Source organism: Hibiscus syriacus, unplaced genomic scaffold (assembly GCF_006381635.1).
Source record: "Hibiscus syriacus cultivar Baekdansim isolate YM2019G1 unplaced genomic scaffold, ASM638163v2 tig00110744_pilon, whole genome shotgun sequence".
Lineage (NCBI taxonomy): Eukaryota > Viridiplantae > Streptophyta > Magnoliopsida > Malvales > Malvaceae > Hibiscus > Hibiscus syriacus.
In genome coordinates, this window is record NW_024062846.1 from 679,229 (window position 1) to 823,407 (window position 144,179).

A 144,179-nucleotide genomic window follows, 5' to 3' on the forward strand; every position below is an offset into this window, starting at 1 on the left:
AGAGGAGCGCCATAATGGTTTTTAACCCAATTTCCATTTTCAAATTTGAACCCCATTTTCTTAATCGAGGTATAATCAAGTTAGCTCGAAAAGGGCATGAGAGGATCAAAAGAAGTATTAATTTAGAGGGCACGAAAAATGTGGCTCAAGAGACAATCATAAGGCAAAGAAAAAAGTGAAATTCGATCCCTTAGTGATGGTGTGCACCAATTCAAGAAAAATAAATTTGTGCAATATTGGACGTTCCTTAGTGCGAAAATGATAAAGTCACCAAATATCTAAGGAACACATAAGAGTGATCACCCGAAGGATAGAGGAACCAAGTGATGAAAAGTTGTAAAAGACATTCCTCAAAAGCAAGATGAGTGGGATTAGCATTTTCAATATCTTCAAATGAAATTTTCTGATTCTCATTAATAAGGCCATCAAAAGGAATTTCTAAATTTTTTGCAATGGATTTTGGAGTAAGTTCAATTTTGACACCCATGATAAATGATTTAATAGAATGTTCAAACAAGTTAACGGTGATAAGATTACTCAATTGAGAGAAATGGAATCCATTTCCAATCAAGAAGAGTACGATAAAAAGTAAATTGATATTTGCTCGAACTCATAAAATCAAAATTAAAACTACGTTTGGAGCAAGAAGAACGAGTAATAAAATGTTTGTGATAATGGGAAAGAGCTTTGGGATTGGGAAAACATAGGCTTTCAAAAGTTGGAGGATTCGAAGATTGACCCAAAGAATGGCTAGACCTAGGACGTTTAGATGCCATTGAAAGGAGGGAAAAAAGAGTTTTGAGAGTGAATTTCGTTTGGGACTTTTCACAAACACTTGGTGGGCAAGTTGAGATTTGGGTTTTTAGAGAAAATGAATGAGTGGTAAAGTCCTGCATAAAACACACACACACATATATGATTCTAAATATCAACACAATTTAAACAAATTTAATCAATTTTCGCATAAAATAAAAAAATTTGAAACCCTAACTAAAATATTTTTTTACCATTAAGAATTTTTTACTAATAAGCCTTGAAATTTGATGAAAATGATATGTTTTAAAAAGGTTTTTGAAGACAAAGTGATAACAAATTTATGTGAAGAATAAAATTTTAAGAATTGAACATTTTTAAAAAAGAAAGCTTTGGGTTTCTAAAGAAATTACCAAGAAATGAACGAATAGGAAGACCAAGAGGGTGAGAAGAGACGGTCAGAGAGAAAAATCAACAATCGGAGAATGGTTGAGACATCCTTTGAATGGTGGACGAGTGATATGGTGAGAGGAGGTGTTTGGGTATTTTAGTCTGAATGGTGGGAGTGAAAATAAATAAGGGTTTTTGAAATAAAAAGTACAAAGCCTGTGATTTTTAAAGGGAGGTTTCAAAACCTATATCAGGGGTTTTTAAACCCTTAGCACAAAATTGGCTTACTGCCCAGCCGGTTTCAAAACCATTAAGGTGGGATTTCGAAACCATTAGCCCAAATTGCATTCTTCCCGAATTGTTTCAAAACCACTAATAGGGGGTTTCGAAACTTTTGCTCTAAATGGTAGGGATTGACTAATTTTGAGCAAAACGTTCATCTGGAATAAGAGTCTACAATGCATGAATATTATAAGGACTTTAGAATCATACTAAAATGTGATAAAAGATATATGGCATGAATTCAAAAAATTTCTAAAATATTTTTATGAAAAATTTGGTTTTAGGCATACTTAATGAATTTCGAAAAGTTCTGATCTCCCCCTTAATTTATGCATTAGATAACCATATAAAATCACTCAACATGTATAATAATCAATTTAAGACAAAAATTCAATTAAAAACATACAAATTTAAAAAAAATTGACTTAGGACTAGGGAATGCTAGAAAGTCCTAACTCTCTATCAAGTGTCCAAAATCTTTCTTTATCTAAAGGCTTGGTAAAAATATCAGATATTCGATGCAAAGTATCAGCATATTCTAGAACTACATCGTAATTAAGGACTTGATCTCTAATGAAATGATGCATAATTTCAATGTGTTTAGTTATAGAGTGTTGGATGAGATTCTTAGTGAGACAAATTGCACTAATATTGTCACACTTAATTGGAATGGTACGAACATCAATTCCATAGTATTTAAGTTTTTTATCCATAAAACTTGTCTATAATAACTACTGGCGGAAATTTATTCTGCCTCGATGGTTGATGATGCAATACTATTTTGTTTCTTAGAAAACCATGAAATTAGTATATTTCCTATGAATTGACATGTACCAAAGGTACTTTTTCTATCCAATTTGAAACCTCCAAAATTCGCATCCTAGAAGGCATGCAAGCTAAAGTTTGACTCTCTAGGATACCAAAGTCCTAAACTTGATCTCTAAGGTATCTAAATATCCTCTTAATGGCATATAAATGTGATTCCTTAGGACAAGATTGATATCTAACACACAAGCAAACACTAAACATGATATCCTATCTACTGCGGTATGATAAAGCAAGGAACTAATCATTGACCTATATAATTTAACATCTACACATTTACCTTCCTCATATTTGTCAAGCTTTGTTGAAGTGCTCATGAGAGTGGCTTGAGGTTTTACATTCTCCAAGTCAAATTTCTTGAGCATCTCCCTTATATACTTAACTTGATTGATGAAGATGCCATCCTTCATTTTCTTGATTTGGAGTCCCAAAAAGAATGAGAGTTTCCCATCATGCTCATCTCAAATTCACCTTGCATCAACTTAGAGAATTATTGGAAAAGAAGATCATTAGTAGAACCAAACATAATGTCATCAACATAAATTTGTACTACTAACATGCCATTCTATTTTATTTTAATGAAAATGTAGTATCAACCTTCCCTTTAGAAAAATATTTTTCAACTAAAAAATTTGATAATATTTCATATAAAGCTATAGGAGCTTTTTTCAAACCATATAAAGCTTTTGAAATTTTGAAAACATGGTTTGGAAAATTTGAATCTTTAAAAATGGGAGGTTGTTCAACATACACTTGTTCATTAATAAAACCATTTATAAAATCACTTTGGATATCCATTTGATAAAGCTTAAAATCCTTAAATCATGAAAATGCAAGTAATAATCTAATGGCTTCCATTCTAGCTACGATAACATATGTCTTATCAAAATCAATTCCTTTTTCTTGAGTAAATAATCTAGCTTTATTTCTCACTTTGTTACCACTTTCATCTATTTTGTTTCATAAACCCATTTATTACCTATAATAGACTTATTACTAGGCTTTAAACCAATGTCCATACTTCACTTCTCTTAAATTGACTTAACTGTTATTGTATAGCCATAATCTAATGTTCATCATTTAATTTTTCTTTAACATTCTTAGGCTCTATGCATAAGATAAATGAAACATGATTACAAATATACTTAAGAGAAGATCTAGTGGTTACCCATTTGGATGGATCCCCCAAAATTTCACCACCTTTGACATAGTTGTACTCCATTGGGTATGAGACCTCCCATTCCTCTAGAGTTAGATTCTTGAGGGCACCTTTAGTTTCCTCGTTCTTTATTTCTTTTAATGATGTTTCACCAACTTCCTTTGAATTTAAGATACATACATCATCATCAACACAAGAATCTTTTATTGAAAGGGGATTATTATAAAAAACATGTATCGACTCTTCTACCACCAGAGTTCTTTTATTAAAGATTTGATAAGCTTAAGAATTTTAAGAATAATCGAGAAAAAATTCTTCATCACTTTTTGCATCAAATTTTGCAATATTATCTTTTCCATTATTTAAAATAAAACACTTGCATCCAAAAGGATGAAAATAACTAATGTTAGGCTTTTTATTTTTGAAAAAGTTCATATGGAGTTTTCTTTAAATTATAATTAATCATTACTCTATTTATCACATAACAAGCAATATTTGTGGCTTTCGCGCAAAAATACTTTGGCCAATTGTTTTCACAAAGCATGGTCCTAGCCATTTCCTCTAAAGTTCCATTTTTCCTCTCAACAAATCTATTTTGTTGAGGAGTTCTAGGGGCTGAAAAATTATGGCTAATTCCAATAGAATTACAAAAATCACCAAAACCAAGATTTTCAAATTTGGTTTCATGGTCACTCCTAACACTTGAAATTGAGTAACCTTTTTCATTTTGGTTTAATTTAGAGAATGATGAAATTTTTTGTACTTAAGAAAAGAACCCATGTGTATCTAGAATAATCATCTTCCAAGACAAATGCATATTTTTATCCACCCAAGCTAGTAGTTCTAATAGGCCCAACAAGATCTATATGGATCAATTGTAATATTGTACTAGATGATACATCATTAATATGTTTCAAAGATGTTCTTTTGTGTTTGCCCTTAACACATGCATTACAAATTTTATCAATATCAAATTTGATCTTAGGAAAACCTCTTACTAGATTACATTGAACAAGTTTTTGTAAAACATTCACGCTAGAATGTGCAAATTTCTTATGCCATAACCAACAATCATGTTCATCCTTAGCAACCAAACAAACATATGAAATATCAATATTATCTAAATGTACCATGTAGATATTTCCTATCCTATGGCCAACAAGCATAATCTTATTACATGCAATGTCAATAATTTTGCAACCATTAGACTCAAACAAGACATTGTATCCCTTAACACATAATTAACTAATACTAAGTAGATTATGCTTTATCCCATTAACATACAAATTTTTTTCAATAAGTATGGAAGAGTTATTACCAGTAGAACCAATTCCTTCAATGTGACCCTTTTAGTGTCACCAAAGGTTACTACTCCTCCACTTTTAGCTTTAAGCTCTAATAACTGACTCTTATCATCGTTCATGTTTCAGCATCCACTATCAAGGTACCATGAGTTTGAACTTTTTTTGTGCCTTGTAGCGATGCTCCAACTATAAACATAGATTAAGTTTTGATTTTTGGTACCCAAATTCTTTTGGGTCAATTGATATTAATTCCCAATTATCTTGTCCCACTTTAGCATCCGTTTTCAAGGATATCCTTATCACTAGTAGCAATGAGTCCTTTGGGGACCCATATGCTTTTAATAACTTTTCTATAAGAGGTTCTTCAGAGACCTCTATGCTTGTAATAATTAAATATATTTTTAAAATAGTTGGGCTTTGAATTTTCACCTTTTTCAAATCATTTTGTCCCAACATGGTTAAAAGAAGCTTTAAGATCATCAAGCTTCTTTTGATGATCATCATGAACTTTTAAAAGTATGTTATGCAAGTCTTGATTTTTCTTTTCACACTCTTCAAGTTTGACTTGCATATTCTTGACTTGACTTTCAAGTTAGAGATTAGTCTTAGAAAGAAGAACATTTTCATCTTTTAATTTTGAAATATTTTTCTTATACTTTGAAATCATGTTCTCAAATTCTAAGGCTAATTCATCATAAGTCTCTTGTAATTCATCAAAGGAATAATCATTTGAAACAGATGAATTATAACTTACCTTAGAAATATCCTTTATGGCCATGAGACACAAGTTGGCTACTTCTTCCTCTTCATCATTGGAGGACTCATCATCATTATGTGTAGCTAAATGTGCCTTGGGTTTCTTCTTGGATGATACTTTCTTCTTCAATTGTGGGCATTCAAACTCTACATGCCCGACTTTTTGAACTCATAGAAAATAATAAGATCCTTCTACTTATATTCATTTTTAAAGCTCTCTTTCATTTGGAATCTCCTTCCTTTGTTGGACCTTATTAACTTATTGAATCTTTTGGCAAACATTGTCATTTCTTCATCTTCATCTTCATCATCTTTATTTGAGGCATTCTCTTCTTTTGTAAACTTGAGAGCAACACTAACATTTTCTTCTTTTCTAGTTCCCTTTTTTTCCCATCTTTTTTTTTTATTCTTCTTCCTTAACCATCATCTCATGAGTAAGAAAAGACCGAATGAGCTCATCTATATTGAGAGCCTTTAGATTCTTTGCTTCAACAATGGTAGTCTTCTTGGATTGCCATGACTTGGAAGACTATAGATCATATTCCTAACAAGCTTCTAATTAATAACGATTTCTCCAAAGCCTTTTAGACCATTGATAATAATCGAAAATTGATCAGTCATGCTCTTAATATCCTCATCTGATCTCATTTTGAAGTTTTCATAATTATGATTGAGAAAACTAATTTTAGTTTCTCTTACCTCGTTAGTTCCTTCATATGTAACTTCAAGTTTTTCCCGAATCTCTTTGGCATTAGAACAAGATAAAACTCTCTCGTATTCATAGGGGCCAAGTGCACAAAATAGAATGTGCATTGCCTTTTCATTGAGTTGGAACAATCTCCTCTTTTCTTCACTTCATTCTATCATCGACCTTGTTGGAGTAGAATGTCCACTCAAAATGATGCTCCAAACTCCCAAATCACTAGCTAAGATGAAAAGTATCGCCCAATTCTTCTAATATGCATAGTTGGCTCCACTGAAGAAAGGATCCTTGTTGATTGGTTGGGAGTCATTGATGTCGTCGAAGCATGGTGAAGAGGCCATGGATGACATGGATCTTTTAGGATCTCCTAAAGAAGTGGTAAAACCTTCCAATGAGTCTAGCCCTGATACCAATTTTTGAGTCAATCAAATCAATGGAATGGCCAAGAGGGGGCGAATTGGCAATTAGAAAAATGATGCAAGCTTTTTGCAAGAAAATTAAAAGTTGACACAAGTAATTTTAGAGTAGTTCAATTTCTTCAACAAAGTCTACATCCACTACCTTAGCTTTCACACTAAGGATTTCAACAAATTTTCTAATTTGTTTTAACCTTTTAGGACAATGTATAATCTTACAACACACTTAGACTTATACCCTAAAGTCTCAAGTGTACAACCTTTCCTAAGAAGAAATTACAAAGACGTTAGAGCAAGAACTAGGAAACTGAAAGGAATCTGTTGGTGAATTTTAGGAAAGAACAACATTTTTTTAGTAATGATGATAATTGAACAACAACAACGACATACAGTGAACGACGATAGACAACTCGTCGACTTTAGTGAGAAAAAGGAGCAAATAACTTTGATGAGAGAGATAAGCTTAAGAAAAGAAAGAAAATATAAAAAGGCTTAAAAAATCTTTATAAAGCCTTCCAAAATGATGTTGTTCTGGAAGTCCTGTTTGGACCCCAAAATGATGTTTTGAGCAATACACTCGAATACCCAACTTGTATATCGCTATGATATATGCATTTTTAAGCTTGTGGGTAAATTTCATTTTCAGTCCTTATTTTGCTTGTAATTTATTTGGGCCCTAACTTCTATGGTATTTTGCAATTTTGCCCATTTATTTTTCTCTTTTTCTTAATTTGTTCCCTAGATCAGAATGTGATAATAAACTAGACCTTAACTTCATGATTAGCTTCATTTATATCCTAATTAAAGTTTAATTGATTAAAATTTGGGCTTTGATTATTAATAAGGCTCAATTTGGTTCTTAATTGATATTTGACACAAATTTCTTGATTAATTCAATTTGATCCATAATTTCTGATTAATAAATAAATTTTGCTTTAATTTCTTAGTTTATTTTAATTTTGTCTAAAATTTGAAAATTGTTAATGAATATAGGTTAAGTTTTTAGTTAATTATGTTTAACATATAAATTGAAGATAATTATTAAATGTGATTTAAAATTCATAATTAATTTTAGGTTATATCATAATATGGAATTGATTAATAAGCTTCACTTTGATTTTTTTGTCAGTTCTCCAAACCTTGTCATTTATTGCTTTATTTTTAATAGCAATTATTAATGATGTGTTCCTTCTGTACTTTGTTTTTTATTGCATTATATAAAAATCTGTTTTCATTTTTTAAAGAAATTTGAGGTAATTTTTTAGGTAATTTTGCTATATTATTTAAGGGAGGTAGTGTCTTAAGTAGTTGAATTGCGACCTTCTGAGTTATGCCCTCTTCAAAAAAATGTGGCCTCCTTTTTGAATGGATGCAAACATATATTGTTGCTTCCAAATGAGGTCCATTATATTTCTTTAAAAATTACATTTATACATGAGATTAAAGCTAGGCTAAATTCATATTTGTAATTTTCTAGAAAACAAATATAATATATTTTAAAGGTACCTGTCGTAACCGGTTTTCGTCCGGGCATGAAATATTTATTTGCCGGGAAAATTGATGTGAATAAATGGTTTTGAAAATAATTTGGGAGTCGCCATCGGCCTTTTGGGTCAGGTAGGTCGAATACCTAAAAATTATTTTTTAAAAGAGTTTTAAGAAAACATCAATTAAAAAATGAACTGATCTGCGTTTATAACCAAAAATTTGTTCTTTTTAATAATAAAAAGGGATTCGTGGTCGGTTACGTTTAGGGAAGGATTAGCACCCCTACAACGCCCAAAATTGGTACTTTTTAATTATAAATTGTCTCTATTATTAAAATTTAAAAATTCAAAATATTTAATTTATAATCCTATTATTTCAAAATTATATAAAAAATATTTATTTATTTAAAAATATCGAAAAGGACTTCTAGGTGCCTTAAGACAGCTCTTTTCTTTGATATTAATAAATATTAATTTGAATAAAATTAAATAATATTTTTTATAATATTTAATTTTAAAATACCAGAATAGGACATCCAGTTGTATTAAGACTGCCCTTTTCTTCGATATTGAAAAATAAATATTAAAATAATTTATTGAAATATCTTATTATTTATTATATATATATTATGACTACATAATAATAAAAATATTTAAATATATAACAAGTAAAATTAAAACAATAAAAATATAATTAGAACTATATGAAAATATTTAAAATTTGTGACTAAATTATAGTAAAATTAAAATTAAATATCTAATTCATAATTAATCAAAATTATAGGGATTAAACATGCTATTTTCTTATTTATTAATTTAGTGACTAAAATAAAACTTATCTAAAATTCGAATATCAGATTAAAATAACTTAAAAATATAAACTCGGGATTAAAATATTAATTATTAAAATTAAGGGATTAAATTTGTTATTTACCCTATATATATTATTTTAATATAAAGGACTAAAATAAATAAAATTGAAATTAAAGAAAAAAATTAAAAGGATTATAAATTGATTTAGTGACTAAAATGTAAAGTTTACATATTTGAGGGATGACGGACGGGATTTAACAATTAAAAAATTACACAAATAGCCCTCCCCGAAACGACGTCGTTCCGGAAGGGCTATTTAAAGCCAAAATCGGCTGGCCTGAAGGGCCAGCTTCATTTCTCGTTTTTTCCTTCTCTCTCTCTTCTCTGAGAGAGAATTTTCTCTCGCTTCTCTCTAAAACAGAGAGAAGCTAGTCGGCCGGCAGCCGTCCTAATGACGGTTCCGATGGTTTTTTCTTCTAAACGGCTCCCGATCGGAGCAAATATAAGAAAAATACCTTCGGTTTTTCGAAGGTTTTGGTGACGTTTGAAGAGGTCCGGTGGTCGTAGCTTCCTCGGTAAGCTTTTCTCCTCCCTTTCTTTTGTTTTTGGTTGCTGGTTATTGTGATTTGGTCTCTTTTTTGGTATCTTTGCTTTCGGTTTTTGTCTCTCTGGCTCTGTGTTCTTTTTTTTTTCGCAGATGGGGTGATGACTTTATAGCCATCACCGGTGTGGCCATCAGACCGGTCTAAAGGGTGAAAAGTTCGGTGAGTCACCAAAGCTATGCTGGTGACTCACCATAGAGGCGACGTGGACGGTCGGGGTTGTGGCAGCAGAGCTTCTGGAGGCTTCTTCGGGGTGGCTTCGTGGCATTGGTGGAGCGTAGGCAGCAGACGTGTGGCCTTCTGGAACCAACGGCGGTGGCTAGGACTTTGGAGGCGGCAGCTGGAATGGCTTCAGAGGCGGCGGCGTACGGGGCTAGGGTTAGAAAACCCTAACTAAACCCTAAATGTTTTAGGGTTTCTATCTGGTTTGGGCTTGTAATATGGGCCTGATTATTGGGCTCTGGGTTTTGTAATTATTTTTAATAATAATAATATATAATAATTATAATAATAATAATAATAATAATAATAATAAAATGAGTAAAAAAATTTTAGTATCTTCAGCTGCCCCTCTTTGCTCATTCTTGTATTAACAAGAATAGGGCAAAGACGAAAAGATAAATTTTTTTTATCCATTTGACTTCACTTGATTATAATAGCAATGTCGAATAATTTCTTCTTTGGGGATTAGTTCTTCTAATTATGAACTTTTCCACTAGGGATGATAATTTATCTCCTTCTGTGATGTAATCTAGCAAAGGTTGAACAAGCTCTTCTCATTGTGAACTTCTTCTTCAAATGAGTTTTTCTCATTGTGAACTCTTTCTGGAAATGCTGATGATGATATATCTCATTTTATGATAGATTCATGCAAAAGGTCGAACAAGCTCTTCTCATTATGAACTTCTTCTTCTTTTTTCAGATGAACTCTTTCTGAAAAGTTGATCTATCGAGTGATGAATTTGAGCAAAAAGTTGAACAAGTTCTTCTTATTATGAACTTCTTCTTTCTTTTTCAGATGAGTTCTTCTCATTATGAACTCTTTCACTGGGGATGCTGATCCATCAAATGATGAATTTAAACAAAAGGTTGAACAAATTCTTTTCATTATGAACTTCTTCTTCCTTCTTCAGATGAGTTCTTCTCATTATGAACTTTTTCTGGAGAAGATGATCCATCAAATGATGGATTTGAGTAAAAGGTTGAACAAATTCTTCTCATTATGAATTTCTTCTTCCTTCTTCAGATGAGTTCTTCTCATTATGAACTTTCTCTGGCAAAGCTAATCCATCAAGTGATGGATTTGAGCAAAAGGTTGAACAAATTCTTCTCATTATGAATTTCTTCTTCCTTCTTCAGATGAGTTCTTCTCATTATGAACTTTCTCTGGCAAAGCTGATCCATCAAATAATGAATTCAAGCAAAAGTTGAACAAATTCTTCTCATTATGAATTTCTTCTTCCTTGTTCAGATGAGTTCTTCTTATTATGAACTTTCTCTGGCAAAGTTGATCCATCAAATAATGAATTCAAGAAAAAGTTGAACAAGTTCTTCTTATTATGAACTTCTTCTTCTCTCTTCAGATGAGTTCTTCTTATTATGAACTTTCTCTGGCAAAGCTGATCCATCAAATGATGAATTCAAGCAAAAGTTGAACAAGTTCTTCTTATTATGAACTTCTTCTTCTTTTTTCAGACGAGTTCTTCTCATTATGAACTCTAACTGACACTGTTGATCCATTGAATGATGGATTTAAATCTTTGCTAAAATCTTTGAAATTCCTGTTAAAAATTTAACATGGATGAAAATGAATGAAAATGAACCTATTTTTGCAAACACCTAAATATGATGCATGAATGTTAAGTTATTTGATTTCATATTGGTGAATTGAGTATTTCTTCAGTTGTAAAACCCAATAGATCTTTCTTCTTCAAATCAAAGAATCTATCATCTTTGACAAATGTAGATGTAGATATAATGTCACAAAACCTCTTGAGAATAAAACTCAATAGTATAGGCTTTTGAAAAGCTTGCATTCATGCAACATGTTGATTCTGATAACAACTCATCTGATTATGAAGTAACCTTTCAAGATGATTTCACAGATATCGATAGTTCTTTTAATACCGAGAAATCTTGAATTCTGATTCTGATGAGGAGAATAAACTGTTATACTTGACAAAAATGGGATTCTCAGAGGCTGAAGCTTCAATAGCCATGGAGAGATGTGGTCCAGATTCATCAATTGCAGAATTGACAGATTTTATATGTGCTCAAATGGCTAAGGCTGCTGACACATTTCTTCCGGTAAAAGATGGGAAGCCATTATGCGATGATCCCACTTACAAGAAAAGGCAAAACTTGGGCTATGATTTTTGGGAAAGGAATAAGCAAAAGAAGCTTGAAAAGAAACTTCTTAATGAAGACGATCATGCAATTCATCTTTTAATTCCAATGATTGGTTCTGGGTTTTATATCAAACCAATCAGATAACTCAAAGAACACTTCCAGAAGATGCTATAGCACATGGCATTCCAGTTCACATGTTTGTTCCAGTTAATGTTTGGACTGGGATATCACAGTACTTATTCGATGTAGAGCCAGAATTTGTAGATTCAAAGCATTTTCATGCTACTACACTGAAAAGGGCTATATTCATAATTCTGCCAATTAAGAACAGATTTTCTCTTATTCTGCTTCCTCCATGTGCTGATGCTTTTCCATTGACAAAGAAATGATGGCCTTCCTAGGATCCAAGAACAAAGTTGAACTGTTTATAAACATGTACAGGAATTGCCAAATTGACAGAAAGGATTTGTAAGGCTCTTGGCGCTTATGACAATGAGTCACATTTGAGTGTCCAGAAGTATGTTCTTGATGAGTGCTGAAAATGGAATCTGGTATGGGTTGAAAAGAATAAAATTGTTCAACTTGAATCTGATGAGGTGAAAATGCTTCTAGGTTTCCCTAAAAACCATACACAATGATCTGTATAGAGACATGTTTCATGGTGGTATCAATGTCCTGTCTTTTTTCTCTGGGATCCATGATGCAGAAGTTGCCTTTTATTATCTTGGCATACTTTTGAAAACAGATGTGCAAGAACTGAATGATGATCGGTTGGAGCAATTGATGAGTAGTTTTAACGGTCTCGACCTGGTTGTCGGTTGTATCCAGCATAACAACATTATTGTTCATGGATTTAAGATGGTGATGATTTGATTACTTTGTATTCCATGCTTTTAGAAGTATTAACATAAAGTGATATTCAGAAATCTTTAACTTATTTCAAAATTATAAATTGAATCTTCGAAAATAAATTAAATCTCAAATAAATTGAACTTGGAATTTATTAATAAATAGATAAAATTGTACTCAAAGTTATGGCAAGCATAAGAATGATAAAAATTCAACAAATTATTAGCATAAGTATTTCTAAATTAATCAAATTGACATAATTTAGAGTAATGATGTAAGCTTTTGTCTGGAAGATCTCACACGTTGTCAAAATGCTTGTAGATGTGAAGTTTCTCCCAAACTGTCAAAATCTTAAGAGGATTTAATTGCCAGATGCCTAATATCAATCTGCATTTGAACCGCCTTTTCAGGTTTTCAACTCAAATCCTTCCTTTGGTTACAAGATGCCCTTTGCGGGTTTTCATCTTGACCACATTTTTCTTTTCTTTTTTCTTTTTTTTTTTTTCTTTCTTTTTTTCTCTTTTTTCTTTTTTTTTTTCTTTTTCTTTTCTCTTTTTTCTTTTCTTTCTTTTTTCTTTTTTTGTTTTTTTTTCTTCAAGCATAATATTTCTTGACAGAATCCGAGTTTATTGGATTTCTCAAAAATTTTCCATCCATTTCTGCCAAGATCAACGCTCCTCTGGAAAAGGCCTTTTTTACAATGTATGGCCCTTCCCAATTAGGCATCCATTTCCCACGGAAATCTTTATGTATAGGCAAGATTTTTTTTAGTATTAGATCACCCTCTTGGAATTCTCTTGGATGTACTTTTTTTCATGAGACTTCATCATCCGTTTCTGATACATCTGTCCATGGCAAATAGCTTTCAATCTTTTCTCCTCAATAAGGTTCAATTGATCAAATCTAGCTTGGGTCCATTCAGATTCATCCAATTTTGTTTATCTCAAAATTTGAAGCGATGGAATCTCAACTTCAATTGGTAAGACTGCTTCCATTCCGTAGACTAAAGAAAACGGTGTTGCCCCAGTAGATGTTCAAACAGTAGTTCGGTATGCATATAAAGCAAAAGGTAACTTCTCGTGCCAATCTTTGTAAGTTTCAGTGGTCTTTGTAATGATTCTTTTGATGTTCTTATTTGCTGCTTCAACCGCCCCATTCATCTTTGGACGATATGCCACTGAGTTTGCATGTTTGATCTTGAATTGTGCACAAAGTTCGGTCATCATTTTTTTGTTCAGGTTCAGAGCATTATCTGTAATAATCCTTTCTGGTAGGCCATACCGGCAAACTATCTCTTTCTTTATGAATTTGCATACTGTAGACCTCTTAATATTGGCATATGAAGCAGCTTCAACCCATTTGGTAAAATAATCAATTGCCACAAGGATGAAACAATGTCCATTTGATGCTTTTGGTGTGATTGCTCCAATGACATCTATTCCCCACATAGAAAATGGCTAGGGTACTGTCATTACATGTAAAGGAGATGGGGGTACATTTCCTTGCATAATCAATGCAATCTGTGTGCATGGTAGCCCAATAGTATCCATATCTCATTATTTTTCTGGCCATGGAAAGACCATTTGCATGTGTTCCACATATTCCATTGTGTACTTCTTCAATGATGCTTCTAGCTTCGCTGGTATTTAAACATCTCAATAGCATTTGATCATTGCTTCTTCTATACATAATCTCTCCATCAAGAAAATATCCAGCAGCCATTCTTCTCAAGGTTCTTTTATCAATTTCAGATGCATTTTGTGGATAACTTTGATTTTTGATATATTGCAGAATATCATGATACCATGGTTTACCATCTACCTCTTCTTCCACACTATAACAATGTGCAGGAATTTTGTATACTTGCATTTTGATTGGCATCATATCAACTTTCTTAGTTGCCTGAAACATAGCAGCTAATGTAGCCAAAGCATCTGCCATTTGATTTTCTTCTCGAGGGAGATAATTGAAGGTAACTCTCTCAAATTCTTTCACTAATTCGAGGGTAAAATTTCGGTATTCCAACAATTTAGGATCTTTTGTTTCCCATTCTCCTTGCAATTGATACACCACTAACGATGAATCTCCATATATTTTGAGACATTTGATTTTTCTTTCTATAGCTACTTTCAATCCCATAACACAAGCTTCGTATTCCGCCATGTTATTGGTGCAAAAGAACTCCAGTCTACTTGTAAAGGGATAATAAATATTTCCTGGAGAAATTAACACTGCCCCGATTCCTCGTCCCAAAGCATTGGATGCTCCGTCAAAGTAAAGCTTCCAAGATGAAGATGCATCATTTGTTCTGACTTCTTCATTCATGGATATGCACAACAAATCTTCATCAGGAAAATTGAAACTCAAAGGCTGATAATCATTTGATACACGACTGGCCAGAAAATCAGCTATGACACTTCCTTTTATCGCTTTTTGGTTGACATATACAATATCAAACTCAGATAATAACATTTGCCATCTAGCCATTCTGCCTGTCAAAGCTGGTGATTCCATTAAGAATTTCAAAGGATCAAGTTTGGATATCAACCAAGTAGTATAGTATAACATATATTGTCTGAGTCTTCGAGTAGTCCACACCAAGGCACAACATAATTTTTGTATTGGTGGATATCGAATTTCACAATCAGTAAATTTCTTGCTCAGATAATAAATAGCTTTTTCTTTTCTTCCAGATTCATCATGCTGTCCCAGTACACATCCCGTTGAATTTTCAAAGAGCGTTAAATAGAGAATTAATGGTCTATCAGGCATTGGTGATACTAAAATTGGGGCATTGGATAAATATTTCTTAATAATATCCAAAGTTTCTTGACATTCTTCATTCCAGACTTCAGGATTGTTCTTTCGAAGTAATTTGAACACTGGATCACATTTGTCAGTTAATTGAGAAATGAACCGATATATATAATTTAATCTTCCCAAAAAGCCTCGAACTTCTTTTTTTGTATTAGGTGGTGGAAGCTCTTGAATTGCTTTTACTTTATCTGGATCAATCTCGATTCCTTTTTTGCTGACCACAAATCCCAAAAGTTTCCCAGAAGTTACCCCAAAAGTGCATTTTGCGGGGTTGAGCTTTAATTGATATTTCCTCAATCTCTGGAAAAGCTTTCTCAGATTTTGAATATGTTCTTCTTCAGTTCGGGATTTGGCAATCATGTCATCCACGTATACTTCAATCTCTTTGTGCATCATGTCATGAAACAAAGTTACCATGGCTCTTTGATACGTTGCCCCTGCATTTTTCAATCCAAATAGCATCACTTTATAACAGAATGTGCCCCACATGGTTACAAATGTTGTTTTTTCCATGTCTTCAGGATTCATTTTTATCTGATTATATCCTGAAAAGCCATCCATGAATGAAAACCATGCGTGTCCTGCAGTATTGTCTACCAATGTGTCTATGTGGGGTAATGGAAAGCTATCTTTCGGACTAGCTTTGTTGAGATCTCTGTAATCCACACACATTCGAACTTTCCCATTTTTCTTTGGTACGGGAACAATGTTGGCTACCCATTCTGGGTATTTAGATGCCTGTTGGAAACCTGCATTGATCTGTTTCATCAATTCTTCTTTGATTTGCAACAACATTTCTGGCCTCATTCGTCTGAGCTTTTGTTGGACCGGTTTATATTCTGGATTGATTGGAAGCTTGTGTGTCACTATATCTGTGCTTAAACCAGGCATATCTTGATAAGACCAGGCGAAGATATCCTTGAACTCTTGAAGGAGATTTATCAATTCTTGTTTTATCTGGATTGTCAGAGTAGTACCAATTTTCACCTCTTTTATTTCTTCATCTGTTCCCAGATTCACAGTCTCAATCTTTTCTTTGTGGGGTAGAATTTGTTTGTCTTCTTTTCTACCAATTTTAATAATTCAGTAGGAACATCACATTCTAGTTCATCCTCACACCCATTGATTTCTTCCAGACATGTGGGCTGCTCTAAATTTATCTCTTGATTAAATTTAGGAATAAACACGCTATTAACATGGTGATACCTGCAAATTTAAGTCGGACATATTTCCATCTGAAAATTTTAAAGACAACTTCTTATATTTAACCTAATTTCCTTTACAAGATAACAAAAAGTTTTCATACTTTTGAGCTAAACATAAAGATTAGTTCTGAATATTACTCTGCGTTAATATTAAAAACTATAGAAGGTCTTCAGTGGTCCAATTGTTGAGTGTTTCTCCAGGAAAACATGGGAATCCTATCCAAGTATTTGCCAGTCTTGTTGTCATTCATGATCATGTTGATAAATAATCCATTCATAGCTTCTTCAACTATGTTTTGATCTTTCGTCAACTTTTCTTCTTTAAAGGCTTCAACAAGCTGTTGTTCTACATTAATTGTTCCCCCTGATCTGAATGTGGTCTTCAACTATGGGAAAAACATGTGTTCCCAAAGGATTTCTTTCCCTTTCAACCTTGCCTTTCTGTCTTCACATCTTCTTTTCATCTCTTTGTTCTTTTGCTGAAAATTGGGCTTAAATCTAAGCCCAAAACGATCTTTCTTCATCTTTATACATACAGGAACTGAAACCCCTTGAAGATTCTTTCCTAAACCTTTCCCAGCTTTAGCTCTGATGCCTAAAGTTTGTCATACCGTCATCTTGGTACAATCAGATAATCTGGGATATGGAATTTTGCTTCCTTCTGTAATAAAGGTTGCATTTACAAATTCAAGAGCTCGGAAAGAGCATTCAAGAGCATCATCATTGGTTTCAATATATGGAACATCACTTGTTACAGACGCAATGATTTCTTCTTCAGCTCCGACACATATTAGTTGTCCATCAACAACAAATTTCAATTTCTGATGCAATGAAGAAGTAACGGCTCCTGCTGAATGAATCCATGGCCTCCCTAATAAACAATTATATGTAGGGTGGATGTCCATCACCACAAAATCAATATTGTACACGACTGGTCCAATTAACAACGGTATTTCCATTTTCCCGAGCACCTCTTTTTGAGTACCATCAAAGGCTCGCACTACATTCTGATAACTCTTCATGTGTGATTTATCCACAGGCATTCTTTGAAGTGTGACTAGAGGCATCAAGTTGAGAGCGGATCCATTGTCAATCAATACTCCTGGCAACACATGACCATGACAATGTGTCGTGATATTCAAAGCTTTTACTGACCCCATTCCGCTTTCAGGTATTTCATCATCCGTGAACGTTATGTAATTGTCAGCGGCTATATGTCCCACAATTCTGTCAAGTTTATTGAGGGATATATCTTCAGGGATAAATGTTTGATTGAGCATTTTCATCAAAGCATTTCTATGTGCTTCTAAATTCATCAATAGATCAAGAATAGAAATTCTCGCTTGTTGTTTGTGTAGTTGTTCAACCACACTATACTCACTATGTTTCAGGAATTTCAAAAATTCTTGAGCTTGTTTTTCTATCACATGCTCATTGAATGCTGGAGGGGATTCATCATCAAATACCTTCTGGGGTATTACCATGGCTTTTCCTTTTGCTTTCACTTGTTCTGAGGCATTAGATGTTTCGGGAGAGTAACATCTCCCACTTCTTGTAAAGAATCCGACTTCACTCACTGCTTCAGATGTCGAATCCAGACTCTGTGTTTTCTCTTCAGATCCTCCTTCCATTGAAACATTGGTAGTATAATTCCAAGGTACCCTGCGGGTATCCTTGTATGAAAATGGTAGAGGAGTGGTGATAACTACTTTCGACTTTGTTGGTGCCGGGATTACTGTAGATGATTTCACATTAATGATCACATGATCATTTGTTCTTTGACTAGGTTTAGAATCCTCTGATGAGAAAACATCATCTTCTTTTTTCCCTGGTTCTTCTTCAAAGAATTCTATTTCTCTGTTGTTCATCAATTTTTGCACCAAATCCCTAAACTCAGGACATAGTTGAATTTCATGCCCCTTCTCTTGATGATATTCACAATAATTCTTGCCTTCATTATGCTTTGGCCTGAATTGTTGTGGAATTATACCAGTTAAAGAGAGTTGTTGAAATACCCAAACAAAAGGAGATTTAATTTCAGAAATGTCAGTTTTTGCTTTCTTTCTGTTCTCTTCCTGAATTGCATTCACGTTTTTATCTCCATGATTTGGCAATGGATGATTTGATGTAGATGGTGAATTGAATTCCAACTTTCCAGTGTTGATCAAATTTTGAACCACCCTTTTGAATGCCAAACAGTTTTCAATAGAATGACCCGTAATTCCTTCATGGTAAACATAGTTTGCCTTTACATCATACCATGGAGGGAATGGTGGTTGCATAGGAACCAAAGGATAGGGCCGTATGATATCTGCTTTTAACAGTGAATCATAGATCTCAGCATATGGTACTGGTAAAGGTGTAAAAGACAACCTTTCATTTTCCTTTCGAGATCCTCTGGACTCTGCTCGATTAGTGTTTGTTTCCTCTTTCTTAACCCTTGGTTGGGTTATTGTAACACTTTTCGATGAATCCTTGTTGTAAGAGTTTGCATTGTTGACTTCATTCTCTTTTTTCTGGTACATAGGTCTTTTGGAACTAGACCCCTCATTTGATTCAATTTTGCCACTTTTCAAGACATTTTCAATGAGTTCCCCAGAAATGACCAAATCTGCAAAATTTCTGGTTGCATTCCCCATTAGATGATTTAAATAAGGAGCTTTCAATGTATGGACAAATATTATTGTGGCCTCTTTCTCTGACAAAGGTGGTTGAACTTGGGCTGCTGTGTCACGCCATCTCTGAGCATACTGTCTGAATGTTTCGTTATTCTTTTTCTCTAAATTTTGGAGAGTCCATCTATCAGGGACCATGTCTGTTACATGGCGGTACGGCTCTAGGAATGCTTTAGCCAGATCTTTCTAGGATCTAATGTTGGCTTTGGTCAATTGAGTATACCATTTTAAAGCTGGTTCTGTCAAACTATCTTGAAAGCAGTGAATTAACAATTTCTCGTCTTTCACATATCCTGCCATTCTGCGACAAAACATAGTAATGTGGGATGAAGGGCATGTAGTACCATCATATCTATCAAATTCGGGAACTTTGAACTTGATGGGGAGGATTAGGTCTGGAACCAAACTCAACTCACTAGCGTCAAACCCATAGAATGATTCAGTTATTTCCACGGATTTCATTCGTTCTTCTAAGCTCTTGATCTATCTGGTCAATTCTTCATTTACTTTTTCTTTTTCATTCAGCTCATTCAAATCTGGGATTAAATGCTCAGTATTAAAATCCCCTATTTTCACATCTGATATAAGTGGATTTTTGCTTGAAGATGCAGGATCCACTTGTCGATTTTCATGTGGTTTGGCTTCTTGAAAGTGGATGTGCGAGCATTGATTTGTATAGGTGTAGTACCAGAGTGATAAATTGGTTCTGGTGGAAAACCTAGAGGATACATAGGTTCTTGGTCGAAAGATACAGGATTTTCATGCATTTTTCCAATGATAGCCTGCCTTTTAAACATGTCTTCTATTTTCTGAATCATGCTGTCTTGTGAATTTGCAATACTGGCTTCAATTTTCTTTAGCTTCATTCTCATTTCTGCTTGTTCTTTATTATGTTGTTCCTCAATACGTTGTATTTTATCCTCCATAATTCTCTTAGTAGCTTGTCTAGTACCGTAGTGATGTTGTATTTCTCTTTTGGCCAGAATAACTGCGATTGAAAAATCTTTTGATATTATTTTTTCCAAATTTTAATTAATGAATTTTATCTTAATAAAAAAATATTCATAAAGAAAATCATGAAATGAATAATGAATGTATGCAAAATGCATGTATGCAAAAAGATATTGATCCCAAAAAGTTAACTGTCATAGAACAACTTTCATCGGCATACAAAAGTTTCTTTATAATAGTTCATAACTACATAAGGCGTAGCTTCCTATTAAGCTCTATAATTTCTTTCATTAACCATGACACCTTTTTCCGAACTTAGAAACTGGATCAACGTGATGCTCAATTATTTTAGCTTCAACAGCTAGTTCCCCAACATATCTAGCAACTTCGCTCATTTGTACCATAACCTCGAACACCATATTACATCTTTCTTCACTTCTTTCAACATAGAAATCAGTTGACTTTTGCCATTGTTCATTAGTTCCTTCAAGAGTTTGCTCTAACTCAGTGATTCTGACTTGGCAATTGTACAGAGTTTTTTCAAGATCTCTAATGCGTCTTCGCAGTGAATCACTTTCCTCATTACTTTCTTTGAGATCATTAGGTCCTAGACAAACTTTTTCTTGAAACAATGATTCTTCAAGTTGCAAAATGTAAGCGTTAAACTCTGAGTTTTTGTTTCTAGACTGATCCAGATCTTCTTCAAGTTTTGTTCGTGCTTCTTGCGTTCTTTGATTAAGCTTCTGGATTTGAACATTCTTGTTTCTGCATCTTTGCATCCAATTGCTAGCCACTTCTTGCTCTACCTCAAGTTTGGTGTTGAAATTCTTTCTTTCCAACTCCCATTTTTCTTTTTCAATATTAAACTCTTCAATCTTTTGGCCTCTGACTTCAAGTTCAGCAATCAACTGGTTTATTTCAGATTCAAAACCCTTGAACATGATATTTTTCTCACCTTCAAATTTATCAAAGATGTCATTCTTCATCTCTTCTAAATCTTTGGCTCGATCACTTTCTCTTTGCATTTCATTCATGATCTCGCGGTGTTCAGCTTTGTGTTTTATAATTCGCTCTCTTCTGTCAACCTCAAAATCTTCCATTTTTTGCTTTCCTTTCTCAAGGCTTTTGAGTAGACGGCTATTCTTTCCTTTCAGATCTTCAACTCGACTTTTCTCGATGTTCAATTCTCTGGTCATTTGTACTGTTGATTGGCTTGGTCCTGATGCTTTCCGGGATTTATATAACTCTTGGTAATTTTTCTTTAATGCTCTAAATTCACCATCAACTTTTTCTTTGTTTTCTCTCAATATTGCACATTGTGATGAATGAAAGTCAATATCAACACCTAACATAGCTTTATCTCGTCTCATTTGCTCTAATTCTCTTGACCAACCTTCTATTTCTGCTTCAAACTCAGCTCTCAGGATTTCAATCTCTGATGGAACCACCTTAATGCGATCTTCCATAGAGATATCCTCATTTTGATCTGGTAGAGGAATATTTTCATTTTTCCTGACAGATCTCCATTCCTCATAATCAGGAGTTAGCATTTCTTTTGCTGCTTTAGCTCGGATACAAAAAGTTGTTTTCCAAGCTGTAACGACTTCCATGATATTTCTTTTATAATTTTTGCTGTGAAATGCGAACTCAGATGAATGTAATCCAGCGGTGACAGGTACAAATTGACGACCTTCATACTGTCTTATGACCAGAAGTGGTGCATATCCAATTCCTCCCCATAATCCGAGCAGCATTATCCAATTGTAATCACCACATTTGTAAAAGAATTCCCTTTGGATTTGCCATGGGGCTCGCCAAACAATGTCATTGCTTTGCAGATTTCGAAAGGCATTAATCCACATATCTTTCTTAATTTCTTTGGCATTCTTGCTCCAGAAATTCTTTTAATGGTGAGTAATCCGTATTAAAGCGTCGGTATAAAACCTTTTCTGTCCTCCAAAAATGGCTACGGATCCAAACATATAACAACTGGGTACACCCTGAGAATCGTCCACCTCCTAGCTTTCTACAAGCATTTAACGATCTGAAAGTCTCTGCTAGAATTGCAGAAACAGGATTAATCTTTTTCGGTAGCTGTTCAAACAAATCTACCACTGCAGCTTCAACATATCCCAATACTTTTGGGAAGATGACCATACCATACATACCCAGAGCAAATAGATCGAATCGTACTTTAGTGTCTGGATGACTCTGAATAAGTTCTTTAATGTTGGTCCAAGCAATGCCTTCGCTTTCGCCTTTTTGTTTTGTACGGGATGCCACCCATTCTTCTCGTACCCCGACAATCTTTGCTAATTTAACTCGAAAGGGTTGAGTTTTAATTGACTTTGAATAAATTCGATTCTCCAAAACCCCTTCTATATGTAGCAAAGTTGTATACTCTTCAATAGTAGGGACCAAGTCCTCCTTATTGAGAGTGAAGCAATTATACCCTGGATTCCAGAATTGAATTAGGGCTCTGAGTAATTCATCATCAACTTCGACATAGAGCAAATATGGGATGTCTCCGTAAGTCTGATAAAACTGCAACTTTTTGTTTGAGTCCCAACTTTCCCAAATGCTTCGCAAATCTTGCATGTCATTTCTTTTTAACGAAACTGGAGCATAACTGGCCAAGTCCGATACATAATCATCTTGCAGGTTGTCTCCTCCTTGTCTTTGTAAGTCCTCAGCCCACTGTCTTACTTCTGAGTTTAGAATTATTTGATTTGAACACTTTTTATCCATGGATGAAGGCTTTCCAATGAGACAATTAACACGAGGATCAATGCCTTTTATCCTGTATGATGCTATACAAACAGAAAAAATAAAGAACACACAAAAAGAAATTAGTTTACATAATAAAGAAATTTAATAATAACATCTACCTAAATATCTTTATTAAAACATGCTTTTTCATAATTTAAATGATTTAAATATACATGTAATTTAATCAGTAAGAAAATAAATAAATTAAAAGGAAAGTTAAAATTCATTTCTCCTGTGTGTACACCTATTTTGGACAAAATTTCGGCATGGCTTCAGATCGGAAGGGTTTCTAGGGTTTATTATATGCAAGGTTTTAGATCTAAGAATAAAGGTACCCGAATTGTCCTTGTTAGTGCCCCCTTGGGCTGTTAACCCTCAATCCTAATCCATCACAGACTAAAGTGGATCGAGTTCAATTCGAGGGGATACATTTCTCTATGCCTGACACGGAGAATAAATTCTCACGAAGACATAAAGTATATGAACCCCGAAAGTTACTTGCTAGGTCTGACACGGAGAATAAATTCTCACGAAGACGTCGCTTTCACTCCCACTTAAAAGGGACAAACTCAATTATAGAGCTTTATGTTATGCAATGCAAGTGTTGTGTGTGAGGAGAAATGTTCAAACCTCTAAAATTTAATATTTGAAAATAAAGCATTAAATAACATATAAATATTATGAAAATAAATAAGTATATATATAAAAATTTGGAAAGAAAGAATTAAAAATTAAATATATGAATTTTTAATTTTCTAATTGATAGAGACAATTAATAATTGGTTTTAAAGTTTGACCAGTCCCCAGTGGAGTCGCCAAGCTGTCGTAACCGGTTTTCGTCCGGGCACGGAATATTTATTTGGCGGGAAAATTGATTTGAATAAATGGTTTTGAAAATAATTTGGGAGTCGCCATCGGCCTTTTGGGTCAGGTAGGTCGAATACCTAAAAATTATTTTTTAAAAGAGTTTTAAGAAAACATCAATTAAAAAATGAACTGATCTGCGTTTATAACCAAAAATTCGTTCTTTTTAATAATAAAAAGGGATTCGTGGTCGGTTACGTTTAGGGAAGGATTAGCACCCCTACAACGCCCAAAATTGGTACTTTTTAATTATAAATTGTCTCTATTATTAAAATTTAAAAATTCAAAATATATTTAATTTATAATCCTATTATTTCAAAATTATATAAAAATATTTATTTATAAAAATATCGGAAAAGGACTTCTAGGTGCCTTAAGACAGCTCTTTTCTTTGATATTAATAAATATTAATTTGAATAAAATTAAATAAATTTTTATAATATTTAATTTTAAAATACCAGAATAGGACATCCAGTTGTATTAAGACTGCCCTTTTCTTCGATATTGAAAATAAATATTAAAATAATTTATTAAAATATCTTATTATTTATTATATATATATTATGACTACATAATAATAAAAAATTTAAATATATAAACAAGTAAAATTAAAACAATAAAAATATAATTAGAACTATATGAAAATATTTAAAATTTGTGACTAAATTATAGTAAAATTAAAATTAAATATCTAATTCATAATTAATCAAAATTATAGGGATTAAACATGCTATTTTCTTATTTATTAATTTAGTGACTAAAATAAAACTTATCTAAAATTCGAATATCAGATTAAAATAACTTAAAAATATAAACTCGGGATTAAAATATTAATTATTAAAATTAAGGGATTAAATCTGTTATTTACCCTATATATATTATTTTAATATAAAGGACTAAAATAAATAAAATTGAAATTAAAGAAACAAATTAAAAGGATTATAAATTGATTTAGTGACTAAAATGTAAAGTTTACATATTTGAGGGATGGCGGACGAGATTTAACAATTAAAAAATTACACAAAGCCCTCCCCGAAACGACGTCGTTCGGGAAGGGCTATTTAAAGCCAAAATCGGCTGGCCCGAAGGGCCACTTCATTTCTCGTTTTTCCTTCTCTCTCTCTTCTCTGAGAGAGAGAATTTTCTCTCGCTTCTCTTAAAACAGAGAGAAGCTAGTTGGCCGGCAGCCGTCCGCGGCGTACTTCCACCGCCGGCCACCGCCTTCGGTGGCCGGAAATTTTTTTTTATACTAAAATATAGATCGGACCGTCCTAATGACGGTTTCGATGGTTTTTTCTTCTAAATGGCTCCCGATCGGAGAAAATCTAAGAAAAATACCTTCGGTTTTTCGAAGGTTTTGGTGACGTTTGAAGAGGTCCGGTGGTCGTAGCTTCCTCGGTAAGCTTTTCTCCTCCCTTTTCTTTTGTTTTTGGTTGCTGGTTATTGTGATTTGGTCTCTTTTTTGGTATCTTTGCTTTCGGTTTTTGTCTCTCTGGCTCTGTGTTCTTTTTTTTTCGCAGATGGGGTGATGACCATCACCGGTGTGGCCATCGGACCGGTCTGAAGGGTGAAAAGTTCGGTGAGTCACCAAAGCTATGCTGGTGACTCACCATAGAGGCGACGTGGACGGTCGGGGTTGTGGCAGCAGAGCTTCTGGAGGCTTCTTCGGGGTGGCTTCGTGGCATTGGTGGAGCGTAGGCAGCGGACGTGTGGCCTTCTGGAACCAACGGCGGTGGCTGAGGACTTCTGGAGGCGGCGGCAGCTGGAATGGCTTCAGAGGCGGCTGGAAACCCTTGAGGCGGCGGCGCACGGGGCTAGGGTTAGAAAACCCTAATGAAACCCTAAATGTTTTAGGGTTTCTATCTGGTTTGGGCTTGTAATATGGGCCTGATTATTGGGCTCCAGGTTTTGTAATTATTTTTTAATAATAATAATATATATAATAATTATAATAATAATAATAATTATAATAATAATAATAATAATAAAATGAGTAAAAAAATTTTAGCATCTTCAGTACCAAATTTTAAACGTTATGAGGGCTATTCTAACATTCTCTACACGGAATCGACTCACGAATCATGTTTTATCTGATTTAAAATGTAGATCTAGTTTGAATGTATTCAGTCATACCTAGCCCAAAATGGCTTATAACGAATCTCATTTTCAAAATACATATAGCCATCCATCATGTCTATTTTTAAACCACCTAACAATAGTTTTGATAACTTGACGAATCCACTGTAACTTTTTATTTTTGAGACTTAAACCACAAATAAATCTACATGATGATTTATTTTTTAAAAATTTGTGAATATGAAGTGAGATTCAATTTTAATTTCGCATTTTCTGTTTTGAAAAAAATTAAATCGTAGTTTTTATTTTAAAGAGGTGTTGACAAATAGATGACTTCTAGAAATAGAAAGTTTTCATAATATAGAAATTATGAAGGTTGTTCTATTGAAATTATTTCTTGTGTGTCTCGTTATTATTGCATCTTTATAACATGAGCTTTCTTCCTAGACTTCATATTTTTAAGTGAAAGTAAACATTATGCCTTCGTGAGGTTATCCTCCATACATGCGTAGTAATTATTTTTGAAGCACATATGTCTTAAGTCTTCGTGAGTTGACCCTCCGTATAAGAAAAATGTATCTTCTCTTATTGAACTTGATCAATATAAACTTATAAAGGGTGAAGGTCGAGGATCTTAGTCACCTTAGTAGGCTATAATGAGGACAACTTGAGTATCCATTCTAAAACCTAACTGCATATTGTGAATCGTACGAGCCTACCATTGTTAGAGCCATGCTGAATTTTAAACCTTAGTAAATACCATTGTAAGTATGAGAAGAACATATTTTTAGGACAAATTACACGTTTAGTAGCTAAACTATCAATTTTGATCCATTTTAGTACTTAAACTTTCAATTTTTTCAAAACCATATCTAAAGTTTAGTTTTTGTTTCATTTTAGTACCCTGCTTTTAAAAACTTTAATTTTTGTTTCATTTTAATACCCCATTTAAAATTTAATGTTAAGTTTTGACAAGGTTGAAAGTTTAGGTATTAAAAAGGACCAAAATTGATAGTTTAGGTACTAAACGCGTTAAGTTTTTAACGACAGGGTACTAAAATGAAATGGAAACTAAGTGATAGGTATGGCTTTGAAAAAAATTGAAAGTGTATGTACTAAAAAGGACCAAAACTGATGGTTTAACTACTAAATGTGTAGTTTATCCTATTTTTTTAATTATTTTTGTTAGAAAGGCTTAATTCAAAAAGAAGTGCCCAAACTATACCACTTTTCCCAAATAGGTTCCCAAACTTTTTTCGATTCATCTATGTGTCTAACATTACAAACTTTACCACTTTAGGTGCCCCGACCATAACGTCTGTTAAAAAATTTCGTTAAGTGACACGTGTCACATATTGGTAATTTTGAAAAAAATTATTTTTTTAAAAGAATTAAAATATTATTATATTTAAAAATAACTATAATTTCTCTTAAATTGCAAAAGGCCCTAAATCCCTAAAAATCCTAGATCCCTAACCCTAACCCACCACTATTATCCTTACTGACCACAACTATCACTGTCAATGTCATCCTTGTCATCTTCCTAGTCAGACGTCGTCATCCTTTTGTGTTGAAAACATTTTGATGTTTCGATATAACAAATAAAGTCCTATTGAATTTTAAGATTTTATATTCGATTTCAAAATAAATATTCGAGTAAATTATTCGAATATCAAAAATATTACTCCAAGTTTTTCAAAGGTCAATTTTGATCCTTACTTAATTCTAAAATTGTGTTTTAGACTTAAAATATTTTTGAAACAATTTTACAAAGTATTTGAACCATAATCGGGCCAAAAATAATTTTACAAAGGGATGTACCAATACACTCTTGAATGTATCGATACACACCAACATCAACCATTTGTGCTCAGTTGTATTCATCTTTGAGTGTTCTTTCTTTGTTCTAGAATTGTGCAAACATCTTACCTTGTGAGGCTTTTCTGTAAGTTTGCGAAATTTGTATTATCTCTTTGGGAGAGAGTGTTCTCAAGAATTTGGGATATAATTCTTGAGAGAGTTGTAAGGTTACTCTTTTTCTTCAAAAGAAAGAACAAATTAGTGAATTTGTTGGAAAATCCTTAGTGTGGATAGCTAAGGTAGTGGACGTAGACTTTGGTTGAGAAATTTGAACCATTTTAAATCGTTGTGCAAATATTTTCAATTTTCTGCAAAAGCTTCCATCGAAATTTTTATTGCCAATCCACCCCTCCTCTTGGCCGATTCGTCAATCGATTAACTCAACAATTGGTATCAGTGCTACACTCATTTGAAGGTTTAACCACCTCTTGAGTTGATTCAGGAAGAGTTATATCGATATTCAAGTCATCAATGGCCTCCACTTCAAACTTCGACTTCGTTCTTGATTCAATACCCGTCAACAAGCCTCCTTTCTTCAATAGAGCTAATTATGCTTATTGGAAGAATATAATGAGGTACTTCATTCAAGCAAGTGACATGGGTGCATGGAATATCGTGGAATATGGATACATCATACCTTCACTCATTCAAGATTGTGGAGTGAAGAAGACACAAGAATGTTCCAGCTCAACTCAAAGGCTATCCATATTATATTTTGTGCTCTTGGACCAGATGAATATGGAAAAGTTTCATCTTGTACAACCGCCAAGGAGATATGGGATAAACAACAAGTCACTCATGAAGGCACAAACGAGGTAAATAAATCTAAAATTAGTCTTCTAACTCATAGCTATGAAAATTTTAGGATGAAACCTGATGAAGACATCAAAGCTATAATGGATAGATTTTCCGTGATTGTTAATGGTCTCAAATCATTTGGAGAGATCATTCCAAACGAGAAGCTTGTGAGGAAGTTAATTTATTCTCTTCCTAAAGATTGACAATCTAAAAAGACGATAATCATCGAAGCTAAAAATCTAAAGTCTTTAACTCTTGATGAACTCATCAGTTCTCTCCTCACACACGAAATGATGATTCAAGATGAGGTAGACCTCGAGAAGAAAGACGAGACAAATAAAGAGACGGAGAAGAAGAAAATGTTGGAGTTGCTCTCAAATCCACAAAAGTTGAGAGTGATTATGATGATGACGACGATGATGAAGAAATGACATTATTTGTCAAACGGTTCAGAAAATTAATGAAGCCCAATAGAGGAATAAAATTCAAAAGAAATGAAGGCTTCAAAAATGAACTAAAGGAGAAGGACTCAATCATTTGCTACGAATGTAAAAAGCCGGGCATGTCAAATACGATTGCCCGTAATTAAAGAAAAAGGGTCAATCCAAAAGAAGCACAATGAACACGTGGCTACTTTGAGTGATGATGATGAATCATCAAATGAAGAGGAACAAGAAGTAGTGAACATGTGCTTGATGGCCACCGGGAAAAATTCTCAGGTAACCTCTAGCTCATTTGATTTAGAAGATTATTCTTATGATGAGTTAGTAGAGGAATATATTGGTTGGCTTCGGATTATGAGAAATTATTTTCAAAATACAAGAAAGATATTTCAAATTGAAAAACGAAAATAATCTCATATCCAAGACCAAAAATGATCTTGAAGGTAAAATTAAAGAATTGAAAATCAAAATAGAAGATTTTGAAAAGAAAAATTCTGATTTGTATAATTTACTTAAAGAGTTCATGACGATCATCAAAAAGAAATTGATGATCTTAAAGTTTCTTTTAATAAAGTTGGAACGAAACGTTTTGAAAATGGAGAAAGTTTAAAATCAACTTTGTTAAAAAAAAAGTTTTAAAAACTACAATCATAGAGGTCCCTAAAGAACATCTAATAGAAAAATCGTTAGAAGTATATGGGTTCCTAAAGAACTCATTACTACTAAAGATAAAGATATCCTACACAAATGGATACCCAAGGGGACTAATATTTTAGAAACTAATGAATATGGACCCAAAAGAATTTGGGTACCAAAAATTAGAAATTAATATATGTTTGTAGGAAAATGAGCATGGCTACAAGGTACAAAATACAAGTTTAAATTCATGGTTCCTTGATAGTGGATGCTCAAGACACATGACCGAAGACAAGAGCCGGCTTATAGAGCTTAACGAAAAAAATGGAGGAGTGGTAACCTTTGGTGACAACTCAAAAGGTTACATTGAAGGTATATGTACTATAGGTAATACGATTGTTATGTTGGAAATCGAGTAATGATTAGGCCAATCTTAAAGAAAACTCCATATGAAATTTTCAAAAATAAAAGCCTAACATTAGTTATTTTCATCCTTTTGGATGTAAATGTTTTGTTTTAAACAACGGTAAAGACAATATTGGCAAATTTGATGCTAAAAGTGATGAAGGAATTTTTCTGGGTTATTCCTTAAATTCTAAAGCTTAACGAGTATTTAATAAAAGAATTTTAGTTGTAGAAGAGTCTATACATGTTTTCGATGATAATCCCCTTCCGAGGAATAATTCTTGTTTGAATGATGATGTAGGTATTATAAACATAAATGACGTTGAACATGACGTTGGAGAACCATCATCAAAGGAAGAAACGAAAGATGAGGAAACTCAAGATCCTCTCGAGAATCCAACCATTGAAGAAAGGGAAGTATCTTACCCAAGAGAGTACAACTATGTCAAGGATGGTGAGATTATAGGTGATCCATCAAAAGGGGTAACAACTCGATCTTCTCTTAGAAATATATGTAATGTTGCATTTATCTCATAGATAGAGCCTAAGAATATCCAAGAAGCATTAAAAGATGAAAATTGGATAATGGCTATGCAAGAAGAGTTAAATCAATTTGAGAGAAGTAAAGTATGGACATTAGTTGAAAGGCCTAGTAATAAATCTACTGTAGGTACTAAATGGGTATTTAGGAATAAGCTTGATGAAAGTGGTAATAAATGAGGAACAATGCTAGACTTGTTACTCAAGGCTATACTCAAGAAGGCATAGATTATGATGAAACATAATCTCTCGTAGCTAGGATGGAAGCAATTAGAATGTTATTAACATTTGCATGTTTCAATGAATTTAAATTATATCAAATGGATGTTAAAAGTGCATTTTTAAATGGTTTTATAAAAGAAAAAGTGTATGTGTAACTACCTCCTGGTTTTGAAGATTCAAAATTTTCAGATCATGTTTTTAAATTAACAAAAGCTTTATATGGTTTAAAACAAGCTCCTAGAGCTTGGTATGAAAGATTGTCAAATTTTTTAATCGAAAAAGGTTTTTCAAAAGGGAAGGTTGACACTACATTATTTTTAAAGCGAAAAGGTAAAGATTTATTAGTAGTTCAAATTTATGTTGATGATATAATATTTGGTTCTACTAATGATGCTCTTTGCCAAGAATTTTCTAAGCTAATGCAGAGTGAATTCGAGATGAGCATGATGGGTGAACTTTCATTTTTCATAGGACTCCAAATCAAGCAAAGAAAAGATGGAATCTTCATCAATCAAGCAAAATATATCAAGGATGTGCTCAAAAAGTTTGGATTCAAAAATAGAAAACCCCAAGTCACTCCAATGAGCTCATCTACAAAGCTTTACAAAGATGAAGGAGGTAAATGTGTAGATGTTAAATTATATAGGTCTATGATTGGCTCTTTGCTTTATCTAACCGCAAGTAGACCGAACATTATGTTTAGTTGTCGGAACCGTCTTTCGGTTGGTGTTCCGGAATTGGGCTTCAACTTGAAAAATAGATTGGAGTCGCCACCGATCATTTATTTTATTAAAAATGGGTTGACCGGATACCTTATTTCTTACATGATCTGCGTCTTACCAAAGATGTTTTGGATTCGGGAGTCGGTTACAGTCAAGGAAGGATTAGCACCCTTGAACTGCCCTTTCGGTACTACGCAATTTCCAGTTATCTTTAATTAAGAAAGTTGTAATTTTAAATTGAAAGGTAAAATTTGATCCTAAATTACTTACCTCTGATTAATTGAAGATGTACCATTTAAAAGTAAAAAGTTGTGTTAGATAAAAAGGTAGTAAAACGAGTCAATTAAAGAAGGTGAAATAAAAATAAATGCGATAAAGTGGAGAAAATAAAACAGGTAAAGAAAATGTAAGTAAGATAAATAAGAATTAAAGAGACACAAAAACAAATATAAAGAAATATATATATAAATAAAAGGCATAAAATAAAGAAGATAATAACAATAACAATACAAAAAAATAGAAGATAAAAAAATAAAAAGAAATTTACATAAAGAAAAATATATAACATATAATAATAGTAATAAAAAAATATATAAATAACAATAATACTGAAGGCAAAAGAGTAAATAAAAAATATAGTAAAGAAAAATGAAAATAAAAATAGTATGATATAATAATAATAATAAATGAAAATAGAAAAATAATAGAAAAACATATATATATATATATATATATATGATATAGTACCTAAATAAAGAAATAACCAAACAAAAATAATTAAAAACTATATAAATTAATAATAAATATATATATAGGGTATAAAAAACTATGCGTACATAAATATAAAAAATAAATAACGTAGAATAATAATGATAATTAATAAGGAAAAATAAAATATGTGCATTAATAATAATAGAGGAAAAAATAATACTAATAATATATATATAGATATGTAATTAAATATACTATAATATTTGAAAAGAAATAGAGAATTACAGGGGAAAGGGACTAAAATGAAAGGAATGAAAATGTGAGGTCAAATTTCAAATGAAAATACAAAGGGGAATTCGTTTTAGGGTTTAATATGGGCATTTAAAAATGTCGAGGGACAAAGAAAGATTTGCCCTTATTTACTCAAAAACATGCGGGTCACATGGTTACGGGTTGGGTTATTGGATCGGCCATGGGTCGAATATAAAGTCAAAAAAATCTTTTAGCTTTTATTTCTTCTCTAAAAAATTAGAAAACCCCTCCCCCATTCTTCATTTTCTCTCAACTGTTTTTTCTCACAAAGAACAGCCACCGCTATTTCCAGAAACCGATGGGGGCGCCGCGCGGCAATTTTTTTTTTCAAAAGCTTTTCATATCCTTAGTTTAAAAATCGAAGCATTTTTTGGAAAACATGCCTCGGGAGGGCTAGATCTGTAAATTTCTCGAAGGAAGAAGCCCTCCTCGGTCTTCGACAAAGAACCCTTTTTGGTTTTTATTCAAAACAAAAGCAGTTAAGTAAATATGCACGCAAGAATGAAACACGAAAGGTATGATTTTTTACCCTTTTTTACTTCTTTCGAAATGTTGCAAGTGCTTGGATTGCTCTCAAGTTTGCTCGAATGTTGTTGTTGTTATTTCGTATGAAATTCGTAGTTGCAAATGGGTTCAATTACATATATTTATAGTAGACCTTACTCCTATTTTTAGGAGTTTTATTTCGATTAAAACATTAATACTAGATGTTGTGCTTGTTGGTGATGCGTGCGCCGGAGAACTCGGGTTGTTGGAGTTCCATATGCTTACGTCGGTTGGAGGCCAAGAGAATCGGCATGAAACACGGCTGTGTGGCAAGGAGTCCACGGCTGGGACGGAGTTCCTTTATTGCGGTGTTGGATGAGATAATGGAAAGCTAGGGTTTTTGGAAACCTTTGCATGTTGTGGACCGTTGGATCACACCTTGATCCAACGGTCAAGATGCTTGGCGGCTGGATGAGAGGTTGAGAGATTAGGGTTTACACAAACCCTAATCCATACTAGTTTGGGCTGTTGGGTCACCTGGGGTCACGTGGGATTTGGGTCATTGCTGTTGGGCCTGTAAATGTAAAATACAACCCAAATTAATAAATATAAATATATATTTATTATATAATATAGTTTATAAATAAAAATATATTATATAATATTGATTGTCGAAATTCAGTGTCTTCATTAGTGCTTGCTTATGTGCTAGATTTCAATAATGTCATAAAGAATCACATCTAAAAGCCATTAAGAGAATCTTTAGATACCTTAAGGACACTCCTAGTTTAGGACTTTGGTATCCTAGAGACTCTAGCTTTAGCTTTCATGCCTTATCTGATGCGGATTATGGAGGATACAAAATAGATAGGAAAAGCATCCCTGGTACTTGTTAATTCCTAGGAAATATGTTGATTTAATGATTTTCAAAGAAACAAAATTGTTGCATTATCTACCACTGAAGCATAATATATTTCAGCCGGTAGTTGTTGTGCACAAGTTTTATGGATGAAACAACAACTTTTAGATTATGGAATTGAAGTAGGTACCATACCTATCAATTGTGACAATACTAGTGCTATTTGTCTCACTAAAAGTCCCATCCAATACTAGAACTAAACACATTGAAATTAAACATCATTTCATTAGAGATCAAGTCACTAAAAGAGATGTAGTTCTAGAATTTGTTGATACTTTGTACCAATTAGCGGACATTTTTACAAAACCTTTAGATAAAGAAAGATTTTAGACACTTAGGAGAGAATTAGGTTTAACAAACCTACCTTGACTTAGTGTTTAAAATAATTTTAGCACTTTTAATTAGAATTGAAAAATGGTTATAAAAATAACACTTTTGATTGCATTCTTTGCTATTAGTTAGGGGGAGTTTATGATCTTTAGTGAAAATTAATAATATGTTCAAATAAAATTTAAGGATAGATTTGATTGATTGAACATTGTTAATTTTTGATATATGAGTTGCCAATACCACTAGAGCTAATTAATTTACCATTTTGAGTGTTTAAATACAAATTTTAACATTTTTGTGCACAGTGTATCGATACCTATGTGTCGATACACCCTCACTATGTATCGATACACTATGATAGTGTACCGATGCATTCCTTGAATGTGTATCGATACACTCAATAGTGTACCGATACACTCGTCGGGTTTTTGGCTTTAAATCCCTAAAATATCATATTTTGCCAAACCCTCATAAACCCAAACACTCCTGTCGTATTGCTCCTCTTAACCACTACTCTCCATTCTTGCTCGAATCAATGAAATCTAGTCAGAATTAATTCGTCCTTGAACTCCTAATCCTGCTTCGATCATTAAAATCGTGCAAACACCATCTAATCTCTCAAATCCGAATATTCAAGGTAAATTTTCTAAAATCACTATTTTATTAATTTTTGAACTTAGGACTAGATTTGATTAGTTCTAGGTTGAACTATATATCGGGCATTTGTTAGATTGTAGTCTAGAACTATAATATTCAACTAATTTCTTCAAAAACAACACTATTTTTCAATTTTTTTAAGTTTCGAAATAAAAAACTGTTTTGATTTTAAAATTGTTGTTTTTCATTTAATTATGTTGTTTTCATGAAAACTATACGTATTATGATTCTTCAAACATTGTTTTTCAAACGTAGTTTTCAAATTTATCCATTAGGAATATTTTAGAGAACCTTGAATATTGAGGACTCGTATTGAGTTTTGGGATTGATTGTATTGCATACATGTGTTTTTAAATTACAGGTAACCCTATCCATTCCGATTTTAATCATGTCTAAACGCCCTAGGTTATCCTCTAGTCGGTCTTCAAATCAACCTCAAAACCGACCTCCTATTCCTCCTCCTAATCCAAATCCAAACAAACCGAAAATGACTATCTTAAATTCATGTTTTAACCAACCTGGTCGTAGAGAAAATCTCTACCACCAGTAAGTTAATTTATTCCAGTCATATAAAATCCGGGAAGAGCGTATTCCCTCTATCCAAGCAATGGTTGATATGAAATTTGAATATCTTCCTACCCTTCGCTCTTGGAAATTTGATAAATTGTTTCGGCTCAAACATATCGTTTATCATCAACTAGTCCACATTTTCTATTCCAATGTGTGTCTAAAATGAGTCTCGTACTAAAACCATAGGTATTCAGTATTATCTCTTAGGCCAATTTGTCTATATTGACTCAGACACAATCGCTAATATTTTTGGATTAGATAATTAAAGAGAAATTGTGTTGTGTTAATCGATCGACAGAATCAACCAAGAGGGAGTGAATTGGCAATTAAAATTTTGGTGGAAGCTTTTGCAGAAAATTGAAAGTAATTGCACAACGATTTAGAGTGGTTCGACTTTCTCAATCAAAGTCTACGTCCACTACCTTAGCTATCCACACTAAGGATTTTCCAACAAATTCACTAATTTGTTCTTTATTTTGAGGCCAAAGAGATAATCTTACAACTCTCTCAAAAATACCCCAATTCTTGAGAACACTATTTCTCAAAGAGAAGATTACAAATTTGCAAACTTACAAGGAAATCCTCACAAGGTATAATGTTTGCACAATTCTAGAACAAAGAAAAGAACACTCAAAAATGAATACAATTGAGTACAAGTAGTGTTCTTGAAAGCAAAATGAATATTGAATGAAAAATAGGCTTGAAATGCTCAAACTTGAGGTTTGATGCTTTCTCTTTGATTCTCTCTTGATTCTAGTTGATTGTTATTTCTTGTTATTGATCAATGACTTCTAAACTTGTTTAAATACATCTTCAAATGATTCTGAACGTTGGGGATGCTTAGTGGAGTCAATAGAGCCATTTAAGTGTGAAAACAATTAATAAATTCAGTTGGGAGCGTCAGTGCATCGATGCATACCCATGGTGCATCAGTGTAAAATTCAAATATTTTTACCGTTGGACTCTTAGTGCATCGGTGCACTAAGAGTGCATCGATGCATCAAGTGCATTTGATGTTTCAAAATAGTCAGAGTGCATCGATGCATGGCTGGTGCAACGATTCATCAAATGCATTCAATGTTTTCATAAAATCCTCAGTGCATCGATGCATGGTATGTGCATCGATGCATGAAATACATTCGATGTTCAATTTAATTCATGATGCATCGATGCATGGATTGGTGCATCGGTGCATCACTATGAAAAATTGATTTTAGACTTGATTTTGGTTCAAAATACTTTGTGAAAATTGTTTCAAAAATATATTAAGTATAAATCACAATTTTGCACATTTAGTAAGGTTTGAATTTGAACTTGAAAGACTTTGAGTAATAATTTGATATTCGATTAATTAAATCTAATATACTTAGAAAATCATTTGTAAAATCTTAAAATTCATTTAAACTTAATTTGTTATATCGAAACACAAAAATGTTTTCAACAAACTCTCCCTTTTTGATATAACAAAACATTTGTGTTGTTTTAAGATTTTCTAAAAATTTGAAATCAATTTTGAAAAATTACTCCCCCTTACTATAACACTTCTCCCTTTTAAAACATTTTAACACTTAACATTTCTCCCCCTTTTTGTTAAATCAAAAAGATTTTTAAAACGTTTGTAAACAAGGTTTTGAAAAACATAGCCAATTGATTAAATATATATATATATATATATATATATAGCTTAAGCTGCTAAGATCACAATCAAAAGAGAGATTAGCCATTAGTTCCATAATCAATATTCATAAACAAATGTGAAATGGCATAATTGGTCATATATATCTAATGATGCAAAAATAAGAAAATTCAACCAAACCAAATATATATATATATATATTAAGTTCAAAATACAATCATCCAAACCATAACAAATTCAAACATTAAACAATCCAAAACAAACAATCCAGAAACATCAAAATCAATCCAAGTTTTTTTAAAAACAAGAAAGCATGGAAAAGGTCTAATCCATAGGAGGGTCGGGAGGAGGAGGATAATGAGCTCGAACTTCAAGAGTGAGCGCGTCCATATGTTCATGCATCTCCCGTTGAAGCTCAGTAATCTGAGACTCGATGGAGGAAAAACTCAGATCAAACGACTCCAAGAAGGATCAAAAAATATGGTGGCATTTGATCTTATTGCCGTGCCGGTTCTGGTGCAGGCTCATCCTCTGGAACGTGATCGTCGATATCTTGCATAAGTTGTTGAAACTCAGGATCATTGTCAGCAGCCGGTGTCGGAGGATGAGGAGGAGCACGAGAAGAGCTAGGAGCAGCTCGTGAAGAGCTAGCTCCTAGGGTTTCCTTACTGGGTCGAAATACCCAAAGACCGGTTTTCTCGTCTTGTTTCCAATCCGCTTTCTTCAAGGAAGTAAGATTGATTTGGTTTTGGAGTGGGATAGGATTGTCGAGAGAGACGTCTAGACAAAGTTTAATAAAGAGGTTACTAAGAAGACATCCATAAACTAATGTTTCGACATGTTTTGAAGGAACAATGTTTATGACATCAACTAGTTGACTGAAGATAATGTGGGGTAGATTGATTTTGATCTTATTCTTGAGACAGTGCATCCACCACAAATCCCTAATACGAAGAGTGGAGTACCTACCTCCGGATGGTCTAAACCACCAAGAGATCATCAGATGAAGAAAACCATTGTGATGAGATTGTAGAGTACTAACACTAGCGTTTGGAACATAGGGATAATCTACAGTTTCATTCTCATTATATAACCCATCATCATCTAATCCAAAACGTGAAGCTATAATCACGGGGTCAATATTAATATATTGGCCTAAAAGATATGATCTAATGGCTATAGTCCCACATTGAGTTTCGTTTTGAATACATACCGCATTGGAATAGAAAATGCGGACTAACTGTTGACATACGATAGGTTTAAGCTGAAACATTTTATCAAACTTCCAAGCTTTAAGAATCGGAAGGTATTCAAAGTCAATATCTATCATAGCTTGAAGAGAAAGAATACGCTCTTCCCGGATTCTATAAGTTTGAAAAGAATTTCTGTACCTAGAGTACAATTCGTCTCTACAACGCTCAGGCATGTTAAAACAAGATCCTAATAGAGATGAAGGTGGAGGAGGAATGGGAATAGGAGGTTGGTTTAAACAAGAACGACTCGATGAAGTTCTAGGGCGTTTGGGATTAGACATAGTTTAGGAATCGGAAAATGAAATATAACCTGCATATTGAAACACATGTATGCAATTTAATCAATCCCAAAATTCAAATGAGTCCACAATAATTCAAGGTTCTCTAAACCAAATTCTAATGGGCATTGTTTTTGAAAAACTATTTAGAAAACGTTTGAAAATTATAATATGTATAGTTTTTCATGAAGACAACATAATTAAATCAAAAAATAAAATTTAAAAAACTAAAATCAGATATTTTTTATTTTGAAAATTCAAAAATTTATTGAAAATTTGTGAGTTTTTGATGAAATTGGTTGTAAAATCTAGTTTATAATCATCAAACAATCAATGCCCGATATAATGTTCATCCTAGAACTAATCTAAACTAGTCCTAAGATCAAAAATCAATGAAATAGAGTTTTTGAAATATTACCTTGAAAATTTTGGATTTGAGGGAATGTGATGTTTTGCACGATTTGATGATTAAAGCAGGATTAGGAGTTGAAGAGCTTGAAGATTCCGACAAAATTTCGTTGATTTTGAGCAAGAAGAGAATTTAGAGAGTGAGAGGGATGAGTGGCTAGAGAGGTTTATTTTTTTAGGGTTTGAATAAAATGAGAAAAATAAGCCTTTTAAACCCAAAATCTGACGGATGCATCAATGCATGGCCTGTGCATTGATGCACATTCAAGGCGTGCATCGGTGCATTAACATGATGAATCGATGCACATTCAAAGGGATGCATCGATGCACTGTTAGGTGTGTCGATGCATGAAGCACAAAAATGTCAAAAACTCTGTTTTAAACACTCAAAATGCTAAATTAATTGGCTCTAGTGTATTGGTAACTCATATATTGAAAATTAATCATGTTCAATCAATCAAATTAATCCTTTAAACTACTTTTGAACATAAAATTAATTTTCATCAAGCAACATAAACTCCCCCTAACTAATAGCAAAGAATGCAATCAAAAATTATTATTATAAGCATTTTTCATTTATACTTAAAAGTGCTAGAATTATTTTAAACACTAAGTGAAGATAGGTCAGTTAAACCTAATTCTCTCCTAAGTGTCCAAAATTTTTCTTTATCTAAAGGTTTTGTAAAGATATCCGCTAATTGGTGCAAAGTATCAACAAATTCTAGAACTACATCTTCCTTAGCAACATGGTCTCTAATGAAGTGATGTCTAATTTCAATATGCTTAGTTCTAGAGTGTTGGATGGGATTTTTAGTGAGACAAATAGCACTAGTCTTGTCACACTTGATAGGAATAGTACCTACTTCAATTTCATAATCAAAAAGTTGTTGTTTCATCCATAAAACTTATATTCCGGCTTCAGTGATAGATAATGCAACACAATTTTGTTTCTTTGAAAACCAAGAAATCAACATATTTCCAAGGAATTGGCAAGTACCGGAGGTGATTTTCCTATCTAATTTGCATATTCCATAATCCGCATCAGAGAAGACATGCAAGCTAAAGCTAGAGTCTCTAGGATACCAAAGTCCCAAACTAGGAGTGTCCTTAAGGTATCTAAAGATCCTCTTAACAGCTAGTAAATGTGATTCCTTAGGACATGATTGAAATCTAGCACATAAGCAAACACTAAACATAAAGTCCGGTCTACTTGCAGTTAGATAAAGCAAAGAACCAATCATTGACCTATACAATTTAACATCCACACGTTTACCTCCTTCATCTATGTCAAGCTTTGTCGATGAGCTCATTGGAGTGTTATGTGGCTTCCTATTTTCCAGTCCAAACTTCTTGAGATATCTTTGATGTACTTAGCTTGATTGATGAAGATGCCATCTTTTCTTTGCTTGTTTTGGAGTCCCAAGAAGAATGAGTGCTCCCCCATCATGCTCATCTCAAATTCACTTTGCATTAGCTTAGAAAATTCTTGGCAAAGAACATCATTAGTAGAACCAAATATTATATCATCAACATAAATTTGAACTACTAATAAATCTTTACCTTTATGCTTTAAAAACAATGTAGTGTCAACCTTCCCTTTTGAAAAACCTTTTTCAATTAAAAAGTTTGACAATCTTTCATACCAAGCTAGGAGCTTGTTTTAAACCATAAAGTGCTTTTGTCAATTTAAGAACATGATTTGGAAATTTTAAATCTTCAAAACCTGGAGGTCGTTTCACATACACTTCTTCCTTTATAAAACCATTTAAAATGCACTTTTAACATCCATTTGATATAATTTAAATTCATGAAAACATGCAAATGCTAATAACATTCTAATTGCTTCCATCCTAGCTACGGGAGCGTATGTTTCATCATAATTATGCCCTCTTCTTGAGAATAGCCTTGAGCAACAAGTCTATTATTGTTTCTCACTATATTACCACTTTCATCAAGCTTATTCCTAAACACACATCTAGTACCTACAGTAGATTTATTATTAGGCCTTTCAACTAATGTCCATACTTTACTTCTCTCAAATTAATTTAACTCGTCTTGCATAGCCATAATCCAATGTTCATCTTTTAATGTTTCTTTAATATTCTTAGGCTCTATGCATGAGATAAATGCAACATAATTACAAATATTTCTAAGAAAAGATCGAGTTGTTACCCCTTTTGATGGATCACCTATAATCTCACCATCTTTGACATAGTTGTACTCTCTTAGGTAAGATACTTCTCTTTCTTCAATGGTTAGATTCTCGAGAGGATCTTGAGTTTCCTCATCTTTCGTTTCTTCCTTTGATGATGGTTCTCCAACGTCATGTTCAACGTCATTTATATTTATAATACCTACATCATCATTCAAACAAGAATCATTCCTCGGAAGGGGATTATCATCGAAAACAACATGTAAAGACTCTTCTACAACTAAAGTTCTTTTATTAAATACTCGATAAGCTTTAGAATTAAAGGAATAACCCAAAAATATTCCTTCATCACTTTTAGCATCAAATTTGCCAAGATTGTCTTTACTGTTGTTTAAAATAAAACATTTACATCCAAATGGATGAAAATAGCTAATGTTAGGCTTTTTATTTTTGAAAATTTCATATCGAGTTTTCTTTAAGATCGGCCTAATCATTACTCGATTTACAAAATAACAAGCGGTATGTGTGGCTTCCGCCCAAAAATATTTTGGCAAATTATTTTCACAGAGCATGGTTCTAGCCATTTCTTCTAAAGTTCAATTTTTCCTCTCAACAACTCCATTTTGTTGAGGGTTCTAGGTGCTAAAAAATTATGACTAATACCATTAGAATTAAAAAATCAGTAAATCCAAAATTTTCAAATTCAGTTCCATGATCACTCCTAACACTATTTATAGAGTAACCTTTTTCGTTTTGGATTACTTTTGAAAACGTGATGAATTTTTCTAATGCTTCATCTTTAGTAATTAAGAATAGAACCCAAGTATATCTAGAATAGTCATCTATCAAGACAAATGCATATTGTTTTCCACCCAAGCTAGTAGTTCTCGTTGGCCCAAAAAGATCTATATGGATCAATTGTAATACTCTACTAGTTGATACATCATTAATGGATTTAAAAGAAATTCGCTTTTGTTTTCCTTTAGCACAAGCATCACAGATTTTATCATTATCAAATTTAAGCTTAGGCAACCCTCGAACTAAATTTCCTTAAATTAGCCGTTGCAAAACACTCATACTAGCATGTCCTAGTCTCCTATGCCATAACCAACTATCATGGTCATCCTTAGCAACTAGGCATAAATTAGTCATATTAATAGAGTCTAAATGTACCATGTATATGTTTCCTATTCTATAACCAACAAGCATAATTCGATTAGATGCAATGTCAATAACTTTACAACCATTAGTTTCAAACATGACATTGAATCCTTTATCACATAATTGACTAATACTTAAGAGATTATGCTTTAATCCATTCACATATAAAACATTTTTAATTTGTATGGAAGAGGTATTACCTATAGTACCTATACCTTCGATGTGACCTTTTGACTTATCACCAAAAGTCACTTCTCATCCATTTTTGCGTTAAGCTCTATGAACCAGTTTTTGTCTCCGATCATGTGTCTTGAGCATCCACTATCAAGGTACCATGAGTTTGAATTTGTTTCCCGTGCCTTGTAGCAATGCTCCTTTTCCTACAAACATAGATTAATTTCTAATTTTTGGTACCAAAATTCTTTTGGGTCCATATTCATTAGGTTCCAAAATCCTAGTCCCCTTAGGTATCAATTTGTGTAGGATATCTTTATCTTTAGTAGTAATGAGTCCTTTAGGAACCCATATACTTCTAACGATTTTTCCATTAGAGATTCTTCGGGGACCTCTATGATTGTAGTTTTTAAAACTTTTTCTAACAAAGTTGGATTTTGAATTTTCTCCATTTTCAAAATGTTTTGTTCCATCTTTATCAAAATAAGTTTTAAGATCATCAATTTTCTTTTGATAATCATCATTGACCTTTGAAAATAAATTTTGTAAATCCAAATTTTTCTTTTCAAATTCTACTAGTTTGATTTGCAAATCTTTGATTTTACTTTCAAGATCGTTATTGGTTTTGGATATGAGTTTTTCATTTTTCAATTTTGAAACATCATTTTTATATTTTAAAAACAATTTCTCATAATCTGATGCCAACCCATTATATTCCTCTAATAGCTCATCATAAGATAAATCATCAAATTCAGATGAGTTAGAGGTTACCTCAGAATCTTTCTCGAATGCCATCAAGCACAAGTTTGCTATTTCTTGTTCCTCTTCATCGGAACCCTCTTCATCACTCCATGTAGCCACATGAGCCTTGAGCTTAATTTTTTATTGACCCTTTCTTTTCAATTGTGGGCAATCATATTTGATATGCCCCGGCTTTTTGCATTCATAGAAAATGATATGATCCTTCTCTTTTGGTTCATTTTTAGGCCTTCATTTCGTTTGAATTTTCTTTCTCGGTAAGGTCTCATCATTTTTCTGAACGTTTGGCAAACAATGTCATTTCCTCGTCATCGTCATCTTCATTGAATCACTCTCATCTTTTGTGATTTGAGAGCAACTCCAATGTTTTTCTTCTTCTCCTTCTCCTTTGGTGTCTCGTCAATCTTATCGAGGTTACCTCATTTCAAGCATCATTTCATGAGTAAGGAGGGAACCGATTAGCTCTTCAAGAGTTAATGACTTTAGGTTCTTAGCCTCGATGATTGCAGTCTTCTTGGATTGCCATGATTTTGAAGTGAGTAAACTAACTTCCTCACAAGCTTTTCGTTTGGAATGATCTCTCCATATGATTTGAGACCATTGACAATCGTTGAGAATCTATCCGTCATAGCTTTGATATCTTCATTTGGTTTCATCTTGAAATTTTCATAGCTATGTGTTAGAAGACTAATTTTAGATTCTTTTACCTCGTCGGTGCCTTCATGAGTGACTTGTAGTTTATCCTATATTTCTTTGGCGGTTGTACAAGATTAAACTCTTCCAAATTCATCTGGTCCAAGAGCACAAAATATGATATGGATTGCTTTGGAGTTGAGCTGGAACATTCTTGTCTCTCCTTCACTCCACAATCTTGGATGAGTGAGAGGCTTGATATATCCGTCTTCTACAACATTCCATGCTTATATGTCACTTGCTTGAATGAAATACATCATCCTATTCTTTCAATAGGCATAGTTATCTCCATTGAAGAAAAGAGGTTTGTTGACGGGCATCAAATCGAGACCGGAGTCGACATTTGAAGTAGAGGTCATTGATGACTTGACAATCGATGTAATGCTTTCCGAATCGACTCAAGAGGTGATTAAACCTTCAAATGAGTGAGGCTCTGATACCAATTATTGAGTTAAGCGATCCACGGAATCGGCCAAGAGGGGTGAGTTGGCAATTAAAATTTTGGTGGAAGCTTTTGTAGAAAATTGAAAGTAATTGCACAGTGATTTAGAGTGGTTGACTTTTTCAATCAAAGTCTACGTCCACTACCTTAGCTATCCACACTAAGGATTTTTCAACAAATTCACTAATATGTTCTTTCTTTTGAGGCCAAAGAGATAACCTTATAACTCCCTCAAGAATATACCCCAATTTTTTAGAACACTCTTTCTCAAAGAGAAGATTACAAATTTGCAAACTTATAAGGAAATCCTCACAAGGTAGAATGTTTGCACAATTCTAGAACAAAGAAAAGAACACTAAAAAATGAATACAATTGAGTACAAGTAGTGTTCTTGAAAGCAAAATGAATATTGAATGAAAAATAGGCTTGAAATGCTCAAACTTGAGGTTTGATGCTTTCTCTTTGATTCTCTCTTGATTCTAGTTGATTGTTGTTTCTTGTTATTGATCAATGACTTCTAAGCTTGTTTAAATACATCTTCAAATGATTCTGAACGTTGGGGATGCTTAGTGGAGTCAATAGAGCAGTTTAAGTGTGAAAACAATTAATAAATTCAGTTGGGAGCGTCAGTGCATCGATGCATACCCATGGTACATCGGTGCATCAGTGTAAAATTCAAATATTTTGACCGTTGGACCCTTAGTGCATCGGTGCACTAAGAGTGCATCGATGCATCAAGTGCATTCGATGTTTCAAAATAGTCAGAGTGCATCGATGCATGAAATGCATTCGATGTTTTCATAAAATCCTCAGTGCATCGATGCATGGTATGTGCATCGATGCATGAAATGCATTCGATGTTCAATTTAATTCATGATGCATCGATGCATGGATTGGTGCATCAATCTGAAAAATTGATTTTAGGCTTGATTTTGGTTCAAAATACTTTGTGAAAATTGTTTCAAAAATATATTAAGTATAAAACACAATTTACACATTTAGTAAGGTTTGAATTTGAACTTGAAAGACTTGAAGTAATAATTTGATATTCGATTAATTAAATCTAATATACTTAGAAAATCATTTGTAAAATCTTAAAATTCATTTAAACTTAATTTGTTATATCGAAACACAAAAATGTTTTCAATATTGTGGCTACTCCTTATAGAGCCAAAGGTAGTACAAGTACATTGTTAACCTTTGGTGGATACATTGTATCCAAAATAAAAAGAAAATAAATCTGCGACAAATCATCTTTGGTGAGATAGTAGAAACCGTGAACAATGTTCCCTCCAAATATGTAGAAACGTTAGTTTACGGTTGTCTTCTTAGTAATTTGTTTATCAAATCCAATCTAAGGGTCCAGCTTGATGTAGCCATCCCTCTAAAGAACCAAATAAATTTCACAACCTTGAAGAAATAGGATGGTCTGAGTACAAGGATCAATGGGTTCGATCCACCGAGAAAACACCGGGTGCTAGCTCTTCACAAGCTCCACCAGCAACAGACGATGATCCAGAGCTTGAACAACTTATGTGAGATATTGATGATCACGTACCCGATATCGAGCCGGCACAGCAAGAAAGTCCAATACCTCCATATTTTTAATCGTTTATGGAGACATTCGACTTGAGGTTTACATCCATAGAGTCCCAAATAACAGCTATGGAGGCTCGACAATTGGAAATTTTGTGGGAGATGCGCGCGAACAACGAAACAACAAACGAACGAATCAATGCACTCACACTCGAGATGACTGCTCTACGAGCACAATTTCCTCCCGATCCATCGATGGATGATTAGACCTACCCTTGCTTTAGTTTTCTTGGATTGAACTTAGGACTTATTGTTAAAACATTTTGGATGTTTTTGGATTTGTTATGGATGTTTGGATGATTGAAATTGGTTGTTTATATATTTGGTTTTGATTGTTTGAATATGGTTTGATTTGAATAATAAATTTAAGCTTAATGTTTATATTTCTTTCATTATTTTGTGCATCATTTTAGAAATATTATGACCAATTTACCATTACACATTGATTATGAATATTTTTTATGAACAAATGGCTAACATTTCTCTTGATTGTAATCTTAGCATCTTAAGCTATATCTATAACTATTTAAATCAATTGGCTATCTTCTTAAAAATCTCGTTTAAAAACGTTTTATAGTCTTTTTGAGTTAACAAAAAAGGAGGAGAATAAAGTAAGGGGAGTAATTTTCCAAATTGATTTCAAAAATAATTTTCAAAGAAAGTCTTAAAATTACTTAAATGTTTTGTTATATCAAAAAGGGGGAGATTGTTGAAAACATTTTGATGTTTCGATATAACAAATAAATTCCTATTGAATTTTAAGATTTTATATTGATTTCAAAATAAATATTCGAGTAAATTATTCGAATATCAAATATTACACCAAGTTTTTCCAAGGTCAATTTTGATCCTTACTTAAGTGTAAAATTGTGTTTTAGTCTTAAAATATTTTTGAAACAATTTTTACAAAGTATTTCGAACTATAATCGGGCCAAAAATAATTTTTACAAAGGGATGTACCAATACACTCTTGAATATATCGATACACACCAACATCGAATGCGTTTTTATGTACCGATACACAGTTGATGCATCGATACACTCCTGGCTTCGAGAAACATCGAATGTAATTAGTGTACCGATACACTTGAGATGTGCCGATACACTAGGTTAACTAACAGTCGAAATATAGGAATTTTACACTGAGTGTACCGATACACTTGATAGTGTATCGATACACCTACGCTCCTAACAGATTTTTTAAGTGGAAAACATACAACAACGGCTCTATTGACTTCACCAATGACCCCCAACGTTCAGAAGTGATCCAAGGTGTATTTAAACAAGCTCAAAAGCCATTGATAAAAAACAAGAAACAAGAATTGAGAGAGAATCAAATAGAAAGCCTTGAACTTATCGTTTGAGCATTTTCAAGCCTATTTCCTTTCAATATTCATTTTGCTTTCAAGAACACCATTTGTGCTCAATTGTATTCATCTTTGAGTGTTCTTTCTTTGTTCTAGAATTGAGCAAACATCTTGCCTTGTGAGGTTTTTTTGTAAGTTTGTAAAATTTGTATTCTTCTCTTTAGGAGAGAGCGTTCTCAAGAATTTGGGGTATAATTCTTGAGGGAGTTGTAAGGTTACTCTTTGTCCTCAAAAGAAAGAACAAATTAGTGAATTTGTTGGAAAATCCTTAGTGTGGATAGCTAAGGTAGTGGACGTAGACTTTGGTTGAGAAAGTCGAACCACTCTAAATCGTTGTGCAAATATTTTCAATTTTCTGCAAAGGCTTCCACCGAAATTTGTATTGCCAATTCACCTCCTCTTGGCCGATTCGTCGATCGATTATCTCAACATTTTGTCGATTGGTTATCGGAATCACTTGGGGTCGCGATTTGTAGCGTCGGGGTTCGTTGGAGTACACGTGTTGATTAACTGTCGACTGGCTTCTATTCCGATGGCTTTTCATGGGGTTATCAATCGTTGGGTGGAGGTTCATCGATGATAAAGGGCGACGGTCGGTGTGGGTTTAGGGGTTAAAATTCGGGTTTTCAAAGTTTATGGTTTTCTTTTAAAGTTCTTCAAAAAATTTTGGTTTTTTTAAACATAATAATATTTTAAATAAAAATTTTAAAATTACTAGAATACGACACGTGTCCTTTAATAGAAGAATTTAATGGCCGTTATGGTTGAGGCACCTAAAGTGGTAACGTTTGTAACATTTGACACCTGGATGAATAAAAAAATTGGACACCTATTTAAAAAAATATATAATTCGATCGCTTATTTTCTAATTAAGCTTATTAAAAATTGTGGCACACGAAAATTTGCGATATAAGAGTATAAAATAAGTCTCAGTATTACTTATTGTATAATATCATGTAAATTAATTAATGTAAAATTACGTATTATATATATATAATTAAAAATTATAATAAAATTTATCGATCCAATTTTAATTCGATGGATATGATTATTAATTCAATATTTAAAATGACGCTAATTTAAAATCACATAAACACCTTTTGTCTTTTTAATTTAGGAGTTCGGGTAATTTAAACACATTTATGTAATTTTTTTGCTTCATGTCTCATATTTATTAAATGATTAGGGATGGATGGATGTAGAAATTTAAGTTAGGGGTACGAATTTAAAAAGTTATATTAAAAGTTTTAGGGGATACGATAAATCTTCGGTCTATCCTGGATAAAGAAGATAGATGTTTAAAATGGTAATACAGCTTGGATCATAAGGTTATCAATAATTACAAACTAATATATTTACTATATAACATTTCATAAGAATAATTAATATCTGGATTTACACATAAACATCACACGAATGAATTCTTTTCGTAAGTAATCTAAATTCTGTAACAGCAGTAAGTTCCAGAAGCTTTCAGCCAACAGAGGTTGATTTTATTTGAAGCCGCTTTGCAATCTCTGTTTTTCGGAGTCTCCTTTCCTCGGATAACAGTTTCGCGAATCTGCACACAAAAGAACTCTGTATGATAAACTATAGTTTTTCTGACTTAAGTTTTAAGCAAATACTCTCTTTTTTTTTCTTGGGTGAACTATATATTTAGTTACTCATTTATTTATGCAGTTTCATATTTTCTGACATAACTTTTTATATTTTAGTAATGCTGACATGTCACCGTAAGTTAATGTTATATCAGCACGTTACCATGCCAGCAGTTCTATTTATTTTTTAACGATATGTGACCAAAACAAAACAAAACCGGAACGTTAGGCATGATTTTGAAGAAAAAAATAATTGGGTGATCAGAACAGAATTGCGAGAATAGATGTATGACTAAACATGTAGTTAGCCTTGTTTTTAAAAGATAAAGGACCTTGAGAGAGCTTCTTCATTGGTTCCTTCATCGTGAACAGATTCGAAAATCCCAGTGTCAAGATTCATTTTTTGTGCAATAGCTTTTCACCAATCTCCACAAGGTTCCTCATGTTCTTTTTAGTAGCTTTATCAGTTGATGATGCATCCCCACTTAAGTTATCATCCTACGAAAGGAACACATTCCAAGTTCAAAACATGTTGTTCCAAACTGTGTTTTGTGATTAAAAAAAAGGTACCTGAATCCGAAGGTAGTTTTTCTCAGATTTAATTGAGCTGAAAATCATTGACATATGAAGATCAACTGTAACCATCCGGAAATTTGAAAATATTATTTAAATGAAATTTGAGGTTTTCATTTTGTAAATTGGTAAATTTTGAGGACTAAATTGAAAATTTTTAAAATTTGTAACTTGTTTTAGAGTTAAAGAAAATTCAAAGATCAAGCCCTGAATTTACTCCTGAAGTGTCGACAGGCTCTGGTTATTTAGACGTGCAATTGGTTTATGCAGAAACCAATTGCTCAAATTTCTTCTTTTTTTTCACATAACTTCCAAACCCGATTCCGAGGCCATCCGACCTCCGATCGTCGTTTTGAAACCACCATCGTGTTCGTCATCGAGCGAGGAACAAACACCTTAAATTAATTGAAGTGAAACACTGCCAAACGCCGTGAATTTCAAGTCAAAATCTCGACTTTTTTAGCTCAATTGCCGAGAAAATCTTAAATTCATCGCTGATCGTTGCTCCGTTTACGACACCTCCCGCACCATCGTGTTCCTTATGCCGTTCCGAGTTCGCCGGTGTCATCCTTGGTCTCCGTCGATGGCGGTGCGTGGGGAGGTGAAGCGGTCAAAGTTTCCGATTTGTTGAAATCGAGCTCTCCGCCATTCAAAAATTTGAACCGAGCTTTGTAAGTATCTCGAAATCGCTCAAAATAATTTTTAGAAATTTTTCTGTAAATTTTCCGACACTTATAGATGCCGCACGCGCCCCCACTGCTCGTGGGGAAGGCAAAAATAATCGGTTTGACCAGTTTTTAAAGGTTTTGACCAGTTCGACCCGACCCGACCGTTGACTCGACCCGTTGACCCTTGACGTTGACCGGTGCTATTTTAGTAATTAATTCGAAATAGGTACTATTTTAGTAATTAATTTAAAAAGGGTGTTATTTTTGTAAAATGGTTGACAGTTTGTTGACCTCCTTTGACCAAAACTTTGACCGACTTTGACCGGGTATTAAACGACCGTTAATCTTTTCCGAGAATACCTATCCTGACATTTTTTTACGTTTCGAATCTGTTTTTGGGGTCCGTTTCACCAAATTCGAATCTGAAAGTCTCCAAATCGTCAGTCAAACCCGTTGACTTTGATTTTGACCATGAATTCAGAATTTTAGAAGGTCATACTTTATGTTTTTCGACATTCTGAATCTGATTCCGAAGTCTGTTATGGCAAATTTTGACCCGAAATCCCTGAATCGATCATGTTAACCCAAAAGGCTTAGTATTTTAATATTTAATTATTTATTTGAGATTTGGTTAAGGAATTGATTCAATAAAATATTTTATAAAGGTACTCGTGTTTCACCTGAGTGAGGATCAGTTAGGTATGGAGTTGTTCGTTCGTCAGATCAGTCCGAACCGCGCACTACAAGAAATACCCGTAGGTTCCGTATATTATTTAAATAAAGATTAAGATTATTTATACTAGGATTCCAATATGGATTTTTTTTCTAATTCGTAGGATCTAGTGCTGCAACAGAGCGTGATCGAAAAACCCAGTACTATGCTTCCTTATCTTATTTCTCATGTTACAGGTGTGTTTTCCGACAGTGTTACATTAGTAATGTTTTAAAATATATATCTGAATATTGCATATCTGATATCTGATTTACTATATATTTCTGATATGATTTCTGGTTACGGTATTTTATACCGATTCTCTGAATATTGATTATCCGATATCTGAATTTCTGTATACTACTGATTTGTCTTTTGATTTTCGTATTTCTGTATATGATTTCCAAATATGAACACTTTTATGTTTTAAAGAATTAAGCATGGTTTTCATTCAAATACATTCATGAACATCTCTATCATTGGGGTGGTATTGTTGAAGGAAGTATATCCGCAGGTTCCTCGGCTTTGTGCTCAGGGCCTTATTTGTTGTGTGGGCTGGGTATATGGTTCTGGGGAACCTACACATTCTGTTGTGATGGGCTGGGGGTAGTGTTCATATTTTTAACGACATAATTGCATAAACTGATTTTACTGTAATATTTTTATCTGTATGTTTTTATATACACTGTATGGAGCACACTGGGCTTTTTAACTCATTCTGTAGTTTTTACCCTTTTTCAGATAACAGCAGATCGTAAACTATCAGATTTGGCATCAAGAGAGATCAACTACTTATTTTGTACGAACTTATATCTCTATATGTTTTTCAGTTATGTTTGGTGACATGTAATTGCTATCGTTTAGGATATATCTGTATTATTAACATTTTGTTCTGTATTATATCTAATGTATTATAAGATGTTTTAAAAAAATCTCTGAATGAGATATGTGACCACTTAGGTTTGGGTCTAAATTACAGACCGGGTCTGGGGGCTACATTTGGTGGTATCAGAGCTTTCGGTTTAAATACTCGGACTGTATATGAGTCCTAAATTTTGGATTTCTAAGAAATAAAAAAAATGTCACCTTATTTTATGATTTAAAAATTTTCTCGAGATCCCTGATGCTAATCTGACATATGTTTCAAATTCTTTCTATAGAGCCTTATAGATCCAACGATGAGTGCTGCTAGAGGTCGTAGGACAGGACGTAGACGTGGTCGAGGGCGAGTTGCTCGACTTTCTGTTACGATTGACGATCAGATGTCTCCACGTGATCCTCCTATTCCGCAAGTAGATCCGACCCTTTCTCATGATGACCAGTTTACTCCTGTGAGAGATCCTTCCGTCACTGGAGATGAGGATACTGACATGAACGAAGATGCCATTAATAGAGCTATATTCTGCATGTTTCAGAGAGCTGCCAGAGCCCCTAGTAATATGACTGCGATTGAGATTTCAAATTCTCTGGTTGCTGCTGGTGTAGTTCCATTCGAGGGTATTATTGGTGGACCTACGACAGACGCTGAGTATTGGCTAAAGGACACAGAGAGGATTATGGATGAGATGGACCTCAGACCTGAACAGAAGTTGAAGGGGGCCCTAACTATGTTGAAGAAAGAGAGCTTCATATGGTGGCAATCAATTTCTGGTAGTATTCTGAGAAACCAGTTAACATGGGATCTTTTCAAGACGCGCTTCCAGAGTCGCTACATCGGAGAGAGATACCTGCAGGAATGACGTTAGGAGTTTCAGAATCTGGAGCAGGGTAGCATGTCTGTTATGGACTACGAGGATGAGTTCATCCGATTGAGCCGTTATGCTCCTGGACTTGTTGACACTGAGACAGATCGATGCTTGAGGTTCGAGAATGAACTCAGGTATGAGATCAGGAGTCGAGTCGCTACCCACCAAGAGAGGAATTTTGATGCCTTGGTTAAGATAGCCAAGACTGCTGAGGAAATAGAGCGACTGGGTATGGAGCACAAGAGAGATAGTGATCGAGCTCAAACCTGATTCAGGAGGCCTTCTGGTTCTGTTGATTCTTCTGCATATCCTAGCAAGAGAGGCAGGGGTAAATCTTTTCAGAGAGGCGGTGCGAGTGCCATGCCTATAGCATCCGGTTCTTCAACTGTTTAGTCTTCTAGATCTGTTGATTCTTCCGGGTTACAGCCATATAATTATTGTGGAAAACCTCATCCTGGGGAATGCAGAAAAAACTTTGGTACATGTTTTAAATGTGGTTCTGGTGACCATTTTATAAGGGATTGTCCAGTATCAGTTACTACAGTTCAGACACTAGCTCGTATTCCTGCTCGTTCTCATAGTACAGTCCAGACTCCAGCATAGGGTCGTACTTAGGAGAGAGCACCTGGATCGGCCAGCATAGGCCGAGCATCTCAGAGTAGGGGTCCAGCCAGATCTGAGGCCATACAGCCTGCATTGGTTTACACTGCCAGACTTCGACAAGATCGTGATGGGCCTAATGTGACTGCAGGTACTTATACTATTCATTCAGTTCTCTACTTTGCATTGTTTGATAGTGGCTCTACCAATTCCTATGTATCGCATTCTATTTCTGAGTGTCTAAATATTCCTGTTAAGAATATTGAGCATTCGGTGATAGTTCAAAGTCCCTTAGGCAAGTCCATTATGTTGGATCATATTTTTAGACAGTGCCCTATAGAGATCAATGGGGAAATTTTTTCGGCTGACCTGATGGAGTTACCTTTGGAAGAGTTTGATTTGATTCTCGATGTAGATTGGTTGGACAAACATCGAGTAAATATTGATTTTGAGACCAAGAGAGTTGTTCTGAATACCCCAGATAATCGAAAAATTGTAATGATCGGGGAACGCCATGGATTTCTGACGAATGTTGTGTCTGCTTTGGTAGCTGAGAAGATGATCAGGAAAGGTTCCGAGGCGTTTCTTGCTTATATATTGGATACTAGGAGTTCTCAATCTGATATTGAAGGCATCCGGATTGTTAAGGAATTTCCCGATGTTTTTCCCGATGAGTTGCCTGGATTACCTCTTGATAGAAAAGTTGAGTTTGAAATTGAAGTCTATTCTGGTTCCACTCCGGTTTCAATGGCTCCTTATCGTATGGCCCCAAAGGAGCTTAAAGAACTAAAAGTCCAACTTCAGGAGTTGTTGGTTAGGGGATTTATCCGACCCAGTGTATCACCGTGGGGAGCCATAGTTCTCTTTGTCAAGAAGAAAGATGGGATATTGAGACTTTGTATTGATTATAGGAAACTGAACAAGCTCACGGTTAAAAACAAATATCCTCTGCCCAGGATCGATGATCTATTTGACCAATTTCGAGGGGCTTCTATCTTTTCAAAAATAGACTTGAGGTCTGGTTATTATCAACTCAAAGTGAAAGACTCAGATATTTCGAAGACTCCTTTCCGTACTCGGTATGGGCATTATGAGTTTTTAGTGATGTCATTCGGGTTAAGAAATACCCCTACTGCTTTTATGGATCTGATGCATAGGGTGTTTCGACCTTATTTGGACCAGTTTGTAGTTGTGTTCATTGATGACATACTGGTGTATTCTAGAAGTGAAGCAGAACATGAGGAGTATTTAAGGATTGTTCTACAGACTCTAAGGGAGAATAAGCTATACGCTAAGTTGAGCAAGTGCGAGTTTTGGCTCAGCGAAGTGACTTTTCTTGGACATATCGTTTCTGCTAATGGTATTCAGGTGGATCCAAGCAAAGTGGAGGCTATTCTGAACTGGAAGCAACCCAGGAACATTTCTGAGATCCGTAGTTTCTTGGGCTTAGCTGGTTACTACCGTCATTTCGTTGAGAGGTTCTCCCTTATTGCAGCTCCTCTGACGAAACTATTGAGGAAAGATGTTCCATTTGTCTGGTCTGGGAACCAACAAGCTAGCTTTGAGAAATTGAAGACTGTTCTAACTCAAGCCCTAGTGCTAATTCAGTCTGAATCTGGGAAAGATTTTTCTGTCTACAATGATGCTTCTCACTCTGGATTAGGATGTGTTTTGATGCAAGATGGGAAAGTTGTCGCTTATGCTTCGCGTCAGTTAAAGCGGCATGAGCGTAACTATCCTATTCACGATCTGGAGTTAGCTGCCGTGGTTTTTTCTTTAAAGATATGGAGACACTATCTATACAGAGAAAAGTGTTATATGTATATTAATCATAAGAGTCTGAAGTATTTGCTTACTTAGAAAGAATTAAATTTGAGACAGCATCGCTGGTTGGAGCTTTTAAAGGGCTATGATTTAGAGATAGAATATCATCCAGGAAAAGATAATGTAGTGACAGACGCCTTGAGCCGTAAGACGATATCAGATCTCAGAGCCTTATTCACTAACTTGAGTTTATTTGATGATAACAATCTATTAGCAGAGTTGCAGGATAAACCCACTTTGGCCAAGGAGATTAAGGCCAAACAACTTTTGGATAGCTCATTGCTTCCCATTATTGAACAAGTTAAGCAGGGAACGGGTTCAGAGTATACTGTGAATCACGATGGTATTTTGTGTTTTCACGGTCGTTACTGTGTACCTAAAGATGATGAGTTGAGACGGGTTATTCTTCAGGAGGCTCATAGTAGTCCTTATGCTATGCATCCTGGCGGGGACAAAATGTACAATAATCTCAAAGAGCGCTACTTCTGGACTGGTATGAAAAAGAATATTTCAGATTTTGTGGTGAGGTGTTTGACTTGTCAGCAGGTTAAGACGGAACACCAACATCCATCTAGATTGTTACAGTCAATTAAGATTCCTGAGTGGAAATGGGAGCGCATTACAATGGACTTCGTTATTGGTCTTCCTCTGACTCCTTCCAAAAAAGATTCTATTTGGGTGATTGTTGATAGACTCACCAAGTCAGTGCACTTTATTCCTATCCGAGTTAATTATTCTCTGGACAAACTGGTTAAGTTGTACATTTCTGAGATTGTTAGACTTCATGGTGTACCGTTGTCTATCATATCTGATAGAGATCCGAGGTTCACTTCCAGGTTCTGTAAAGCTTTGCACGAGGCTATGGGTACTCGTTTGAATTTCAATACAGTTTTTCATCCTCAGACTGTGAACATTCTGAACGAGTTATTCAAGTGTTGGAGGATATGTTACAGGGTTGTGTGATTGATTTTCGTGGTAGCTGGGAAGATTTCTTGTCGTTAGTTGAGTTTGCTTACAATAAAAGTTATCAGGCGAGTATTCGCATGGCACCGTACGAGGCTCTGTATGGACGTAGATGTCGTACTCCTATATGTTGGACAGAGTTGCATGATAGAAAAACTTTGGGTCCAGAATTGGTTCGAGAGACTGAAGATATTGTCAGATTGATCCGTGATCGCTTAAAAGAGGCATTTAATAGGCAGAAATCATACGCAGATAAGCGATGTAAGGATATCGAGTTCGAGGTTGGGGATCAGGTTTTTCTCAAGGTATCCCCATGGAAGAAGGTATTGAGATTTGGGCGTAAGGGTAAACTGAGTCCGCAATTTATTGGGTCGTATCATATTTTGAAGAAAGTTGGACCTGTTGCTTATCAGCTTGAGTTGCCTCCCCAGCTCAGTCGTATTCATGATGTTTTTCATGTGTCTATGTTGAGGCGATATCGTCCAGATCCAATCACATCATTCAGGTTGACGAGGTAGAACTGAGACCTGATTTATCATATGAGGAGGAGCCTGTTCAGGTTTTAGAGAGGGATGAGTGAGTTCTTCGGAATAGGCGTATTCCAATGGTCAAAGTTCAGTGGAGTAATCGTAGCCCATCAGAAGCTACTTGGGAGACATTGGAGTCAATGGAGGTTCAATTTCCGCATCTATTTTCATAAGGTAAATTTTGAGGACAAAATTTCTTGTAGAGGGGGAGAATTGTAACAACCCGAAAGTTTGAAAATATTATTTAAATGAAATTTGAGGTTTTAATTTTGTAAATTGGTAAATTTTGGGGATTAAAACTTGTAGCCTATTTTAGAGTTAAAGAAAATTCAAGGATCAAGCCCTGAATTTACCCCTGAAGTGTCGGCAGGCTCTGGTCATTTAGACGTGCAATTGGTTTCTACAGAAACCAATTGCTCAAATTTCTTCTTTTTTTTCACACAACTTCCAAACCCGATTCCGACGCCATCCGACCTCGGATCGTCGTTTTGAAACCACCATCGTGTTTATCATCGAGCGTGGAACAAACACCTTAAATTAATTGAAGTGAAATGCTGCCAAACGCCGTGAATTTCAAGTCAAAGTCTCGACTTTTTTTAGTTCAATAGCCGAGAAAATCTTAAATTCATCGTCGATCGTTGCTCCGTTTACGACACCTCCCGCACCATCGTGTTCCTTGTGCCGTTCCGAGTCCGCCGGTGTCATCCTTGGTCTTCGTTGACGGCGGCGCGTGGGGAGGTGAAGCGGTCAAAGTTTCCGATTTGTTGAAATCGAGCTCTCCGTCGTTCAAAAATTTGAACCGAGCTTTGTAAGTATCTCGAAATCGCTCAAAATAATTTTTAAAAAATTTTCTGTAAATTTTTCGACACTTATAGACGTCGCACGTGCCCCCACATGCCGTCATTGCGCGTGGGGAAGGCAAAAATAACCGGTTTGACCGGTTTTTAAAGGTTTTGATCGGTTTGACCAGTTCTGACCCGACCCGACCGTTGACCCGACCCGTTGACCGACCCGACCGTTGACCCGACCCGTTGACCGTTGACCGTTGACCGGTGCTATTTTAGTAATTAATTCGAAATAGGTGCTATTTTAGTAATTAATTTAAAAAGGATGATATTTCTGTAAAATGATTGACAGTTTGTTGACCTGCTTTGACCAGAACTTTGACCGGCTATTAAACGGCCGTTAATCTTTTTCGAGAATAGCTATCCTGACATTTTTTGACGTCCTGAATCTGTTTTTGGGGTCCGTTTCACCAAATTCGAATTTGAAAGTCTCCAAATCGTCATTCAAACCCGTTGACTTTGATTTTGACCAAGAATTCAGAATTTCAGAAGGTCATACTTTATGTTTTTCGACGTTCTGAATCTGATTCCGAAGTCCGTTTTGGCAAATTTTGACCCGAAATCCCTGAATCGAGCATGTAAACCCAAAAGGCTTAGTATTTTAATATTTTAATTATTTATTTGAGATTTGGTTAAGGAATTGATTCAATAAAATATTTTATAAAGGTACTCGTATTTCACCTGAGCGAGGATCAGTTAGGTCTGGAGTTGTTCGTTCGTCAGATCAGTCCGAACCGCGTACTACAAGAAATACACGTAGGTTCCGTATATTATTTAAATAAAGATTAAGATTATTTATACTAGGATTCCAATATGGATTTTTTTCTAATTCGTAGGATCTAGCACTGTAACAGAGCGTGATCGACAAACCCAATAATATGCTTCCCTATCTGATTTCTCAGACTGTTACAGGTGTGTTTTCCGACAGTGTTACATTAGTAATGTTTTAAAATATATATCTGAATATTGTGTATCTGATATTGATTTACTGTATATTTCTGATATGATTTCTGGTTATGGTATTTTATATCGATTCTCTTAATACTGATTATCCAATATCTGAATTTCTGTATACTACTGATTTGTCTTCTGATTTTCGTATTTCTGTATATGATTTCCAAATATGAACACTTTTATGTTTTAAAGAATTAATCATGGTTTTCATTCAAATACATTCATGAACATCTCTATCATTGGGGGGTATTGTTGAAGGAAGTATATCCGCAGGTTCCTCGGCTTTGTGCTCAGGGCCTTATTTGTTGTGTGGGCTGGGTGTATGGTTCTGGGGAACCTACACATTCTGTTGTGATGGGCTGGGGGTAGTGTTCATATTTTTAACGACATAATTGCATAAACTGATTTTACTGGAATATTTTTATCAGTATGTTTTTATATACATTGTATGGAGCACACTGGGCTTTTTAGCTCATTCTGTAGTTTTTACCCTTTTTCAGATAGAAGCAAATTGTAAACTATCAGATTTGGCATCAGGAGAGATCAACTACTTATTTTGTACGAACTTATATCTCTATATGTTTTTTCAGTTATGTTTGGTGATATGTAATTGCTATCGTTTTGGATATATCTGTATTATTAACATTTTGTTCTGTATTATATCTAATGTATTATAAGATGTTTTAAAAAAAATCTCTGAATGAGATATGTGACCACTTAGGTTTGGGTCTAAATTACAGACCGGGTCTGGGGGCTACATCAACCATGTCTGCTCCAGCAAAAGTGAAGGCGTCAACTAATGGAGAGCTTCCTTCACTGTAAAGCCAACCCAGAATTCCCCATTTTTCTGCAGTTTTGGCATTGTATTTCTTCTCCATCTTGCTGGTTCCTGTGCCTAGAGAAATTATGATGTAATTCTCATAGTTAAGTGCTCTTTTCACTGTAACTCCATGTTCTTGGTCATCTGGGAACGCTAACCCTGTTGGCTTCAATGCTAAAAGTGCATACAAAATGCAAGGCGCCTCTAATTTAGATACCAGAAGAATTTATAATCTATAATATAAATCAGAAATGCATAATGTCAAAAAAAATGGCTTTGTTGAAGGCAAATTGGCCTAATAAGCCAAGTGGGTAAAAGAATTATCCCATTAAGTTAATCCGGGTTTTAATTTGGGGTCTACACATGATGAGTTTACCCAGATAATTTTTTTTGTTCAAACTCGTCACGTCGACATGACAAGTTCCAAAAATATAATTATTTTATTAGAGAATTCGTTAGGTCATGGTGACAAGTTTTAATAAAAAAATATATTTTATTTGCACTCATCATGCACACGTGACGAATTTCAAGTCACTGTAGTAAATGTCGGATATCCCAAATTAATTTTAGAAATAGCCTAATCAACCAATTTTTTTATCCGTTTGGCCTATTGGCCAATTTTATCGACAAATAAGGCAAACGGAAAAAAATTAAGGAAATATAGATGTTGGAAAACTAATTTGGGATCTAGATCATTTGCTACTTGTGAAGAGTTCTATAAAATATAACAAATAATTGAAACTCTTCATGACCTCATGACAAGTTCATATAAATTTCATCCATACTACATGAGAAGTTATATGTTTTTAAGATATTTTATGAAACTCGTCATGAGGGCGTACCGAGTTTCACCTGTACTATAGCAAATGGTTTAGATCTCAAAATAAATTTTTAACACATGTATTTTTTAAAATTTTTGTTTCCTGACCATAATATTTGCAAAATTTATTATTGAAAAAATTGAAACACGAACAAGATCCTTTTATGCCTCATTAAATAGTAATTTTAATCATTTCAAAAAAAATAGTTATTTTAATCTTTATCTTTTTTAGAGTATTTGTCCCCAGACGTTTTCTTTTGGGATAAAAGGGACTCTCTACACATATGGATGTTTGTTAACTAGCCATTAACGCAACAAAAATATGGGCTTTTTACCCTAAAATATAAATGTTATGAGTCCAAATGATCTAAAAAAGAATATGGTCAAATGATTAATTGATCAAACATTACGAGTCTTTGTACTCTAAAATAAAACGTGGAGAGCAAAATACTTTAAAAAAAAGAATGGGAGCCAAATGACGAAAGAGGGATAGTTTTGGCATTATACCAATCAGAAATAAAACAGAACTTACAGGGTTATTTGCAGCAATCCCTCCATAAACAAGATGAAATTCCCTGACAGTTCCTTGAGAATCTTGGGTTTTAAATCTATAATCTGGGAAGTAAGTTGGAGCCGAGCTGTAGCAATACAAATATCGGACAGCAAAGCATCTTTAGAAGTATCCTTCTTTGCCTGCAACATTCCAGAATTAGAACGGTTTTCTCAAGTCTGTGAACATGAAAATGTTAATGGAAATCCCACCTCAAACGTAGTGAAAACAGTGGGTTGAAGCAATTTGATGTCGAATGTGGGTATAACAACAGAGGTTAGAGTTTGGTGAAGCCTTCGATCTCCCAGGACCTTGCATATGGTCTTCCTTAGATACTTCCCATTGTATTTTGGCCTCATTAGACCATTCATCTTCATCGTCATCTTCCTGAACAACAAATACCCATTTTCCATTACAGTGAATGAGAAACAATTCCAATAAAAGGGAGAAAGCGATGCACTACTTGTAGTTGTTCCGAGGAAATATCATGGGGACATGTGTGAGATAAAAGGGAGCAATATCCTCTCCTTTAAAGAGAGGACGTCCATTTTCGTCTGGAGCTGTTAACATGGCTGACATTAGACCCCCTGTGCTAGTTCCTGCAATTACATCGAAATAATCCGCAATCCGAGCATCTTCTCCATCTAGTTCCTGGTAAAAAAAAATAGATGATATGAGAAGAAATTGGAGACCCGAATGCTCGATTCAAATGAAAAATCGATGACCAGTCAACGTACCTTTAACTTGTGTTCGAGGAAACTCAAGATAGTTGCAGGTATAATACCCCTAATTCCTCCACCGTCAATGCTTAAAACAGTGATTTTTTGACCATAAGTTGTTGGCATAACGTTGAAGGCTTCCATGGTGAATGTAACAATGGCCAGGCTGTGGTTTTGATTAAATAGCTTCTCTCACCATGTTCGAAAGTTGGGCAAGGTTTGGCCTTGCATTACAATTCAAAGTTTCAAATTAGGCCTTGTATATTCTTGCAAACGCTACTTCTGTGTTATCCTCACAAACGCAATATTTATATATAATTTTTTAATTATACACATAAAAAAAATCATTGAACGAGTAAAAATAATTGTTGAAATTAATAGTAAGAAATAAAAAGATATTTACTGAAAATAATTTTAAAAAATATGATAATTTCAACAGTCTATTTCCACTTATCATCATACGGATAAGAAGAGCATATAATGGTTGATTGCATCCTTAAAACACAACGGCACAACTTTGATTTCGTTTTCCACGTGAATTTGCATTACATAGTGACCGTATCTTTGTTGTCTTTTATCTGTTTCAAGTTTGATTGATGAAATCAAAGGACCACTAATCCCATACCACAATACTCGTTTGTGTTTACATCCAAAATGGAAATATATTGTTTGTTGCAAGCACCTTTCTCTTTTGTTTCTTTTGTGATCTTAAATTTGCCTAAAACCTTATGGAGAATTGAATGGTTGAGAGAAAGCCTAAACATACTAAGCATTAAGCGTCAACCAAGCATTAGAGTGTTTTGTTCACCAATCATTCATAATGAACACCAAACCAAATCTTAGTTTTTTACACTACACAAGCAATATTTTAAGTATTTTTCATTTATTAATATACTTTAAAAAAAAACAATTGGTTGGTAGTGTAGAATAGAAATATGTTATTCTCTTATCATGTAATTAATGCATCATAAATTTCTGATTAAAAAACAAAACAAAAGATATCAAATATATAAAAACCATGGATATATTTCATTTATAAATCATATAAAAATAATGGATTGTTAACTACAGTTGCTATCTATATGGAGTTTCAACCTGAACAAATAGCAAAAAAAACAAATAATTTAGATAATAAAACCCTGAATGGTGTCTTTTTCTAAGGGTGACGTGTGTAAAAGTTAAGGTTCAGACGGAGGACACGGGAAGCGGACGATAACTCGGAAAGGGACGATACCCTGATCTGGTGTCAAGCTTCACATTCGGTCAATATTTCAGCCCCGTCTTCGGTTATTAGAATTGTGTGCTCGAACTGAGCAGACAAGCTCCCATCTTGTGTGACCAACGTCCAATCATCGTCCCATATTACCGGATTAATGCTGCCCATCGTTAGCATCGGTTCTGCAAAATGGGAGAAGCACATGAATGAACGAGTGAATGAATGAATGTTGTTCAACAATCATTTAGAACATAGGTTTAAGGATGAATGGCATTACCAATAGTAAAGGTCTGATTCAAGACCATACGTCCACCTTCATTGTTTCCTGAAATTCAAGCGTAACGCTATTAAGATGTGTGCTTCCAGTAGAAAAGGCTTGTGTATGTGTAAAATCATAGATAATTTAAAAAGGCAAATCTATTACTGAGAAGATCTACAAGTCGAAGACAAGTGAAATCAGTGTAGCTAAGTAAAAAGATTAAGTTTAGCATAATTACTGCAGTGTTGAACAACAGGATCAGCATGAAAAACCCGGCTGACCCCATGCCCAACAAATTACCGGAAAACACCATAACCGAATTTATCTGCATGATCACTTAGGAAAACATAAATTACAAGTGAGCATCAAACAGAGGAGTTACAGTTATATACTATACAAAACTATGCCATCATTTAAATCAGAACAGAATGTATTGAAAGAGATTGCAGGTCTTCAAATATGACAATTGGAGAAAAAGAAATCAATGGTAATGTTCAAGTTTTTACCGTAACAAGACACAACATACTCTACATCAAAACTGAAATATCAAAAATTTAATTTGACTGTACTGGCAAATTCAAGCATCCTTTGAATTTCTCAAATTTTTTTTTACTTTTAAAAACTGACCATAGAACCGTAAAAAGGCGATAGGAAATTCACTAGATGTTTAAAAAAACATGGATAGAAACATGAAGAAAAAAAAAAGCATAATAAACCGAAAATGCAGCATATTACCACAGGATATAAAAACACACTTGTCATAACCATTTTTGAAAACAATTAGGTTTAAAAAACAATTATGACTTTATTTGAAAAAAAATGGGATTTGCACATCCTCCAATGGGAAGGCTATCTCTTCTATTTCTCTCTTATACGAGAAATGTCCCTCTTCTCAACGTTGTCAGAAGTTACAAATAGAATAAAAATTGAATATCGGTAATTTCATAAAATAACTTACTATTTGAAGAAACAAGCATTGCATCATTTGAATAAAAGTGGATTAATTGTCATTTTTATAAAAATAAATTCGACTTATTTCAAGTTTGTTTTGAGGTCAAATGTCGTATCGAATCACACTACTTCGATCAAGCAATGCTTTTCACGTCCATTCTACAATAGAGGGTTCTTGAAAATATTTGAATAAAAAAATAAACATCAAGTGCAAGAGATATATAAAAAAATATTGACAACTGGGCATTATATAAAATAAAATAAATAAATAAGATCGAACAAAATAAAATAAAAATTAATAATATATATACAAGAGTTAAGAAATATTAAATAAATATATACACATATAATATGATATAATATATACACACATAAATAAATAAACATATATAAATATGCATTCATGGGAAAAATGAAAAGAAATAGAAATCAAATTATACAAGAATTAAATTAATTAAAAATAGAATAGTAAGGACCACAATAAAGCTAAATAAAAAATAGGGACTAAGTCATACGAACAAAAATTTCACTAGCATAAATGTAAATAAAACAAGAATCATGGTGCAGAATACGAATCTTATACAATACAGGCAATAGAAACACAAGAAACCCATAAATAGGATTTGGGACTAAAATGAAATAAACCAGAAACATGGAGGGATAAAGAATAAATTTACCTAAAGGCATCCATACAAAATAGTGATCAAAATAAATATTCATAAAGATCATGGTTAGATTCGAATATTATCAATCATGGCATAATGTATAAACTGGTGACTTAAATATAAACATAGAAAGATAAATGCTCAAAACGAGATAACACAAATTCTCATTTAAGTCCAACAGGTGATATTACAAAGCAAAAAGAACCGAAACTGCTATTATCCTATAACTCGGGCACTCGGTCTCCCTTATTGCCAAAACGTCGCCGCATGAAGGTTATGATATAACCCATTTTAAGGGTATTTTGAAAACCTAATTCCATTTTATACTCCCCATGTCTGCTTCCTAAAGAAACAAGGGAGAGAGCTCTATCCAAAACCCTTCCCACACAACCGTGGTAATCCACTCCGGCCACCGTGGGTCGGTGTCAATCGAGGGCTAAGTTAGCCCCAAATAAAATCCTTCATCATCCTTAAACCAAAAACCAAGCCTAAATCCCCTAAAACATAACCCTTCACCTTAGATCTAAAATATATCTCGTGGTTACCTTTGAAAGTTGAAGGTTTTGGCTCGATGGAGATCACGGTTTCGGCCAAGAACTAAGGTAGTCTCTTCTTTGATTTTTTTAATTTCGAGGGGTTCTTAGTTCGAAAGTGGTGGGTTTTCTTTTTGTTCGAAAGCTTCATCTTCTTCTTTTTGGTTCAAAAAATACCTTTTTGTTCGAATATGGTTTTTTTTGTTCAGTTTCTCCCTTCGAGAAAAAAAGTTTGCTTGCTGATTTATTGTTGCTTATTGGGTGGAAATCATGAGACCTATCGATAGGGGCATCATTTTCCTAGATTTATCGGGATTTAGGATTTTTAATGGGGTTTTGGGATTTGGTGAGATTTTAGACTGACTGGGTGGTTTTCTGTCACTGTTTGGGTCTGTTGCTGATGACGACGGCAGTGTGGAGCTCCAGTAGTGGCTCACGTGATGAGGATAACAGAAGGTTGGCGCGTGTATCACATGTGTGCCATCAAACGGTCAGATTTTGATGCTGGCAACAACTGTTTATATTTGTTAGGGTAAAACCCTAAATTCTAGGGGATATAACCGTTGATCTCCCTCCAGATCTAACGGTGGAGATTAGTGTCAACTAGAGATAATGGTGAAAAACCTAACTGTTTGGGTCTGCAGGCTTAGTTCTGAGCCTGAACCGGGTGGGCTTGGATGTTGTTGCAGGCTGCATTGTTTCCCTGTTGACTGACAGTTGGATGGTCTTGGATGCTATTGTAGTTGGGCCCTTCTAATTTGGTTTGGGCCAATTTGTAATCTGTAAAAATAATAAAAGAAAAAATATTAATAATAATAATTAAAATAATAATAATAATTAATAATTAAAACCTAAAAAAAATGGGTGTCTACAGCTACCTCTATTTACCCATTCTTTCGCATTGAAGCTTGATGTTAAAGACAACACTGTTTATCCATGTTGAAGAGTCTTGGTTGCTTTCAGATAAATTGTTTACTGAAGATGACACTTATTCCTTCTCGTTGAGGAAATCGGGTTAATCCGAAGATGATATAGTGTTGAAGATGTTCTAGAAGTATTTGGGTAATTTGGAGACAACACAGTTCCTTCGTGTTGAGGAAGTCTCGTTATTTGAGGATGACACTGCTCCTTCGTGTTGGGGAGATCTGGTCGGTGGATGACATTGTTCCTTCATGTTAAGGACGTCTAGATGTATTTGGAGACAACACGATTCCTTCGCGTTGAGGAAGTCTGATTGTGTGAGGATGACACTCCTCCTTCGCTTTGAGGAGATCTGGTCGGTGGATGACATTGTTCCTTTGTGTTGAGGATGTCTAGCCGTATTTGGAGATAATTTGGAGGCAACCGGTTTCTTCGTATTGAGGAAGTCTGATTGCCTGAGGATGACACTGTTCCTTCGTGTTGAGGAGATCTGGTCAATGGATGACATTGGTGTTTCGTGTTGAATACGTCTATTCATATTTGGAGATAATTTGGAGACAACACTGTTCTTTTCCTTTGAGGAGGTCTAATTTTCTGATGATGACACTGCTCCTTTGCGTTAAGGAGATCTAGTCAATAGATGGCATTGTTCCTTCGTATTGAGGACATCTAGTCGTATTTAGAGATAATTTGGAGACAACACGGTTCCTTCGCATTGAGGAAGTCTGATTGTCTGAGGATGACATTGTTCATTTGCGTTAAAGGGATCTAGTCAGTGGACAACATTGATCCTTCTTGTTGAGGATGTCTAGATGTATTTGGTGATAATTTGGAGACAACATGGTTCTTTCGTGTTGGGGAAGTTTGATTGTTTGAGGATGACACTTCTTCTTTGCGTTAAGGAGATCTGGTCAGTGGACGGTATTGTTCTTTCGTGTTGAGGTAATCTAGCAGTATTTGAAGATAATTTGGAGACAACATGGTTTCTTCGCGTTGAGGAAGTCTGATTGTCTAAGGATGACACAACTACTTTGTGTTGAGGAGATCTGGTCGATGGATGACATTGTTCCTTCGTGTTGAGGACGTCTAGTCGTATTTAGAGATAATTTAGAGACAACATGGTTCCTTCGCTTTGAGGAGGTATGATTGTTTCAGGATGACACTACTCTTTCACGTTGAAGAGATTTGGTCGGTGGATGACATTGTTCCTTCGTGTTGAGGACGTCTAGTTATACTTGGAGATAACATTGTTCCTTCGTGTTGAGGAAGTCTAGTTATCTGGATGACACTGCTCCTTCACATTGAGGAGATGTGGTCGGTAGATGACAGTGTTCCTTCGTGTTGAGGACATCTAGCCGTACTTTGAAAATTTGATTCGACATGGTTCCTTCTTGGTGAGGAAAACTAATCGTTTTTGAAGGATTGTGAATCTGAAGCAATGATATTCCTTCTTGCTGAGGAAGTCTAATTGTCTAAAGATAGTTTGAATTTGAAAATGACATTCTTCCTTCATGCTAAGGAGAGCTAATCGTTGCTCGGTGCCAAATCTAATGATGACATTGCTCCTTCTCGTTGAGGAGGTCTGTGGAATTAAATTCTCTGCTAACTCTTCGAATTTCTGTCAAATATTCAACATTTGAGCGAAATCAAATGAGTGGAAAGAAATTTGGTTCCAGAGAAGCTATCTCAAGTGAGATAAAATTTTGTTTCGAGTGAAACAATTTCAAAATTTCCATTTCAAGGGAAGATTGTCTCAAGCGAGATGAAATTTATTTTTAAGAAAAACAATCTCAAATGTTATCAATTTTCTTCAAGAAAAATTATCTCAAACGAGATGAAACTTTATTTCGATAGAAACAATCTTAAGTGAGATCAATTTTGTTTCAAGAAAAACTATCTCAAAAGAGACAAAACTTTGTTTCAAAAGAAACATCTCAAAGGTGGTAGACAGTCTACTTCTGCATGTTTAGGAGATCTAGTTGCCTTTAGAAGATCTGATCATTCACTTCAGAATGTCAAATTTGTGGATGACATCGTTATTTCATGTTGAGGGCGTCTAGTCATCACCAAACTTTTATTTCTTGAAAGATCAATATATAAAATGATGCATTTATGAATGATTATCTTGAATGTTTTTATGGATGTCAAGGTGAAGTTTAATTCATGTATTTGATTTGATTTTTATTTTGATAAAAATGACCTTTTTGAATTTGTCCTAATGAGAGGAGAAAATGATCTTTGAGAAAAGAAAATTAGTTGATGTCCTCGTGAGAAGAGAAAAATGTATTTTAAGAAAAATGAAATAAGGATTTCAGGGAAAAACAGTCTTAAGAAAGACTAGATTAATGTTTTTTAGACGAACGATCTTGAGAAATATGAAATTAGTTTCTCAAAAGCAATTATAAAAGTATTCTTATGCGAAGGGAAAACCCTTTTTTATTGCAATACGATGATGAATGTATGATGCAAAGATGCAAATTCATGTGACGTGCATTATGCATGTTTTCTTGATCTGTGATGGGAATGGTTGTATGAGCAGTCTGTATTCTATCCCTGATTTGGTTGTCTTCATTCTTTGTTTGCACCAGTGTGTATCCTTGCAATTCTTGACTCGTTTCAATTTCTTCTTGCCCCGGCAAATTTTCCCCCTGCTAAGATTGGCTTTCTCCGCCTGAACTTTTATAGAAATCCAATAGAGCTTTCATCTTTGAAAAGAGGATCCATCATTTTAAGCTTTGGAGACTGTTATGTTATGTTACCCTATAGCGAGAAATCAAAGGCCACTACCTGCTACTGACCACCGCATCAATTCATGGAATATCAGACTACCCAGAAGAGCCATGAGACACATCCATTCCAAGAATAACGGTTGGAGCCATAGAGGCAATCGAAATTGAAGGTGTTTTCTCAATTGCTAACATCGAATTCAATACACCATGCAATCATTCCAAACTCTGCAGGGTTCTTAACTCTTCCATTGACCAAAAAATCATAACTTTGTCAGGCAAAAGACAAAGAAGGAATTATGGAGCTCCAAGAAGTTCAGGTTAGATTTCCTTGATCATTTCTTCAAATTCTTTTAATAAGATAGTAGTGTTTGCTCTGATTGGGCTCTTGACTCACCTTGAATAGAGGACCTATCTAAATTGAATGTCGAATGAGGCTATTTGTATCACATCGTGTTAAGAAGTTAACGACAACTCATTGGTTAATTGACTCCACTAGCTTCTTGCTTCACCATTTTCATTCTTCATACCTTTCTGTCTTATTGAAAATAAATGTCAGCTCAATTCAAAGATCTAGTACTTCTGATAAGATATGGGCCTAAAAAATATGCCCCAACATTTATCATTTCTTGTTCCAGTACTAATTCTAAGCATGAGCTTTGTGTCTAAGAGTCACATGTCAACTACCAAGATCTACTCCTTAGAGATTGTCTTTGTTTGAAAATGTTTTCTTATTCTTTTATTTTCAAATTTTGAAAAAGATCAATTAAAAGAATTTTGAAAAATATTTAATCAAAAAAATTTAAATATTGTCCCTTTCTATGTTTCATAATTGAGAAAATCGTAAAACAATAGTTCATTGGATATCAAATAATTAATTACTCTCTTAATCCTTCAAACTTATAGCTCTTTGACAAGTGTCAGGATTAGGGATTGGATTCAGGCTAGCTTCCTATACTCTAAGTTTTCAGCCATCAAGTCTTTCTTCTTGTCTTTGCTTTTTGGAACGTCATGCATGCCTCTCATTTATGGTTTGGCATTTAATTGGGTGCAAACAAAATGTCGCAACTAGAATAATCAATTGCTAAACCTTTTAGAATGCTTCTATTTCAGTTCTCTAATATCTTCTATTTGTTCAAGCTTCGTAGACTTCTCTAACAAAGGCAGTGCATAAATATTAGTCTAAAAATGAAATTCTTGAGTGCTCGTGTGAAATTGACTATAACAGGTGTTCCTCAACTCACTTAGTCCATCTTCACTAAAACTCCTTATTTAGTAAATTTGATTTAGGTTTTCATTGTTTGGCTAGTTGAATTCAGCTTTATTATACATATATATATATATATATTATAATTGCCTTTATTTGGCTAGTTGAATTTATCCATAAAGTCAGAGTGTTTAACCAATTGCTCTAGAGGGATAGGGCAAGCTTTATTATATACATATATAATTGTATTCCAGGTATATGGATTCAATTTCTTAAACTTGTCAAGAAAACCCTGTTATAGTCCAAGTGTTGTTGAAAGTCAGAAAATCTCATCCTTAAAGTTCAATTTCTAAGCAACTGACCCAAACTAGATTCACCTACTCGACTATTCCATCTATGAAGATCATGATCATCATTGAACGTTATTAAAAGAAGTAAAAACCAATCAACTTTGCAATCTCATGTGCAAGATGTCTCATTTTTTCCACATCCTTACATACCTGAATGCCAAGCCCTTAATTGTCTCTTCATGCGAGGAGAATGCTAGCTTGGTCCCTACAAGAGAAGGGTATGTATTCTGGTGTATCTTATGGAGTAGGACTAAGGGTTCTTATTTTACGAGGTTCAATCTTGTCACTTGCCCAGAGGTCATAACCTTAATTCTCAATAGAGTTTTTAATTCAAATGATATTAAAAGAACTACAAGATTAAAACTCGTTCAATTGTTCACAACCTTAGAAGGTAATATAAGTTCAATCATTAAATGACTTAACAAAATATTTAAGCAAAAGATAGAACAAAAATGGGTTCAAACAAAACAACAACAACAAAAACAACAACAACAAAACCCAATTCCCATATGTAATGGGGTAAGGGGGAGGTAGGGTAGTAGGCTGCCCCCAACGCCAGGTTGAGAGTAGCTTCCGTGGAAGACCTCCGGCAGTCAGAAAATTAAAAATATAGATAAAATGCAATGCATGTATAAATAAATACATAAATACATAGTTGAACAGTATTCATAAGCAGTCATTAATATCATATGCGTGTCTGTAATGGGAAGTAATCCCTGCAAATAAATCCCTGCGAAAAAAATCTCTGCATATAGACAGAAACGTAAGACCCGACTAAATTTAAAAGAGGAAACATTGAGAGAATGATACACAGGAGTCAACGATAGCAAGCCCAGTTCTAAGCCTTCTTAAATACCAATAAGAGAAACGTATAAAAAGTAGAAGTCATGGGAATTACTACAAATGCATTAAAAGAAGACAGAGATGATACACCCTATAGATGTGACCCACACTACTCGACTACACTATTCTTAAGTCTCCATACTTTCCTATCAGAGGTCATGTCCTTGGTAAGAGCTAAATCCATCAAATCAGATCTCAAGCAGTCTTCCCACTTCTGCCTTGGTCGTCCTCTCCTTCTGGCACCGTCGACTGTAATCAACTCTACCCTCCTAACCGCATCCGATGGTAGTCGCCTAAGGACATGCCCAAACCACCGTAGTCTTCCCTCCTTCAATTTTTTAGAAATAGACACCACCCCAAGGACATCCTAATAACAGAGTTTGTTGTCATATCCCACAGAGTCCTACCACATGTCCATCGAAGCATTCTCATTTCTGCGGCCTCTATCCTCCTTACGTGATCCTTCTTGATTGCCCAACATTCTGATCCATACAACAGCGCTGGTCTTATTGTCATTCTATAAAAATTTCCCTTAAGTTTTAGAGGCACCTTCTTGTCACACAAAACTCCAGTAGAGGCCCTCCACTTTAGCCATCCCACCTTTATACGGTGTGTAACGTCATCATCTACACCCCCATCTTTATGTATCATAAACCCTAGGTACTTGAAACAATCCTTTGAGGGGAGAACGTGTCCTTCTATGCATACTTCTACATCTTCATCGTCTTGGTTCCCATTGAAGTTTTAACATAAATACTCTATCTTTTCAATATTGATCCTTAGACCTTTTTCTTCCAAAGCAGTCTTCCAGGTAGCTAGTCTACTATTCAACTCAGATTTTGTTTCAGCAACTAGGACAATGTCGTCAACGAAAAGCATACACCATGGTACACCGTCTGGTGTCACACAATAGATGTCGTCCATAATCAAGGCGAAGATGTAAGGGCTAAGGGCCGACCCCTGGTGGAGTCCTATTTCCATCGGGAATGCCTCGGTGTCACCAACTGTAGTCCTGACGTATGTAGTAGATATACAGTACATATCACGAATCGCCCGGATATAAGCAGTTGGGATCCGTCTCGTTTCCAAAGTCTTTCAGATCGTATCGCGGAGCACGCTATCATAATCCTTCTCAATGTCAATGAACGCCATGTAAAGATCTCTAGACTTTTCCCTATATTTCTCCATAAGCCGTCGAAGTAGATGAATCACCTCCGTGGTAGACCTGTCTGGCATAAAGCCAAATTGGTTTTCCGAAACCCTAGTAACTTGTCTCAACCTAGCCTCTATCACCCTTTCCCATAGCTTCATGGTATGGTTGAGTAGTTTAATACCTCTGTAGTTACCACAACATTGGGGATCTCCTTTATTCTTATAGATTGGTATCACCGTAGACTCTCTCCACTCCTCTGGCATCTTGGCAGTCTCTAAAATAATATTAAAGATGTTGGTCAACCACTTAACTCCCTCTTCTCCTAGGGCCAACCACACAGTGATAGGAATTTGATCAGGACCGACAGCTTTGTCCATTCCCATCTTTCTAAGAGCCATTTTGACTTTCTCAAACCCAATCCTACCTGTAGGGCAGTCATTGGTCGTAGTATAATGGTCAGCTGACCCATCAACGGTACTATCTCTAAAGGGAGAGGCACCGTCATTAAAAAAGCCAAAGAAGTAACTACCCCAAACCCTCTTAATATCATGATCCTTCACTAAAAGAACACCATTGGTGTCCTTAATAAACCTAATGCTACCTAGATCCTTTTTCCTATTCTCCCTAGATTTTGCAAGCCTGAAGATGTCGTTTTGTCCTTCCTTGGTGTCTAATCTCTTTTACATTTCCTCGTATTCCTTATCCTTTGCTTTAGCCACCGTTTTCTTGGTTTCCCGCTTTGCCTCCTTGTATCTTTGTTTAGCTGTCGACCTTTCTTCGTCCTCATTGCATTGTAAAAACTCCTTGAAGCAAGTTTGCTTTGTCTTCACCTTAGTTTGGACTTCGTCGTTCCACCACCACGATTCTTTATGTTCCTTGACCTTCCCTGTCGACAACCCCAGGTTGTTTTTTCCCACCTCTCTGATGGAATTTGCCATATTTTTCCATAATAAATCTGCATTATTTGAGTTTGTAGTTCTAAAACTTGTATTAGACAAAACCTTACTCCTAATGTCATCAATTGTCGCTTCATGTAAGTTCTTCAAAGGATCCTAGGTTTACCAAGTTTAGCCCTCCTATGAGTGCTTCGCCCGTGGGGTACGCGGAACACCAAAACCAACAATTTGTGTTATGATGCACATGCCTCTTCAGGGAACACCTTACAGTCAATGCAAGCCCATCGATCCCAATTTCGAACCAGGATGTAGTCGATTTGGGTACAATGTGCCCCGCTATGAAACGTAATCAAGTTCGCATCTCTCTTATTAAAGAAAGAGTTAGTGACCACCAAATCGTGTGCAGTAGTAAATTCAAGCAATGTACGCCCCTCATCGTTCCTGCTACCATAACCAAAACCCCCATTAACACTGTCATACCCGTCGGTTGCACTACCTATATGGCCATTAAAGTCTCCCCCTATGAAAACTCTTTGGTCTTCCAGAATGCTCCTAAGTACATCATATAACTGATCCCAGAAACAATGTTTCTCCCCCTCCCCTAGGACAACGTGTGGGGCGTACACTGAAAGGACAATCACCACTTCCGCTTCTATAATAACCTTAATTATCATGATCCTATCCCGGTATCTACAAACTTCAACTACATTTTCCTTGAGCCTAGAGGATACTAAGATACCCACCCCATTTCTAGCGTTATCTACACCTGAATACCACAACTTCTACCCGTTACACTCTCTGATACGAGCCCCTTTCCACCTAGTCTCCTGAATACATGCAAAATCTATTTTTCTATTATTAAGTACGTCGGTCAGCTCCAACAGCCTAGCATTTAATGAGCCTACATTCAATGAGCAAACTCTAAGTCTAGTCTCCTTTCACCACTCTGTCGAGCCCTCCCCCTATACACCCCATGGGATCTAAAAGAATGACATGACCTCAAGTAATCATCTATAACCGAAGCTATGAGGAACTATGAAAAAGGAATCCAAATAGGACATAATATGCACTAATAAAACGCTAGAGAATTGAGGAGTACTAAAAAGCCTAGTTGGTTACTTAATATGATTTTAAAACAAAATTAACACTATCTTACTTAACTTTAGGCTAACAGCTAGAAACCAATGATTTGATTTAAATCTTATAAAAAATCTATCATACAAAAATTTACTTTTTAAGTAAATATTACTAGAAGAGAACATATCAGGAGTTCAAAAAGAGCTCTGGATTCAATTTCATATAAAACAAAAGCAATTTTCACATTCTTTTTCCAGTAATAATCGCAACTAAAACCAACTCAACTCAATTTAAGTAGAAAAAATCACCGATTTTCACAAATTAACGGCTTCACAAAACCAAATATAGTTCAAATCGAGCAAATATCCCTACAGAACTAGATCATAAAACTAAAAATATGCCCTAAAATAAATATATTTAAAAAGAGACTAAGGAGAAGAGCAAGCCTGAATCTGGTGAGAAGAGAAAGCTCGACTCCAAGGATAGCAGCAAAGAAGTCCAGGACTTCAAGTGAATCGAAGAGTAAAAGACGAGAGAATGCAGAAGGAGATGAAATAAAAGGATAAACGTAAACAAAAATGAAAAACCGGTAAGATTTTTGGCATAAACCAACTCTGAAAAATAACACAAAAAACCCAGAAAAGGTGGGGTTTCAGATCCGTCTACCCAGTTTTTTTAATACAAATACAAGAAAGCTTCATGGTAGACACAAAAATCTCTTCTTGATTAGCATCAAAATGCCCCATCATTCATCAAACGTCCATACCCCTGAATCAATCAGATTCTGAACCTTTCGCTTCAATGCCCCACAATTCTCAGTGGAACTCCCTGAACTTCCTATGTGATAGCTACATATGGCATCAACATCGTAGCTCTCAAGATATGGTGGCTCTTTCGGCTTGGATTGGACTCGATTCACCAAGTTCTTAGTGTTGGAAGTAATTCCTCATAGGTCGTTAGAATTAGATCAAATTGACTCTTTTCTCGGATCATCCTATAAGGCTTATCCCTACGACCAGCTGAATAGACTCCCACCGTACTGATCTCAACTTCTTCCTTTAATTGTTCGAATCTTGTTTTTGTTCTTAATGTGGTGTCACGTGATTAGGACCACAGTTATCAAATCCTCCACGAATTAATTTGATGTTTTTATGAATGATGTATGTGAAAATGTTTAAATAAATGAAATACCTGTGCAAAATGCAAAGATGCAAATGCAGATGCAAAAAGTGATCCCAACTGTGAATATCATAGAACAATTTTCATCAGAGATAAAAGTCTTCACATTACAAGATAGTCCATTTTACATACATGCTTTCACTTAGACGGTGGGTCTGAAATGGGTCAATGCTATGTCTCAGAGCTTCGTCCTTAAAAATTATGCCACTCAAGCGCTCTATAACCTATCTCGATTAATGGCCACGTAATGCTAGAATCATGTGGCACACCTTGATGAATAGCGATGGAATGATTGTATATAAGACTCTACTACTGGATTACTTCTCGAATCAATGGATCATTTTTCCAGTCTCGAATGTTGCATGATCTTCAAGCAAGTTTCCTTCTTGTACTCTCTGAACTTTTTTTAGCCCTCAATGCATGTCTGTGTACGTGAATGCTTGATTGAAAAATTTTCTCTCTCCTTGTGAAAATTTTTGCTAAAATATTCCCTTACGGATCAACACTTTCACATTATGTCATGTCGATGAAATGAAATGCAAAAAAAGTGAAAATGACACAAACAAAATAAAAGAAAAGAGTTAGTACAAGCAAGATAATCGATACAAATAAAAGTGATATCCAGATATGAATATAACCCCTACCCCATCATGGTATCTACCCGAGCATGTTTTTATTAAATAACAATCCTACCCAGACATGCATTCTACCAGGCATGCTTTATTTTTAAGAAATTGATCTTATCCGCATGGTATCTAATTCACATCTTATATTTGAAAAGAAATCCATTCTATGAATTTAAAGCAAAATATAAAGGTTTAGATTCGTTCCTCCTTCTTGTACACATATTTTGGCACTTACTGACGAACATATGTTCGATATGGCTATACCTAGGGTGACCATTCTACGGTTCACTACATGCATGGTTTTGGCTCTAACGAGAAAATGTACTCGAATTGTCCTTGTTGTTGGTGCCCCCTTGGGCTACCAAACCTTCAATCTTAACCCATTACAGGCATAAATAGATCAAGTTCAATTCAAGGGGGTTCAATTATTTATATCCATACGAGGAATAAATCCCTACAAAGATATAAGGTATGTGTACCCCATGAGTTATTTGCTAAAACTCATACGGAGAATAAAATCTTACGACAATATAACTTTCACCCCTACTTACTTGGGACAAAGCTCAGGTGTAAAACTCATGTCATGCAAATGCACGTGAAGTGTGTAAGGAGGAACACACAAACCTTTGACTAAAAAAATGGAAAAGAAAAAAAAACTCTCAATAGAAACTTTGAGAGAGCTGAAAACAAAAATTAAATCGTTAGTATGATAAAAATAAAGAATTTAGAAAAAAAATCAATAAATTGATCATAAGTTAACTATAGACTCAAATTCATAATTTCCACCACTATGACAATGTATAAGTGACTTACAGTCTGACTCTCTAAAATGGTCCCCAGCGGAATTGCCAAGTTGTCATAACATTTTTGAAACAATTAGGTTTTAAAAACAATTATGACTTTATTTGAGAAAAATTGGGATTTTGGTGTTTATTTTGATTAAATTGATTTTGAGTCCTCATGACCTTTGGGTTAGGTAGGTCGAACACCTACAAACGTCTTTTAAACAATTTTAAGAAAAATATTTTTAAGACAAAAAACTGATATGCGCTTATCAAAGATTCATTTTAGGTTTTGGAGTTGATTACGTGTGAGAAGGGTTAGCACCCCTCGCAACGCCCAAAAATTGGTACTTGGTCACTTATACGTTGTTGTAATGATGGAAATTATAAATTCGAATATAAAAATTAAATTATGATCCATTTATTAAACATTGATTAATTTGTTTCGAATTAATTATTAGGGAACATTCCTTAATTTGAGAATAAATCACGGGATTTGCACATCCTCCAATGGGAAGGCGATCTCATCTATTTCTCCCTTATACGAGAAATGTCCCCCTTCTCAACGTTGTCAAAAGATACAAATCGAATATCGGTAATTTCATAAAATAACTTACTGTTTGAAGAAACATGCATTGCATCATTTGAATAAAAACGAATTAATTATCATTTTTATAAAAATAAATTCGACTTATTTCAAGTTCGCTTTGCGTTCGAATATCGTATCAAATGACACTACTTCGAATCAAGCAATGTTTTTTGCCCATTCTATGATAGAGGGTTCTTGAAAATATTTGAATAAAAAAATATTAACATCAAGTACAAGAGATATATAAAAAATATTGACAATTGGGCATTTTATAAAATAAAATAAATAAATAAATCATATCGAACAAAATAAAATAAAAATTAATAATATATATATAAATATACAAGAGTTAAGAAATATTAAATAAATATATACACACATATAATATGATATAATATATACGTGCATAAATAAAAAAACATTTATAAATATACATTCATGGGGAAAATGAAAAGAAATAAAAATCAAATTATGCAAGAATTAAATTATTTAAAAACAGAATAATAAGGACAATAATAAAGCTAAATAAAAAAACAAGGACTAAGTCATACGAACAACAATTTCACTGGCATAAATGTAAACAAAGCAAGAATCATGGTGCAAAATGTGAATCTTATACAATACAAGCCTTAGAAACACAATAAACCCTTAAATGGTATTTGGGACTAAAATGAAATAAACCAGAAACATGGAGGGATAAAGAATAAATTTACCTAAAAGCATTCGTACATATTAGTGACCAAAATAAAATATTCATAAAGATCATTGTCAGATTCAAATATTAGCAATCAAGGCATAATGTATAAATTGGTGACTTAAATATAAAAATAGAAAGATAAATGCTCAAAATGAGATAACACAAATTCTCATTTAATGGCCAACGGGTGATATTACAAAGCAAAAAAGACCAAAGCTGCTATCATCCCATAACCCAGGCAGTCGATCTCCCCTTGCCAAAACAACGCCACATGATGGTTATGATATAACTCATTTTAAGGGTATTTTGAAACCCTAATTTCATTTTATACTCCCCATAGTCGCTTCCTAAAGAAACAAGGGAGAGAACTCTATCCAAAACTCCCCCTATACTACCGTGGCAATCCACTCCGGCCACCATAGGTCGGCACCAATCGAGGGCTAAGTTAGCCCCAAATGAAACCCCTCCTTATCCATAAGCCGAAAACCAAGCCTAAAGCCCCTAAAACATAACCCTTCAACTTAGATTTAAAATAAATCTAGTGGTTAAGTTCATAAGTTGAAGGCTTTGGCTCGATGGAGATCACAATTCCAGTCAAGAACAAAGGTAGTCTTTTCTTTGATTTTTTTATTTATTTTCGAGGGGTTCTTTGTTCGAAAGTGGTGGGTTTTCTTATTGTTCGAAAGCTTCCTCTTCTCTTTTTTGGTTCGAAAAAAACCCTTTTGTTCGAATATGATGGTTTTTTATTCTCTTTCTCTATTCGAAAAAAAGCTTGCATGTTGATTTATTGTTGTTTATTGGGTGGAAATCATGAGACCTATCAGTATGGGCACCATTTTCCCGACTTATCGGGATTTAGGATTTTTTATGGGGTTTTGGGATTTGGTGAGATTTTCGACTGACTGGGTGGTTTTCTATCACTGTTTGGGTCTGTTGCTGACGACGACGGCGATGTGGAGCTCTGGTGGCGGCTCACACGACGGGAATAATGGAAGATGCACGCGCGCCATCGAACGGCCGGATTTTGATGTTGGTGGAAACTATTGATATTTGTTAGGGTAAACCCCTAAACTCCGGGCGATCTAGACCGTTGATCTCCCTCCAGATCCAACGGTGGAGATTAGAGGCGACTAGAGCTAAAGGTGAAAAACCCTAGTTGTTTGGGTACTGTGGGCTTCATTCTGGGCCTAAACCGAGTGGGCTTGGATGCTGTTGCGGGCTGCATTGTTTCCTGATAGGCTGGCAGGTGGATGGGCTTGGATTCTGTTGTAGTTGGGCCCTTGTAATTTGGTTTGAGCCAATTTGTAATCTGTAAAAATAATAAAAGAAAAAATATTAATAATAATGATAATAATTAAAATAATAATAATAATAATTAATAATAAACAATTAGAACGGGAAAAAAACGGGTGTCTACAACATGCACAAAGCTATATATTATTGGTTGCCTTAATCGTTTTTGCCAATTTTCTTGAACTCCACTCCTGATGCACATATTGCTATAGCTTTATCTAGGCATTCTTTGGTTACCTAATCATACATCACCATCAAGAATACTATTAAACATGTGATTGGGATTGAAAACCATAGGTGAAACAAACTATGAACTAAAATTAAGTCTAAAAGTAAATTTCAAAAAGTAAAAAAGGGGATACTTAAAAATTCAAGAAGTAACAAACAAAATTAATGCAAGACAGTGGCCAAGAAAAAGAAAAAGGATCATTAAGTTCGACAATGGTCTCCTTTTATGTCTTCCTTTACAGTTATAATGCACATATACTAGCTCCTTCTAAGAAGAATCATTCCCGTTTAAGTCCAGCTATTGAACTGTACTTGAGAAACCTTAGTCTTTCGTGAGATCAGATAACGGGCAAGATGATTAAACCTCTAAATATGGCAATGACTGTTTTATTACTTATATTATGTTCCACCATCAAGAGTCATTTATCTTTATCCATCTTTTCAGAGAAGAAAATCTTGTGGAAGAGGGATCTGTTTATGGATCTGCCCAACCATGACAAGATGTTATAATTTAAAAGTAAAGCACTTTCAAATTGAAAAGAATCCATTTATCTAAATATTATTACAAGTTCATATTACTCTTTAGAGATAAACGTACAAATAGTTACCTTCACAAGTTTCCTTGCTTCCTCATCATGACAAGATGTTATAATTTAAAAGTAAAGTACTTTCTAATTGAAAAGAATCCATTTATCTAACTATTATTACAAGTTCATATTACTCTTTAGAGATAAACGTACAAATAGTTACCTTCACAAGTTTCCTTGCTTCCTCATCAACATCTCCACAAAAGAAAGTTGCTGACGTATAACCATGATAACCCTACAATTCCATAAATGACCACTATAAAACATAAAGAGCAGAAGTTGAAAATTGCAGTAGAGAATTATCAGTAAAGAAACAACGAGGTCAACATCTGATAATCTCCTTGGCCAAAAATACACAGAAAAATCAACTCAGAAATATGTGGTAGGCAATTGATTGAATTAAATGAGAAAACTACTTAAGGACAAGCCTCTTCATTCACTCAGAAATAAGAAGTAGAAAATGTTACTTACATTTAGATACACAGTGACATCAATATTGATTATATCACCATCCTGCAAAGAAAATGCAGACTAGGATTTTCTATATTCGTAAAAAATAACATGACAATACAAGAAGCAGTTTAAGAACCTAAACAGAAAGGATCTCCAGTGGACGAGAATCTGGTATGCCATGGCAAATGCATTCATTCACTGAGGTGCAGACACTTTTTGGAAATCCACCATAGCCAAGGGGTGATGGATATTGTCGTAACCGTTTTTTGGTTGGACCCCGAATTGGGATTCGACTTGAAATAATTGGGTTGGGAGTCGCCACCGATCATTTATTTTATGAAAAATGGGTTGATCAGATACCTTATTTCTTACCTGATATGCGTCATACCAAAGATGTGTCGGATTCGGTAGTCGGTTACAGTCAAGGAAAGGTTAGCACCCTTGAACTGCCCTTTCGGTACTATGTAATTTCCAATTGTCTTTAATTAAGAAAATTGAAAGTTTAATTTGAAAGGTAAAATAACGATCCCAAATACTTACCCTTGATAGTTTTAAAAGTGTATCCTTTAGGAAGTCAAGAAACATGTTAGATAAAAATGTAGTAAAAATGAATAAAATAAAGAATGTGAAATAAAAATAAATGCAATAAAGTAGAGAAAATAAAACAGATAAAGAAGATGTAAACAAGATAAATAAAATAAAATAAAGAGGCACAAAAACAAATATAAAAATATATATATAAATAAAATACATAAAATAAAGAAGATAATAACAATAACAATACAAAATAAAAATATAAGATAAAAAAATAAAAGATAAAATGAAATATATAAAATAATAAATATATATAAAATATAATTATAGTAATAAAAATATATATAAATAATAATGATATATGAAAAAGAATTAAAAGTATATATATATAAAAATAACGATAGAATATAAAAAATATAAAAAATATAAAAAAATATCCAAATGAAGATAATTATATATATATATATATATATATATATATATATATATATAAAATAATAAAAATATGCATGTAACAACAAAGGACTATTATAAAACAAAAGTTAAAATTGGGGCCAAATTTGAAAGATAATTAATGTTGATATTGCGCATTAGGGGGGCGAAATGAATGTTTTAACTTTAAGCTTTTCTTCTCTATTTTTCAAAAATCCAAATAATTTTCTAAGATCGGGCCTCGGGATTACTAGATCTACAAGATAGATCTTTAAAAAAAACCTTCCCGTTCATCGGCCAAAAATGATTTTATTTGGGTTTGACTCGAAAAAAAATAATGGAGAAACATACATGCAAAGACTTAAAGCAATAAAGGTACAAGCTTTTACCTTTTCTACTTATTTTCCTCTTCGAGAATCACATTTTTTGCTCCAATTTGCTAGTAATTTCTGCTGTTTATTTCGTATATCGTGTGTTACAAATGGGGAGGATTACATGTATTTATAGTGAAAAAAAACTAACTAATAATAGAATCCTAATGCAACTAGACTCCTTGCTCGGTTGTTGCACGTTTGTTGGTGTGGTTGTTGCTTTAAAAGATATGGTGGTGGAAGAGTCCTCTTAGGAGAGGAACTCTTGCTAGCTCTATCTTTTAAGAAAATTGGTGTCTACAGCTGCCCCTCTTTGTCCTTTTTCATGGAACAAAAAATAGAACAAAGATAAAAAGACACAAATTTTCATTCAATGGAGTTGAAGAATAATTCCCTGTCGAATTGAGTTGTGGATGGCTCCTCCGTGGCGAAATCGAGTCAATCTTGAAATGATTTGAATCAGAATGTGGCTTCTCGTTGTAGTTCACTTTGGTCTTCTTCTCGGTTTAAAGACCTTGGCTAAAAATTCGACTGGAAAGTAATCTCCTGACTCCACAATATGGTTGATATGCCCTCGAGCTGAATGAAACCGAACTCGAAAAGTCTTCGCTGACAGATAGCTTTTCTCGACTTAAGCTATACTGACAGAAAAAAGGCTTCTTGCTACTAAGGCACGGCTAACCCAGATCTTCTTCTCGGCTTGAAAACTTCGATTGCAGCCGGACAATAGTGTGATTGAGGTGTTATCGAGCTGAATGGAATCAAACTCGATAATTTTATTGACAGATAGCCCTTCTTGCCTTGAGCTATGCTGTAAATGATGTGCCTTGGAGCTGAGCATAGTCGAACTCGAAGGTCTTTGTTGACATATAACCCTTTTTTGAGTTGGATTCCTTCGTCATGAAGTTGAAATCCAATCTAGAGATGGATGCTGCTTGTGTGCACGATTCCCTTCGTCGTGAAGTTAAAACCGCGAGTGGCACCTTCATCGTGAAGTTGAGCCTGGTAATTGGATATCCTTTATCGTGAAGTTGAAATCCAAGTAGGTAGTATTGTTCCAAGTCCAATATCCTCCGTCGTGAAGTTAAAATTGGCTCTGGAAAATGTTTGTTGACAGTCAGCCGCCCCTTCGCTGTGAAGTTGAGCTTGTGTTGTCTCGAGTTCAATATCCTTCGATGTGAAGTTAAAATTGACTCTGAATGAAACTGAAAAGTTGTTTGTTGACAATTAGTCTATCATTCGTTGTGAAGTTGAGCTTGTGTTGTCTTGAGTCCAATATCCCTCGCTGTGAAGTTAAAATTAGCTATGAAACTGGGAAGCCTCTTCGTCGTGGAGTTAAGCCTCAAATGGCACGATATCCTCCGTCGTGGAGTTGAAATCATGGATGTGCGGGTACAATATCCTCCGTCGTGGAGATGAAATCGCGGATGACCCCTTCATCGTGAAGTTGAGACTTGACTTGGATATCCTTCGTCATAAAGTTGAAATCCAAGTATTGCATATTGCGGGTGGACACGATTCCCTTCTTCGTGAGGTTGAAACCGTGGATGTCCCTTTTATTGTGAAGTTTGGCTTCGAGCTAGATATCCTCCGTTGCGAGGTTGAAATCTACTCTTGAACAAATTGTGTCGCTTCGAGTTCAATATCCTTCGCCGCGAAGTTGATATTGACTCTAGCTAAGACCTATTTGGAATTTTGATTCTGGAATCTTGAAGTTTCGATCCTTGATCTTGAATTCTTCAAATATTCAAATCTGATGTTTGTTTTTTATCCTTGGTCTGGGAAATGCTTCTCGACCATCTCAAGTATATGCATGAGCCTTGATCGGCTTCCTAGTACATGTACTTTTAATGAATCTTTGTACAGTAATATGCAAATATCTTTTGCATAAGTAAATAAATCATTAAGCTTAAGCTCAATCCAAGATGCTAAAAAGGAATTGGTTTGGAGAAAAAAAGATTGTATTTTATTCATGAGGAAAAAAAGAACAAATAACACATGGAAAATATTCTGGAAGATGAAGACATGATGAGGTGTAAATGAATGTCTTAGATTTCAATAATGTGGGCACTTCTGAGCTGAAAATTCGTTAGGTGACCTTGAATACAGCCTTTGCCAAAGGATCTTTGAGAGTGCGATAACATTCAGGATAGTGCAACTTTTCTCCGACTCGTTGAGTCTGTGGAAAATTCAAATGCCGGGGAGTTTCAACTGTCTGGATTTCTTGAATTATCCAAATCGCCCTTTCGGGTTTTCAACTTAGACTCATCATTGGTTGCAAGACGCCCTTTGCGGGTTTTCATCTTGAACCCACCTTATTTTTTGTTTTTCTTTTTTTGTTATTTTTTCTCTTTTTTCAATTTTTTCAATTTAGGGCGCCCTTTCGGGTTTTCACCCTAAACGTTTTTCATTTTTTTTACTTAGGACGCCCTTTTGGGTTTTCATCCTAAGCAAAGTATTTCTTGACTGCATCCGAATTGATGGGATGTAGCATTTCGGGTCCGTCCATTTCAGCCAGGACAAGGGCTCCTCCGGAGAAGGCCTTTTTCACGACATAAGGTCCTTCCTAATTTGGTGTCCATTTTCCTCGGAAATCTTTCTGGACTGGCAAAATTCTCTTTAGCACCAGATCTCCTTCACGGAATATTCTCGGGCGTACCTTCTTATCATGTTCTCGAATCATTTGTTTCTGATAGATTTGACCATGGTGAATGGCTTTTAGTCTCTTTTCATCTATAATATTAAGCTGGTCATATTTGGATTGCACCCATTCTGCGTCATCCAATTTAACTTCTGTCAAGACCCGTAATGACGGAATTTCTACTTCAATGGGTAGCACTGCTTCCATTCTATAAGCTAATGAAAATGGAGTTGCCCCAGTCGAGGTTTGTACTGAGGTTCGGTAAGCGAACAAAGCGAAAGGCAACTTCTCATGCTAGTCTTTATAGGTCTCGGTCGTTTTCTCCACTATCTTTTTGATGTTTTTGTTTGCTGCTTCTACTGCACCGTTCATCTTTGGTCTGTAGGTAGTAGAATTGTGATGCTTTATGTTGAATTGCTCACAAGCAACTTTCATCATTTTATTGTTCAAGTTTGTAGCATTATCGGTAATGATCCTTTCAGGTAAACCATACCGACATATGATCTCTTTTTTCAAAAACTTGCAAATAACGGATTGAGTGAAACTGACATAGGAAGCAACCTCTACCCACTTGGTGAAATAATCGATGGCTACAAGGATAAAACGATGACCATTCGAAGCCTTCGGATGGATTTGCTTAATAACATCCATGCCCCACATAGAGAAAGGCCATGGTGACGTCATGACATGAAGTGGATGAGGTGGAACATTTATTTTATCTCCGTAAATCTGACATTTATGACATCTTCTAGCATAGTTAATGCAATCACTTTCCAGTGTGGACCAGAAATATCCGCATCTCATTATTTGTCTCGACATCATATGTCCATTTGCATGTGCTCCACAAACTCTGTCATGTACTTCTTCCATTATCATTTTTGCCTCTTCAGTATCGACGCACCTTAACAGAACTTGATTATGGCTTTTCTTGTACAAGACCTCCCCATCAAGGACGTATCCAGCTGACATCCTTCTAATGGTTCTTTTATCAGTTTCAGTGGCTTCCTCTGGATAACTTCGATGCTTGATATACTGCAAAATGTCGTAGTACCAAGGCTCAGTGTCTTTTACTTCTTCAATCTGGTAGCAATGAACGGGTACTCATACAACTGCATGTTAATTGGCATCATTTCAGACTCCGCGCTAACTTTGAATACGGCTGCCAAGGTAGCCAAAGCATCAGCCATTTGATTTTCTTCTCTCGGCACATAGTGGAAGGTAACTTCATCGAATTCTTCGAGCAGGTTCAGTATTAGCTTCCGGTATTCTATCAATTTTGTATCTTTGGTTTCCCATTCTCCACGGAGCTGATAGATTACTAATGTCGAATCTCCGTATATCCGCAAGGTCTTTATATTTTGCCCCAGTGCAGCTCGAATTCCCAAGACACATGCTTCATACTCTGTCATGTTATTGGTACAATCGAAGTTCAGTCTGCTGGTAAATGGGTAGTGACTCCCTTTTGGAGAGATCAGTATTGCCCCGATGCCATGTCCTAATGCATTGGATACCCCATCGAAGTACATTCTCCAGGAATTATCTGTCGAAGTACTTGTTTCTTCTAAAGATAAAGCCATCAAGTCTTCATTTGGGAAATCAAAGTCTAATGGCTCATAATTCTCATCAGTTCTGCTTGCCAAGAAATCTGATATGGCACTTCCTTTTATGGCCTTCTGGCTCACGTAGTTGATGTTGAATTCAGACAATAACATTTGCCATCGGGCTAACCTTCCAGATAGAGCAGGCACACCCATCATGTATTTTAGTGGATTCATCTTGGAAATCAGCCAAGTGGTATGATACAACATATATTGTCAGAGTCTTTTTGTAGCCCAAACTAAAGCACAACAAACCTTCTCAATAGGAGGATACCTGACCTTACAATCAGTGAACTTTTTGCTTAAATAGTATATGGCTCTTTCCTTTCTTCCAGATTCGTCATGTTGACCCAGGACACACCCTATTGAGTTCTCGAATATGGATAGATACAAGAAAAGAGGTTTACCTAGGATGGGGGACATTAAGATGGGAGTATGAGACAAGTACTTTTACCTTCTCGAATGCAATCTGACAGTTTTCATCCCATGCTCCAGGGCTGTTCTTTCGGAGAATGCGAAAGATTGGATCACACTTATCGGTTAACTGAGATATGAACCGAGCTATGTAATTCAATCTACCTAAAAACCTCAGACCTCTTTTTGTGTTTAAGGTGGAGGTAGATTCTGGATAGCCTTAACTTTGTCGGGATCAACCTCAATACCTTTTCTGCTGACCACGAAGCCTAACAGTTTTCCGGACGTCACCCCAAAAGTACACTTGCTAGGGTTTAGTCGTAGCTGGAACTTCCTCAATCTCTGGAAGAGCTTTCTCAAATGCTCGACATGTTCATTTTCGGTCTGTGCTTTGACAATCGTGTCGTCGATATAAACCTCGATTTTTTTATGCATCATGTCATGGAACAGGGTCACCATGTCTCTCTGGTATGTTGCCCCAGCGTCCTTTAATCCGAAAGGCATCACTTTGTAACAGAAAGTTCCTCATATTGTGACGAAAGTGGTCTTCTCCATGTCTTCAGGGTGCATCTTGATCTGATTGTACCCCGAGAATCCATCCATGAATGAAAAGTAGTTGTTCCCGGCTGTATTGTCCACCAGGTGTCTCTGTGTGGCAGAGGAAAGTTGTCCTTGATACTTGCCTTGTTAAGGTCCCGGTAATCGATACACATACGTACTTTCCCGTCCTTCTTCGGTACAAGCACTATGTTAGCCACCCAATCTGGATATTTGGCCACTTGAAGAAAATCGGCATCAAATTGTTTCTTGACTTCTTCCTTGATCTTAAGGAACATTTCTGGTCGCATCCTTCTCAGTTTCGGCTGCACTAGTTTACATTCTAGTTTGATAGGCAATTTGTGGACTACCATATCTGTGTCAAATCCCGGCATGTCTTGATATGACCAGGTGAACACCTCTCTGTACTCCTGAAGTAAGAGTATTAGGTTGTGGCTTACTTCTGTCGAAAGAGTTGTGCCGATTTTAACCTCTTTTTAGTATTCCTTAGTGCCCAGATTTAAGATTTCGATTGTCTCTTTATGGGGCAGTATTTGTTTATCTTCTCTTTCTACTATTCTCAACAATTCGGTAGGCAAGTTACATTCCTCTTCAGTGTCTCATTCATCAAATTCCCCAAGACAAATAGCTGATTCAAAATCTACCTCCGGATCAGGATCATTAGTGCCTACATTATTGTTATTGGGGATCTGAAAGAAGGGAAAATGTGCATGTGTGAGAGGAAAATATCCCACATGAAATAATCAAGAATTAAATTCGAGAGAAAGGAAATGAAGTACTGAAATAAAGAAGATAGACAATGAATTCAAAAGGAAATAAAGGAAATTTTGTTTGCCATGGGAAGAGAAAAATGTATCTTTTATTGAACTTAAACCAAATTTTTATTCGCCCTTACAAAAGATTACCTATTGCCCCGGGTATAGGCAAATAGGGGTAGTTCGAATATTACTCTGAAAGACTCTTGTAAACCACATGTAGTTATTCGACCGACCAACTTCTAGGCACGAACCTAGGTGGCAGAGGGCATATCCCAAATTCATCTTCGCTGTAAGCATTTCCAGTGGTCACGGCATTGATGCTCAGATCTTCCAAATTCGTTTCTAAGTCTGATAAGGTGGTCTCAAATACATAACCACCTGACTTGAATGTGTGGCAAAGAGGCGAAAATATCATGGGTTCCCATTGAAGTTCACTTCCAATCAGCCTGGCTAGTCTTCTCTCTCGGTTCTTCTGAATTTCTTTTCTCTTCTCATGGTAACTGGGTTGAAAGCTGAGCCCAAACGGTCTGGCTTTGAAATAGGAAGGACTGGATCAATCCTCCTTTGCAGAAACTTCCCAAACCCTTTTCCAGTCTTGGCACCTCATCCCAATGTTTGCATGATCTCCATCCTGGTACACTTGGAAAGCCGGGGTCCAGGAATCGTTCTTCCTTCTGCCACAAAGGTGGCATTCACAAATTCCAAGGAATGGAATGAACATTCCACCGCTTCTTCATCTACTCCGATGTATGGGGCCTCCGTGGTCACACTTGCCATAATATCTTCCTCAGCATTGATAATTACTAAGGCCCCGTAATAACAAATTTAACCTTTTGGTGCAGTGTGGATGGTACTGCACCAGCTTGATGAATCCATGGCCTTCCCAAAAGACAGTTGTAAGAAGGCATAATATCCATCACCAGAAACTCAATGTTGTAGGTGGCTGGTCCGATCGTTAGCGGTACCTCAATCTTGCCAATTACTCTCTCTTGGTCCCGTCAAATACTCGGGCCACGTTCTGGAAGGCTCTCATATGAGAGGTATCTATTGGCAGCCTCTTCAATGTCACCAAAGGCATCACGTTCAAGGCTGAGCCGTTATCGATCAACACACTCGGTAAGGCATGCCCTTTATAATAAGTAGTGATGTGTAATGCCTTAGTTTGGCCTCTTTCTCCGGATGGAATCTCATCATCTGAGAATGAGATGAGATTATCAGCTTGAATATTACTTACCAAGCGATCCATCTTGCTGACTGGTATGTCTTGTGGCACAAACGTTTGATTCAGGACTTTCAACAATGCCTCCCGATGTGCTTCAGGTTTAATAAAAGTGCCAACATTGAAGTGCGCATTGGCAAGCTGTGGAGCTGTTCTACAATACTGTACTCGCTATGCTTCAAGAATTTGAGGAATTCTTTAGCTTCCTTCTCCTTTATAGGTTCATTGATAGCCAATATATCTTCCTTGAAGGGCTCTAGTGGTCTTTGCCCCACCTTGCTGTCACATTCTTTGGAAGCTCTTACCTGGCATTCGTACTTCCAAGGCACTTGTCGACTATCCTTGTATTGAAAAGGTCGAGGTGCCGTGATCACCACCTTTTCTTGCAGAGTTGATGTTATCATCTTTGGTTTAGGAGTAATAACCAAAGGACTACCCCTACCGAGTCTTTTGTCTGGTGATTCTCCGGTAGCGTAAACATCTGCCTCCAGGGAATCCTGAACTTCTTCGTAAAACTCCAACTCTTTTTGGTCCATCATGAGCTGGACTAATATCCTGAATTCAGAGCATTCTTGCACTTTATGTCCCTCTTCATTGTGATAACAACAATAGTTACCACCTTCACCCTTTGCTGCACATGACTGTGGTGTAAGAAGCTCTGCCTTTACCATTTGGCTCCATACCCAAGCCAGAGGAGCTTTGACTTCTGAAACACTGGTTTTAATTCTCCTACCATTTTTGGTGGTGATTGCATTAATTTCGGTCTCCGGATGATTAGGCAATGGATTATGGGCAACGTTTGGTGTTTCAGAGTCGAAAGTGATCCAATTCCTGTTATGCATTCGTTGTACAAGCCTCTTGAATGTGAGACAACCTTCGATTGAATGTCCCTACACACTGCCATGATATTCGCGGTGAGCTTTTTCTTCATACCATCTCGGGTACGGGGGCTTCATCGGATCCATTGGGTAAGGCGACACTACATGAGTATCGAAGAGTTGTTGATATAGCTCTTTATATGTCATGGGAATGGGATCGATCTGCTCCCTTTCTTTCCTTGGTTCTCTCTGAGCTTGGTTTGAAGTACCAGATGGTACAGCTGTAGTGTTTTTTGAGCTTGAGACCATAACACCCTTGTTGACGTTGTAAGTGTTGACATTGTTGATCTCTCGGTCTTTGTTCTTCGTGGGAGGATTTTTACTAGAGTCTCCTCCCTCAATTTTTCCTTGTTTAATGGCCAACTCAATCATTTCACCGGCCATGACTAGGTCTGAAAAACCTCCCGACGTAATTGCCACCAGGTGCCCGAAGTAAGGTGTCTTCAGGGTTTATACAAACAACTTTCTAGTCTCATTTTCATCCAAGGGTGGATGAACCTACACAGACAAATCCCTCCAACGATGTGTGTATTGTCGGAAACTCTCGTTGTGCTTCTTTTCCAGGCCTTGTAGCATAACTCGATCTAGTCTCATATCATTAATATATTTGTATTACTCCAGGAAAGACTTGGCTAGGTCTTTCCATGTCTTGATATGAGTTTGGTTGAGTTGGTTGTATCATCGGATAGCTGAACCGGAACAGGCTCTCCTGAAAGCAGTGGATCAAGAGTTGGTCATTATCTCCATATCATGTCATCTTTCGACAGAACATAATGATATGGGCTGATGGGCAGCTGTTCCCATCGAACTTCTCAAACTCAGGAACTTTAAACTTTGGCGGAAGCACCAAATTTGGAACTAGGCTTAGCTCTCTTGCGTCCACTCCATAATAATCATGGTCCCCTTGGACCATCTTCATTCGATCTTCTAACATCTTGATCTTCTCTTCCATCTTTCTTGCTTTTTCATCTTTATTGAAATCCGGGATATTGTAATCATCCGGATGATTATCAGGATTAGTTGTGGAAGTTTGCACCTTTACAGCATATGATGTTTTTCCTTTGACAGCATAGGAGTTTTCTTATGGTTTGGGTAAGATCCCGGGTGAAATAACCACTTGTGGGGTTGGTGATATGGTTAACCCCTCGGAGGGACTTCCCCCTACTGCACTAGCTTGTTGTAATCCCGATAACTTGGCTACAATTTGGTCGACCAAGGACTCCTGGTTTTTCTTGATGGACTCTGATTGTTTTGAGCCATTTTATCTTCTAGTTCTTTTTGCAGTCTTGCCATGTTCTCCTCGAGTTTTTCCATTTTGTACTCCATTTGTCTCTTCTTTGCTTGAGTATTATGTGGATGATGCGTATTTAATGCTTGCGGTGGTAAATTTGGTGTTTGCTCTTTCCATTTCTGAGACATGTTCTGTTAGTTAATATGAATGTAAAAACATGGAAAATATAAAAATAAACATGAAATATAAAATGCAAAGTATGCAATGCACAATGTATGCAATTTAGAGGCATTGATCCAGAAAAGTGTCTATTATTATAAATAATCCTTATTTAGACAGAAATGTTTTATCTTGTAAGAGACATAAAAAAACAATCAAAGGTACGTTCAGACTAAATCCTCTAAACCCCAAACAGCTTCAGTAGGTTGACAAGTTTTCTACCTTCATCTATCATTGGTTTAATGCCTTGTCGAACCACTCCAGCTTCCCTTGCCAGGCCGTGAATATGACAGACTGCTTTTTGCACTTGATCCAGGAAATCTCGGATGACTGCGTCTCTAGCTTTCACCCTTTGTTGTGCTTGCTCCCAAAGGAAACGCCACTGCAGACCTCCGTCGAAGGGTACTATCTGAAGCTTGGCTGCTTGCTTCTTGAATCCATCCACAATAACTTCTAACTCAAATATTGTTTTTCCATCTCTCTCATGTTGTTTTTCTAGGTCAGCCATCTGGATTCTCAAGCATTGATTTTGATGCTGACTGTTTGCTAAGCGTCTCTGAGCAATTTTTAGTTGTTCTTTCCAAGCTCTTTTATCAGACCCCTCAAACTTTCTTTTTAAGCTATGAACTTCATCTTTCCAGTATTCAGAGGTTACTTTCAACTTGGAATTATCCTTGACTTTATCTTAATACCCTTTTCTCAAATCCTCGAGCTCAAAACGGACTCTTTTCTGTTCTCTTTCCAGCTTATCTGCTCTATCTTTCTGAGATTCAACATCTAGCTTCCATTGATAACGTTTAGCTTCCAGTTCTTTAACCTTCTGTTTCAGCTCGTTATTCACAGCTTCAAACTCTACCTTAGCTATCTCAAGTTCAGAAGGGACACGCCTGAGATGCTCCTCCATGGTCTGGGTGTCTTCACATTCTGGCACCGTGATGTTATCATTCTTTCTCAGTCTTCGCCACTCCACATAATCCGGAGTAAGTATCTCTCTGGCAGCCACAAATCCAACCGACATACTTTCTTCCACGAATCAACTGCTTCCTTGATCCTCTTCTTATAAATGTCACCATTATACACAAACTCTGATCTAGCTAGCCCGCATGTTACCGGGACAAACTGACGTGCCCCATACTGTCTAAGTGCTAACAACGGAGCATACCCAACTGCACCCCAAAGTCCAAGTAAGTTCATAGTATCAGAATCCCCACACCGAAAAAGAACGTCACCGAGGAACAACCAGGGGGCTCTCCAGGTAATATCCCGATCCTGAAGATGTGTAAAACCTTTCATCCACTTTTCCTTTGAAGCACCTTCATGCCATTTCCTAGTGATGAATTCTCCCAAAGGTGAATAGGTAGTGCTGAATCGGCGATAGGCTACCCCATTAGTCTTCCAAAAGTGGCTGTAAATACAGACTTGAAGGAATTGAATACACCCAATGAACCTTTCTCTGCCAGTTCTTCTGTAATGGTTGAGAGATCGAAATGTTTCAGCTAAGATGGCCGGTGCTGAGTTGACTCACCTTGGAAGTTGTTCGAATAGCTCTACCACGGCTGCGTCGATGCAGCCCAAAGTCTTCGGAAAGACAACCAGATCGTACAGACCTAGTGAAAAAAGGTCTATAATCTTCCATTCATCAGGGTAGTTCTTCATTAGTTGCCTTATGTGAATCCACTCGATTCTTTCCCCGTTACCTTTGTGTCGAAGTCGATCAGTCACCCATTTTTCATCAACCCCTGCAATCTTAGCTAGTCCGTTCTTGAAAGGCTGACTCTTGATGTGTTTGATATATGCCCTCTAGTATGATGTTTTCGCAGTGCAGTAGGGTAGTATACTCTTCAATTGTGGGCACCATGTCCTCCCGGTTAAAGGTGAAACAACTATATCCCGGGTTCCAGAATTGAATTAATGCTCGGAGCAGGGGGTTCATCAGTCTTGACATGGAGTAAGAGGGAAATATCACCATATCGTTGGCTGAACTTCTGCTTTCTGTCATTCCCCCAATTGTCCCAAATATTTCGCAGTTCTTGGACATCGTTTTGTTTCAGGCTGACAGATGCGTAACTAACAAGCTCTGACACATAATTTCCCTGAAGACTGTCTCACTTCTCTTTCCGAGTCTTCTTGGACCATAGTCGTGCCTCAGCGTTTTTAATCTCTTGTATTACAACACCTTTGTTCATTAATTCATATTTATTTTGTGTTTAACATACGCTTTTTAATGATCAATAACCTCTTGTTATGATGCAAATGCTAGAAAACAAACACAAAAGCAAAAGGATTAGTAAAATAAAAAATAAAAAAATGACGAAAGAAAAAAAAACACAAAAAAGAAAATGGTTAGGGTAAAAATATCTTAGGTTTTGGAATGTGGTTTGGGGTAGGCTCTAATTCTCCATGGTTTCCCGGTTTAGGTTCTAAAAACGATACTCGAGTTCTCCGGTGCCCCCTTGGGCTTGCCAGACCCTTAGTCTTAAACTCATCACAGGCTTGTGTGGACTAAGTTAAACTCGAGAGGACACATTTCCTTATGCCCGCACGGTGAATAAATTCACACGAAGACATAAGGTATATGAATCCCGAAGGCTACTTGCTATACCCGCACGGTGAATAAATTCACATGAAGGCGTTGCTTTCACCCCCACTTAAGACAGGGTTTGGAGCTCGGGTATAGAGCCTTAAATGAAAAAGATTTGAAGGCTGAAATCACGAGAAAATAATTAGTATAACTATTTACCCGAAAATATAATCAAAAGTAAGTAAAAAATGATCGAAATGTTACCTTAAAATTTAAACTTACCTTTTTCGTTAAAAAGAAAACTGGAAATTACCTTTTGCCTGACTCACTTACCTGTCCCCAGCGGAGTCGCCAATCTATCATAATCGTTTTTCAGTTGGGCCCCGAATTGGGCTTCGACTTGAAATAATTGGGTTGGGAGTCGCCACCGATCATTTATTTTATGAAAAATGGGTTGATCGGATACCTTATTACTTACTTGATCTGCGTCGTAACAAAGATGTGTCGATTCGGTAGTCGGTTACAGTCAAGGAAGGGTTAGCACCCTTGAACTGCCCTTTCGGTACTATGTAATTTCCAATTGTCTTTAATTAAGAAAATTGAAAGTTTAACTTGAAAGGTAAAATAACGATCCCAAATACTTACCCTTGATAGTTTTAAAAGAGTACCCTTTAGGAAGTCAAGAAACATGTTAGATAAAAATGTAGTAAAAATGATAAAATAAGAAGGTGAAATAAAAATAAATGCAATAAAGTAGATAAATAAAACAGATAAAGAAGATGTAAGCAAGATAAATAAAATAAAATAAAGAGGCACAAAAACAAATATAAAAATATATCTATAAATAAAATACATAAAATAAAGAAGATAATAACAATACAAAAATAAAAATATAAGATAAGATAAGATAAAAAAATAAAAGATAAAATGAAATATATAAAATAATAAATATATATAACATATAATAGCAATAAAAATATAATAAATAATAATGATATATGAAAAAGAATTAAAAGTATATATATATATAACGATAGAATATAGAAAATAAAAAATATATAAAAAAAAATAGCCAATTGAAGATAATTAATATATATATATATATATAATAAGAATAATAAAAAATATGCAGGTAACAACAAAGGACTATTATAAAAGAAAAGCTAAAATTGGAGCAAAATTTGAAAGACAATTAACTTTGATATTGCGCATTAGGGGGCAAAATGAATATTTTAACTTTAAGATTTTCTTCTCTATTTTTCGAAATTCCAAATAATTTTCTAAGATCGGGCCTCGAGATTACTAAAACTACAAGATAGATCTTTAAAAAAACCTTCCCGTTCATCGGCCAAAAATTATTTTATTTGGGTTTGACTCGAGCAAAAATAATGGAGAAACATACATGCAAAGACTTAAAGCGATAAAGGTACAAGCTTTTACCTTTTCTACTTATTTTCCTCTTTGAGAATCACGTTTTTTGCTCCGATTTGTAGTAATTTATGTTGTTTATTTCGTATCGTGTGTTACAAATTGAGAGTATTACATGTTTTATAGTGAAAAAAATTAACTAACAATAGGAATCATAATGCAACTAGACTCCTTGCTCGGTTGTTGCACGTTTGTTGGTGTGGTTGTTGCTTTAAAAGATATGGTAGTAGAAGAGTCCTCTTAGGAGAGGAACTCTTGCTAGCTCTATCTTTTAAGAAAATTAGTGTCTACAGATATGCTCCATTATTAATAATCATTTAGTGAACTGCTTCGTCAATTTCATCAGTTGTTATGCCTGGCTGCCAATAGAACATAAAAAACTTTCAGTAAAACCACCAATATCCTATAATATTCATGCACAAAGGCAGCCCTCAGACTGCCTATTTATGTAAACTAACAATGGAAACAAACAATAGATTACAAGACAGCTTCAAACCAAGAATGTAGCCTAAAATGTATAGGATTCTACAATGAAAAGAAAACATAAAAAAAAATAAAAAACTGAATGATATAGATTAGGAGGACATGTATTCTGTATCACCTTCACTAAGGTCCCAGCATAATTGAGAACCTGAGCTGCAAGCCTTCCAGAAGCTCTCATGTGTTCTATGCCCTTTAGATCATGCACTTCTGCACCTCTAGCAATCCCAGGCGCCATCCGAGATTTAACATAAGGTGGCCTTTTTTTATGATCTGGAACAGGTTGACGAGGAGATAACTTCCCAGGTCTCAGACGTTTGCGCTTGCTGTTTGGAACGTCATCCAAGTTGCTCCTGATTAAGACCATTAAACTGTCAAAAATATGATTTCTGCATTTTTATGTTCCTGTTTATGCACGTTTCTTAACAGCTATTAAGTACGCATTCTTTTGCATTTACTATTAACAAACCATAAAGATTACCAAGGAATTATGAATCGCATTGCGATTCTTGGAAGATCGTGTTGCGATCTTCTTTTCAACGTTGCGCTTTTCTAAATCGCGTTGCGATTTTGATATCGCGTTGCGATTTTGTTGGTCATTTTGGCAAATCAAAAAAAGTTGGTTAAAATCGTATATTATAAGGCATTTTTGGTCACTGAGGCGATTTTCTCTAAATAAAATACATAAAATAAAGAAGATAATAACAATACAAAAATAAAAATATAAGATAAGATAAGATAAAAAATAAAAGATAAAATGAAATATAAAATAATAAATATATAACATATAATTATAGCAATAAATATATAAATATAATGATATATGAAAAAGAATTAAAAGTATATATATAACGATAGAATATAGAAAATAAAAATATAAAAAATAGCCAATTGAAATAATTAATATATATATATATATATATATAATAAAATAATAAAAATATGCAGGTAACAATTGAAGATAATTATATATATATATATATATATAATAAAATAATAAAAATATGCAAAGGACTATTATAAAAGAAAAGCTAAAATTGGAGCAAAATTTGAAAGACAATTAACATTGATATTGCGCATTAGGGGGCAAAATGAATATTTTAACTTTAAGATTTTCTTCTCTATTTTTCGAAATTCCAAATAATTTTCTAAGATCGGGCCTCGAGATTACTAAAACTACAAGATAGATCTTTAAAAAAACCTTCCCGTTCATCGGCCAAAAATTATTTTATTTGGGTTTGACTCGAGCAAAAATAATGGAGAAACATACATGCAAAGACTTAAAGCGATAAAGGTACAAGCTTTTACCTTTTCTACTTATTTTCCTCTTTGAGAATCACGTTTTTTGCTCCGATTTGCTAGTAATTTATGTTGTTTATTTCGTATATCGTGTGTTACAAATTGAGAGTATTACATGTATTTATAGTGAAAAAAAATTAACTAACAATAGAATCATAATGCAACTAGACTCCTTGCTCGGTTGTTGCACGTTTGTTGGTGTGGTTGTTGCTTTAAAAGATATGGTAGTAGAAGAGTCCTCTTAGGAGAGGAACTCTTGCTAGCTCTATCTTTTAAGAAAATTAGTGTCTACAGATATGCTCCATTATTAATAATCATTTAGTGAACTGCTTCGTCAATTTCATCAGTTGTTATGCCTGCTGCCAATAGAACATAAAAAACTTTCAGTAAAACCACCAATATCCTATAATATTCATGCACAAAGGCAGCCCTCAGACTGCCTATTTATGTAAACTAACAATGGAAACAAACAATAGATTACAAGACAGCTTCAAACCAAGAATGTAGCCTAAAATGTATAGGATTCTACAATGAAAAGAAAACATAAAAAAATAAAAAACTGAATGATATAGATTAGGAGGACATGTATTCTGTATCACCTTCACTAAGGTCCCAGCATAATTGAGAACCTGAGCTGCAAGCCTTCCAGAAGCTCTCATGTGTTCTATGCCCTTTAGATCATGCACTTCTGCACCTCTAGCAATCCCAGGCGCCATCCGAGATTTAACATAAGGTGGCCTTTTTTTATGATCTGGAACAGGTTGACGAGGAGATAACTTCCCAGGTCTCAGACGTTTGCGCTTGCTGTTTGGAACGTCATCCAAATTGCTCCTGATTAAGACCATTAAACTGTCAAAAATATGATTTCTGCATTTTTATGTTCCTGTTTATGCACGTTTCTTAACAGCTATTAAGTACGCATTCTTTTGCATTTACTATTAACAAACCATAAAGATTACCAAGGAAGCATTCTTTTACATTATCACGTGTTGGTATATGAATTATGAGAATATCTTCCAGGAAATCACCTTTTAATAGAAAAAATATGAGAATATCTTTCCCAAATATCACCACCTATAAATAAAATCTGAGAATTTCTTTTCCCAATAAAACCTTTTAATACATGAAGTGTGAGAATAAATTATCAAAAGGAAAATATATTCTCAATTTCCTCTGCTTAAGATTTGTAAGCAACAGAAACATACAACAAAACTATATATAACGCATTATATTATCATGTCAAACGATATTCGTTAAAATGTAAAATCCAAAGGGAAAAAACGAGGTGCTGTTTCTTGAAACTGTGAAACAAATAGCAAACATGAGCAATCTGAAAGTTCTCTAGCATACCTTCAATTAAATAAGAGATTGGTTAAGCCAGAAAGTGATATGGATAATTGCATAGACACATGCTTCCGACCTGATAACACAAATAAAAGGAGGTGAAAAAAAAAGGTTAATGGTGAACCATCTTCACTCTTTAGCTCAATCTCCTTATGACAACATAGTTCATATCTCATAATATAAAGTTTTGACCTAAAATGCAAAATCTAGATCATATGTCCATACTTAAACAATATTTAAGAAGAGTATAATTAGCTATATTCCAGCAAAAGCATGCTCTTTGGCAGAGTGGTATAGCTTTGCAACATTCAAAGTCAGAGCTCCCACAGAATTGTGAAATATGAAAGACAATACTGCAAGTCTGCAACTATACTAAATAGTTAAAAATTTCTTAATTTTACAGATCCAATTTGGACCCAAAACTATCTTCCACTGTTAGATTGAATAATAATTGCAAAACAAATTGAGCAGTGCTACTAAATAAATATTCAGACCAGTTTAGCATCCAACCAACATGCTCATGAAATTTCTATAATACAAATCTCTGTTTACTTGCACAAATATATACATAAAATCAGATTCCAAACTCAAAGCAGTCAACGTCTCATCTAAACACCATCAATTTCCATCTGGGTTTTTACTATATCATCTTATTCTCGACGAAAATAAGAAAATCAAATAATAGCCAGCGATGGAAAGTTTGAAACAGCAGAACTTAAATGTAAATAAGAAAAGAACCTGGGTTGAAATGAAACAGCTGAGAAAGAGGTTGAGTTTATTGAACTAAACGATCACCAACAAAAGAAGACAAGAATCTTGGTTGCAAAGAAGAAGCCCCCACCATGTTTTCTCTTTTCTCCCACCATTCTCCCCCTCTGTTATCTGTTGAAGTTAAAACTCGCTTCATTTGGATAAAAGCTAAGATAACCCACTTTTCCATCCCTCTCATTTTCTTGGGAAATTTATCTGCGTAGCCCAATTTTACAAAACCCATATATGTTTCTTGAATGGAGCTAAACAAGGCTTTCTGATTAGATTTTGATTCGACAGGCCTTCGAGTTGATGGACACTCGAGTGAAGTTCTTTGTTGTTGTAAAAAAGAATAACATGGGCTGGATTCTTAAGTTTGGTTCTGGGGTTCAATTCAAAGGATTATAGCATTAATATTGAATGAGACGAAAATATGGGATTAAGATTTAACTTAATACATTAACCGTTATTATATTATGAAAATTATATATGAATAGCTATAAATGATTCTTAAATTTTAACTTGATAAAAATGAATGAAAAAAAGTAATAAATAATAATATGATTCAAAATATTATGATTTTAAAAAAGATAAAACACAAGAAAAGGAAAGGGCATAATTCGAAGCATAAACTTCAGTTTTACATGGATGATTACTAGGGATGATAATATGTTAGATTAATTGTGCTTTTGGTCTATAATTTTTATCTAACATTATAATAATAAAATTTTATCTAATATAAACCCAATTCAAAAATTTAATTGGAATCTTGACTTTTAATTTGTCGTACAATTTGTGATAAAATTTAAAAAAAAAGGTTTAATAGAATACTAATTTCTTCAATTTTATAATATAATATTTAAATAAATTTTAATGTAGTGATATATTATAATATCTTATGTGTTAATTTTTTATATATTTTTTTATCAAAGTTTAATTAATAATATATTAGTATGTAAAGAATATATATATTTTATAACCACCAACACGAATTGATTCAAGTGTAAAGCAACTTGATATCACTTTAAGATCTCGGGTTTGAGTCCTTGTGTAGTCAGAAAATTCCTGTTGAGATATTTACTCACCAAAATCAGATGTATGACACGGGTCAATTCAGATTATTCAATATAAAGTTTTAGAAGCAACCAAAAAAAAAATTTAATTATTCCATTTAAGACAAAAAATTCTTCTTAAACTCAATTCTGATTTAACCTATTTTTTTAAAAAAATTATCTAATCTAATTCAACACGATTAGAAAAACCGGGTTGAAACCAATTGAATCTGATTTTCCTTTTCATCCCAATGGATGATAAGTTGAGTTGCAAAGAGACAAATAAAGAAAAGGGCAAATGACGTAATAAATTACTTTCAATCATTTTGAATGTTTTTGTTAATATTGTGATTTGGAGGAGGTATAGTGGAAAGGGTGGGGCGCGTGAAATTGGGCGAATGGTGGAAGGCACGTGGAGCTGCCGTTCAGTGGTGGCCTCTGTAGACGACAAGTTTTGGGAATCCAATGCGCCAGTTTCATCACTGACGGTGGATTTTGTTGGCCATCCCCTCCTCTTATGTACCCCTACTGTTTATTTACTCTTATTTAGGCGTTTTTACTCCAAAATCACCAAACAATTAATAATTATGTATCCATCATTTTTTCTTCAAATATTATTGATCTAGCATCCTTTCTAGTAGAGTGATAATAAAGCGCGTTTCAGGATACGCATCTTGTAGACGTGGACGGAAGGCGCGGATCATGAAGCGTGCCTTCCTAGAGTTCTGTCTGAACTGGCATCACTATGGAAAAATAAGGATTGTAATCCGCGCCTTAACGGAGAATTTGACATGTGGCAGAAACTACGGATCATCTATTAATTTACCACCTACCCCTTTAATTTCGTCCAATCGCCCACCCCCGACCCCCCACCCCCTCCCCCTATAAATACACTCTCATACAACACTCAAAGCACGCCAATTTTTTTCTCTTCCTTATCAATTCTTGTAGCAAGCTTTAAGTAAGTTTTGTTATCATTTTTAAAAGCTATAAATTTTTTATTATATTATAATCATTTAAAAGTTTATTATTTAATTATTATTTAATTTACTAATTTTCTTAATACTTTTTGCAGTTATAAAATAGACGGTGGGTTATTGTGTTTAGATGGAAATCATATCTCGAGTCATTTTGCCGATACGGTAACAATTTTAAATTATGTTATTTTAATTATTGTGAATTTTTTTGTATTTATTTAATTATGAGAATGGTCATATATTAGATCCATTTATTCTTAATGCTAAGTTAGAGATACTGAGTCGTGTCTGGCCGTATTTAGATGAGGTTGGATTCGGTTACATGGCGAAATATGAAGGGCACTGTAACCTTGAATCCAATCTTATTTTCGCACTGATTGAGAGGTGGAGACCATGGAAACACACATTCCATCTTCCGTGTGGGAAGTGTAATATTACGCTGGAGGATGTTTCCATACATTTGGGGCTTTCGATAGATGGGGATGTTATGAATCATGAGCTTACAGTATTTCACAACATTAATGTACTATGAGTAAGTCTAAAAAAGCCGATAGAATTGGTATCGATTGTGAAGAACTCAATCATTGTGGTATGCATGGTAAGTTTCAAAGTTGACTATTGTCCCAGGATTCAGTCTAGGTACTACCCTAAACCAACTTGGTAGTTCATTATAAGATAAATCTCACTCGCCGTGAAGTTTTTAATGGCACTTGGTTTACCTTCCATGCTTTCCTCTAGGAGACGGTGTATCAATATTGAGATTGTATAGCTAAAATCAGCACCGCAATAGCTATATGGGAGCTTGCTTTGACCATGGGCATGATGGCTTGGCAGATAATGTCAGAGTCCAAGTTGGGATAGTCTTGGTTTATCCCTCTAGCACAACATGTATGAGGACCGTTATATATTGTTAGTTCTCGTATGTTATTTTTCTTCTTCTTCTTCGATGCATGAACCATCCAGTTGCATTTGTTATCACATTGGACACAGTGGCAGACATACTTTTCGGTGGTGGATCGGTCGACTCTGGAGTGAACAAAATTACGAATGTTGTAATTCTTAATTGCAATATTCGCTTCTTCTTTAGATGAAAACTCTATTTTGATATATAACTCATTATCATTGACTGATGAATTAAATCTGTAGTCACCAACATTAGGCATGTCCGTAAATTCTAGCCCGTATATTGCATCATAGTCAGCTTCATACATGTGTACCGGAGATTCAGTGTGTACCGTATTCATGGGAACTTCATCTACATCATCATCATCGGAGTCTATGTTGAACTGCGGTGATTCTAGCTCAACGAATAGTCTAGTCTCAGCACCATCTGCATCTGGCTCGCGAAGAGGTTCTTCTGGTGGAGATGAGAGTTCCTCTGTGACGCTGATATTTAGGTCAAACAAGATGGTATTTGAATATGTTCCCCTTGAACTTGAAGGCATCGTGTCATAAGGGTTTTGAACTGAGTAGTGTATCGTAGGCATCTCCACATTGAGGTCGAAACAACTCGTAGTTGAATGCCTCCCTTGGAACTTGAAGGTATCATGTCAAATGGGTACTTAACAGATTGCTTTGTCAAAGGGCATCTCCATATTAAGGTCAAAGAAGTTGGTAGATGAATGTCTTCCCCTTGAACTGGAAGCGATGTTGTCATACGAATTGTTCGTGGAGCCACCTCGGTAGAGATCGTAACAAGTTGCTGATGAATGTCTCCCTATTGAACTTGATGGGATGATACCAAGATGTGGATTTCCCATTAACGAGTTAAAATCATTACACATTACTTGAGTTGGGATGTCAACTTGATCAGCTTGTTGAGTCATCCGATAGCGGGAGCATAATGACATACCACGAATCGCATATACATCAACAAATATGGCATACATTTGTGTAACAGTATCTGAATTTTGATTCTGAGTATCAACCATCATAACAACATTATCATCGTTGGAGAGTTCGAACGTTGTACAAGTTAACGAAAATAGTGCAGTTGGGAATCTGTACTAAAGTAATGATAGTCTTTTAGTTCTTCTAACATGAACTTTCCTTGAAAGTTTAATGATCAGCTCCTCAAGAGTGGTGTTCTCTTGAAGGATAAGGTGACATAATAATTTGATGGGAAGATAACACCGGTTTCATCTTCCCGAATTCTCCATCATAGTAAACAATATCTTAAATACGCCTCATTTTGAGAGTTTGAATAATTGAAAGTCTTATATATGCAAAAACGAATGATTGTTTCTAATATACGATCATTCTCTTAATTAAATAAATAGTATGCGAATTAAAATATAAACTAATACTAAAAAAGTTTAAAAATATTAACAATAATTTAAATAACCTAATTTAATATTGTTATCGTATCGAAAAATGTCTCGAGATATGATCTCGTCTTCTATTTTACAATCACAAAAAGTAATAAAAAATCATTAGTACAATAAAATTTGGAAAATAAATTAAATATGAAATAAATATAATATAATAAAAAATAATTTTACCTTTTAAAAACTGTAACAAAATCTATTTGATTGAAGGAATTTATAAAATGAAGAATGTGAATATAATTTTGATATGGTTTGATATTTGGATTTGGGATATTTATAAGGGAGGGGGATGGGTCATCCGAGATTTAAGGTAGTTGTGGTAATAATAGAACGAACAATTGAGGGGAAGAATCAAAGGCGAGCTTCATGATCCACGCCTCACTAACGTCCCCCGCTAATCCATGCTTTTCCATCTTGGCACCAACTCGAACATAACCCTAGGAAGACGTGTTTCACAATTCGTGTCTTCCGTCTACATCTGCAAGGCGTATATCCTGAAATGTACTTTATTATCACTCAGAATGTGTGTTAAATCGATAATATTTGCTGAAAAAATATCTGACATGTAATTATTAATTATTTAGATTTTTTCTGGATAAAAACGCATTTTTTAACATAATTTCCAAGTAATACGGTAATAACAGCATATGATTTTCGAAATTTTGTCCATCAAAATAGATCATATTGACAAGACTATGATTGCTGCCTTGTCCTTCCCTTTGAATTTCAATTCTTTGCTTTCTGGATTATGATAGAATATCATTAATTATATATAATATTTTATTTCATTTTCATTTTCATTTTCATTTTCAATTTGGATGTTAATTACACGTTGGTACGGAGATGTTGAGAGAGAGATCATTTGAGGTTGGAGAGACCGCGGAAGACGAAAGTTTTGGGGAAAGCTCGGTATGGTATCGACTATGATTTTAAATGAGTCGAGAAAGATAGTAAGTTATTCCAACTTAGTCGAAATTCGATCAACTCGCGAGCTCTTCGAAAAAGATAATATAAGAAAATATTATATTTTTTAATTTTTAAATTAAATTATTAACATTTAAAAATACAATATAATATTTACATCTACTTAAGGTTCGAGTCGAGTTTTAATTTTTTATTTCGAAGTGGAGTTTGAAAATTTTAAGTATGCGAGCTTTTGAGTCGAGTCGACTTCAATTTTTTATTCTGAATTCAAGTCGAGCTTAACAATTTTAAGCTCGTAGATTTTCGAATCAAACTTAATTTTAAAATTTTCGAGTTGAGCTCAACAATACTTAAACCCAACTCTACTTTGTTTACGCCCCCTAGTATCAACAAATACACACTAATATATGCGAGTCTTTCAGTCTTTAGATGGATGAGCACACAATTAGAAGAATTGTTTGTTGAATAAAGTAATTGATTTGATAAAATTCTCTATATTACAAAGGAATGATAATATTAATGTGTTTATACGTGTATAAGATATATGAAATACAATAAGAGAGATACGTAAATGTTCGTTAACGGGATACATTGGAAGGGAATCTATATATCCCCTAAAAGATAAAATAAAATGAGGTAAGCAGAGGGGAATAAGTCCACCCATGACCAGCAAATTTAAACCATTTCTCCCGCAAAAAGAAGACAACCCAAGCGACCTGACTTAATGTTGTTTTCTAGAGAAATGAATGGAAAAGAAACAGCAGCGTTCACAGTTACGACCTCACTGTACATTATTTGAACAGAAGGACATTACTAGTAGCAAACACCAATCATCAACAATGCTCGTCTTTTCATATATTCATATGCTATTCATGGTAATAATAAAATTGACAAAGGTTGTAGTAAGCGAGAAATTATTATATGGTTCTGGCTTACCACATCATTCGTGGTCTCAACCAATAACATTTATCCTCAGTATTTTTTGAAAGGTAAATCTTCACCTCTTTCCTACATGTATATAAAATGTGGGTGGTTATTTGGAAGTTATTTTAAAACTTGTGACTGTCATTTACTGTGACCATGGATGAGTCAGCCGAGTCCATGCAATGATTTCTCGTAGTAAGGATAATCTAATGATAACTATAATAATAATGCCAAAGTAATAACAAAATTGTAGTAGTAACGTAATAAAACATACCGAAAATAAATTAAAAGGTAAAATTAGAATAAAACCCGTAATCGAATAGAATTGAATAAAAAGAAGAAGAATTTTGTTGAGATCTGTATGAACGTTAGTCTCCCAAGATACAAAAACATACGTTCACGACAACAAATACAATCGTAGTGAACAATCGAACATAATATTTGTCTTTATCTATCAACGAAAATGAAATTGGAATAAAATTAAAATTTGAAATGAAAATGACTTGAAAGAAAATGAATTAAAGGAATTCAAAATTGTGTGAAAATATGTCACAACTTAACCTTTATATAGGGAGATGAATTGGACTAAAAGGTAAAGACCTTTCAATGAAACGACTTAACTTGATCAAATGGTTTAACATTTTTCATGAAAAGACTTAACTTTTTTTATGAAGGGTGTAACATTTTTTTATGATAAGACTTGACATTTTCATGAACAATATTGTTCAATAGACATGACTAAATAACATCAATTCATTCGTACTTTTCCAACAAACCCCTACATGAATGAAGTGAATGGTTTAAGATATTGCCTCGATGTGATGATAGATTCTACATTTGATATTTACATAAGATATGTAGGTGTCCTCTTTGAACCTTTCATTGTGAAAATATGTTTACCTTACTGGCTGTCTAACAGACATAATGTTCATGAATTGTCCTGTCCTTTCTGCAAGCGATGACATATTTCATACAAATATCTCACTGATAAGAATTTGGTTCTCATGATTATATCCATATAGACGTGGACATATCATAGTACTGTAAGAGCTTAGAAAATTATGTTATAATATTCTCTTTGAAGCGACTTCACTTCACTCTCACAGAGGTGACTTATGTTGTTTGATTCACCGAAATACTTAATGGTCATTAAAATCATTACTTAACTTCATCTACATTTTAGTCACTATTTTTATTATAATAATCGAGAGGGATAGGACTATCATTTGGAAAAATCCAATAGTGTTTTTGTGAGGGATCTTCTCTCGTTTTCCCTCCCTACAGGGTTTCTTCCTTTTTAGTATGTTTTCTTTTGTCCTTTTTTTCTCATGTTTTTCACCCACGTGAGGTCGTTGGAAAATCCTGTCCATCTGACATCTACCATCGGCATTTTTTCTCTCGGTGTTTGCCAGGGTCATTTTGCAAAATGACAGAGGGACTAGGGGGAGTAGTGGTCCCGATCCAAGGTGGCGAAGAGCCTTGTCTTGCTGACGTGGTGAGAGCTCCCCACGTGAAGATCCACGGGTGGCCTTTGGGACATGTACGAGTGGCGTGATGGTAGAGTAGAGATCGACTGATGTGGCCACTGACGTGAGGGTTCTGGTGATTGTCTTGGATTCCACGTAGGACAAAGATGGTTCCAGAAGCTCTAACGGTGGTAGCTGCTCCCTTGATCTCCTTGGCGGCTGCAACATTAACCCTAGGGTTTAGGCTAACCCTAACTAAACTTTGGGGAAACGAGCTTCATAAAATACGAGCCACTTGTATATGCCGATTGAAAAACATATAGGCCTAGTAATTTGAACTTGCATATGTTATAAGAATATTAGTATTTCCTTAATATATATATATATATATATACAACTATAATCAGAAGTTACTATTAATATTATACACTATTTATATATTCACATTCGACTAAATAATAAAATTAAAATAAGTTCAAATGATAAAATTAAAATAAGTTCAAAATAAAACAAAGTAAAATAAAAACGAATCTAAGTTTGGACGAAAATAGGTGTCTACATCTACGTAAAGTATCATAATTAACATATTCGAGTTTGTCGTTCCATAAATTAAATGAATCAAGCATATAAACAAAAGAAGAAATATCATTCTTATTCATAGTTTTAGCTTTTACAGATATATCATTAAGTTTCCACATATCATTTAATACATATCATCTTCTCACAAATTTCCCCTTTTGACAAAACTAACTTCTAGATTCAAATACCATCCTAAAGCCATGTACACTTTGGAGGGTCCTAAAGACAATGTTCTTTCTTATGTTATGCACGTACAACACATTTTTGGAGCTTAAATTCTTTGCCATAAGTCATCTTCAAAATCATAGTGTTTTTCCCTTTAATCTTGGAAGTTGCAGTGTTGCTAATGAGCTATTACGAACAACCGAATGTGCCAAGAGGGGATGAATTGGCCTTTGAAAGAATTGTGGTGGATGCAATAGAAAATTAAAAACTTTGCACGATGATTTAGAGTGGTTCGACTTCTAAACTAAGTCTACATCCACTACCTTAGCTATCCAAACTAAGGATTTCTCAAATCCACTAGATTTGCAAACCTTTAAGGACAATGTGTAACCTTACAAAGACACACAAGGTTTATACCCCAAAACCTTGCTTACATACTCTCCCAAAGAGAAATTACAAACTTAGCAAACAAAAGAAAACCTCAAAAAGGCAAATGAGTTTGTAACTAATTAAGCACACACCCAAATTACACTTGAGAAAGAATAAACAAGAAGCTCACAAGTGTATTTACAAGAATTTGACAATTTAGTACTATAAACTCTTTTGATGTTGAAATGATCTTACAATTTGCTTTCTTATTGTTTTCCATTTGAATCTTGGTCCCTTTTATGTCTTCTAACCTCAATCTAGCTGTTTAGATCCGTTGGGGATTGAATGGAGTCGTTGGATTCATTAATTTTGAGCATTTAATGCTCACCTGCACATTTGGTATCAATACCGACAAGTTGATATCGAGATCGGTCCTTCCAATGGTCAAAGTTATAGCCGTTGAGCCTTCAGTATCGATACTGCTTGAATTAGTAATGATACCCATTGTCGGTCTCGAGTCTAGGACCTTGGTATCGAGACCAAAAAGCATTCTTCCATTTTGGTATCGAGACTGAATTTTCACACCCCATTTTTTAAAAAATAAAATTTATAAATTAATTAAATTAATTTAGGGACCAAATTGCAAGTTTTTAGAACTTGCAACCCAATTTAGAATCTGTAGGAAGTTTAGGACTTAACCCTGAATTTACCCATTTTTGGTCAGTAGAGGAAAAAATAAAAAAAAAATGATTAGGTGTCTAGGGGGTTTCAAACCCTTGTTCCTAGGATGGCCACCCATTCCTTAGCCATTTAGACTAGGGCACTATTTAAGATTTTTATTATTAAATATATTATTTAATTTTTTTAGCCCGGGTTATATACCCAAAACCCTAAAAATCCACAAATCAAACCCCCCCAAAAATACGTAGTGTCGTCGCAGCCCCTCACCGTCAAATCACCTCTATTCGGCCTTTGTTGCCATCACCAACCCTACCAACATGATCGGCGGCCTCCCGCGACCAAAACCCCTATCCCCTTGTCAAGTAATGCCATCGTTCATCGTGAATTAACGTTCGAACGACGATGAGGAAACCCTTGCGTCGCTGCCACTGTCTTCCTCGATTCTGGTCAAACCCAAAGATGGTTTGCCTCACCGCCCCTAACATTGTGTTCCCCGACCATTTCCGACCAAAACCCAACCAGGTCATCATACACCATTGTCGTTTCGTCCGTCTGTTATGGGTAATCTTTTTGTTGCCGTTATTCAATTATTTCGTTGTGTTTTGGTGTATTATTTTAGTTGTTATGCTTATGTTTGAATGTGGTGATGCTCTCGAGTAATAGACTATTTAAAATCACCTTGTCACCATCGTTATGTGCCACCACACACCGGAAGCACGTGTGGGGCTTGTTCGTGGTCTAGTGAACATTCCAGAATCGATTCGAGTTAACTAGAATCGGTTTGAGTCAACTTAGATCGAACCGAGTCAACCCAAACCGGTCTGACCCATTGAATTTGACTCTGACTGTGGACCTTCCTGTTTAAGGTTGACTTTCCCGTTGATCGTTTACATGTCTGTTGACTTTTACTTTGAACATTGACCGTTGACTTTAACCAAAAAATCATATTTTATGTTATTTGACGTCGTGAGTCTGAATCCTAAGTTCGTTTTTCCAAATTCGAACCCGAAAGCCTCCAAATTAACCTATAAAATCGAATATACATATGCAATTTAAGCAATTTAATTAATTTAAGGTCAATAACTGATTAATTTATGACGTCGTTAATTAGGTACTCATGGATATCCTTATCGTTCGTCTGCTCGACCCAGTACCTCCAAATCATTTTTTTCACGCGATCCCGTTATTACTCGTATAGTTCTATAACCCTGTTATATACTCAGTTTAATGTACTAGTCCGATAATAATTCTATTCTGATATGACCTAGGTTCATGTACCACCGAAAAGCGTAGTGAAGCTGGTGCTTGATAGATCCACCGGATCGATTCTTTTTGTGAGGTGTGTTTCTTGTGTGTCATATAACTGTTTTAAATATTTTTTTGAAATACCATGTGCACATGATTATTTTCTCTGGTTTGAAATCAATTGTTTGCTCTGATTTGACTACTGTATGATTTATCTAATTTAAGTATGATTCCTTACTGTATTTTAAATCATGCTTGCTTGACACATGTTCTCTAGTTACTGTTTTTACTGATAAATAAATATATGTTTGAACACTGATTTCTTGCTACCACTAGTTACTGTTTGAAAAATGTTTTTCTTTGGGGTACTCTATGATTTGGTATGAAGTCTCTATAGGTTCAGCTCTGATCAAGTTGGTAATTCCTCATATAGGTTTAGCACCGATCAAGCTAGTAATTCCTTATGAACCTAAGACAAACCTTGGGTGGTGATAAGTGCTTAATTTAGTTAATATTTTACTTTTAAATTATTCTTTAATCATTGGTTTTTGTGGCTTATTTGTTAATTTTAATTCATTTTCTGTACAGAACGTAAGATTATGGAAATTGCACAAAAAGGACACAATTCTGCAGATTTTTTATTTTCGGAATCAAAACTGGCTGGAATTCAGATTTGGATTAAACTAAAATTTATGATAATATTTTAAACATTATATTTTATCTTTGTATTTTAGTTTAAATAGGATTTTAGTATTTTAATTAAGTTTTAGGATATTATTTTTATATTTTATCTTTATCTTTGTATTTTAGTTTAAATAGGTTTTAGTATTTTAATTAGGATTTAGAATATTATATTATTTTTTTAGGTATTTTAGTTTAAATAGTTTTAAGTGTTTTAATTAGGATTTAAGATGTTTTAGCTTGTTTTTAGGATTTTGAAGGCTATAAATACCCTCTAAGGGTGAGCCTAGAAACATATCTCTCTCATTTGAGAATAAAATCTTCTTTTTCTCTCTAGCTTTCTCTATATTTTTCGCATACTTTTCTATTATGCTAAGTATGACTTTGGTTATGCTTAACTAATTTTCTTTCAAGCCGAAGACTAAAGCGAAGGCTCAATTCCAAACGTGAGAATTGTAAGGTACTTAAATCACTTCGTATTTTCTCTCTGTTTTCTGAAGCTTACTTTTCAAATCAAAATTATTTCGACATTGGTCCGGATATTGTTATGGTTAATGTTTGAAGAAGGATTTGCTTATTGAAGCATATTCAACTTCCCGAGAACACACTTAGCAAAATTGTTTGCTAAGTGGAAACTGAGATCGGAATCAGTTGTTGTTGAAACGACACAATCCGAGTTGGCAGTGAAGAATTGTTCGTGTAAGCTTACGTGAATCTTGAAGTAAAAATTTGTTTCGATGATCCGAGGAATTTGAGGCGAAGCTGAAGTCTGAGACTGCTTTCACAATAAGTTTCTCTTTATCTTAATCTCTTTAATTTGTTTATTTAATTATTATTATTTATTTAATTAATTTTTTTTATTTTAACCACAACTTTTAAAAAAAGCCCCCTTTTATATTTATTACTATTAATATTTATTATTATATTATTATTTTTTTTATTTTATTTTAATATATCTTTTCAACTTCATCTGGAATTCTATCTTTTTCTAAAATCAAGAAAGAGTTTTATTAAATCAGAAACACCACAATCCTTATAGATCGACCATGCTTCTCTATACTATATTTTCATTTTTATTTATTAAGAAGCCAGGAATTATTTTGATAGCAAAACGACGGTTATCAAATTGGCATCGTTGCCGGGGACTAACGACAAGTACTGATTTATTTTTCTAGTTTTTGATTTATGACCAGAAGTAACCCAGGTGAATTAGTAGATCTAGATCCAGAGATCGAAGCACGAGCACGAAGAATCCACGCACAAACTTTGAGAAAAGAGAAAAAGACAAGAAGAACAAGAGCAAAGTTCAGAAGCAGAATCAATTCCAGAGACAAACTCTGAAGCAGACGCATACAACATCCCGATGGAAGAAGAAGAACAAACGATCCGAGAGCTAGCCACAACTCCTGTCACTCAGACGCCATTATGCATTAATTTTCCTAGTGGCAGGACTCCGTTTCAATTAAAGACAGGACTCATTCATCTTCTTCCCACTTTCCACGGCTTTCCCACTGAATATCTGTACAAACACTTGTTGGAATTCCACATGGTTTGCACTAGTATGAAACCACAGGGAGTTACCGAGGATTAAATTAAATTGAGAGCTTTCTCTTTCTCTTTATTTGACTTGGCTAAAGTTTGGTTATTTTATTTACCTCCAAATTAGTTAATTCATGGGCTGACATGAATCGATTTTTTCTTGACAGGTTCTTTCAGCGGCTAAAGCAAGCGAGTTGTGAAGGAGCATTCTTTTCATTCAACAAAAGAGCGAAGAAAGTCTTTATGACTATTGGGAGAGATTTAAAAAGCTTTGCGCACGTTGTCCGCAACACAAATTAAGTGAGAAAACGTTACTTCAATACTTTTATGAAGGTCTTTTACCAATGGAGATGAAAATGGTGGATGCCGCCAGTGAAGGAGCATTAGATAACATGACCCCAACAACAGCAAGGGAATTGATTTCAGCCATGGCAGCCAACTCTCAACAGTTTTCGAGTGAACCCAGCCGACAGGTTCACGAGATAAGTACATTTTCCCTTGAAAATAAGTTAGATAAATTAACTGAAGTAGTTAATTCACTTGTTGCAGGAAAATCTGGAGCAACAACATCATGTGGGATATGCACAAAGCTAGACCATCCGACGGATTGCTGCCCGCTGATACAAGAAAGAGGCAATGTAGAAATCAATGCATTAGGGAACTTTCCAGGTCCTCCACAAAGACAATACAACCCATACATCAATACTTATAATCCAGGATGGCGAGACCACCTAAACTTCAGCTATAAGACAAATCAGAGACCAACTTATCAATAAAGGCCTCCTCCTCAACAACAAACGCAAAACTCATAATTGGAGGAACTCATAGGAAAGTTAGCAATTTCACAAGGAAAGTTCATTGCATCCCAAGAAAAATTCCAAAACCGAACCGAAACACATCTTCAAGAGTTAGATAATCAAGTAAGTCGACTAGCTCAAACTATGGAAAAATTGAAATCACAAGGAAAACTACCTTCTCAAATGGAGTTAAATACGAGAGAGAATGTTAGTGCCATCACACTCAGTAGTGGAAAAGTTATATCACCCGAAGTTCCAGCAAAAAAAAACGCACATCAGGAAGAACAAGAGGAAACGCCACCTCCAGAAATACAAGGTACGTATGACTCACATCCTTCTCTTTCTTCTCATGAAATCATGCCACCACCCTTCCCATCAAGGTTGATGAAGCGTGATAAAAGAGCTGAAGAAAGGGAGATCTTAGAGGTTTTCCAAAAAGTTCAAGTCAACATACCTCTTCTTGAAGTAATTCGACAAGTACAAAGGTATGCTCCATTTTTAAAAGAACTTTGCATTACAAAGAGGAAATTAATGGGACACGAAAAGGTAAATTTAGGAGAACATGTTTATGCAATTTTTCAACGAAAACTCCCACCAAAGATGAAGGATCAAGGTATGTTCGTTATACCTTGTAAAATAGGTAATTTCAAAATTAAACGTGCAATGTGTGAATTAGGAGCTTCAATTAATGTTATGTCATTTTCTATATATAAAATGATTACTAACGAGTCTTTGAAGGAAACAGGAATAACCATACAGTTGGTTGATCGATCTGTGATCTATCCAGTGGGAGTAATGAAAAACGTCTTGGTAAAGGTCGATGTATTATTCTTTCCTGCAGATTTCTATATCATTGACATGGAACATGATAGGTCGGATTTTTATTCCGAGGTACTCTTAGGACGACCCTTCCTAAGCACAACACATACAAAGATCGATGTTAGAAGTGGTATATTAACAATGGAATTTGATGGTGAGATCGTTGAATTTGATGTTTATAAAGCAATGAAATACCCTGATCATGTTGAAAGAATTAATTTTGTTGATATTATAGATCCTTTAATTGATGAATTTATTTAATCTAATTTTTCTTATGATCTTTTTAAGGATCCTGAACTTTGCCACGAAGATGAAGAAATGGAGTTTGAAAATATTATTCAATCAATTCTGATTTATCTTTATATTCCTCTAAAACTAAAATTTTACCTTCTGTTTTGCAGAAACCTGAGGTAGAATTGAAGCAATTACCGGAGCATTTAAAATATGTCTTTTTGGGCGAAAATAAAACTTTACCAGTGATCATATCAAGTAAATTATCCAAAGGAGAAGAGGAAGCTTTGGTAACGATATTGCGCTCTCACAAAGAAGCCATAGGATGGACCATTGTCGATATTAAAGGATTAAGTCCCTCGACTTGCATGCATAAGATCAAAGTCGAAGAAGGAGCAAAGCCGTCACGTGAAGGACAACTTCGATTAAATCTACTGATGATGGAAGTAGTAAAGAAAGAAATTTAGAAACTCCTTGACGCTGACGTAATCTATCCAATTTCGGATAGTAATTGGGTAAGTCCTATTCATGTGGTTCCCAAGAAAACGGAAGTCACATTGATCAAAAATCAAGAAGGGGAGTTAGTGCCAACAAGAGTTAAAAATGGATGGCGAGTTTGTATTGATTACAGGAATTTGAACTCTCTTACTCAAAAAGATCATTTTCCTATTTCTTTTATAAATCAAATGATTGAAAGATTAGCTGGGAAAACTCATTATTGTTGTCTTGATGGTTTTTCAGGTTTTTTCCAAATCCTAGTGGCGCCAGAGGATCAAGAAAAAAACGACTTTTACTTGTCCCTTCGGTACATTTGCATATAGACGAATGCCCTTTGGTCTTTGTAACACACCAACCACCTTCTAAAGATGCATGCTAAGTATATTTTCTGACTATGTGGAAAAGGGCATCGAAGTCTTTATGGATGACTTCACGGTTTATGGTAACTCTTTTAATGAATGTCTTGATAATTTAACTAATGTGCTTAAAAGATGCTTTGAATATAACCTTGTTTTGAATTATGAAAAATGTTATTTTATGGTTGATAAAGAGTTAATTTTAGGTCATATTGTTTCCTCAAAAGGGATTGCGGTTGATAAAGCTAAAATAGATGTTATACGCTCACTTCCTTACCCCACAACTGTGAGGGAAATTCGTTCTTTTCTTGGCCATGTATGATTTTACCGCAGGTTTATTAAAGACTTTTCAAAGATAGCACAACCTTTATGCAATCTACTTCAAAAGGATCAAGACTTTGACTTTAATTCAAAATGCAAAGAGTTTTTTCGATTCATTAAAGGAAAAGCTTATTTCAGCTCCAATTGTTCAGCTGCCAGATTGGAATCATCCCTTTGAACTTATGTGTGACGCATCAAACACTAGCGTTGGAGTCGTTCTCGGCCAAAAAACAGGGAAAGAGACACATGTCATAGCCTACGCGTCCCGAACTTTGGACTCGGCTCAGAAAAATTATTCGACAACGGAAAAAGAACTTTTTGCTATAATTTTTGCTTTAGAAAAATTTAGATCCTATTTGCTTGGTACTAAAATTACTGCTTTTTCTGATCATACAACTATAAGGTATTTGATGAGCAAAAAGGAAGCAAAACCAAGGCTTATCCGGTGGATCCTACTTTTACAGGAATTTAACTTGGAAATTAAAGACATAAAGGGATGCGAAAATCTGGTAGCAGATCACTTGAGTCAAATTCCCCTTTCCACATCCGAACCACCACTTAGAGAAGAATTTCTTAAAGAAAAACTGATGGTGGCGCAAAGCATAACTTCATGGTTTGCAAACATGGTTAATTATTTGGCCACATGTAAGTTACCATTAGATTTGACGAGAGCTAAAATAAATCGAACTAAGCGAGAATCCCGATACTATATTTAGGACGATCCTTATCTATGGAAGCACTGCTCGGATAATTCGACGATGTATTGCCGAAAGTGAAGTAAACTCAATTTTACAATTTTGTCATTCTTACTCTTGCGGTGGTCATTTTGGGCCAAAATGTATAGCTCATAAAATTCTTGAATGCGGTTTCTATTGGCCTAACATCTTTCGGGATTCTTATATATTTTGTAAAACTTGTGAAAGATGTCAACGTACAGGTAATTTAAGCCGTAGGAATGAAATGCCGCTTAATTCTATACAAGTTTGTGAAATTTTTGATGTTTGGGGAATCGACTATATGGGTCCTTTTACTTCGTCATTTGGAAATACTTATATTATTTTAGCTGTGGATTATGTTTCTAAATGGGTGGAAGCTAAAGCCACTCGAAATAATGATGATAAAACTACAGTTAATTTTTTGAAAAATATTTTTTCCAGGTTTGGCACGCCACATGCTATAATAAGCGACAGAGAAACACATTTCATCAACCGAGTAATCGAGTCGGTAATGAAGAAATTTGGAGTAACTAAAAGAATTGCCACCGCTTACCATCCACAAACAAATATATAGGCAAAAGTATCAACTCGAGAAAATAAAACAATTCTTGAGAAAATTGTTAAACCGGGCCGAAAGGATTGGAGTTTAAAATTAACCGATGCACTTTGGGCATATCGATCTGCTTATAAAGGTCCCATTGGGATGTCACCATACCGGCTTGTTTTCAGTAAACCATGCCATTTACCGGTCGAGTTAAAACATCGGTCTTATTGGGTCGTTAAATAATATAACATGGACATGGATGCAGTTGGTGAAGCTCGGAAATTACATATTCAAGAACTTGAGGAAATATGAAGAAATGCCTATGATAATGCTCGGATATTTAAAGAAAAAACAAAAGAATTTCACGATAGTAGAATTTCTTTTAAAACTTTTTTTGTCGGTCAAAAGGTTTTATTTTTTAACTCCAAATTTAAACTTTTTACAGGAAAACTCAAATCAAAATGGCTCGGACCATTTACAGTTACTCAAGTATTTCTTCACGGTGTTGTTGAAATTGAAGATAACTCAGGAGTACGATTTAAAGTTAATGGTCAAAGATTGAAGCCATATTATGAAAATGCTCAGGTTGGTCTAATCGAAGAAACCAATTTAGAGGAACCCACGCTTTGAAAAATCAGGTCGTCGAGCTAACAACGTTAAACAAAAGCGCTTGATGGGAGGCAACCCATTTCGTTATATTTTTTTTATTTTTTTATTTTCGTTTTATTTTTTTCAGCGAACTTTATTTCATTCTATTTATTTTATTTTGATTAATTTTATTTTTTTCTGAACAAATCTGAATTCCGATTGAATATTTAACGAAAAAAATAGTGCAGAAAAACTGACTTGGTTCGAACTGTGCAGAAAAATTCGAACAGAACAGTACAGAAAAAACTGATTTGGTTTGAACAGTGCAGAAAAATACACAGCAGATTCAAACAATGCAGTGCAAAAAAAATAGTGCAGAAAAAAACAGATTTGGTTTGAATTGTGCAGAAAAGTTCGAACAGAACAGTGCATCATCGGACAATCTACTCTACAACAGCTCGTCTCGACGTGGCCGTGATCGCCACTAGATTGGGGAGTATTCTTTTTTTTTCCTCTCTTTGTTTTTAAATTTGATATACGTTTTGGGACAAAACAGAATAAGTGAGGGGGGAAGGATAAGCATGTGTCAATTTTTTATTGACTTGTTTAATCGTTTGAAATTGAGTTATTCTGATGTTGATATATTGTAATCGTTGGTTGCTAGTCTTGAATTTCGTTTTATACTCTTGCTTCCTTTAGGATTATGACCATGTTTTTTTATCGAATTTAATTTGCATGTTTAGTGATTGATATAGCTAGTAATTTTTTTGTTGAGTATTGATATTTCATGCTTTTGTCAATAGAGATGAACTTGACTCAATGCATATAAACTTTTCTTGTGAGATTTGAGCCTAACGAGCATACATTTTCTTTCTTGCTCATTGTTTGACTTGTGTGTGTCGAACTAATTAGGATATTCTAGAACTTGTAATCACAATGCCTATCGAGACTACATGTTGAACGTAATGTTTTAATGTGATATGGGCACCTATGATAAACCCACTTTTCCCAAAAAAAACCTACCCATTTATATATCCACTAGTGAATCACATTTGAGCTTATTTCCCTTTCTTTGTTTTTACGCCTTATAATTAAACCCGAAGCATTTTCTCTCTCTCTTTTCACACCCTTACCGAGACTTGAGATCTTGTATCATTGTTGTTCCAGAAAAAAAATTCAATGTTTCAAAAAAAAATAAGTTGTTCACTGTATCGAACAACAAAAAAAACCCTTTGTTCGAAAAAAAGGGAAGGAAAAAAATCAATCACTTCAATTGTCTTTCATCTATTATTTTTCCTCGTTTTGTTCTTCATTGCTCTTCATGTTAATTCCTGAATTGTTCTTAAATATTTTGATCTCTTGTTTCGGTATTTTAAATCTTTTTTTCGGCCTTTCCCTACCCTAACCTAAGCCCCGTTACACCTTGTTTAAAGACCCATTGATTATTGTATTATGTTCATTTTTCGTGGTGGAGACTTGATTGGATTCCAAGCCTATGGTAATATTTTGGTTAGTTTCGGTTTGAGCGGTTTCATTTACCCCAAACACTTTGAGCAGATATGTGTGAATCTTTGTGAGGTATTGAGTCATGTTTCATTGAAGTTGGTAATTAATTGAGATATCTTGCCTACTTTAAATTTTCTTGGTTATGTCTTTGCTTGATTGTAACTTGAATTCGGCAAATGTCATGGACTTAATTCGATTGGAAGTTTGAGGAATAAATTGAAATTGAAGATGACAACTTATGATTTTGACATGTTAATTGGAGAATGCTTGAGGACAAGCATTGAATAAGTGAGGGGGAATTTGATAAGTGCTTAATTTAGTTAATATTTTACTTTTAAATTACTCTATAATTATTGATTTTTGTGGCTTGTTTGTTCATTTTAATTCATTTTCTGTACAGGACGTAAGATTATGGAAATTGCACAAAAATGACACAATTCTGCAGATTTTTTATTTTCGGAATCAAAACTGGCTGGAATTCGGATTTGGATTAAACTCAAATTTAGGATAATATTTTAAACATTATATTTTATCTTTGTATTTCAGTTTAAATAGGTTTTTAGTATTTTAATTAAGTTTTAGGATATTATTTTTATATTTTATCTTTATCTTTTTATTTTAGTTTAAATAGGTTTTAGTATTTTAATTAGGATTTAGAATATTATATTATTTTTTTAGGTATTTTAGTTTAAATAGTTTTAAGTGTTTTAATTAGGATTTAAGATGGTTTAGCTTGTTTTTAGGATTTTGAAGGCTATAAATACCCTTTAAGGGTGAGCCTAGAAACATATCTCTCTCATTTGAGAATAAAATCTTCTTTTTCTCTCTAGCTTTCTCTCTATTTTTCGCATACTTTTCTATTATGCTTAGTATGACTTTGGTTATGCTTAGCTAATTTTATTTCAAGCCGAATAGTAAAGCGAAGGCTCAATTCCAAACATGAGAATTATAAGGTACTTAAATCGCTTCGGATTTTCTCTTTGTTTTCTGAAGCTTACTTTTCAAATCAAAACTATTTCGACATTGGTCTGGATATTGTTATGGTTAATTTTTGAAGAAGGATTTGCTTATTGAAGCATATTCAACTTCCCGAGAACACACTTAGCAAAATTGTTTGCTAAAAGGAAACTGAGATCGGAATCAGTTGTTGTTGAAACAACACAATCCGAGTTGGCAGCGAAGAATTGTTCTTGTAAGCTTACGTGAATCTTGAAGTAAAAATTTGTTTCGATGATCCAAGGAATTTGAGGCGAAGCTGAAGTCTAAGGCTGCTTTCACAATAAGTTTCTTTTTATCTTAATCTCTTTAATTTGTTTATTTAATTATTATTTGTTTATTTAATTCTTATTTTTTATTTTTTATTTTAACCACAACTTTTAAAAAAAATCCCCCTTTTATATTTATTACTATTAATTTTTATTATTATTATATAATTTTTTTATTTTATTTTAATATATCTTTTCAACTTCATCTGGAATTCTATATTTTACTAAAATCAAGAAAGATTTTTATTAAATCAGAAACACCACAGTCCCTGTGGATCGACCATGCTTCTCTATACTACATTTTCATTTTTATTTATTAAGAAGCCAAGAATTATTTTGATAGCAAAACGACGGTTATCAGGTGGGCTCCTAGGCCCAATGGGCCTAGTGGTAAGACCTTATGGACCCTAAGGTACTCCCTTAGGGTGGCTTCTCTGCTATGTGCATTGGATAAGCCCTTATGGACCTAAGGGCACACCCTTTAGGTGGGCACTTACACTTTGGCTAGGGTCAGACCTTATGGACCCAAGGTGCTCCATTAGTTTGGCACCTACGCCCTTTGGGCCTAGGTTAAGTCCTTATGGATGCATGCCTATAGAACTACATATGGTGTTTGGTTGGAGGGCGATTCTATATTTTAAGCTAAATACATTATTGACATTTTCATAACTTGAAACTGAACTGATTTGGAAACTTAATTGTATGTTTTATCTCTGCACTGTTGGAACACACTAAGCTCCCTAGCTCACTCCCCCAAACTTTTCTCTTTCAGATAAATTTTGATAGGCGACCCAGTCTCAACACTTGGAGGATTGACACATTCCGTACAATAATTTTGTTGTAATGTTTCAATCTTTAGAACTGCCTTTATTTTGGTGACATGTACCCATTATTTTGATATGCTGATTTATGATTTATTTTATTTCACCTCTGATTTATGGATTATATTGATACTAATTACTGGTATTTTATTTAACTTGAAATTTTTCATGTTTTCTATCACCTGATTTGAGTTTTATCATTATAATTATGTTTTTAAAGAAAATATGATTTTTAAAGTGGTAATTATTTTGAAAATTTTTATTGTAATCCACTAGATCTGGTCGTAATACATAGGTTGGGTTTAGGGGGTTACAGAATGTATGGTCTTGAGACTGGCAGTTATTTTAGAAAAAAATAAGTTTTTTGAGCTTTAAAAATAATGTTTATAAAAAGCGGATTAACTCAAAAACACTTGGGATTATTTTCACACTTAAAAATACTTTAAAATTGTTTATATAAAATTATATATAAATATTGTGAAATTGCAATTATTAACAATTTAAAATATTATAATAATCATGTTATATCAAAATTAAAATTTAGTTCAACAGTTGCCCATATAGAGCTTTTCGCCTTTTTCACAAGGAACCAAGTCAGCAAAGTAGACCTTGTCACAATAAATATGGCATGTGGTACCAATATCAAGCCACCATTCTCTTGGATTTGAATCAACCAAGTTGATTTCAAGGACCACAACACATTGGTCAAGTTTAGATACTTCCTTGGAAATTTTTGTCATGACATTAGTCTATTTTATTTTGAACCTTTTTGGACGCCTACATTTGGATGACACGTGTCCCATTTTATTGCAATTAAAGCATTTTCCTTGGAAATTTTACTTTTTGAAAACACCACATTTTGGTTCTAGTTTATACTCAATTTGAGATTGTTTCCTGTTCTATATGTCCTTTTTTACTTTCACCACATTTTCCTTTGCAATGTTATGATTGATAGTTTTATTTAGCCCTTTAGTTGCACATCGATTATCTTCTTCAATCCAATGTCTTATAATCAAATCTTCCACAGTCGTTTCCTTTTTTCTTAATCTTAAGATAGCTCTTGAAGTCATTCCAAGCAAGGGAGAAGCTTTTCAATAATGATTGACATCTAAAGGATTCACTTATAACTATATATTCTACGAGAATACCATGAATGATTAGTTGGAATTCTTACACCTGATTCACAAAATTTTTAAAATCAACCATTAAAAAATTTAAGAACTTGGTCATTAGGAATTTTATAGCACCAACATTTTCAGTTTTGTATTTATGGTCCAATGACTCCCATAATTCCTTACTCATTTTCTTTGCACTGTTGAATTCATAAAGTGCATTAGATAAACGTTTCAAGATGTAGTTACGACATAAGAAATCAGAGTGTTTCCATGCTTCACTAATATTGAAGGCATCATCCTCTCTAATAATATGAGGACCATCCTTTAAAAACCTGGTCAGATTCAATGTCATCAAATAGAACAACATTTTATGCTGCCATGTTTTGAAAATTCTCTCCATTCAATTTCGTAGGCTTTTCATTATGACTCATGATCATTAGTAACATTTGGCTCGCAACCTAAGTCCGTACAGCGACAATTGCATTAGGCTGAAAATTGGATGAAGTATCAGAAATATTTTTGTAATCGAAATTAAAACAGAAATAAATATATATAATATGAAATAAAAATATAAATTAACCTAAATATACTACCATAGTAATCTGTTTGAGTTTAAATTAAACTACAATAAAAAAGGAATATATCTTAAGATTGTAGTAAAATTGATTTAAGGTTGTAGTAAGGATAATCTAATGATAAAAATAATAATAATATCGTAGCAATAATAAAGTTGTAGTAGTAACGTAACAAAAGACACCAAAAATAGATTAAAAGGTAAAATTAAATAAAACCTATAATCGGAAAAAATTGAATAAAAAGAAGAATTTTATTGAGGCATGTATAAATAGTTTACTTAAGATAGATTTTTCCTCTCCTTGGTGCTTTGAGTAACGTTGGACATTAGTCTACCAAGATACAACAACAAAAGTTTAAGATAGTAAGTACAACAGTAGAGAATAATCAAACACAATTTTTGTCTTTATCTATCACCGAAAATGAATTTGGAAGAAAATAATCGAAATCAAAACTGAAATAAATATATATAATACGAAATAAAAATATAAATTAACCTAAATATACTACCATAGTAATCTGTTTGAGTTTAGATTGAACTACAATAAAAAGGAATTTACCTTAAGATTGTAGTAAAATTAATTTAAGGTTGTAGTAAGGATAATCTAATGATAACAATAATAATAATACCGTAGCAATAATAAAGTTGTAGTAGTAACGTAAGAAAAGACACTGAAAATAGATTAAAAGTAAAAATTAAATAAAACCTATAATCGGATAAAATTGAATAAAAAGAAGAATTTTATTGAGGCCTGAATAAATAGTTCCCTTAAGATAGATTTGTCCTCTCATTGGTGATTTGATTAACGTTGGACGTCAGTATCCCAAGATATAACAACAAAAGTTCACGATAGTAAGCATAACAGTAGTGAACAATAGAACACAAATTTTGTCTTTATCTATCACTGAAAATGAATTTGGAAGAAAATTGAAGATTTGAACGGAAAATAACTTGAAAGAAAATAAATTAAAGGAATTCAAAGTTGTAAGGAAAACATGTCACAACTTAACCTTTATATAGGTAGGAGATTTGGATTGAAAGGTTAAGGCCTTTCAATGAAATTACTTAACCTTTTAATGAAAGGACTTAAAGTTTTTTTATGAAAAAACTTAACATTTTTTATGAAAGGGTTTAACAATTTTTGTGAAAAGGCATTAAAAGATAGCAATCCCTGTGATAGAATAGGATATTACTATTGTAATCATTGTAGAGAATCCAACCTAACTTACTTGAAAAAGAGTAGGGGTGTTCACTATTCGGTTTTAACCAAATTGACCGACTGAACCGAATTAGTTCGGTTAGTTCGGTCGACCAAAGAATTAGTTCAATTGGGGAACGATTAATGCTTTTTTTAACATCCGGTTAATGGTTAATTCGGTTTGAAATCGATTAATTAACTGAATTAACCGAAATTATTAAATATTATATATATAAACCTATTTAAGCTCATACCAATTAAAAATTAATACACGATTATTTTTTTCAATCACACTAGATTCATTAAATTATCAACACCTAATTAATTTTTAACTCAAATAAAAAATATAAATATATTATATTTAAATTAATCTAATTATAAAAAAATATCAAAATATTCGATTAATTCGATTAACCGACCAAAATAACCAAACTTTGTTCAGTTCGGTTAATAATTTTTGTAACACCCCAAATTTTGGGCTAGTAGTTTCGGGTTTATCTAAGAGGTAAGTGGACCCCGTAGATTTCATGATTTAAGTTATTGGGTTTAATTGGCTTGGTTTTGGGCCTAATTAGCCACAAAAGGAAGAATTATTAAATACGAGACAAAAGGCCAAGGACTAGAAGTGTAATTAGATCATTGTTGGAATTTAAAGCTAAATTGGTGTTTTTTTATTTCATTTTGGACGTGAACTCCCCATTTTCCTATCCATCTTCTTATTTTCTTTTTTCTTCTCTCCCTCTTTAAGTTCTTTAGCAAAGGTAATATCTTGTGTTAATTTAATGCTTCATTTTCGTTCTAAATCCATCTAGCAACATTGTTTTATTAAATCAAAGTCTTGGGTTCTTTTTATCTAAAGAAAAAGGAGAGGGTTTCATTCAAATCACTAAGAAAGGTAGTGTGGCTAAGCAAGAAGGTTTATTTCGGGATCCAATCGTCAAGGTAGTGTCTTTCAAATCCTTTGGAGTATTAAGATTTCATAAATCACAAGTATTTTCTAAGATTTGTGTAGTTGAGTATATTAAGGTTTAAATCTGATTTCAAGATTAAAGGACATTTTAGGTGTTATTAATGTGTTTTATGACACCTAGAGACCCTAGTTAACTCCCTAAAACTTTAATGCATGATTTAGAATTAAACTATAGCCTTTAGGATGATTTTCAAGTGTTTCTCGATTCTAAAAATACCAATTTCAGAGTTTGAGTATTGATAGTGGGATGAGCATTATCGAAACTGGTTGAATCGGGGTAAAAATTAGGGTTTCTAATAGGGAGCATTGAAACTGTTAGAGAGAGTATTGATACTGCCCATGCAGTATCGGTACTATTTTTCCAGTACCGATATTGTGAGTACCAATACTACGAGTATTAATACTGTGAGTACAATACCAATACTCTTCAACACCAAAAGATTCAAAACATCTCTCGTTGCATCCGAATGTATATAAATTGCGATAAAATATGCAAGTAAGCTTAGAAAGGAGTCTTAAATTATGAAATGACCCAAACACCCCTAGGTGTCTTAAATTACCAAAATACCCTTAGTGAGTAAGAAACCTTAAAAATACCCTCAAAGAAGCGCGTATTGAATGTCAGTGAACCCAGGAAGGGTAAACCGCCCTTTTCAGATCACGAGGTTTTGAAGGGAAGTACGATAAGTCTGAATAGGGTACCACTACTTAGAATTAACTCGAGCCAGTTCCGCTGATAATAAGTAAGCCTTCGTATAGCGTTCTAGATGAGAGAACGAGCGAGATAACAACCAGTTTGACACTGACATCACTTTTGTGAGTCTAGCCAGGTTAACATGTACCCAAGTTACCTTAGTTGCCCTAGTGGGGCATTGTCAGTGTGCAAGGAGCTTCAGAAGCTAACTAGGATGCGGGACCCGAACACTCACAAGGAGTGGGTTAGTGATATCAGTGTTGTATGTCCTTTGGGCCTGAGATATGCATGGGTAGTTATGTCTGTTAAGTTCAATTGGGTAAGCTTCTGATGCAAATAAATTTAGGTTCTTACCCATAAGCTATTTTGCATTCAAGGTAAGTTGGGTTGTTGCATCGAGATGCACGTAAATTCCTTCGACCATACAACCAGGCCTTTCTCATGTATGTTTGTCTTAGTCATGCATTTGTAGTCTCATCGGTTCAATATGAGATATGTTAAAGCTTGACTTAAAGGTTATGTGAGACCGAGACAATATTTCAGTTTCTGCGGGAATTGTACCGATGCTATCTAACAACAGGTTCCTCTCGGTGATCTACCTGATGGCAATGTGAGGACCAAAAGATCATTTAGTATGTTTGTGAGAATTATGCTGATGCAATGTGACACAGGGGTTCCCTCAATAACTAGTGTCTGAAAGCTATGTGGGACCAGATACTAGTCAGATTTGCATTCAGATAATGCACCGTATGTCAGGGTTACATTCAGATAATGCACCGTATGTCAAATTTGCATTCAAATAATGCATCATATGTCATGTTCGCATTCAGCTAATGAACATGAGTATCAGTATCGTATTTTGTTAATGCATAGCTTGTTCATTCGTTAAGGTTAGAGACGCTTTGGAGGTGTTCTCATGGAGAGGCCTTTAGAAGATGACTAAGGGAAGCGTGAGACTTTTATGTTCGAGGTAGACCAATATAACCTAAGTAGGACTTCCAGCGTCTTCGATAGAGTACTGTATTGTAGCTTTAGTGGGCATGTGTATTCATAGAATCTTACTTATATATTTGACTTGTAAACTTCAATATATATTATTTTTGTTTTAAATTATATGTCACGAAGTTCCGATTTTGTAAAATGCTTTTATATCAATTATTTACGTTTTTATTATAATATCATTCAGTATGTTTGAAAAGATAATGAATAGGTTTTGATTATCAAGGGTTACCTCAATAACCCAATATGACATTTTAGGCCCAATCGGGTTTAGGGTGTTACATTTAGTGGTATCAGAACATCAGGTTGAGTCAGTCCTAGGACCCAGTGGTCATTTCTAGTAAGGTGTCAGTGAATCTATGCCCATAGTACTTGAAGTACTTGTATAAGACTGAAATCCTGATTATGTTTCCTTTCTTAATTTGTATTGTAGAGCGTTGCGATGGCTGATAGTTTTTAGCATATATTTCAGGATAGGATGAAGAGTCGAGCCTCTCATCATTTAGTGTTAGTGAGGAATTCCTGCTTAGGGAAAAAGATTAGGTAGTCCTGTTAGACGTGGGAGTCACTGGGTAGCCTTTTTAGATGTTTAACCTCTACTCTCAAAGAGATAGTGGACATCATTCATAGAGCGCAGATTGTATAACCGACCACCCAAGGTGCGTTAGTGTTGGCCGAGACCCCAGTAGAGAGAATAATGAGGTATAAGATAATTTATTTCTATGATTCATGTGATGATGATTCGATTTCGGAAGATCAGTGGTTGAGAGAGACCATGAGGACTCTAAGGCAGCTTCATCTTGCCCTAGAGGGTAAGTTATAATGCATCACCTCTTTGCTCAAGGGTGATGCTATCAATTGGTGGAAGACTGTAGATATGGCTCTACAGCCCGAGGTGTCTACGTGGGACTAATTCTTAGATGAGTTCAGAGGTAAATATATCGGTGAGGAACACATAGATGGTTTGAGGATGCAATTCTCTCAGTTGTGAGTACCTTAGATGCTCAATCAGGTGAGCAAAGCATATGTAGGTTGCAAGGTTTATGAGAAACGGTCAGGTTTTATGGATTAATATTGAATCATATTTGCACAGAAGAAGCATAGAGATTGACGTTGGTCGAGAATCATCGTCACCTCTTTAGTAGCCAATATCGAGCTAGTGTTGGCAAGTGCCATAAGATCACAGGGTGTAGTGTGATGAGTTGCCTATGTTCAACAAGTAGAAGATGTTATCGGGTTATACAGTGAGTTAACTCGATTGAGTAAGGTTAACTAGAAAAAAGGATTTGACGGTAGCAATGAATCTTAGAGCAACATCATCCTTATGAAACACTCCGAGTATATAGTGTCAGATAGGAAGAATGTGATTTCTTTAGCTTTATACTTCGTAATGGTTTTCGGTTGAAGCCCGTGTTTGTGGTACCCTCGAAAAAACACAAATTGATTTTGTAAATTACGAGCCACGCGTCAGTTTGTAAGGACTTCTTTCTTTATAATCAATTTTGATGTAAGTTTGAGTACTTCAAGGTTCCTAAGTGTTTGACTTAAGGATAAGTCGTTATTTGGACCGAGTGAATTTCAACGATAAAATTTCTTTTAGGATGGGAGAGTTGTAACACCCCAAATTCCAAGCTACTAGTTTTGGGTTTATCCAAGAGGTAAGCGGACCCTGTAGATTTCATGATTTAAGTTGTTGGGTTTACTTGTGTTGGTTTTAGTCCCAATTAGCCACAAAATGGGGGATTATTAAATACGAGATAAAAGGATAAAGACTAGAAGTGTAATTAGACCATTGTTGGAATTTAAAGCTAAAATTGGGTTTTTTTTATTTTATTTTGGACGTGAGCTCCCCATTTTTCTCTCCATCTTCTTTTTTTCTCTTTTTTATTCCCTCACTCTTTAAGTTCTTTAGCAAATGTAAAATCTTGTGTTAATTTCATGCTTCATTTTCATTCTAAATCCATCTAGCAACATTGTTTTATTGAATCAAAGTCTTGGGTTCTTTCTAGCTAAAGAAAAAGGTGTGGGTTTCATCCAAATACCAAGAAAAGTAGTGTGGCTAAGCAAGGAGGTTTATTTTGGGATCCAATCATCAAGGTAGTGTATTTATAATCCTTTGGAGTATTAAGATTTCATAAATCACAATTATTTGCTATGATTTGTGTAGTTGAGTATATTAGGTTTTAAATTTGATTTTAAGATTAAATGACGTTTTAGGTGTTTTTAATGTGTTTTATGAAACCTAGGGACCATAGTTAACTCCCAAAAACTTCAATGCATGATTTAGAATCAAAATATAGCCTCTAGGATAATTATCAAGTGTTTCTCGAGCCTATAATACCCATTTCAGAGTTTGAGTATCGATACTCGGATGAACAATATCGATACTGGGATGAACAATATCGATACTGGGATGAACAATATCGATACTGGTTAACTCCCAAAAACTTCAATGCATGCATATGTTTATGAATTCTTATGCTACTCTAGATTAGTGAAAGAACACAAGAATTTTAACGAGGTTCAGCAATGTGCTTACGTCCTCGGTGCCTAGGCGGCGCTAGAAGTTTTATTCAATGTCTCATAGGTTTAGGTTACATCTCTATTTATAATAGATAAACCTGGTACATAATTACAAAATTAACCCTTGTACCATATATATATGAGCCATACCTAACAGTGATTATATTGTTGGGCTTTGTAAGCTCAACCTTCTGATGTTTTTCGTTGGCAGGTTAATAGTTTGTGCCGCTCGTGGAGTACCATCGTAGCAGGACTTCCAACATCTGCGATAGAGTACTATACTATACTTTTAGTGGGTATGTGTATTCATAGAACTTTACTTATGTATTTGAGTTGTAACCTTCAAGATGCATTATTATTTTTAAATTATATGTCACAGAGCTCCAGATTTGTAAAATATTTTTATATCAGTTATTAATGTTTTATTATGATACTATTCGGTATGTTTAAAAAGAGAATGAACAAGTATTGAAAATCAGGGGTTGCCTCGTTAACCTAGTGTGGCACTTTAGGCCCAATCAGGTTAAGGGTGTTACATTTTCAAAAAAAAGTTTGGTTCGGTTAAAGAAAAAAGTTTGGTTAATGTGGTTAATGGTAATTCGGTTCAGTTGGTGGCCAAATTAACCATTTGAACACCCCTAAAAAAAAGAACTGGTCGAATTAACCGTTTGAACACCCATAAAAAAGAGAACTATCATTACTATTCAAAGAGTCATTTCTTATAGGACAGTTGATTTTTTTAATTAGCTTTACAATGTGATTTAAACTAGACCTAAAAAATTATATAAATGAAACACCTTCAACATTATTAAAAAAAATAAATCAGAAAAGACGGTAAAAATATTTGGATTTGTTGCATTCATCTCGTTCCATACAAAAACTGTCATGTTTGAAAAACAAATGGGTGTTTTTAGATGTTGTCCAAATGAAATTAATGTCACTTGGACCCCATTTTATGAAAGAATCATAGCTGTTTTCTAAAGGTAAATAAACTAGGTTTTTGGTGCTGATCTAACTTTTAAACAGCAATAATAATAGATAATAAAACTAATGTAAAAGAGAAATAATAAAGAAGGTAGGCACGGACACCACAATCCCACTCATTATTATATCCTTCAAGTCTCATCTATGTTTCCTATGACTTCAAAAAGAAGCAAAGCAAAGATAGATGGAATCATGGAGGGACCCCAGAACTGTCTTCAATAAAACAAATGAAATCTAGTTCAATTACATGAACAATGGACTAACACATAATTTTATGTCATAAAATGAATTTATAAAATTTAAGGGACAAAAACAAACACAAATAAAATACCTAAATATATAAGAATTTAAAATTTTCAGGATATATGTCTTATTTGACTAAATCTCTTTTCTAAATTTATGATAAAAACAACTAATAACTTATCAAGTTAAAACATTTTTTAAAAAATGGTAACTAAATTCCATTAATAAAAATAATAATAAATTAGAATTACACCACACTCGAATATATAAAGAAAATTGGAGATAATAGTTATTAAAGTACTCATACAAAAATTAAATATTAACTTAAAGATACGAAGAAAAATAAAAGCTTCCATTGAAAATGACGACCAACATAAGAAGAACCCATCAACCTTGATAAAAAAAACTCATTGTTTCTGTAGAATAAGACACTTTACAAAGTGATAAAGAAGTGGTGAGTGAACCAAATAATCTAGCAGGCTGTTTCGCTATACAATTTTGATTATATCGGGAAAAAAACTTTTGCCAAAGAGGGGATCTGACTATACATGACCACTTACAAACCAATCAAAAACTAAATGGCGTGATGGTTTTTGTTCAAGCACCAAAACGACCTTAAATGTATGCGAAAAACTTACCAAAACATATAAGGAACATGCCGCAAGAGTAGAAAAAAATGTCACAACGACAAAGGTTCTTATTTAAAAATAAAAAAAACTCAATAAAAAAGAAAATAAAGGAATAGTATAAAAACAACATAACTAATAATCAGTTATAGTCGGTAATCAATATTAAAATTGGTGTTGCCGCCGGTTAAATAAAAATCAAAGAGAAAGAAGAAGACATTACAAAAATATTGAGAGAGAATTATGTTTAAAAAAAAGGAAGAGAATGATAGGGTTCAAGATAATAAATTTAGTTGTAATCAAATGATTTCACATACATAGTTTGCTTTTATTCTACTCATATTGTACATAGAGGTTCTTCATTTTTGCTATTTTACCACTTGTCCTAATTTTTTTCTACACCCCTCGACTAGTCTCTTTTCAATTTCTTTTTTGCTTTTTGGCTAGTCTTGCTTTCAATTAAATCTTTTTCCCCTACTAATTTGTACCATAAAGGGATTGCAAAGTCCTAAAGTTCTTTATTGATCATTTTGCATGAAGGAAAATTAGCAAAATAGTAAAAACCAATTATAATCTTTATTGATCATTTGTACCATAATTAATAGTTTTGAGCTGATGGGACTCCCTTAAAAGGAGAGTGTGGGTCTTTATTCTCATATTATGCTTTGGTGTGTATGGATTTCCGAGCATTCTCAATCATTGTGATTGGCATCAAATGCGGTCTTTGATTCAAATATTCCCTCCAACGATCTCTTCTATTCTTCTCAACTTTCACCTTTTAACTATTCATTTTAAAATAAATCTCATAGGCTTAAGTGTTGATTAATAATTATTTCTAAGTGTTGTTTAATTGGTTCCTAGTTAAGAATGACTTAATTGCTAGTTTATTTATTTATTTTTGAAATTTAATGTATTACTTTATTAAATTTAAGGAAGGCATTAATAGTGTGTTTTCTTTTATATGTATAATCGTAACCCATGCCACTATTTGACATCTCAAATTCAACATTTGGCTATCGAGTTAACCATCAAATTTAAAAATTATTTTTATTTCATTTTAAAATACGACATTCATAACAATTATTAAATAGTTACACAAATTGTAGTTTGATGACACTTTAATTTAAACCAAAATAATACAAAGTTTAGATTTTGTACCAAATACGTAAATAATAATCCTATGAATACACATATCCACTATAAGTAATAATATTGTATTCTGGTGAAAAGGTGTAGCAAATTCTACAATGACTAGAGGCGGAACACAGTGAAGGCTAGTGGGGCCTATGGATCCTCAAAAATTTGAAAAATTATAATTTTGATTCTTAACATTTTTAAAAATTTAATTTGGCCCCACAAAATTGTTAGGAATTCATATTAAGTTTTAAAATTTTTGAATGTTCTTAATTAAACCCCTCTCATAATTTTTAAAAATTCTCATTAAGCCTCTAAAAAATTCAAATATTTTAGTTAGACCCCAATTTTTTTTTTTTTTTGAAAAAAATGTAAATTGAATCATTCAATCTTTTGGAAAAATTTAATTTTAACATCTAAAGTTGTTAAAATTTTAAGTTGCCCCCCAAACTCTAGCACCAAGTTCCGCCACTGACTATGACAGTGCTCCTTGAACTACTAATATATTAACGAATACATACGAACATTGAGCTTTACAAGCTTAATATTATATCCATAATCTAATGTATGCATCATTAACCTTATAAACATAATCATGGTAGTAAAATAATAATAAACAATGAGTGCATGCATGATTCATAAATCCAACACTACATGCTTAAGGTTTAACAACTTTCTTTCACAATAGTATTAGTCTCATACTTTCCGTAGTCCATAACTAAGAGTATATACATGAACTTATTTTGGTCTCCATTCTCAACAAAATACAAGTCACACATTATCAACATAATGGTAGCACCCATTGTTACAATAACAGTCAGGTACTAACTGAAAGGGAGAACCCGATGTCATATATGCCTCAGTACAATTCCAATCAATCATAATAAATGATCCCTTAATTTCATAATAGCCATCATGTATAGATCGTAGAGGAAAATCTAGTCTCACATATGCCTCAATATAATTCTCACTCGCAATACATATAGCATTGGTTCAATATAACTATAGTAATCAAGCCAATAATCATGGATATCCGACAATAATCATCACACAAAGTGATGTGATCCTGATCGGCACCAACTTTCTCCATTATTTGATCACTCCATGGAAGATCATTAAGGCCAACTATAAGGGAGTTCCACCTTATTTTATCTTCTATCTACTTATATAAGCATTATATGATGAAATAAGCATTCTTTTGAATATTGGACTATGCTTGATTATCATATGTTATCATTCATTTGCATGATTTTATTTTGCATGAATTTTTCATGAGCGTTAATAGTTTGCATATCTTAAATTTGCATGAATAAATAAGCATGGTACTTCATTCAAGCAAGTACTTCATTCAAGTGTGTACTTTATTTAAGCACGCTAGGTTATTTCATTTAATAAAGCTTGTTTTATGGCATGTTTATTTTCTTAATTTTATTTTAGCTTGAACATTTCCTACTATTGTGTCTAGGTAAATGAAGGGAGATGAACAGTCACATGAAATGCAAGAATATCAGTCTATGTATTTTTCAATTTCTGGATGCGATACAGACATGTTTGGATCTTTAAATCAATTGGAAATTATTCCTCTATCTCTTAGCTTTCCAATGCTTTTTGAATCACATCAATCCGACATTGGGAGCTTAAGATATGGTCATTTTATTGAAGACAGTGCATGCTGGAATTTCATTATGGGAAACGCATGCAAGGAAGGCTTGAACATTCAAAGGACTCTCCAAATTCACTCATTCAAGTGCATGGACGTTCAGCATACATTAATTCTTCCAAATCCATGAATGGACTACATTAAGAGAAAATTAAGCCCTTCTTTATCAATCTTTCATTTTCTTTTAATTTAGGGTTGTTTTTCTTTCCTTTTTTACTGGATTTTTATTCTTGAATGTGGTTCGTTATAGATCGGGTTAGATATGGAGATTTGAAGGTTGCTGAATTGATTTTGTTGAACAATTAATTTTTATTATGGTTGATTTCTGTGAATTTGGCTTTTCTGGGGTCAATAAAGATATTGTACTATCTGTTTTGGGGAAAAAAGCTCTAGAATTTTTCAGTAAAATTTTTGCGATCTTGTAGTATTGCATGATTCTAATATTTTCTAAAATTATCGTTTTATGTTTGGAGCCAAGAAAATAGTTTTGATTGTTAATTCAAATATTTCTGAAATTCGTTTCTCAATCCATTGATGTCCGTACATCTGTTTACGCAATTTACCTTATAATTGTTAATAAACTTACTTATTATTATTATTAACCTAATTACACAATTTATCTTATAATTGTTAATAAACTTACTAGCAATAAATTAAAATCATACTTAGTAACCAACTAGGTTTTTTAGTACCCCTCAATTATCTAGCGTTTTATTGGTGCATCTTCTGTCTTCTTTGGATTCATTTTTCATAGTTTCTCATAGCTTTGACTATAAATGATTACTTGAGGTTGTGTCCTTCTTTTAGAGCCCATGGGGCGTATAGGGGGGGCTCGACAGAGTGGTGACAAGGAGACTAGACTTAGAGTTTGCTCGTTGAATGTAGGCACTTTAAATGCTAGGCTGCTGGAGCTGGCCGACGTACTTAATAATAGGAAAATAGATTTTGCATGTATTCAGGAGACTAGGTGGAAAGGGGCTCGCGCCAGAGAGTGTAATGGGTACAAGTTGTGGTATTCAGGCGTAGATAACGCTAAAAATTGGGTGGGTATCTTGGTATCCTCTAGGCTCAAGGAAAATGTAGTTGAAGTTTGTAGATACCGGGATATGATCATGATGATTAAGATTATTATAGAAGAGGAAGTGGTGAATGTCCTTTCAGTGTACGCCCCACACGTTGGCCTAGGGGAGAGGGAGAAACGTTGCTTCTGGGATCAGTTAGATGATGTACTTAGGAGAATTCCGGAGGACCAAAGAGTTTTCATAGGGGGAGACTTCAATGGCCATATAGGTAGTGCAACCGACGGGTATGACGATGTTCATGGGGGTTTCGGTTATGGTAGCAGGAACGATGAGGGGCGTACGTTGCTTGAATTTGCTAATGCACGCGATTTGGTGGTCACTAACTCCTTATTTAAAAAGATAGATGCGAACTTGATTACGTTTCATAGCGGGGGACATTGTACCCAAATCGACTACATCCTGGTTCGAAATCGAGATCGATGGGCTTGCATTGACTGTAAGGGGTCCCCTAAAGAGGCATGTTCATCACAACACAAATTGTTGGTTTTGGTGTTCCGCGTACCACACGGGCAGAGCACACATAGGAGGGATAAAATGGGTAAACCTAGGATCCTTTGGAAGACGTTACATGGAGCGACAACTGATGACTTTAGGAGTAAGGTTTTGTCTAATACAGGTTTTGGAACTATAAACTCAAATAATGCAGATTTGTTTTGGAAAAATATGGCAAATTCCATCAGAGAGGTGGGAAAAAACACCCTGGGATTGTCGATAGGGAAGGCCAAGGAACATAAAGAATCGTGGTGGTGGAACGACGAAGTACAAACTAAGGTGAAGACAAAGCAAACTTGCTTCAATGAGTTTCTACAATGCAATGACGACGAAGAAATGTCGAGAGCTAAACAAAGATACAAGGAGGCAAAGCGGGAAGCCAAGAAAACGGTGGCTAAAGCAAAGGATAAGGCATACGAGGAAATGTACAAGAGATTAGACACCAAGGAAGGACAAAATGGCATCTTCAGGCTTGCAAAATCTAGGGAGAATAAGAAAAAGGATATAGGTAGCATTAGGTTTATTAAGGACAACAATGGTGTTCTTTTAGCGAAAGATGATGATATTAAGAGGGTTTGGGGTAGTTACTTTTTCGGCTTATTTAATGAATGTGCCTATCCCTGTAGAGATAGAACCGTTGATGGGTCAGCCGACCATCATACAACGACCAATGACTGCCCTACAAGTAGGATTGGGTTTGAGGAAGTCAAAACGGCTCTTAGAAAGATGGGAAGGGACAAAGCTATCGGTCTTGATCAATTTCCTATCACTGTGTGGTTGGCCCTAAGAGAAGAGGGAGTTAAGTGGTTGACCAACATCTTTAATATTATTTTAGAGACTGCCAAGATGCTAGAGGAGTGGAGAGAGTCCACGGTGATACCAATCTATAAGAATAAAGGAGATCCCCAACGTTGTGGTAACTACAGAGGTATTAAACTACTCAGCCATACTATGAAGCTATGGGAAAGGGTGATAGAGGCTAGGTTGAGACAAGTTACTAGGGTTTCGGAAAACCAATTTGGCTTTATGCCAGGCAGGTCTACCACGGAGGCGATTCATCTACTTCGATGACTTATGGAGAAATATAGGGAAAAGTCTAGAGATCTTCACATGTCGTTCATTGACCTTGAGAATGCTTATGATAGCGTTCCCCGCGATACGATCTGGAAGACTTTGGAAACGAGACAGATCCCAACTGCTTATATCCGGGCGATTCGTGATATGTATTGTAGATCTACTACATACGTCAGGACTACAGTTGGCGACACCGAGGCATTCCCGGTGGAAATCGGACTCCACCAGGGGTCGGCTCTTAGCCCTTACATCTTCGCCTTGATTATGGACGACATCTATTGTGCGACACCAGACGGTGTACCATGGTGTATGCTTTTCGCTAACGACATTGTCCTAGTTGCTGAAACAAAATCTGAGTTGAATAGTAGACTGGCTACTTGGAAGACTACTTTGGAAGAAAAAGGTCTAAGGATCAATATTGAAAAGACAGAGTATGTATGTTCAAACTTCAGTGGGGACCAAAACGATGAAGATGTAGAAGTATGCATAGAAGGACACGTTCCCCCTCAAAGGATTGTTTCAAGTACCTAGGGTTTATAATACATAAAGATGGGGGTGTAGATGATGACGTTACACACCGTATAAATATAGGATGGCTAAAGTGGAGGGCCGCTACTGGAGTCTTGTGTGACAAGAAGGTGCCACTAAAACTTAAAGGGAAATTTTATAGAATGGCAATAAGACCAGCGCTGTTGTATGGATCAGAATGTAGGGCAACCAAGAAGGATCATGTAAGGAGGATAGAGGCTGCAGAAATGAGAATGCTTCGATGGACATGCGGTAGGACTCTGTGGGATATGACAACAAACTCTGCTATTAGGTTATCCTTGGGGGTGGTGCCTGTTTTCGAAAAATTGAGGGAGGGAAGACTACGGTGGTTTGGGCATGTCCTTAGGCGACTACCGTCGGATGCGATCAGGAGGGTAGAGTCGATTACAGTCGACGGTGCCAGAAGGAGAGGACGACCAAGGCGGAAGTGGGAAGACTGCTTGAGATCTGATTTGATGGATTTAGCCCTTACCGAGGACATGACCTCTGATAGGAAAGTATGGAGACTTAAGACTAGGGTAGTCGAGTAGTGTGGGTCACATCTCTAGGGTGTATCATTTGTATCATCTCTGTCTTCTTTTAATGCCTTTGTAGTAATTTCCATGACTTCTACTTTTTATACGTTTATGTTATTGGTATTTATGAAGGCTTAGAACTGGGCTTGCTATCGTTGACTTCTGTGTATCATTCTCTTTCACTTTTAAGTTTAGTCGAGTCTTACGTTTCTGTCTATATGCAGAGATTTTTTCGCAGGGATTTATTTGCAGGGATTACTGTCCATTACAGACGCGCATATGATATTAATGATATTAATGACTGCATATGAATACTGTTCAACTATGTATTTATGTATTTATTTATACATGCATTGCATTTTATCTATATTTTTAATTTTCTGACTGTCGGAGGTCTTCCACGGAAGCTACTCTCAACCTAGCGTTGGGGGCAGCCTACTACCCTACCTCCCCCTTACCCCATTGCATATGGGAATTGGGTTTTGTTGTTGTTGTTTTGTAAATTCTTACACACAAAAGAGATTTCAATTTAAGAGTATTTTAGTCATTTCATAAATTAAGACAATTTTCAAAGTTTTTTTGTACATTTCATAGCAATTCAGAGATATTCAAGTGCAATTTGAGAGTATAGATTTTCAACCAGGAACAAATTTTACTAAACTAGGGAGTACGAATACTCAACCAAAAAGTATGAATACTCAAACAGAGAGTCTAAGGAAAAATCTAATCTATGCAATATAGAGGATTTTTCTAGGTAATTGAGGGTTGATCTTTTCATAACTAGGGTTATAATTTATTTGATCTGGTAACTTAATCTAATTTATGTCATGGATATAGATTTATAACTTGTATCGGTCTAATCTAATTGTAAAGCATAAATATTTGTATTAATTATAAGAATAATTCTCTTTATTTAATCATTTTTTAGAATAAAAAAAAATACAATAATGGGTTTGGATGTTGATAGATGGTTAAAAATATCAAGGAGCAATGTAGGTAAAAGTTCTTGGGGAGTGAGAGAGGTCCATGTTGCCTATTTTAGGACCCATCCAAATGCACGTGTGAAGAGGCTATACATGCATGTATGTATCGACATGCAAAACTCTCATTGGCGAGGTTATTTTATATAAATATAATCGTAATAGATTATTTCTTAAATTAAATGTATTTTTATTAATTTTTAAAATGATATTTTTTATTAATAAGCATATATCTAAAGAAAGTACATGTTCTATCAGTCGTATTTTTTTAAAACTGCATAAGATATAATATATATTTTTATTTTTTTATTAAGTTAAGGTAATTATAAAGTAATATATGTTCTAAATATTCTCAACCATGACAATGAACGCTCGATCACCCTCTTGCAGTCTCTGGTGTTTGAACCTGTGATCCTTAGTAACAACAACGATTCCTTTCACTACTAAGATAAATTGGTTCATGTGTATATATATAAAAAATAAAATTGATTATTATAGGAAAAAATGAGACTGATAAAATGTCTATTTCCTAAGTTTAAATTAAAAAGTTGCAAAATTTATTGGTTAATATTTTTTCTCTTTATAATATAATTTTCTTTAACAAAACTAAAAATGTATTTCTCTCTCTCTCTCTCTATATATATATCTAGTAATTTTATTTTATTTTTATTAATCTAAGATGATTTTAAGATAATATCTGTTGGAAAGACTCTTGATCCATTTGACAATGAACGTTCAAACACGCTTTACATATGATACGTTCAAATCCGAGACCTCTAAAGATTACAATCATCTCTTTAATCATTGAGGTAGTTTGGTTCGTGCTAATAATTTATTTTTTAAACTATGATAAATGCTTTTATCTCATATAAATAAAATTATTATATAAAATAATTACTTTTTATTTGTATAAGTCCAATTTTTTTGTTTTTCTTCGTTGTTATTTCAAATTTATTATTCTTTGTGTATTAATTTCAAAAATTTTAGTAATTTTTTCAAAACAAATAAATATATTTCAGTGATACTTTAAATAAAACTATTTTAATTTATTTCATTAATTCAATATTGATAAAAATTTAGACAAATAATTATCAAGATTCATAAAGAGTTTTAATAGTGAGATTATTATTTTTATTAAACTAAGATAGTATCTTTTTTAAATATTCTCAATCATGTGATAATGAACCCTCAATCATTCTTGCCGCAGTCATTCGTGTTCAAACTCTGGACCCATAAAATAACAATCATTTTTTTAACCAATGAGATAATTTAGTTCGAGTAGTATTGAGATTATTAAAAATGCGATCAATAAAACATACATTTTCTATAATTTTATAATTTTTTTGAAGTTTATAATTTTATAATTTAAACTTAGAGAAAATATGTTTTGTTCGTCATGCATTTTCTTTTAATTAATATAACTTTTATTTTTTATTGATCATGTCCGAATAAAGATGCACCATATCAAACAAAATTTTAAAAGGTACAATATATAAAAAAATATTTTTATTCTACGTTAGATTTGATCAATAAAAATATTATTTGTTCGTCATCGTTATCAGCATTCATTTATGGAGTACCCAACTGTTATGTTATGCCGTATGGCATTTATTTATGATAATTTATGACACATCTTCTAGCACGTGCTAGATTAAAAAATAGAATTAATATATTTTTTATTATTATATTAATTTTAAATTTTTAAAATAAAATTAAAAATTTAATTTCATCGTTTAAAAATTTATTATATTTTAATTTATCATTTATATTTTAAAAGAATTAATTCAAAATTTTACTAATTTATAGGAATCCGAATTATAACCTCATCAACCCTCTAAAATCAGATGATAAATACAGAGGAACTAAAATAAATAAATTACATTGAAAAAACAATTACAACAATCAAACACTGAAAAATATTTCTGTAAAACTAATTATAACGACCTACATTCATCGCTACATATTTTTATTTAATATTCAATAACATAAATTTTAATGTAATAGTTGATCTCCTTCTTTGTAACTATTAAGAAAAAACCACAACGAGGGAAATAATTGTAGCAAGGCGAGAAAAATAGTACATAATCTATCAAAAGAAATGTTTTTGATAAAGAGTGCACTTTAAACCACACAACAATTACTCATAAAGTCTTTTTCCCAAACGGATTTTGCCAAACATTACCCTCATGATAATACAAGTCGTAGGCATCAACGTGCGTGGCATCATCTAATTAGTCAAAATTCGGCGCATTCACTTACACTTCCCAGATCCCCGTTACGGCGCCGTCAAACTCCCCCGTTACAGATTCCCCGTTGCTGTTACATGGAGCACCGTCACCCCCCCCCAATACAGCAATTCGAATCCTCACCGTTCAAACCATCCATCCCTCTCATCATCATCACCATCATCATTTCATCAAAAACTAACAAAAACAAGAAAACGAAAGCTAAAAACCAACCAAAAAACGAGTTATCTATCTCGCTCTCCAACTCTAACAAACAGATATATCTTCTTTTTCCCCTTATAAGGTATGAGGAGAAAGTGTAGAAAAAACGGAGAAATTAAGTTATGGAGCTATCCGACGTCGCAATTCAACCGCCGGCCATGGTGACAACCGGAACGACTCCGAAGAAATGCAAAAGGCTTAACGGCGATGGAAATTCAGAATTTAGAGTAGCTTCTTCTACGATCTCAATGACGTCGAGAAGCGGGAGAATTTTGGTGGATCAACGTCGACTAAACGAAAGTCAATGTTTGAGCCCTAATTTGGATCCTGATGATGACATGTCTTGCTGTCCAAGCAGTATCGGATCGAGTGAGAAAAGGAATATCCAATTGCCAGATCTGGAGGTATTTATACATTCATTAAAAATATTTGAAATGGTTTTCTTTATGAATCGTAGGAATCTCGTTTTTCAGCTCTAATTGCTGTTACTTAATTCGATAATTTTCAAAATTTTGCAGGGTGAGAGCATTGAAGTTGAAGCATCCGCGCATTTAAACTTCAGAGAAAGGTCTGTATAAATTATCAGGAATAAAATTTATTACTACGGAGTACTTATTTTATTTAGCAGTACTATTTAACTTACAGTAAGTTACTTTGTCCCGTCCCTTGAATTTTGAATTTCAAAAAGCAGCCGGTTGGTTAAATTTTTAAAATTTTCATTTTCCGTTTAAAATTCTCTCTTTCTTTCTTTCTGTGCGTGTGTATATATACATCTTCTATCAAATCATTTCGCTCTTCTCCGTCTCATGGGTGAATTCTAGCAGGAGAGAAACGACACCGTCAAGTGAGCAAGAAGACCTGGATTCAACGTCGAGGACATCAGAGGCGAACTCTCGCCGTAGATCAACGGTGGAGAAGATGCCAACTGAAGTTGAGCTTGAAGAATTCTTTGCTGCTGCTGAGAAACAAGTTAAAAAACAGTTCGCTGAAAAGTATGTTCATGCACATCCTCTTTAAAACCTAGACTTTATTTTCTGCTGTTTCAATTTTCTTAGGAACCAAACGGTAATTTCGATTTTCAAACTGAAAAAGAATCTCTTTTTTCCTTTCTGTTTACTGTTTTTAGGTATAACTATGATATTGTCAAGGACGAACCGTTGGAAGGACGTTACCAGTGGGTTCGACTCAATCCATGAAAGAAAAAACGCGAAATTTCAAACCAGAAAGACAAAGGAAAAAAAAGGAGTAATTTGTTTAGATGAAGAAAAAGAAAGATATAGCAGGCTCTATTTCTCATAGGTACTACTACTGATTTTTAAATTTCACCAGTCTCTAAATTCTAGGGTTTTTATTTTATGTACAGCAGGACTAATAACGAAGAAGAAATAAGCCGTTAATTGGTCCGTTATTGTTAATATACATGGGGTGAAATTCAGCTTGTAGAAGAACAAAATGAAGGCAGTTATTGAACCACGAAATTCCGTATGTTCTTGCTAATTTTAGGGAATTTCTAACCCTAAAATTTGTGCCTTTCTTCATGAATCTGCTAATGTATGCTGATTCTGCTTTCTTTGGTAACCCCCCCCCCCCCGGGGGGCTTCTTTTCCACAGCTTCTTCTAATTTGTTTTCTGCACTAATCTATTTTAGTTCGTTAAATTTTAAGGAGTAACATTAACAGCAAGTCTTTTATATATAAATCTTAATATTTTTATATTTGAAAATGTTATTAAATATATTATATTAATCAAAACATGAAAAATAAAGTAAAACTGAAAAAAAAACCACATTATGTTTTATTATTTACGCATGTTTGGAATTGATAATTATTTTTAATATATTGGTAATTATCTCTCTTCATAATGTATCTCTAAAGTTGAAATATGATTGTTTTTCTTCTTTAAAAATATAACATGTCCTAACACTATGTTTAAACTCTCTGAATTAATGTGTATTTTGCTAGCTAATGTGTATTTATTAAGATGAATTATATTTTTAAAGGATTAATTAAGTTGTATCAACAATTCTATAGATTATGAGGAGGAGAACGGGATCTATATTTTCTTTAAATTTGATAGTATAGAGGATGAAAATAAAAATAAATAAATTAGTTGTCATTTTTTTAAATAATTATAACTTAATATATTACATATAAATTAATATTTTCAGTCGATAAACATATTTTGTTAAGAAAATTTTTCACATTTTAGTTGTCTTTTTTTTAGTCTTATCTTAATCTGTCTTTCCTTATATGTCCCAGAAGCAGCGGATGTTAATTATGAATTCATGGAAATGCGTGCGTTGTCGTTTTGTTTGTTTCTTGGAATAAAAAATGAATGGAAAGCGGGCGATTTATTTAATACGCAACTATTCCTCTTGGATCTGCTGCCCTCCCCGACACACACTCCATTTTGCTGCTTTGTTGCCTTCCAACTCCCTTTGCATTGTTGACTCTCTCAGATTCCTCCTTCCTCGATTAATTTTTCAAAAATACCTCAACATTCTTTAATGTATGTTCAATTTACCAATAATTTTATACTAAATCATCATTAAAACAATTTTGAGTGAAATTTAATGACAAATGCATGTCTAACATTTCTCAAATAAGTGTTAGTTATACATGCAATGCAACGGCTGTAAAGCTATAGTCCTACACTTGTTCATGGCTTGAGTTTGATCTCATGGAATTACATAAAGGAACGCCCTGTTTTTCCGAAACATGTGCAATCAAATCCTTCACAACTTGTCGAAATCTCCTTCTATAAGTTGGCAATTTCGACATACTTCTTCCCATTCCAATCATCCTGTCATTTCACAATCACAAAAAGATTTCAGGAAGAGTTTGGGAAAAATTACTTAAATAATATTTGAAAAAAATATTTTTTTGGTGTACAGTGTTAGAAAAATTATTTTATCATCTAAAATAAACATTACATTACTTCATGAAAGACGCCCGGAAGACCCAACGATTTTTGGATTTTAGAAGACGTCCAGAAGACGTCTTCGAAAAATCGTCAAGTTTTTTAAGCGTCTTCTATGAGACACTGTAACATTCCCTTTGAATGAGAAATTAATTTTTCTAACATCTTACCTGAGAAATTTTTTTTCTTTCTCAAAGCATTATTTACAGAAAACTCTTAGATGAGTGTATAGATAATGAGTTTGTTAAAACCTTCTACTTATGCCTTCAATTTGAGCAGCTCTGAGAGAATCTTGAGGGGCCGAACTACCATTGTCCCAAGCATCCATGCGTTGTGTATTGGTGCCAAAAAGAACCATCTTCTCCAACAGCCTAACCTCGTTGTGCCCGAGGTCAATTACCCTGATTTGTTCTTGAGGACCATGATTGGGTTGAAGAACCAGTCTAGTATCTTGTCTTTTGGTCGGTTCAGATGGTTGATCTCAATATCATCCAGCATCAACAAACCATTAGAACCCGATCTGATGGAAGTGAGGAGAGTCTGCAAGAAACTGTAACAGGGGAGCCCAACATCGATAATGGCTGCTTCGTTACCATTCTTTGCCTTCAACC

General features: G+C 34.5%; 2 protein-coding genes, 4 long non-coding RNA genes and 1 pseudogene across 6 annotated transcripts; 2 read left to right on the plus strand and 5 right to left on the minus strand.

The window, feature by feature from the left end:
• Nucleotides 1–48,901: 48,901 nt before the first annotated feature.
• LOC120139358 (patatin-like protein 1) lies at nt 48,902–61,637 on the minus strand. The gene is made up of 5 exons (XM_039154606.1): nt 61,512–61,637; nt 61,238–61,425; nt 60,987–61,161; nt 60,757–60,917; nt 48,902–49,136 (listed from the first exon to the last, which is right to left on the minus strand). The coding sequence occupies exons 1-5, from the start codon at nt 61,635–61,637 to the stop codon at nt 49,049–49,051; spliced, it is 738 nt and encodes a 245-aa protein (XP_039010537.1). The 3' UTR covers nt 48,902–49,048.
• A 1,096-nt stretch (nt 61,638–62,733) lies between these two features.
• LOC120139339 lies at nt 62,734–63,288 on the minus strand. Its single transcript, XR_005517624.1, has 3 exons — nt 63,207–63,288; nt 62,987–63,034; nt 62,734–62,891 (listed from the first exon to the last, which is right to left on the minus strand). It is a non-coding gene; the product is annotated as an uncharacterized LOC120139339 (long non-coding RNA).
• A 16,326-nt stretch (nt 63,289–79,614) lies between these two features.
• On the minus strand, nt 79,615–80,790 carry LOC120139340. Its single transcript, XR_005517625.1, has 3 exons — nt 80,743–80,790; nt 80,435–80,506; nt 79,615–79,693 (listed from the first exon to the last, which is right to left on the minus strand). It is a non-coding gene; the product is annotated as an uncharacterized LOC120139340 (long non-coding RNA).
• Nucleotides 79,652–94,347, plus strand: LOC120139342. The gene is made up of 3 exons (XR_005517627.1): nt 79,652–79,802; nt 88,119–88,124; nt 94,337–94,347. It is a non-coding gene; the product is annotated as an uncharacterized LOC120139342 (long non-coding RNA).
• A 1,429-nt stretch (nt 94,348–95,776) lies between these two features.
• Nucleotides 95,777–99,595, minus strand: LOC120139341. Its single transcript, XR_005517626.1, has 4 exons — nt 99,388–99,595; nt 98,656–98,725; nt 96,128–96,359; nt 95,777–95,885 (listed from the first exon to the last, which is right to left on the minus strand). It is a non-coding gene; the product is annotated as an uncharacterized LOC120139341 (long non-coding RNA).
• A 41,092-nt stretch (nt 99,596–140,687) lies between these two features.
• On the plus strand, nt 140,688–141,908 carry LOC120139329 (cyclin-dependent kinase inhibitor 7-like). The gene is made up of 4 exons (XM_039154584.1): nt 140,688–141,053; nt 141,168–141,217; nt 141,471–141,641; nt 141,776–141,908. The coding sequence occupies exons 1-4, from the start codon at nt 140,772–140,774 to the stop codon at nt 141,843–141,845; spliced, it is 573 nt and encodes a 190-aa protein (XP_039010515.1). The 5' UTR covers nt 140,688–140,771; the 3' UTR covers nt 141,846–141,908.
• A 1,349-nt stretch (nt 141,909–143,257) lies between these two features.
• Nucleotides 143,258–144,179, minus strand: part of LOC120139328 — a 4,279-nt pseudogene continuing 3,357 nt past the window's right edge.

Coding starts and splice junctions, on each gene's coding strand:
- LOC120139358 (XM_039154606.1), bottom strand. CDS start 61,637: ATGGAAGCCTTCAACGTTATGCCAACAACTTATGGTCAAAAAATCACT. Junction 61,162..61,237: donor TTTCCTCGGAACAACTACAA/GTAGTGCATCGC, acceptor TTTGTTGTTCAG/GAAGATGACGATGAAGATGA. Junction 60,918..60,986: donor CTGTTTTCACTACGTTTGAG/GTGGGATTTCCA, acceptor GGAATGTTGCAG/GCAAAGAAGGATACTTCTAA.
- LOC120139329 (XM_039154584.1), top strand. CDS start 140,772: ATGGAGCTATCCGACGTCGCAATTCAACCGCCGGCCATGGTGACAACC. Junction 141,054..141,167: donor TCCAATTGCCAGATCTGGAG/GTATTTATACAT, acceptor AAAATTTTGCAG/GGTGAGAGCATTGAAGTTGA. Junction 141,218..141,470: donor CATTTAAACTTCAGAGAAAG/GTCTGTATAAAT, acceptor GGTGAATTCTAG/CAGGAGAGAAACGACACCGT.